We start from the raw sequence: 144,179 nt of genomic DNA, 5'->3' as shown, positions 1-144,179 counted from the left end.
TCAGTTTGTTCTTGGGAATGATTTGGCAGGATCCAAGGTGGGAGTGACACCCTTGTTGTGGAGAAGATCAAGAAACTGAGGAGTTAAAACAGAAATATCCCAGACTGTGTAGTAACCAGATCCCATTATCATAAGTCATGGCACAAAGTGAAAAGAGAAAGATGAAAGAGTTGAGGTTCAGTTAGCAGATACCTTGTTTGTTATAATGGTACAGGAAAAACCTGAACAGGCAGAGGGTCAGACAGACATGTTTAGTCCTGAAAGGCTAAGAGACTTGCAATAGCAAGACAATACGATAAAAGATATATATATGGATGCGTATTCTGGAAAGGAGGCAGAGAATATTCCAGAGGGTTATTATCTGAAAGATGGAATCCTCAGACGGAAGTGGAGACAATGGCAGGTTAGTGCAGAGGAGAACTGCCAAGTCCTAGCATGTAACAGACTGCTTGAAAAACAACTCTCCTAAAAGTACCTTTTCTATCAGTAACCTGTAACGCAGAAATTCCCAACAAGGAGAAAAGAAGACATAGGAAGATCTTAAGACAAGAGCCTACAGCTGTCTGGTTTTGAGATAAGAAATGTTATTTTGTAAATCTTAATTGGGAGTATTGGACTAGTATTATAGAAGGGAAGATAAAAGATAGATTAGAGAAAGATATTGTAAATAGTGGTTAGTTAATTATTCTCTGTTATACTTTAAGAAATACAGTTGTTAATGTTTACTTTAAATAGTTCTTGGCCAATTAAAGTTTCACAGATTACTGCACAGGATCTTTCTGTGTTGCTGGTTTTAAATTAAGCAGGAGGGTTTACCCCGTGTCATAATACTGTCATATTGTTTCTTTCCTTTATTTGTTCATAGGACATGGGCATTGCTTGCTAGGCCAACATTTTTTACCTGTCACTAATTACCCATGAGAAGGTGATGGTGAGTTGTCTTCTTGACCTCCTCCCTGGGGTGACAAGCTTCCCACAGAGGTTGACCTGTTGGGCTCACCAAATGGAGACTGGCCCATATGTAGCTGGATTAATCCCAGCCATAGTGTACAGGCCTTTGTGTGCTCTTAACTCTTTAATTTCAAAGTCTCAGTTGGTGTCTGGGAGAGAAGCTTGACCATGGGCTTTATCAACCATAATTTCATTCCAGAGGAGGTTGAAGGTGGCAGATACATCATTGCCTGGCCTAAAGAAGTATCCTGAGTCAAAAAGGTGAGGCACTTGAAAAGGCACAGCAGGTCCAGGCAGCATCTTATAAGCAAAAGTGTCAACGTTTCAGGCATAATCCTTTATCAGGACTGAGTCTCGATGAAGGGTTATTCCTGAAATGTCGACTCTCTTGCACTTCAGATGTTGCTTTACCTGCTTTGCCACTTTCAGCACCACGGTCTTGGTTCTGACTCTCCGGCATCTCCTAATGAAGTATCCTACCCAACTTCAAGCTCATAATCTCTGGGAGCTGAAGATTCTGCCTTTTGTTTATTTTTGGAGGAACAGTATTCTTAAGTGACAAGTCAATGAGTCCTTGTAGTCATTCAAAATGGCATTAGATACACTTTTGGAAAACTATATGATCAGATTGAAGGAAGGCAAGACTGTGGATAATGTCCAATAAATGAGGTTCCCTGGGGTTAACCAGATGGCCTTTGAGAGGTCAGAGAGGAAAGGTTGACTTGGCTATGAATCTTGCTTTATTTTGTTTCTTCCTGAAAATTTGTGTAAAATAAATGGTCGATTTTTTTTAAAATTTGGTCTGCATATATAACATAGCACAATCAAACATAAATAAAGTTTGACTTTCACTTTTTTAATGTGAAGTGTACATAGATTAAGAAAATTGATATTTTAATTACATCATCAAAACAATGGTATCATTCACATTATGATATCATGAATGATGATCTTTGTCAATAAAAGAGGACATTACCATACAGGAGCAACATCAGTAATGTTAGGTGGTTCGTGCCATTAATAGCTTGTGGCTCTGTAAGGAGTGTACTGACAGTATAGTGAGTATTCCACATGTATGACAGTTCTGAGTAGAAAATTATTCTGTTTTCAAGTGTGGCTCTGCCCAACCCAGGTTAAGACTGTCTGAATCCTGAGCTCAGTCTCTTCTGGAGCTGCATCAAGATACTAAAGACATGCCCAACACATTCACTGCAAAGTTTAAAAAAAAGAACTAGCTCTCCTTCACTTTAATGTGGAGGAGTCGGTGTTGGACTGGGGTGGACAAAGATAAAAATCACACAACACCAGGTTATAGTTCAACAGATTTATTTGGAATCACTAGCTTTTGGAGCACTGCTTCTTCATCAGATAGCTGTGGAACAGGACAATAAGATACAGAATTTATAGCAAAAACTTAGTGTCATGCATCTGAAATGATATATTGAACAAACAGATTTAAAAGCAATCTAGGTTTGTTCAATCTATCATTTTAGTTGCGTGACACAGTAATTTTTTGCAATAAATTCTGTGTCTTATGGTCCTGCTCCACAGCTACCTGATGAAGGAGCAGTGCTCTGAAAGCTCATGCTTCCAAATCAATCTGTTTGACTGTAACCTGGTGTTAAGTGATTTTTAACTTGGTCCTTCACTTTAGAGTGACCTCTGCTGGCCAGTGTATGCCAATGGACACAAAAAGACAGATTTCAGCTGAGTCACTCCAAGTTACCAGTGAAAAGCATAGGCCATTTTACTCAATGCTCCCCTCAACATAATCCTGGCAAAAATGTGGCTGGCTGATGGGAGCAAGGTGAGAAAATGCAGGAGCTTCTCATGCAACTCTGAGAGATGGGCCCTAGTTATATCAGGTTAGGATCAAAAATCAAAAGACACCAGGTTATAATCTAACAGGTTTATTTGAAATTGCAAGTTTTTGGGAGCTCAGCTCCTTCCTCAGGCACGGTATGATGGAGAAGTATAAGACACTATTTATAAGCAAAAAGTTAACAATTTTAAAACATTGAATCCTCTAATCAGTTAGGAAGTAGGCTGCTGATTAAAATACAAAATCCAGATTCCTTTCAAGTCTTTGTCCCTAGATAATTAAAGGTTTTATCAATGTATAAGAGGTGATATCTCAGATTAGACAATGCATTTCTGGTGTGAGGTCCCATTTGAAATCTTCTTTGTTTTAAGATGAGGTCAGATTTTTTTAAATAGAAAAGAATCTTAAGTGAAATTATAACCCCCACCCCCCACAAGTGAGTGTATGTGTGTGTGCATGTGCGAGAGAGAGAGAGAGATAGAGAGTTTGTCTGCAAAAGTGTATGTGCGTGCATATTTGCGACAATGTGTGTGTGCATTTGAGAGTGTGCGCGCATATGTGTGAATATGAGTGTGTGAATGTGGGAGTATATAGTGTGGTGTGGTTACCTGTAGTGTGACATGATCAAGGGTGAGGCTGTCCTCAGGGGTAGAAAACTTAGCTATCAGCCTTATCTATCCAGCAGGGGGGAGAAAGTGAGGACTGCAGATTCTAGAGATTAGAGTCAAAACGTGTGGTGCTGGAAAAGCACAGCCAGTCAGACAGCATCTGAAGAACAGGAGAATTGACATTTCAAGCATAAGCTCTTCATCAGAAATCCTCATTCCTAATGAAGAGTTTATGCTCGAAGCGTCGACTCTCCTGCTCCTCTGGATGTTGCCTGACCAGCTGAGGCTTTCTAGCCCCACACTTTTATCTTTCGAGCACTCTTACTATGCCTTAGCACCTAATGTGTCATGACAAGACGATCTTCTGGTATCAATCATACAATGGGAAGTGAAAAACAGCATTGTGGTCTGAATAAACGCAGCTGCTGAATCTCAGGGAGATTCTTTTCTGTTCAGAACAAGTGCCTTTTATATACCAAAATATAACTCTTAAAATAGTGAATGACGCAGATGTCACAATTTTATATTCATGCCATGGACAGTGTGGGGGTTGTGGGTAAATGACCCAAGTTAGATTACTGTTGGTATGTGAAATAACTCCACCACATCACCAAGTCACCCTTTATTTACACGTGCATAGCGCATCACACTCATATGATCTCACAGAGTAGCAGGACCCCTGACAATCCTGTTTTTTTTGACACTGATCCAACTCCCTCAGAGCCACCTCTCTGAATGAACAGCACCTCTGACACTCCCATTCCATCTTTTCTTCTTAACATAACCTCAGACACTCCTATTTGTTTTTTTAAATTTTTCCCAGCACCCATGCTGTGTGTATGCAGGTGTGGAGACACAATGAAAGACACAAGGTGCATGAATCTTTATTCAGTTTCCACCATCAGGAAGCAAAGAAACACCCGAGTGGCCAGTGACAAGCAGCGCCCTTTACATCAAAGGGCAATCCTGTTTATATCTATCAGCCAGATTAACAGCCCCAATCGGGCAACTTTTATTCCACCTGGCTGACATCAAGCCAAACTCTACATCCCTCCCCCTCTAAATCCTGGGACGTAGCTCCGTTCTCTTTCCTATAGTTTCTCCAGGGAAGTTTTCACACGAGGTCCAGTTCCTCCAACTTCTTCAGGCAAGCGTAATCGTGTTGAGGCTGCAACATCTGCTGTGGCCATTTCATCATCAGAGGTTTATTCGATGCTGTCAGAGGTGAAGGGGGAGAACCCACAGGTTCTAACAGCTATCCCAGATGTTCTGAAGGCCTGGATATTTTTTGCTCCTGACCCGTTTGCGCGGTTGCAGCTCTCATGTAGTCCATGCACTTGTTCAGGACTGCATCATCTACTCGGACGTTGTACATCAGGGGACCTGACCTTGCATCGACTATGCCTTTTAGCTATTGCCAGGCCATTCCTGTGATTTTGACACTAAACTCCACCTCGATCAGAGACATTTTGTGATTGGTATTGGGGGTTCTGCTGGCTTTTCACCCTCCCCCTAAGGTGCAGGAAGATCCGATTTAATCCGGTGAGTCTTCTCCCCATTAGTAACTCTGCAGATGTCCCTATTGTTTTGTCAGAGATTGACCTATAATCAAGTAGGAGCCAGGAGAATTTGGTATCAGGTGAAGCTGTAGGCTGATTCTTTAAGTCTGCATTCGAAGTTTGGACTGCCTTTTCTGCCAGACTATTGGACAATGAATGGTATGGAGCCGTCCTTACATGCTGAATGCTATTCAACTTCACAATATACTTGAATTTCCCATCTGGTAAATGATGGCCCATTGTCTGTGACTAACAACTCCAGGAGTCCGTGCATTGCAAAAAAAAGTGCCTCCAACCTTTCTAATGTCATCATGGTGTCTGATAAATGTCCAAACACTTTGAACGTGTGTTCTCAGTGACTAAAGACATTGAGCCCATGAAGGGATTTGCATAGTGTATGTGTAGCGAAGGGCAGGGTTTACTTGGCCATTCCCACAAATTTGGGGCAACTGCTTGCAGTACGTTTTGTCTTTGTTGGCACTCTGGGCACTGCCCCACCAATGCAGCTATGTCAATATCCAATCCTGGCCGCCAGACATAACTTCTCCCCAACATCTTCATTTTGGAAATTCCTGGATGACCCTGTTGGAGGCCAGCCAGTATCTGGTGGCAACTTTGCTCGAGACAATTACTCTTGCTCCCCATAACAAGCTGCCGTCCTCGATGGTGATCTGGTCTCACCAGATCCAGAAAGCTTTCAATTCTGGTTGATATAGCGCTTTTGTTTACCCCATCACCACGAGCTGTTTTAGTTGTTTCAAGACAGGATTTTTGTGTCCACTGTCTGATATTGTCAGTGGTGACCAGAAGGGAGTTTAGAAAGTTTAAAACCAGAACGGACTCTTCCAGCAGCAGCACTATCGGTGGCTTATCCGACAGTGGGAACCAGCTCAACACATTCACACTTGCCCCTTTGCTTCTGAGTGCATGCAGTTACAAGTTGGAACACCATTTGGTAAGCAAAGCCCACCACTGAATTCAACCTAAAGCTATAGGCAGTATTACCCTATCTATCTCCTTTAAAGAGTTCTGGCAGAGGTTTGTATTATTACAAATTTATGTCTGTAAAGGTGTTGGTAGAACTTTCTCACAACAAAGATGACCGTCAAACATTTCTTCTCTATCTGTGTGCATATTTGGCATCAGCTAAAGTCCTGGAGGCATACACTATCAGGAATTCATTTCAACTGGGTCATAGATGAGCTGACGTTACCCCAATACTGTAATGGGAATCATTGCATGTCAGCCCCACATCTTGCTTGGGACCAAAGTGTGCTAACACCTTAGATGATGATAGCTGCTTCTTCACATCCCTAAAGGCTACATCTTGCCTTCAAAACCATTTCCAAGGCTGACCCTTTTTCAACAGCAACTGTAAGAGAGCCAGGATGGAGGGCAGGTTACATATGAATTTTCCGTATTAATTCACCAACCCAAGACCTAAGCTCTGTTACAGATGTGGGAGGAGGGCACCTTTGATTGCCCTTACATTATCTTCCCAACGGGCGTAATCCTGTAGCCCAAGTAGGTCACTTCGGATGCCTGGAACACACATCTTTCCCTCCTAAAGCACACACCTGCCTTGGAGAAACATTAAGCACAATGTCCAAGTTCTCTAAATGCTCTTTATTGGTCTTCTCAGTTATTAGCATGTCATCCCACACATCATCACTAAAATAATTACATGAAGGTTGGGTATCCTGTCACCAAGTCATCCTTTATTTACATATGCATAGTAAATGATACTGATCCAGCTAGCACAGAGCAGAACCCCTGACACTTTTGTTTGTATCATTCAGCCAGGATTCCCTGATTGAATAGCCCCAATCAAGGAACTCATTCTACGAGATCCACCTGGCTAACATCATTCTAATCATTCAGTAATTGAAGCATACTGCAATGATACAAGCAAGCTAAAGCACAAATCTGGCTCAGTAACAACTCACTGGTCCATTGTATATATCATTCTTGTATGAACAGAATAAAGACACTTCATATAAGAACATGAACTTTGATTCGGAAAATGAAGCTTTTTAATGTATAGCCCAATGGAGTCAGTGGGAGCTAAATGCTGTGGAGAAATTATTTTTGGCATCATTTCCAAAGACAGATTTAAACTAAATGAGTTGATAATCATTGCAGCCATGCATATACTAATCCAATTCTTTTTAGTAAAGCTCAACTCTAACAGCATGTTACTGATTGTATGGTTTCGATGCAGCTGCAAGTTTCTGCAATGAAAGTTAACCAGAAGTTGCCAGCAATTGAAAGTACAACATACAGATCCAACATGATCTGTTGTGACAGCCTTCAATCTTGGTATCCTTCATTCATAGCATTTCTCTTACAGACTGAAAAAAGGTCAATTGTTGATCTTCCAGTTTTGATCCAAACTGGGATTCAGGATAGATGCATTTAGAAATTATCTGTTGTCTGACAAGAGCAATGTGGGTAGATAACTTTCACAGATTATTCTGCAGGCAGATACTGCAATCATAGAATTCCTACAGTGTGGAAACAGGCCCTTCAGCCCAAAAAGTCCACACCGACCCTCCAAAGAGTAATCCACCCAGACTCGTTCCTCAACCCTTTTATTCTACATTTAATCCTGACTAATGCACCTAACCTACACATCCCTGCACACTATGGGCAATTTAGCTTGGCCAATTTATCTGGCCTGCACATTTTTGGACTGTAGGGGGAAACCCTCGCAGACATGGGGAAATATGCAAATTCCAAGCAGACAGTTGCCTGAGGCTGGAATCAACCAGAGTCCCTGTGCTGTGACGCAGCAGTGCTAATCACTGAGCCATAATATTCCTGCAATCACTGCAGTTTCCCTTGTTCTCAAAGAATCACAAACACCATCATTTTCCAGCTATCTATAACTTCTGCATTTAATATAAAGCAGAATACTATGGATGCTGAAGTCCTAAGTAAGGATAGAAATTGTTCAAATGTTCAGATGGACAGCACCAGTGAAGAGAATTGGACAGAGGAGGGGTAGCACAGTGATGAAATGAAGGTGGAAAGGGAACAATCTTCAGGATAGAACAGAGACACGAGGAGAACCAAAGAAACAGTAGGGTAGCAGGAGACAGGGTATGGAGAAAGGCAAATGTGGATGGGAAGTAGCTGTAGGAGAAAAAGAGGGGATCGGTAAAGGGATAAGACAAAAGCAGGGAGTGAAACAGAACAAGAGTCAGGAAAACTGAGAGAAAGGTTGGTAGAGTAGTGGGTTTTAGAGAGTGGAATCGATATTTTAGTGAAATAGATGAGGGAGGAGAAGGGGACAAGATTTTGGGAAGGGAAGGAGAAATGGGGAAAAAGTGATAGGGGAGCGGGTGAAAGGGAAGTCAAGGAAAGGGGAGAAAGAACAAATGGGAGGATCTATGACAGGGTGAAGGGCAGAAGTGATAAAATGACAAAAAGCAATGGATGCGAAAATAAAAAGAATGGCAATGGGACAAGTGAAGAAACAAATATAATTGTGAAGTCAATGGAGTAGTAGATGCATTACCACAGCTACTGTTTGAAATAAAGGGAACCAATAATTATGATATAAACTTTTGACAATTCTGTGGAAAGCTTATTGACTGAAATGCTTCTGCTTCTTCAAATGCTGCCAACATAAGTAATTTCAGCACGTTTTGATTTGATCTCTGCTCACTCTCCATTATGTACAGTTTATGTGATTAAATTTTCTTAAATTTAGTTCTACTGTTTCTTTCATGTACAGTGCAAACTGTAACTTTAACCTTGAGACATTTTAATTATGATGTGCTATTGAGTACACTTCTGATTAATACATTTCCTGGTAAATGTTTTCTTTACTTGTGAACCAATTTAATTTGAAGATACATTTTTGTGTAGGAACTTAAACAGGTGACTGACATGTTAATTCAGTTAGAAGGTTATCACAATCAAACTCAATCTTGATGTCACCCAAGGTCCTGGTTTTACCATTAAATGCACATGTATGACTATGAATACTGATTAGGAATTCTGTCAATGTTAACCTCGCCAGTGTCCAACTGTAACACCCTTAAGTGCTGCTCTGACTGAGAACACATTCACCAGATTGAAAATCTGTATTTATTGTGTGAATATTTGGTTGAGATGCTAATTTTATTGTGCAAAATTAAATAACACACAAAATATTTTGTCTGCACTCATTATGTTTACTGTCTACAAAGCACTCAGTTAAACACCTTGTTCTTAATCACATACTACAATGCCAAGATTATTATTGATACACTGCCTTTTGCTTCACAATTTTATGTCCTCACATATGAAGTCTTAAAGCACTGCTTGACTATGCATTGCTCCTACAGTCTTCTAGGTGTAGTTGTTCCTTATAGATTTCCACTACAGGTTGTAACCAGTATCAGAAAAGCTGCCTTGAATCATTTGGACCAAGACCCTGAAGATATCTGTCAATTTCTCTGTGTTGCATGGGTTTCACAAAAGGACAGATGTTGATGCATAAGTCCTCAATTTTCACTTCACATGACTTTAATGGATTTCTGCAATTCTGGTTTTCCATTTTAAAATGTGTTTGCGTGTGGGGTTTTCCCATTTGAATCCTATTTGGACACATACAGTTTGAAGAGCTGTCCTCAAACCCCTGTTTGTAGTTTTCTTCATATTGATCAAGTCGCACATTAAAATTAGGAAGGATCGTTTTTTTGTTGTAATACTTTGTTCTTTCCGTGGCAAGTTTTTGGACTGTGCCCTTAAACAATGTGTTAATCATTTTCGTTACCAATGCATCACAGTATGGATTTGCCCAGCAGGCCTGTTGGTTGTCAGCAGTCTTTCTGTCCTCTTCATGAATGTTATTATCACAGGCAGAGTTCCAGAATAAACGAAACCTGTTAGTGTTAATCGGTACTGGTGTTGAATATCTCTGCCAACTCATTCTTGTAGGCCTGCAGGGATATGCACACTCATGTCTGAAATGCTGATCATTTGCCTGAATGGACTTGTAGATTGATTCAGCTCTATCCTTTCCTTTGTTGTGGAACATCTCAAAATTCAGTTTATCCATTGTTCTTTTCAGGAAGTGTGCTAGCAAACTGAGGGCTTTCTTTGTCTTAGTCACCCCTTCTTGATGTTATTTGAACGTTCCAATCACTTTGTTGACACATTTAATTTGCAATTCCTCTAGCACTTGCATTCTATAATATTATGAGTAATTAGCATTACCTGCTGTTGGCTTTACCCCACAATTTAAGCCTTATTAATATTTTCCAGGTTCATTTGGTACCTACATTATGTCACCATGCTGAGTATATGGATTATAACACATGACATCACACTGATTTTACACATCACAACACTTTGGTTACTGCCTCATTTATAGCACTTTAGGACTAAAGTTAAATCCTGGTTTTGGTCCTTTAATGCTCTGATCTAGGTTTGAAAATGTCCATGATAGAGAGCACAGGCTGTGTATACCCAGATGTGAGCTACAGATTGCAATCAAATGAAAAATTGAAATGGCTTCTCTGTCCATTTCTATATAGAATAATGGGTATCTGGAAGTAGGTTACAGACTGGAAACTAATTAAGGTCTCTGATGGTTTGAATTTATAACAGATAACTTGGAGTAAGTTGCAGATAAGGAAAGAATCATACGGTTTTGGATGGCTTACACATAAGCCATTGAACCTTGATTACAGCAAATACAAGAGCTTCCATTCCAGGTCATGATGATCAAGCACACAATTTATTTAAACAAAAATTTAGATTAACATTATGGTCAGTGATAGAACTGTAACTAGACTAAATAGTGATACTGTCAAGAGTGTGATGCTGGAAAAGCACAGCAGGTCAGGCAGCATTCGAGGAGCAGGAGAATGAATGTTTCAGGTAAAAGCTCTTCATCAACACACCTCCTCCTACTGGCCCCTCGAGCATGACCTCACCTCCGATCACTAAACCACATCTCCAGACCATATACAACCTCATCACTTCAGGGGATCTCCTACCCAGAGCTTCCAACTTCATAGTTTGGGAAGTCCGCACCACCCAGTTCCACCTCCTACCAAAGATCTAAGCCTGACTACCCAGGCCGACCCATCGTCTCAGCCTACTCCTGTCCCACCAAACTCATCTTTGCGTACTTTGATACTGTCTATTCCTACACCTCGTCCTGGTCCAGGAATTCCTCACATACATTCGGGACACCATCCACGCCCTCCATCTCCTCCAAGACTTTTGTTTCCCTGGCCCCCAATGACTCATCTTCACCATGAACATCCAGTCCCTATACACTTCCATCCGCCATGACGAGAGCCTCTAAGTCCTCACCAGTGCTCTTCCAGTGACACTCATTTGCTTGGCTGACTGGTCCTCAACCTCAATAATTTCTCCTTTGAATCCTTCCACTTCCCCCAGACAAAAGGGGTAGCCACAGGTACCCACATTTGCCCCAGATATGCCTGTCACTTTGTCGGTTATGTGGAACAGTCCATTTTCCACAGTTACACTGGCACCATTCCCCGCCTTCTCCTCTGCTACACTGATGATTGTATTCGGTGCCACCTCATGCTCCCACGAGGAGGTTGAACAGTTCATCAACTTCACTAACATTCCAACCTGACCTTAAGTTCACCTGGACCATCTCAGACACCTCTCTCCCCTTCCTGGACCTTTCCATCTCCATCAACGGCGACCGATTCAACACTGACATTTTCTACAAACCCATCGAATCCCACAGGTACCCGGACTACACCTCCTCCCACCCTGCCTCCTGTAAAAACACTAATCTCTTATTCCCACCCCTCCAACTGCAACATGGACAGAACCCCCCCCCCCCGTCCTCACCTTCCATCCCATCAATCTCTGTGTACATCACATCGTCCGCCATTTCCACCATCTACAAATGGACCACACCACCAGAGATATATTTTCCTCCCCATCCCTATCCACTCCGTGAAGATCATTCCCTCCGCGATTCCATTCCTGATGAAGGGCTTTTGCCTGAAACATCGATTCTCCTGCTCCTCAGTTGCTGCCTGGCCTGCTGTGCTTTTCCAGCACCACGCTCTCGACTCTAATCTCCAGTAACTGCAGCCCTCACTTTCACCTAAGTAGCGATACTGTTTAAAATTGTTGTTATAGTTAGATTTTACAATGTTGTAATATGTAACCCAGATTCAATAGGCAAGCCAAGCTGGACAGTTTTCACCAGCTAGTGATAGTTCTGTAAATGCCATTAGAATGTAGCACATGTGAAGAAGATCAAGTGCTTATAGCTATAAGAGCTACCATAGTTTGAAGAGCACTTCACCTGAAGTATCCCTTTCATCTACAATTCATCATCATTCATCTCAGTTTCAGGACAGTACTGCAGAGCATCACGGGCAGCACGGTGGCACAGTGGTTAGCACTGCTGTCTCACAGTGCCAGAGACCCAGGTTCAATTCCCGCCTCAGGCAACTGTCTGTGTGGAGTTTGCACATTCTCCCCGTGTCTGGGTGCTCTGGTTTCCTCCCACAGTCCAAAAACATGCAGGTTAGGTGAATTGGCCATACTAAATTGCCCGGAGTGTTAGGTGAAGAATGGGTCTGGGTGGGTTGCTCTTCAGAGGGTTGGTGTGGACTTGTTGGGCCAAAGGGCCTGTTTCTACAGTAAGTAATCTAAATCTAATCAGGGTTTATTTTATAATCAACCTGTTCAGAGATGTTACTACACACCTCTGGAGCATGTGGAACTTGAACCCTGGCTTCCTGGCTCAGGGATAAGGACACTATGACTGCACTGTAAGGCCAGTCATCAGGATAGTGACTCAGATCCAACCATCTCAAGATGCTTTTCAATTACTTTCCTGCCAACATAAATTCAGAAGTGGGAATATATGCAAGTGACTGTGCAACACCATTTACAACTCCTCAGATACTGAAGCAGCCTATGCGAATATGTAGCAAGACCTGGGCAAAATTCAGAATTGGGTTGATAAGTGACCAGATCGAATTAGAAGCTGGGAATTCTAAAGCAAGAAAAAATTGTGAATGTGACTGCCTAAAGCCTGACAATAAAAGGCACAACTCAATTATGGTGGAATACATTTAATTTGCTTGGATGAGTTCAAATCCAGTAACACTCAAACAGCTTGATACCATCAAGCAATCTACTTTCTTAAATCCCATTTTAAACATTCACTCCCTCCAGCATTAATACACAATAGTAGTAGGATATGCCAGGTACATGATGCATTGTAGCAACCTACCAAACCTCCTTCAATAATCTCCACCACTTAGAAGACCAAAACATGAGAACACTAGCACATTAGTTTCCCCTCAACATCAGACATCAACTGAACTGGAATTTATTACGATTCTTGCACTCTTTCTGGGTCAAATTCTTGGAACTCCTTCCCTAAACAACACTGTGGATGCACCTACACCAGAGAGTTTGGAGCAATTCAAAATGTCACACTTGGGTAAATGCTGCTTTGATACCGAGGCTAATCCCTCTGACCCCACATTTTAAATTTGTCTTCTGCCCACTTGTGGACTAATGCTGTAATGAAATCAGGAGGCAAGTAGAAATAATAAAATCCAAATTGAGCATCTGTGAGCAGGTTATTGCTGTCAAATACAGTTTGATGATGCAGGCAGTCCGTGGGTTGTAAACCGGTTCCATTCTGGAATCTGTTTGTAAGTCGATTTGCATGCAACTCAGAATACAATGCAGGAGTGGGAAAACAACTGTCAAAAATGCAGAAAATATTTGTTTGGCTGGTCTTTAAAGTTACACCCCTGTACGGGATCGAGTTTGTAATTACAAGCGTTCATAATTGGGGAGCTCCTTTAGTTCAGCAATACCTTCCATCACTTTCCTGATGAATGAAAAGAGATTTATTTGTGACAATAGATTGGATTAAATTTGATCTGCCTTTTGTCAACAGGAGAGAAGCAGGAAAGTTTTCATGTGATAGGGTTCCAACATTGACAATGTGGTCGAACAACTTGGCTAGAGGTGTGGTGAGTCTTGGAACACTCCTCTTCAATACCACTGTCAAGAAGTTGTAAGTGCCGATATACTTTTCTGCATCAAATGCCTTCAGCAATTTCTTGATACCACATGGAAGAAAATGGACCTCGGATTAGCATCCATAAAGTTGGTGGCCTCTAAGTTATCCATTAAGATCTGCACGATGTTCAGCACTATTCGCTACTCCTCAGATACTGAAGCAATTCACATTCAAATATAACAAGATTTGGACAATTTCCAGCCTCGGGCTGACAAATGGCAAGCAACATTCACGCCATGACCATCTCCAATAAGAGATAATTTAATCACCGTCCTTTGACATTCAATCATGTTACCATCACTGGATCTCCCACGGTTAGCATCCTCAGGGTTACCATTCACCAGAAACACAACTGGACTCACCATATAAATACAGTGGCTACAAGGGCAGGTCAGAGGCTAGGAATATAGTGGCAAATAACTCCCCTCCTTGTGATCCTCACTTGCCTGAATGGTGTAGCTTTATCAATACTCAGGAAGTTTGACACCATCCAGGACAAAGCAGCCTGCTTGATTGGTACCACATCTACAAACATTCAGCCCCTCCATCACTGATGGTCAGGAGCAGGAGTATGTACTACCTGCATGATGTACTGCAGGAATTCATCAAAGATCTTTCAAATCCACAAACACTTCAAGTTAGAAGGAAAAGGGCAACAGGTACATGGGAACACCACAACCTGAAGCTCCTCTCCAAGCCATTCACCACCCTGATTAGGAATTATATTGTTGTTCCTTCAGTGGCACTGGATCAAAATCCTAGAATTCCCTCCTTACAGCATTGTGAATCAACCTAGAGCATGTATATTGCAGCGGTTCAAGAGAGCAGCTCACAAACAACCTTCTCAAGGGCAATTAGGGACAGGTAATAAATTCTGGTCCCGAGTGAATAAAAAAGGTCAATACATGAGCTGGTGGGTATGTGTGTGAAAGTGAGTGATGTTTCTCCATCATCTGTGTCCTTCTGCTTTTCCATTTCTTTCTCTTCTTCCACTGCCTGCTCACTTTATAATTTTTTGGTACCTGTATGAAAAAGATACAAGGATGGGTTTGTGGTGCATACAGGAAGAGGTGAAAGCATATAGCAGTTGAATTATGTAAATCAGTAGAAATTGTGGGATTTTGGGCATGGGCCAGGGAAATAGAATAGAAGGATTAGTCATGAGCATGCTATTCACTACTGCAATCATGGCTGCTCTAAGAGTGTGAAGCAGTATGAGGGGTAAGGATAAACAACTATGTCTATTCCCTGTTGTTCAGGTGTTACCTTGGTTATGTGTTATCTTGTCTTACAAGAGAAAGGGAAGTGCACCAGTGAAGTACAATCTGTTTGGGAGGTGCAGTTGTTCTGGTTGAATAGCTGACAGCCAGTGCAAGCAGTGAGATGTGAAATGTGGGTGGGAGACTTGCAGCAGCACTCACCATGCTCTCGCCAAAGGGGGCTTGTACTCTTTAAAGGTACAAGCTAGTTTTAAATAAAGCAGTCAAGCTCTGATGAAAGAGCCACCAGAGCTGAAACATTAACTCTGCTTTCTTCCAACCAATGGTACCAGACCTGATGAGTTTCACCAGCAATTGCTGTTTAAACTTCAACTAATGATCACATATCACAATTTTGAATCTCTGTTCAAGAATGCAGCCATTCACCAGAATGCTTAGCATTAGCTGCATGCTGCAAGCATTTTTATTTGCAGGGAACACAAAATATATACTACGCATCACAATCCTTCTGCCCTGCCCAACCTTAAAGCTAAAATCCCCTTCACTTTATGTGGTAATTCAAATAATTGAATAATATATTTCAAAATCGTACCAGACTCCCAGAGCTTATTTCACCTGATTGTCTGTTTAGCATATAGAAATTATTAAAACTTAATACCAGCATTCCAGGTATCTTTCTGCAAACTAGGTTGAAATTTTTGTTTCACCCTTTTCCTTGCTGCAAAGAATTACTTTGACTAGCTCAAATAATAAATTCTTCAACGGCTGCTTTAAGTTATGGAAATTAGTGAAGCCTCAAGTTTCCAACAGTAGCTGCTTCCATCTTGTGATGTGTTTCACAGCTATTTTCTCTCTTCTGATGTATTTTTATTCTTGCTGTGGTTCATCATTAATTAGTATTTAAACCAACTTTTTTATTAAAATTACTAACTCTGATTTTATTATTACTTTCTTTTCTAATTTCTACTAATTATTGATCTCAAAGTTATATAATCAAGGATCTTATTTATTTTTCAGAATGTAATTATCAAGTTCAAATGGTACGCAGGACAGCTGTTTAACAAACTAAAATAATTTACTATCCAAAATATAAAAATGCAGATCTTGAATATTTGAAATAGTTCAGTACCAGAAATGTGTCAGCACCTGAAAGACAAAGGAAAGGCTGAAGATCCTTGCCAAAGCTTTGATGACTGTATTGGTGTTCTTCCTGCTCTTCTCTGGAACTGAAAAATTCCAAAATTTTGCTTCTGACTTTCATCCTTCTCTTATCTTCACCTGGTCCATCTTTGATTCTTCCCTTACATTCTCTAACTTTGCAGTTTCAATTTCCAGGAATGAACTATGTACTAATATCCATTACAAATCCACCAACTTGCACAGCTATATCGATTATGCTTGCTCATGCCCTGCTTCCTGTAAGGACTTCATTCCATTCTTCCAGTTTCTTTGTCTCCGTCACATCTATTCTGATGATGCTAGCTTCCACAAGTTGTACTTCTGCCATGTCTTCCTTCTTCCTCAATTCAGGATATCCTCACACTGTGGTTGATAGGGCCCTTAACCATGTCCAATCTATATCTCATAGTACTGCTCTCACCCCTACCTCTCCCTCCCAAGACAATGATAAGGTTCCACTTGTCCTCACTTTCTGCTCCCCCCCCACCAATCCCACATTCAAAGGACCATCTTCAACCATTTCTGTCACCTTCAGTCTGATGCCACCATCATACATATCGTCCCTTCCGCATTCAGCAGTCTGAAGGGACCATTTCATACTCTGGTCCACTCCTCCATCACCACCGACTCCTTATTCCACCCCTTCCCCCCAATCCACACAACTTCCCATGAAATCATAAGTGTACCATTTACCCCTTCAACTCCTCCTTCCTCACTATCCAAGGGCCCAAACTCTATTAAGCTATTTAAGTTCATATTTCAATCTAATCTATTGTGACCACTGAAGGAGACCAAATACAGAGGATGACTGCTTTGCAATAACACCTTGGCTTAGTTCACAAGTAAGTTCAATAACTTCAGGCCATGAACTGTGCCGTCCATTTTGATTCCTTCCACCTCAGCCAAGAGATTTATCCTTTTTTTTCACGGTTTTGCTTTCAGTCAGAGCTTGTTTTTATTCGATTATTAGTAACTAATCTGGCCAATGCTTTGTCTTTGCAATCATCATTACCGCTCCCTTTGTCTAATGTTCAATGATATTTTGATGTGGAACATTGGAGTATTGTATTAAAATTCACAACAGAAGTCTTGGAAACTTTTAATAAGAATCAAAGAAACCAACATACTGAGAATTGTTTGACTATTCCAATAACAAAAAGATTTTTTTTTAAATAAGTGAACTGCTTACTGGGGTTTACTGTGACACACTGGACTGACTCAGGTTCCACCCTTCCACCTCTGTGACTGATAAGAGAATTTGCTACTTCCTTTGTCTTACAGCTTTAGAGTTCACTTCCTATTGACTCCCAACACAATCAATCAGTCACCAATTGCCAACATTTTGTTGTCAGAGGGAGTTCAAAGGCCAAGTGGAAGAAAATAATGCGAGACTATGAATTTGAGTGGGGAAATACAATTAAACAAACAGGGCTCCCTTTATGTCACACAGCTTGTTTATGTTTGCTATTGTGTGCGCTCAAATGGTTCAGCCTGCCTTATGAACACAGTCTGAAGAATAAAGTCTAACATTCTTCCGCTCTGAAGTGTCAATGGGCTTGAAACGGTAAATCTGTTTTTCTCTGTATTAATACAGCCTGTTCTTTTTGTTTATTCTGCATTTTTTTTACATTAAACAAATAAACAAACAGTAAGTTTCTATTTAATTACTAATGTCTGCTGGCTGTTACTGATCATTGTATCCATTTTGCACATTCTATTAATTTAGCATTACAAATGTATAGAAGTGGGGAAAGGTACATTTGAGGCAATCATTGAAATTATCGTAGTACCTTTTTAATATTTAAATTAAAATGACATTATTTTGACGTACACATAACTTAACAATGTTTATACATGTATTGTGAAGGATTTATCTGCCATGATGAAATAAGGTGATAGATGAATAGAAATCGTGTGTGCAGGTTAATTTAAAGAGATTGAAAATTGTTTCTATTTATTGTCATTGTCTTTACCGCCTGTAGAGATTAACATTTCTAGGAAGCTTAGAAATGTATCCACTTGGATATGTATGCACCCTTATACATATGTGAATATCTATATTAATAACTTTACTTCTCACAATCTTCAACTCTTTATAACAATCAGTGCAAGTTTGTGAGTAGTCAATAATTGTTTTCCGGGCAGTTTTCAAGAAGCCTTCATTCTAAGGCAGCCTGTGTTACCAGCAGTACCACAAGGACAGATCTTCAAATGCCACACAAGCGAAGAAGAGTACCCTCTGGAACCTGATGTTATACTTGTATGTCAATTATGTACAGGAACAGGTGCTGTCATTCCAGCCAAAGTGCACATTACAAGCATTTTGAAGTAGTGCTTCAAATGTTTCAGAAATGTCTTGCAATTCATCCCAGAGGACGCTGTATGGCTTAAATTTTAAGTACTGCATGTTACATAACTGAAACCAAAGCATGAAAGCTATCTTTTGTCCTTTCAGAAGTAACGCAAGTTCTATACCTAAACTATTTAATTTATTTTGTACCTTTCAAATGCTATTCTCAGCATCATGTTGTTAATTCAGATACACTCAGTATAAAATTAGATGTCAGCTCCAAATCGTTACATTAGGATTCAGCACTTATTGGATTATACATTTTCTTCTTATCCTGTGACATGGCTAATCAGATATATATTGTGAGAGAAATAATAAGAAGCTTTAGATTGCATTATATGGCCAAAATGACTTTTCCTGACACTGTCCGATATGTAAATTAGTTAGAAATTTAAGGTGTTGTGATAATGTCCTCAACATTGAGCTCAAGACAGAAATACAAACTCACTTTATTGCCAACAGCTAAGAGGAATGTCATCAATTAATTTATTACTGCAGCCAACAAAAGATAATTTTAATCAAGGTTATGTGAAGAAGCTCCTAACTGTAATAGATAACAACATTCAAGAACCAGAGAATTTTTGTTTTGAAAATCAATATTCAGGGTTTTCTTGGAACAAACATATGCTTAGAAGTTCTTATTTTCTGGTTTTGAAATTCTGTCATAAATCCACAAAGAGTCAACAAAGCAAATCATAGAACTGCAGGTTCCCAAGAGTACAGACATGTTCTGCAACACACAAAAATCAAGAAAATAGGAACAGATCATTTTTGATTGTAGAGTCTTCCAGAAAGGTGGGGGGGGGAAAGAGGGTGTGGTGTGTGTGTGTGTGTGTGTGTTGCAATCACAACATTGTACAATATTAATATTATGGTGCAATGCATTAATCAGGCAAATATTTATGCATAGCTCAAACAATTTGAAAAATATTAACCAACAATTTTTAACTTTGTCAATCCTAAGGGAGAATAGTAAATAGAGAATAATTTACTAAGAAGATCACTGTTATGATTTCCAGAGAAGTGAGCAATTTGACAGAAAGGACAGAAGATAGAGAAAACAGTGGGAATGGAAATAGTGAGTGAATTATTTCAATGCTATATTACAATTCTTTGATTGTGTCAAGGACAAAATAAGTATATCTGATATCAACAAATTTATATTTAAGATTCAATTTTTTATTACTTCTTCATGAGTGTGCCATATTGAGTGGGACTTGAAAGTGGACTTAAACCTAGTAAAGTTACCTTGGAGCACCTTAAAATATATACAGCACTAAGAGAGGCCATTCAGCAAAATGTGTCTGCACTGGCTCTTCGCAAGAGCAACTTAACAAGCACCACTCTGTTGCCTTTCCCCCAGAGCCCTGCAAATGTTTTTTCTTCAGAAAACCAATTTTATAAAAATTCTTGATATTTAATGTTGCTTGGAGGATTTAAGTTTTGCAGGATGGTGGAAAAAATGGCTGATTTCAAAGTTTATGGAATTACCTACAATCCTTTAAAAGATGAAATTGAAAGGTCACTGTGGACATTATTTCTTATAAAGCTACCTAAAAATCATATGACTGATGATAACTGTTCTGCTGTAGACCCTGGGTGGTACTCTAAACAGTGATTGGTTGGTGACTGCTTTGGTATCTGAAATAAGTTGGGGAACAAGAAACCCATGAGGATGAGCTGCTCAGCTGAACTTTCCCACTTGTGAAAAAAACCCTGTTGTTGAGTTGACGGTGAAACCGATTTATTCTTCTGTAAGAGTGATGAAAGAACTTTTCAATATTCTACTTCTGAGCAAGCTGTATCTGCAGAATCTCCACAGACAACCATACCTGATTAACGACAATCAAATTCGACACATCCAAAATACAGAAGTTGTACAGAAATTCAGAAATTGTAGAGGCACTGGTCATAATCTTTCAAATCTGCTTAGATATAGGAAGTGCTGCCAAAGAACTAGAGAATTCCAAATGATACACCCTATGTCGAATAAAATATGGAAGGATAAGCCCAACAACTACAAACCATTCAGTTTAACTTTAGTGGTGGAAAAACTTTTAGAAACATCAGTCAAAATAAAGTTAACAGTTACTTGGACAAATGTGGATTAATCAAGGAAAACCAGCATGGATTAAATTATGTTTGACTCACTTGAGTAAGTTTTTAGTTGAGACAGCAAGGTGGACTAATGAGGGGATTGTGATCAATGTAATGTACATAGACTTTCAAGAGGCATAAGTTAAAGTGCAACAGAAGGAGCTTGACTTAAATTGCTCACCTTGCAACAAAGGTGAAATAGAAGGGTTGTTTCAATTATCTGAGTTATATATTCACGACGACAGGTACTAGTTTGATTCCAAGCTTATTTAATTAGATTATTTAAATTTTCCCAGCTGTTGTGATGAGATTTAAACCCAAATGGGATTGAGGATTATCAGATAAACTATAATCTCATTGGATAGCAGGGCTGAATGGCCTACTTTTGTTCTCATACTTTGGGTGTCTGGATCATTAGTCCAGACTTTTGAATTACTAGTTCAGTAACACAATCACTATTTCCAGTACACATGGTCAGAAATCCAACCTCCGTCTTTCACAGGTTTCAGAAGAAGCTGGGATATGGTTGAAGAACCTAACAGTCAAACAGACCAATAATGTACAATTAGACTGGGCAGAGGCATACCTCCCATCATGTCTTCATCAGAAAATTAATGAATGTGAGTTGTGCTGGACTTGTCTATTTTTCAGGTCTTGAATTAGAGTAGTTTGTGCATCTTTTGAAACAAATCTATTTCATGGGATGAGAGCAATACTGGCCAACTCAGGTTTAATTGTCTCTTTCTCACTGTCTTCTAGAAAGTGACGCTCAACTGCGTTCAACTGCCACAGTCCTTAAGATGTAGATATACCCACAGTGCTGTAAGGAGATTCAAGAATTTTGGACCATCAGCTTGGAGATGAACATGGAGGCAGTATTCCCGGGCATCTGCTGCCCTTGTCTTTCAGGGGTAGAGGGCACAGCTTTGAAAGGTACTGACAAAGGAACCTGGGCGAGTTGCTGAGCTGTATCTTTAGATAACATATTGCTGTACTATATGTCAGTGGTGTAAGTTCCAATCAAACTTGTTGCATTGTCCTGGACAGTGTCAAACTCTTTGCATTGGTGGAAATTCATCTATCCAGGCAGGTGAAGACTATTGCATTATACTCTTGACTTAAACATTGCAAATGGTAGACAGGATTTCAGAGTTGGGAAACAAATTACTGACCACTGAATACCTAGCCTCTGACCTTCTTTTATAGTAACAGTATTATACAGCTGTTCTATTCAATTTCTAGTCAACAGTAACCACTTAGGGGTTTCAATGATGATATCGCCTTTAGAGTGTAGGTTTGCTTGCTGAGCTGTAGGTTTGATATACAGACGTTTCATTACCTGGCTAGGTAACATCAGTGGCGACCTCCAAGTGAAGCGAAGCTGTTGTCTCCTGCTTTCTATTTATATCTTTCTACTGGATGGGGCTCCTGGGGTTTGTGGTGATGTAATTTCCTGTTTGTTTTCTGAGGGGTTGATAGATGGTATCTAGATCTATGTGCTTGTTTATGGTGTTGTGGTTGGAGTGCCAGGCCTCTGGGAATTCTCTGGCATGTCTTTGCTTAGCCTATCCCAGGATAGATGTGTTGTCCCAGTGAAATGGTGGTTTTTTTCATCCATGTGTAGGGCTGAGGGAGAGGGGATCGTGTCTTTTTGTGGCAAGCTGGTGTTCATGTATCCTGGTGGCTAACTTTCTTCCTGTTTGTCCTACGTAGTGTCCCTCATAGCCCTACACACGGATGAAAAAAAACACCATTTCGACTGGGACAACACATCTATCCTGGGGCAGGCTAAGCAAAGACATGCCAGAGAATTCCTAGAGGCTTGGCACTCCAACCACAACGCCATAAACAAGTACATAGATCGAGATGCCATCTATCAACCCCTCAAAAATCGAACAGGAAATGACATCACCACAAACCCCAGGAACCCCATCCAGGAGAAAAGATATAAATAGAAAGCAGGACACAACAGTTTCGCTTCACTTGGAGGTCGCCACTGATGATGTTACCTAGCCAGGTAGTGAAACGTCTGGATATCAAACGAGCAAACCTACACCCTAAACCTCAACCTGAGCTACAAACCTTGTGATGATATCGCCATTGAATATCAAAGGGAGACAATTAAATTTTTTCTTATTGAAATAGTCATTGTCTGGCATAATGCACAAATATTACTTGACACTTATCAGCCCAAGCCCAGAGACTGGCCAGGCTTTGCTGCATCCGACATTATTGGCAAGTTATGGTATTGAACATAACATGTCAATTGCACAATGTCCCCATTCTGAAATTATAACAGAAGGAACATTGTTGATGAAGTAGATAAAAATGTTTGGCCCTGAGGAACAGAGATGATAGATCTGCAAATACTACAATCACCTTCCTTTGTGCTAAACAGCAGCATGTTTTCTCTAGATTCCCATACATATACATTTTACTGGGACTCTTTAAATCAAATGTGGCATCAATGCTGTTACTTCACCTTATTTTAACCTTAGTGGTGGAAAAATATTTGAATCATGGAATTCAGGGACTGAGTGGCTCTGGTAAAATGCAAACTGAGCATCAGACAGCAAAACTCTTGTCATTTCTCACCATTTAGCATCTTTACATAAATGGTTTGGATGAGAATATAGAAGGCATATTAATAAGTTTGTGGACAACAACAAAATTGGTGGCACAGTAGACAGTGAAGGATGTTTTCTAAGATTACAAAGGGATCTTGATCAAATGCGTCAATGGGTTGAAAAATGACATTTAACTTGGAAAAAATGTAAGATATTACAGTTTAGTACAATAAACAAGGGTAGGGCTTATACAATCAACGGTTGGGCCTTGGGTAGTGTTGTAGAACAGAGGGACTTAAGAGTGCAGGTACGTAATTCTTTGAAGCTTGCATCACAGACTGGGTGGTTAAAAAGGTGTTTGGCATGCTTGCCTTCATTGCTCAGTCCTTTTGTGTAAAGGAGTTGGGAAGTCATGTTGAAGCTGTACAGGACATTGGTGATGCCTCTTCTGGAATACTATGTCCAGTTCTGGTCACCCAGTTACAGAAAATAATCAAGCTGTAAAAGGATTCAGAAGAGATTTACCAGGATGTGGCAAGGCATGGAAGGTTTGAGTTATTAAATAAAGGCCGAATAGACTGGAATGTTTTTCACTGGTGTGTAGAAGGTTGAGAGGCAACTTGATAGAAATTTGTAAAATAATGAGAGGTATGAATAGATTTAATGATTGTTATCTTTTCCCTAGAAACGGAAGATTTAAAGACTAGGGGTTACATTTTTAAGGTGAGAGCAGAGAGAGATTTTAAAATTCATGACAGGTAATTTTTTTTTTAAGCACAGAGGGTGGTTCATGTGTGGAATGAACTTCCTGAGGAAGTGGTGGATGCAGATACAATTCCAATCTTTAAAAGACATTTGGACAGATAGATGAATAGGAAAAGTATGGAGAGATATGGGCCAAGAGTGGGCGAGTGGAACTAATGTAGCTTGGGATTATGTTTGGTGTGGTCTGGTTGGACTGAAGGGTCTATTTCCATGCTGTATGACTGTATAGCTCCTTTAAATATCTAATTGGTCGGAGGTATGTGCTTTGCTTAATTTAGTTCATCTTTTACAGGAGAAAAATTTTCATCGCAACACATTTTTTTGTGATGAAGTAGTTTTCTCAAGATAATTTTGTGAATCTGACCAAAACAACTTCTAACTATCTTAGCAACTTCTCCAGCATTATACTGCAATCCCTATAAATCTTTAAAAACTACATTTAAATTACAAAAATAAATGAATTTGTAAATTGGAAAATAAAAATTATGGCATGCCAGTGACATACACAGGAGTTGTTAGGTTTGCTGTAAAGTGACTGGACATAAAAGATTGTGATAAATTGTCAATGGTCAACTGAAACGGAGAATATTTTATTGGGGATTCTTAATAACAAATGGTGGAAAGAAAGAGGAATGCATGATCTACTTATTGGCAGCACCATAGACAAAAAGAAAAAATGAAAACAAGCAAGTTGCTGACACTCTCCTCCAGAATCTGAAACACCTATGGACATGGTACTCTCAAATTAGCCCGAAGATGAAAACCAACGCCATCCACCAACAATTGTACTTTCTACACAAATCCCTCAGGAAACAGTTATTGCCACGATGTGTCAAATACAACCTCCTCTCCACGCCCCACAAACCAAGAGAACAGAACAATCACAGGATGCTGCGAAAAATGATAAATGATGCCCACAACAGACTCCATATATATGGATGAGAAAGTTCACGCCAGAAATTCTGTATACTAAAGTGACTGACCATTACTGGACATGTATGCTAGAGCAGTCATCAACATTAAAAAAAAAGACCAAGGTGAAGAAAAGACTAGCCCTACAAGAAAAGCTATCCATGCTCTCGCACAGCAATGACACGGACAATTCAGAGATTTGGATAGGAACCTGTCTGACTGACTACTCTCAAACTCTGAAAAAAGCAGTCTTAGTACGAGAGATGAACTTCAATCACAGACACAGATAAAAAAGGACTTCCTAGCAGCACTGGTGTCCACCCTGAAAGACAACAGACTTACAGAAGAAACCTAGCAGGCCATCAGACTGACAGTAGTGCCAACACCAAGCAGGAAGGAAGAAAGGAACACCTTCAATACACTGGAAAGCCCTGGAAGGACTCAGAAAAAGAAAGAACTATTGGAATCCTACGGGCAGAAAAAGGGCACATGACTGTCATCCTGAACAGAATACAATACATTGAAAAAGCAAACACACTACGAACAAATAACACACCTACTGTAGGTGGCGCTTGACTCAACTCCAGAAAACCGCATTGTAGCACCCCCAAGGAAACTACACAAGACAGGTGAAATTAACAAGACACATCTCCAAAGAATAAATCCAGAAGGATCCAATATACTCTGTTTCTATGGTTTACCAAAGGTACAAAACTACTAGAACTCAGCTTCGCAACCCATTTCACCTTCAATGACAAGATCTACAAACAAGTCAATGGCATGCCTATTGGATCACCAATATCAAGACTTATAGCAGAAGCAGTTATGCAGACCTTAGAACGAACATCCCTTCCCATGATCCAGCCCAAGTTTTGGGTCCAGTAAGTGGATGGCACCTTTGTTATCACAAAACGCAAACTAGAACAAACACACAAACACAAATGACATCCTTACCAGTATAAAATTCACCACAGAGGAAAAGAACAAAAACCAACTCCTCTTCCAAGATGTCACAGTAGAACGAAAAGCCAACGGAGTGTTGCAGACCTGCATTTACATGAAAGCCACACACACACATTGCAGCACCCGGGGACTATGAGAAGCCAAGGAAAAACACCTATACAACATATTCAGGGACAACGGTTACCTGATAAGCATAATCTGCCGATTCCTGCACAACAGGCCTAAACAGGAAGATACAACACGCTCAGAAACCCTAGCCACCCTACAATACATCAAAGACATTTCAGAGATGATGACCAGAGTACTCTGGCCCCTAGGCATCATGGTGGCCCATAAACCTGCCATCACACTGAAATAACTCTTGATGAATTTAAAGGACCCCATATCTACAGCTAGCAGAATGAGCGTCATATACAAAATATTCTGCAAGGACAGCAATAAACATTACATTAGACAGACGGGCAGGAAACCAGCCACCAGGATACATGAACATCAACTAGCCACCAAAAGACATGACCAACTATTAAAGGTATCCATTTATACAGACGAAGAGGGACACCAGTTTGACAAAGACAATACATCCATCCTGGGAGAGGTTAAACAAAAAACATGCATGGGAATTCCTAGAGGCCTGGTAGTTGAACCGTTAACAAACATAGATTTGGACTCCATTTACCAGCCTCTCAGAAACAGAACCAGAAAAGATATCACCTACCACAGCAAACCAAGACACAAATAGCAAGCGGAACAGAACACCAATGCTTCACTGAAGGCTCACTGATGATGTAATGTTGAAGAACAAACCCACCAGTTCAGCAAGCAAACTTACAACTTGCTGACACTTGGCCCAAGTTAAAAAACCTATTAATCAATTTGGTCTTTTCCTCAGGAGATCGACAACAATAATTGTTTGAACCATTGGGCAACACAGCACGTGTCCATGTAGTTCAGTGTTCCCAATTTTATTGGTGTTGAATTTATGTAATGGCAAGGAGAGGTGCAGACAAGTAGAATATTTCAAAATAACAAACATTCTTTAAATCACTAGAAATCTTTCCTTATATCAATACTATTGAAATGTGAACTAAGAAACCAAAAATGATGAAAGTATCACCTTATTTGTTGATGAATTATTCCTTGTTCCCCTCATAAGCGGTCTCTAATTTGACTGGAATAAATACAATATAATACTCTGCAATTAAAGCAACTGTGTGTAGCTAAAATTCTATGCCATTTCCAAAGCAATTATAATATCCAAACTTCTAATTTGAGTTACTTCTGTTGTCAAAGTACAAGACATAAAGTTCAAATTAACATAATATACTTTGTTAAACATGATCAAAATTCTTCCTACTTTTGAACTCCTTCACTTTGGATGAAAGAGAACATAAGAACTAGCATCAGCAGACAACAGAGTCCCTCAAACCTGCTCAACCATGTAATACAATCATGGCTAATCACGTCAGACACAGCATCACTTTTGTGCCCAGTCTTCCCAATCCTTTAACACAGTCCTAATTAAAAATCAAATCTCCTCCTTAAATTTACTCAATGTCTCAGCATCCACTCCACTACTGGTTAGTAATTTTTACAAATTCACAACCCTTTGAGAGAAATCATTTCTCATCTATTTTAAATCTGCTTTCCTCACCTTAAAACTGATTTTTCATTCCAGATTACCTCTCTACGCCTACTTTGTCAATTCCCTTCAGTATCTTATGCACCTCAATTATATCTCCTCTCATAGGCTGAAACTATTATATATGGAATCAATGAACCTCCTTTGAACTGCATCCAATGCGACTAAATCCCTCAAGTAACTCCAGGTGTTGTCTCATTAATGCCTTATGCAGTTGCTCTATTCCTTTCACAATATATACCAACATTCCAATTGCCTTCCTGTTTACCCGCTGTACCTGCATTTTAGCTTTCTGCAATTCATGCACGAAGATACCCAGACTCCTTTGCAACAAAACACTCAATTTTTCTCCATTTAGGTAATGTGTTGCCTTTCTATTCTGTTTATCAAAATGGATAACTTCACACTTATCCATGTTGAACTTCTGCCAAATTTTATGCATTCACCTAATTTATCCATATTCATTTGTAAATTTCTTTTTTCTTCACTGCAACTTATTTTCCCCCTTATTTTAGGGTCATTTGCATATTTGGTTATAGTACTTTCTATCCCCGCTGCCAAGTCATTAGCTTGTAAATAGTTGGGGCCTGAGAAATGAGCTGTGTGATTCCCCACTACTTAGATCTTGCCAATGAGAAAAGGACCATTTATCTTGATTCTGTAGGTTAACAAACATTCTATCCAAGATAATAAATTACCACTAATCCCATGTGATCTTACCTTGTGTATTAGCCTGTTGTGCAGCATCTTATCAAATGTCTTCTGGCAGTCCAGATACATAACACCTCCACGATCTCCATTATCCACCTTGACTGTTACATATTCAAAGAACTCTAGCAATCAAACAATTTTCATTTCACAAAATCAAACTCACTCTGAAGTATTGCATTTTGAATTTGCAAATGTCCTATTGTTACTTCCTTATTAATGGATTCTAATTATTTCTTAAATGATACATATTAAACTAGTCTATATAGATTCCTAATCTGCTTCACTCTCTCTTTCAATAAATAGGGCATTACATTAGCATTCATCCAATCCACTGGATCCTATCCCTCATTCAAGAAGCTTTAAAATATTAATGACCAATGGATCCACTCTCGCTGCTGCCACTTCCTTTAAGACCCCAGAATGTTGGCCAACAGGCTTTGGGATCTTGTCTGCCTTCAATCCTAACAGTTTGCTTAGTACTTTTTCCCCTAGCAATGTTGATTGTTCTCCATTCATTCCCTTCGATAATAGGTAATGCAGAGGTTATTACTGGATGGCATTGGTGTCCTCCACCATAAAAGTGGAATTTAAAAAATTGATTTAATGACACTACTATTTTTGTGTTCCCCATTATTAACATCCCAATCTCATCCTACAAGGGACCAACATTCACTTTAGCTACTCCATTCCTTTTTATGTATAGAAGCTTTTGGTATCAATTTTAATATTGTGTACTACTTTTCTTTCATAATTTACCTTTGCATTTTTAAATTACTTTAGCATCTACTACTGCTCAATTGTCCTATCTTTTAGTCATCCTGCCCTGTCAACTCAGGGCAAACCTGTCCTCATAATTATCCTGGTTTGCTAGTGTGGAACGGCAGTTCCTCTTTCTAATTGAATTTGAACTTCGAGCATGCCATGATCACTTTTCCCAAGGAGGATCCTTTGCAATTTCTGTACTTTGTGGAGTTAAATGGAATCGGTTTTAAAAATCAAGGATTGTTGGGAGGATTAATGCACTTTTTACAAGTGCAGTTTACAAAGCAGCTGATTCAAGAAGTAGTGGTAGGGCTTGCAGATGAGCTGGAGCCTAGGACTGTTTACAGATGAAAATTCAGTTGGCAACAAGTTGCTGATTAACTGGTTGAGTCCACAAATCACTGACAAAAAAACACCTTTATCTGTTGACACAAACATGACTGATTCCCAACTTGCTGAACAGCTTGGGCTATGAAGAGTATAGTGAGAAGCCAGAGATCTCTGTAAGCTCAGGGGCTATGCCTGTTTTCAGCAGAAGGAATGGCATTAAGCATGAAAAAAGCCAGTTGTATTTTTCCTTCAGCTGTTGCTATAAACTGTGACTTCTAATAAATAGGGATCTGTGTGTGAACATATTTGGAGAAGTTGGATCACATATCAGCATTAATCAGCAAAAGAATCTTCTCAGAAAACTGTGGGAACAGAGAAGGCATAATTACCTAACCGATCTTTCCCATGTTTTTCTCCCCCATCTGTCTATATGTGTGCATTTATAGAGGGGGGCAGAGTTTTAATTAGTAATTATAGGCAGGCAGCTTATAATTGTTTATCTGTAGCTACAGTCTAATTATTTGTAAAAAATAGTAATTCTTGTTAAGTCCAGAAACTTGGTTCATGCATTGTCAATCTGGTTCTGATAGCTAAATTGGGCACCTCTGCATACTTATAAAACGTTAACTTTTGTGTCAACTCTGTAAATTGAAGAGTCCATTTTCTGGTGTGTTACCCCAGTGAGATGTAACAGTAAGTAATGAGGACAATGGACAAGTTATCCCCTTGGTATAAGCACAAGTTTGGTAACAAACCACACTACACAAATCTAATGTTTGGTTACTGGTCTTTGATTGGCCAACTGCTGTCCACTAGGGACTCGATGCAGCTGGGATGAAACCAACCTTCTAATTTATGATCAATTCTTATTGTCCTGCTGAAGGTTTCAGGTGTTGCCAGGGAGAAAACAAACCAATATGCATCGGTACATGGCATAGAACTAAATACTCTTCGAAGGGTGATTAAAAAAAAATGAGCTGGAACTCTAGGAGGAAAATCTTTTTGTGGAGTGATGCTGCCGTCCCTGCCCCAGCCCCCCTCCTTTCCATACATCTGCACAATTAAGATGTACATGATAGTCAACAAATTAAAATTACTAATTTCCTAAATGTTTTCCTATTGTTCCTCTAGACTATTTTTAGTGTTTTTGTACTCAATTCTGAAAATGTGTAGTTAGAATTGAGGTCAAATTTTGAAGTTACAGAGTGGCAGGGAAACATAACATTCACGAACCCAAACAGAAAATGCTGGAAAATCTCAGCAAGTCTGGCAGCATCTGTGAGGAGAGAAAACAGCTGAAGTTTCGAGTCTAACTGACCCTTTGTCAAAGCTAAAAAAAGGGAGAAATAGTATTTATACTAGGCTGAGAGAAGGTGAGTCCTGGCTCCAGAAGCAAAGGTCGCAAAAAATTCCCAATATCAATTTGCAGTTTAATGCACAGTTTGATGTCAAAGTGAACAGCTTCAGCCAAACCTAACTTGCTCCTTAAGAGCTGTTGGTTCAGCTTGAAGCAAATTCAGCAATCAGATGTAAAAACAATGGAAGATTTCCATTCATTGGCAGGGGAACACTGTTAAATCTTTGTAGAGCACACATCCTCATGTCTTTTCCTAAAGCAGAGTTAACACGGATGGAGAATAGTAGATATGATAACTAATGCAATTATCATCTAATTCTGAAAGATATTCCTATTTACTTCAGCGATGCAGATTAATGCCTGAACTAGAGTTTTTTTCTATCTTTTGGAGTAAATTTTGTGCTAATCCAGAGGAGAAAGATTAACGTTGATAAGCAAAAAAAGGCTTTCTTCGGCATTTAATCAATGGCAATATAAACATTTCTAGACCAAATACAATATGGATTAGATACAACAAATAATTTCTTCCACTCTGCTCAAAAATATGTCCCAGCAGTAACTTTAGAATACTGCTTCCCGTATTAAAGTTTTTCTCAATCCATAATAATGACCTTTATGTCCTCAACAAGAATAGAAATGCAATGACAATTCAGAAATTTTATGCCATGAATTTGTGTCCATTGAGAACTGACTTAACATTGCTGGGATGAACAAACTCTTTTCCTGTAACTAAGAGACAGAGGAGACTTGTGTCAGCAGCCTAGTGAGACTAAAACTCAAATCACAGGTGGAAGACCAGAATCTAATAACTTCACTAGCAACGCAGAACACATCTTCATTTTAAAGAAAAAAAATGAAAGAAACCTAGCAGATGAAGAAAGCAAACACAACCACACCTTTGGTAATTTTGAGAGTTTAGTCACCATCTTAAACGGATTCATCTAATAATTGGCAAATGTTGTGCAATTCAGAAATTGAAGGTAAAGTTTAGTCCTGAAGAGAAAGCTTTTGCTCCTTTTGATTTAAGTGGTGAGCGATATAGTTAAAATGTTTTTATAGATTGTACTTCTACTTATAGATTAAAATTACACATTTAAGGAAGGGCAGAATCTTAAGAAAGCATCCAATTTCAATTATCACCAATGACAGAGTAAATATTTCTAAATGGCAAACTAAGGGAAACTGCCTCAGTCAGGTACTTGACAGGAGGCCCACAACAATGGTTAGGCACATTGAGTCAAGACAAATAGCTGGATGAATAACAAATGATCTTTAAAAATAAGCAAGCAGATAGTAGTGCTCAAGGATAGTTATTCAGATTGAAGGAATATGAAAGCAGTGTTCTGAGAGACCGCTATGAGTCATATCTCAGTGAATGTTTGGACTTAATAGCGAGTAACTCAATAATCAAATATTGGCACTGATATCAAATTGGTGTACAGTTAACATGGAGGAGAATGCAGCACAATGTGTATTGGGCAGGTGGATGACAAATGAACATTAACATAAATGAGGTGATACCCCTTGGTAGGGAGAATACTAACAGGTTCTACACCTTATCAAAAAAACAATGCAATAGAAGAACAATGAGATCCAAGGATGCAGGTGAAATAAATCATTAAAAGCAAAGCATATCAGCAAAGCAATTAAAGCATAGTGGAATATGTCAAACCTACAGTGGATTCTGGTCATGCTGCCATAAATCTCCTTTTTAAATTTCACACTATGAAAGAGACATAAAAGTACAGAACAAAGTACAAAAATGGTTTGAGGATAGGACCAAAATTGATTCTAACTAAAAAGAAAGACTGAATGTTTGGGTCTTTTTCTTCAGAAACAATATAAAGAACTGCCATATTATAGATGTTTAGACTTTTGAACAACGCAAAAATAGAGCAAAAAATTTAAGATAATTAATAAATCCTCTCAGGAAAAATTAATATATTCAAAATGGTTAGAATGTGAAGCATACTACTACATATAGTTTTTTCCAAGGCTTTCAAAACAAACTAGATAAATAGATAGAAGAGAGATGTGAAATGCAGAAAAGAAAATTGACTAGGAGGCGGCTTGTGGAGTATAAATGTCACTATAGACTTTTGGACTGAATGATCTGCTTTTGTATTGTATGTATTTTATGTGAATTAGTCTTTACCTGAAAAATGAAATGTTTTGAGACAAAAACAAATGTTGAACAGTGAACCTTATCTAAATGTTCTTTACATTCCAGGAATTATCAGAATCTGGTCAGAACAGAAAGATTTTATTTTAAAATGTAACACTAAGTTATCATAGCTCCATTTCTGAAAGGTAAGATGGAGCAGAAGTGGCCAGCTAATATTCTGTTTGCGAGTGAAAGTTGGATAAAGAACATTAACAAAGCAATAGAACAACCGGATAAGGAATGATTTCCAAATGGAGAATTATTTTATCCTCAGGTTTTCTTTTGGCAACATAATCAATTAATAATATGCAGATAACTGAAGTTTTGTGCAATTTACAACTGAAGATCTGGAAGTTATACAGAACATATCACAGTATTATGAAGTATCCTACGTCACATGGCATTACTCCAGTGAAGGCATTTATAACATTAAGACCCAGCTTCTTGCAATGCTATTTACTTAAAGTTCAAGGTGAATGCTTTCTATCAGTCCACTACTGGTACCAGACTTTACATGGATGCAGATTTATGTCACCTTCAGCTCAAATTCTCCTGAGCTTTAATACATTCTGGTCAGCCAAAGCAAAACTGTAGTAGACCGCCAGTCATGACAGTCAAAAATCAAAAGACAAAAACTTTGCTTGAAGGTCTTTAAAAACAAAATCACCATTTTTAACATGATAAAACCAAACTGGATTTTCAGAATTTAAGAAATATTATACTCTGTATACAGATGCTACCTACTGAGTATTTCCAGCACCTTCTGCTTTTAGTATGCTCTATTCAGGGTTTAGCTATTAAACATAAACTGTTATTGGAACTCCTTGCTTGAATTTCACTTAGACACTGGTTATCTTCTGGGGAAACTATTAGTTTTAACTTTGAAATTGATTAATATTAATTGATCAAGTATGCTCAATATCCATTATTAAAAAGACTTTGTAAGAGAAAAACCATAAGGATTACACATTCTTGATTGTCATAGTGCTGATAGGAAATAATACCACAGCTTAAAGCACTGCTCATTTCATAATGGTCAATGAAGGAGGGAGCGTGGCGAAATTTAAAAAAAACAGCCATCACAGAAAACTATAGATGTAACATCATTTACAATATGAACACAGATCTTTGCACGAATGACTTCACCTTGGAAACATTTAGCAAACATTAGCTTTGGAGAAGAATCATGAAATTAACTTTCTTCACAAGGAGGTAAAATTCAGTAAGATAGTCACAGATACATTCCTTCCATTAGAACTCCACAATGTGCACAGATAGGTTCTCCCAGCAGGTGTTTATGCTTCCAGTTTAGGTTTCCAGTAACTTCATTTTCTGTTGTCTTCCAGACAATCTGATTCCCTCTAGACCAGAAAGGTTTGCATTAGTTGAACAATCTGCTAAAAACTATTGTAATTCATTTTCCCCCTTTCTTGTTCACTCTGGTTAATATATGCTATTTCATATCATTCTGTTTCAATTACAGGGACTTTTCCATATTATAGGTTCAGAAGTTAAAGGGGGGTAGGTTTAGTCTGAAAGAAACCAAAAGGGCAGCAGACAAAGGCCAGATTACCATAACTTTCACTGCAATCTGCTCAAACCAGCCTGGTGCACTAATTGGCCAGTGTGGATGTGGCAGGTTGCAGCCATGGAACTGAGAAATTAGTTCTTGTTGTCAGTTAAAAAAGTGGGAAATTATCATTTGCGTGGAATAGGGGGGTTGTGAAATTAATAAGGATCAGGATGAGGGAAATACTAAAATAACTAAAACTGATATTTATGAGGCTAGGCCTTGAAGTTAATTGTGAATGAATTAATTTTCAAAGAATGCTCTAGATATTTTGGTTCCAGAGATGCATTACACTCAAAAAGATGGCAGATGTTTTAAAGTTAACAAGGACCTTACAGGGAGGCAGCTAGTTTAACAAAAAAATGAAAGTTTAAACTGGTTTTTGAACTGTGTTCAAGTCAGAAAGATTGTGCCCATGAAAGCTACAGGACAGAGGTTTAATTGCTACCTGGTTGTCCTTCCATTATCAACTTATTCAAAGTTCAGAGCCTGGAATCTCAGTTTTAAGTATAATGAATACTCCTCAGAACCTACTGGAAGCTAATTGCATTGATAGCTGCCTTCAAAAACCAAGCAGGATACAATTCTGTGCCTGTGATGTGACAGATCGTGGAGACTGCGTAAGTGATCTAGCCAGTTATATCTTATTTATTTCTTTTCTTTTGATTTATTCTTGATCTATGTCTGCTTATCTGCTTATTCCCTTTAGTTTTACTGCCTTTTGCTTGGTTTACATCCCAGGCAAATCCAATGTACTCAGCTACAACAACACAATAAAAACTAAAATCTGATTGAAGATTTGTAGCTCGGGTATCCGTTGTTGTGGTTCTGCTCGCCGAGCTGGAAGTTTTTGCTGCAAACGTTTCGTTCCCTGGCTAGGGAACATCATCAGTGCTGTTGGAGCCTCGTGTGAAGCGCTGCTTTGATGTTTCTTCCGGTATTTATATTGGTTTGTTCTTGCCGCTTCCGGGTGTCAGTTTCAGCTGTAGTGGTTTGTATGTGGGGTCCAGGTCGATGTGTCTGTTGATGGAGTTTGGGGATGAATGCCATGCTTCTAGGAATTCTCTGGCTGTTCTCTGTCTGGCTTGTCCTACGATAGTGGTGTTTTCCCAGTCAAATTCGTGTTGCTGGTTGTCTGAGTGTATGGCTACTAGAGATAGCTGGTCGTGTCGTTTTGTGGCTAGCTGATGTTCATGGATGCGGATTGTTAGCTGTCTTCCTGTTTGTCCTATATAGTGTTTTGTGCAGTCCTTGCATGGTATTTTGTAAACTACGTTAGTTTGGCTCATGCTGGGTATTGGGTCCTTTGTTCTAGTGAGTTGTTGTCTGAGCGTGGATGTTGGCTTGTGTGCTGTTATGAGTCCTTAACAGCACACAAGCCAACATCCACGCTCAGACAACAACTCACTAGAACAAAGGACCCAATACCCAGCATGAGCCAAACTAACGTAGTTTACAAAATACCATGCAAGGACTGCACAAAACACTATATAGGACAAACAGGAAGACCGCTAACAATCCGCATCCATGAACATCAGCTAGCCACAAAACGACACGACCAGCTATCTCTAGTAGCCATACACTCAGACAACCAGCAACACGAATTTGACTGGGAAAACACCACTATCGTAGGACAAGCCAGACAGAGAACAGCCAGAGAATTCCTAGAAGCATGGCATTCATCCCCAAATTCCATCAACAGACACATTGACCTGGACACCATATACAAACCACTACAGCTGAAACTGACACCCGGAAGCGGCAAGAACAAACCAATATAAATACCGGAAGAAACATCAAAGCAGCGCTTCACACGAGGCTCCAACAGCACTGATGATGTTCCCTAGCCAGGGAACGAAACGTTTGCAGCAAAAACTTCCAGCTCGGCGAGCAGAACCACAACAACAATAAAAACTAGCACTAAAATAGTATAACAAAACATTTTAAGATGCTTTATGAGATTTTAAAAAAATACTATTCATGGGATACTGGCTATTGCCAAGAGGACAGTCAAGAATCAATGCTATTGGCCTGGAGTCACATGCAGTCCAGAACAGATAAAGATGGCAGATTTCCTTCCCTGAAGGACATTTGTGAACCAGATCAACATGATGCTGGCTACTGGAGGCCAAGGGCTATCAATATATCAGTTGACTCCTATCAGGCACAGATGCAGATTGCTGATCGAATAAGGCAGTACAAAGCTGCACCTTTATGGCGAAATGTTAATTAACCTAGAACTTGAACCGTTTTTACTCCTGAGGTCCAGATGCATGTGGAAATCCAGTCTGTCAGAGTGGGGAGAGAAATATGGTATAAAAAAGTGGTACTGTAGTGGCCTTTAGGTTGAGCTACAGCATAAAATGATTAAGTGCACTTACCTGTCATTATCCACGGTTTTGTTGCTACCGAAATCCAGTTGCTGTAACATTCAGCTTTACCTACAAGAAAGCGAAGTCACAGAATTAAATGCCATGTTGTTTTGGAAGTACTTAGATTTTCAGCTAGAAAATAACTACAAGAACTTTCACACAGTCTTTTCCAACTTGGAACACAGAATGGCAGAAGTAGGCAATTCAGCCTTCAAGTATGCTCTGCCATTTGAGAAGTTTATGGCTGATTTGGTTGTGTCTCAACTCCACTTTCTTATCTACCTCCCATAGTCCTAGACTCTGTTGATTATGAAAAATGTATTTAACTCAACCCTGAGAAAATTTAATGACTAAACCTTGACTGATTTTTGAAGAGAAATCCAAACAGTAACAGGCATTGAGAAAATTCTCATCTCAAATCTTAAATGGAAACCTCTTATGCTTAAACTGTGTCCCTTATGTTTAGTCTCCCCTGAGAGAGAAAATATCTTTCCTGTATCCATACTATCAAGTCCCCTCAGGATCTTTTATGTTTCAATAGGATCACAAATCCAACGTACTCAACTTTTCTTCACAAGGTAAGCCCTTTATCTACATGCTGTACAAGTGTACTTTTGGAACAGTCTTGGCAATTAAAAACATGTCAAATGACTTTTCTAATGATCTACTGACTTGTCAATCAAAAAAAATTCAAACACTGCTCTCTCAAAGTTGTTCCATGAATAAGTGTTGTTCAATTACACAGTGTCTGCAATGTTGTGTTCCCACAAAATGAACTACCTGTCCCTGTTACTTTCAACTCAACCATAGAAATAAACGTTAGAAATACAAGCAGGAGTAGGCCATATGCCCTGCAATATATTCCCACTTTTCAATATGATCACAATTGGTCTTATTTCCATTTTCCTACAAATTCTCTATATCCCTTGATTCCCTGAGGCACCAAACATCTGCCTCTCTGATGCTAGAATTTTTAGAAAATTAGCACCAATGCATTTACTACCTCATTTACCATCTAAGACCCTAGGATGAAGTCCATCCGGGCCTAGAGACCTTAGTGATTGTCACTTTATCAAGTAGCCGTCTCCTTTCCATTCCTGACTTCTAGTTATTACTAAATTTTTCCTGTCAACTGCAGAAACAAAATTATGGAGTAATTTCATGTGCTATTTCCCTTATTATCTATTAATATCCCATTTCACCCTCTAACAGGACTAACACATTTTAGTTACTTTATTTTTAAACACCTGTAGAAATGCTTGCTACAAGTTTTTACACCTGTAACTAGACTCCTTTCGTACACTAATTTCTTACGCCAGATTAAGTTTGTGCTCATTCTTTGCTGTTCCTTAGATGATTGATCAGAATGTCATGCCACTTTATGTAGTTAGATCCCTCTTCCTCAAGTTTGATGCTTTCCCTAATTCCTTCAATTAGTCATGGATGGTGGGGTTTTAGGAATGTGGTTTAGAAAACAGAAGAAATAAATTATCTTGACTATTCATAAATATATCCTTAAATGAATGCCACTGTATGTCCATTAATCTAACCATTAGTCTAGTATCCTAGTCCACTCCAGCCACCTCAGTTTTCATGCTTACAGTTGCCCTTATTTAAAACTCTAGTCTTAGACCCAATCTTCTCCCTTTCAAAGTGGATGCAAAATTCAAACAATATGGTTACTGTAACCCAAGGGTGCCTTTACTCAGATCATTTATCCCATCACATTATATAAAATCAAGCCTAATATAATCTGCTCTCTACTCAGCTCCAGAACATGCTAAGAAATTCTCACAAAACATTATCCAGTTGTATAAACACCCAATATTTCAGTTGTATATTTTGCCCTACATTGTGGTTAGCATTAGGGGTGTAGACCATACCCACTAGTAACTTATTTCCCCAATTATTCCTCCTCCCCACCCAAACCAATTTTAGACCTCAATCTCTGGAACCATAATTATTGTACAAATGTCTTCTTTGAGTAACACTGCTGCATCACCCCAATTTTAATGGAGCTTCTTATTCAGGATTGTTACATTCCCTTCAATATTCAGGACCATTTCATCCTATAGCCACAGCTCTGTAATGGTTATCAAATCATACTAGATTACTTACAGTGTGGAAACAGGCCCTTCAGCCCAACAAGTCTACACCGACCCACCGAAGCGCAACCCACCTATTTCCCTACATTTACCCCTTACCTAACACTACGGGCAATTTAGCATGGCCGATCACCTGACTTGCACATCTTTGGACTGTGGGAGGAAACCGGAGCACCTGGAGGAAACCCACGCAGACATGGGGAGTACTACATGTACCACCAATGTTAACTTTGTTACAAATAATATACACATTCTGATACAGAACTATGTTACATCTTTTTTATCTTTGTACCATCTGGTCTTGACTGTTAGTGTATTGTACTCTTAGGTTTCTTATTTTCTGTCCCTTCCAACTATTTTCTAACCCTGATTTATCTGTAACTCCTGTCCGGTGTTGTCTTAATTCTACTCTTGGACACACCTTATCTTTCCATGTTGAACCCTTGCCTCCACTGTTTAGTTTAAAATCCTTTATTTCCTTAGTTATGTGGTCCACAAGAATACTGATCCCAGCGTGGTTCAGTTATGGACTTTCCCAACTGTACAGCCCCACTTTCTCCAGTACCCATGAACTAGAACCCAATTCTCCAACACTAGTCTTTCAGCCGAGTATTCAACTCTAATTTTAAGAGCCCTATAACAATTTACATTCATTTTAACGAATAATCCTGAGATTATAATCTTTGAGATTCTGCTTTTCAATTTATTGTTAACTCTACATTCTCTGTATACATAGCCTCTCAGTTTTATTTATGTTGTTGGTATCAATTTAAGCCACAACCACCGGATTCCTCTCTCTCCCAGTGCAAGTTCCGCTCTAAACTGGAGCTGATGTTCTGAATTCTGGCACCAAGAAAGGAACATAGCTTTTTTGACTCTTTGTTGTGAAGAATGGTGTCAATTCTCTCCACAATACTACCTTCTATTATTTACTACATTCCTTTCTGCATCCCCTAATGTTCCTGACCATCGTTCAAATCACATTATCCGACCTTAAGTGGCATGATTCCCTCACTGATGAGTTGCAGTATGTAGTTCAGCCTCTAGCACAATCTCTAAGCCAATGTTGCATGCATTTAACACTTGCTGCAGACTTGCAGACTGGTTTACTCTGGATCACTAGAAGGTGCCACACCAGCATTTATTATCCATCCTGAATTATCTGGAGGGCAGTTAAAAGTAAACAACATTGCTGTGGTCACATACCTGTATGGAGTCACATGTAGTCCAGACTAGGTAAAAATTGCATAATTTTCTTCTCCTAAAATGTTATTAGTAAACCAGCTGGTTTTTTATGACAATTGACATTGACGATACCATTAGGCTAGTTAACAATTCCAGATTTTTGCTGATTTCAAATTTCAACATCTGCCATGGTGAAATTTGAACTCATGTTACCACAACATTAACCTGTAGCTCTGGAGTAATGCACAGCGACATTACCACTATCCCATTGCCTCCACCCTGCAGCAACCTCTACCCAGTTGGGGCATCACCTTGTCATGCAAGCTTTGACCAATTTTACTTTAATTATACTATTCCTTTTTATATATTTTATTAATTTGATCATCGATTGCATGCTGGGTCCTCTACTTTTTGTCATTTACATAAATGATTTGGATGCGAGCATAAGAGCTACAGTCAGTAAGTTTGCAGATGACACCAAAATTGGAGGTGTAGTGGACAGCAAAGAGGGTTACCTCAGATTACAACAGGATCTGGACCAGATGGAGTTTAATTCAGATAAATGTGAAGTGCTGCAATTTGGGAAAGCAAATCTGAGCAGGACTTATACAGTTAATGGCAAGGTCCTAGGGAGTGTTGCTGAACAAAGAGACCTTGGAATGCAGGTTCATAGCTCCCTGAAAGTGGAGTTGCAGGTAGATAGGATAGTGAAGGCGGCGTTTGGTATGCTTTCCTTTATTGGTCAGAGTATTGAGCACAGGAGTTGGAACGTCAGGTTGCGGCTGTACAGGACATTGGTTAGGCCACTGTTGGAATATTGTGTGCAATTCTGGTCTCCTTCCTATTGGAAAGATGTTGTGAAACTTGAAAGGGTTCAGAAAAGATTTTCAGGGATGTTGCCAGAGTTGGAGGATTTGAGCTATAGGGAGAACTTTAGGGAGAGCTGAACAGGCTGGGGCTGTTTTCCATGGAGTGTTGGAGGCTGAGGAGTGACCTTATTGAGGTTTACAAAATTATGAGGGGCATGGATAGGATAAATAGGCAAAGTCCTTTCCCTGGGGTTGGGGAGTCCAGAACTAGAGGGTATAGGTTTAGGGTGAGAGGGGGAAAGATATAAAAGAGACCTAAGAGGCAACTTTGTTAGAGGGTAGTACGTGTATGGAATGAGCTGCCAGAGGAAGTGGTGGAGGCTGGTACAATTGCAACATTTAAGAGGCATTTGGATGGGTATATGAATAGGAAGGGTTTGGAGCGATATGGGCCGGGTGTTGGCAGGTGGGACTAGATTGGGTTGGGATATCTGATCGACATGGACGGGTTGGACCAAAGGGTCTGTTTCCATGCTGTACATCTCTATGACTCTAAGATTAGAACAGACTTTTTAAAATTCACTCATGGGACGTGGATGTATCTGGCAGGGCTAGAATTTATTGCCTGTTCTTAACTGCCCTTCTGAAGGTGGTAGTGACCTAATTCTTAAACTGTCATCCACATGCTGTAGGTAGACCCACGATTCTGTAACTGAGGGAATTCTTAACAACTTAAGATAGTCACCAAACAACTAGCTCCAGATAATGGTTAAATACCATTATAGAATTCCCCACCATCAACATTTTGGAGGGGGATGCTCCATTGATCACAAGCTTAACTAGACCCGCAATATAGATATTAGGGGTGATGTGAAGTCAGAGGCTGAGAATTCTACAGCAAGTAACTCAAAGCCTGTAACTTCTACCTAGCATTCAAGTGGGAACAGCAACACCTATCAACAACATCAGTTCCTCCAAGCTACATGACATTGACTTGAAAAAATATCACTATTCCTTCACTACAGCTGGGATAAAAACCTGGAACTTGCTTCTTAAAAACATTGTAGGTACTGACCTTTACATTCAAGATGGTGCCTCATCATCAGTGTTGAATGTCCTTCAATCAAGAATGACATCAATTTAGGGTCACAGGCTTTCCCCAATGGTCTGCATGTGACTGAACAGGCTATCTTGACCTGTAGATCTTTGCAAAAATGGGACAGAAAATCTCAAGCTTTGGGGATCCAAAGTGCAGGATTTTCTCTTTTCTTTCCTTCTCTGCCACTGTTTTGCCTCATTAAGTTGCTTGCATTCAAGCTTGATGCAGTTGAAGGACAAAATGATTGGTAGCAAGTCTTCCCTGTCTTTAATGTCAATTCTGTCATGCTTCAAAGAGACCTTTAGAGCATCTTTGCAGGAGCTTCCTTGTCCTCTCTTCGAATTTTGGCTACTTGAGAGTTTTTTGCAGGGAGAAAAGGAAAAAAGGACATGACTGAGACACATTATTTTCAGATAGTGTCCAGTCCATTCTGGTCAGTTTTGCAAGAGCTTTGCCTACATTCTTGTAAAGCGCACTTCAAAAAGGATAATACACTTGTTCAGTGGTCCTCCCACTGAATCCAGACAATTTGGAAGAAGGATTATTGGTGGAATTTCTCTCGCCACTGATACATGGTCCAAACCACAGTGCAGTACAGACTCACTATCTATAGTTGCTCATGCAGTAATAGAAAACAAGTACCGGTCTTGTCAGTGCCAATCATAACTCATGAAGGAATTGAAAAATAATGCTAACTTGCTGTATTCTTTAAACCAGTAAGCCAAGTTTCTGAGCATAAATTAGAAATTCCATACTTTTCAAAACAAAAAGTTCTGATCATATATTCTTATTTGCAAAAATGTACTTCTCTAGATTATACTTCAGCTACCACTTGTTTGCCCAGTCACATAACGTGTCTCTTTTGCTTTGCAGAATCTATGTTCCTAATAACTTAAATTTCTATTTCACTTTGGATCATTCTACAAGCTTAGACACATTACTCTAGAGTCCCCTTTATCTAACCTACCAGTTACTTTCTTAAAAATATCTTATTGGACTCGTAGCTCTTGGGGTGATCCTCCGTCCTCAGTAGAAAAGCAGATCTAGAGGTAACCACTTAATTGTGTCATTCGAGTGCAGCATACAGATAAAGGAGGAGTAGAGCAAGCAGAGGACAAATTGTTGGGGAATCCTGGAGGTAATACAAAAAGAGAAGACCGTATTGGAGATACTTTGGATTACAATTGAATCTGTAGGATTTGAACTAAGCAAAGGAAAATGCAATGAGTTCAAAATCAGGAGACGCCTGAAAGCAGGGAAGTGCAATCAGACATGTCAAAAGCTGCAATAAGGAAGATCCACCTTTCAGAACTATTTCAAGGATGTTATCTGAGACTTTGATTCAATTTATATTTCAATCCTGAGTCAGCATCAAGCTACCTTGTCTGCCAGTCAGTATCTGAAAAATCTGGGCATGTTGCCCTCAATTTCCTTGTTGTGTACAGTCATGTTGCTATTGTGCTGTATTTGGACACAGGTAAATTTGGTTACTGGATCTTCCTTCAGTTTAAGTATTTTTCTCCCTGCATCTTCAATGCGCACACAGTTTCCATGAAGTAAATGTTTGCAGACTTTATATCATTGAGAAAGTCTAACTAAATTGGGAGTGCAATAATTTAACATGCAAATTCTATATCCAATTCATTGGTATTTAATCTGGAAACGGGTTCTAAAACTCTAGCTCCATATCTTTGTTTAACATTTGTAATTTCTTTTGGATTGTTGAAGCTAGAACTTTTGGGGTTCTCTCACATTTTCCTGGAGCTGTGTTAGCTTTTACTAGCTTTCTGATTTGGTATACATGAGACTATTATTAATTCTGTCTGATGAGCACTAATTTTACCAGTCTCGGGAGATGAGATAAAGCATAAAATGCAAATATAAAGTTGTCTGACTGTATGTCCTACTGACGTCAATGGAGCATAAATTTTCTGAAGAACATTAAATAGGTTTCCAATCCATGTTAAATTACATTCAAGAGATATAGAACTGAACTGGCCAGCAGAGGTACAATTTATATTAACTGTAAAAGTTAACAAAAATATTACATTATATAAAAAAAAAGATAAAATCCAAGTTAGGATGGTAATTATGGAATAAATATAAACTAGCTAATACTTTGAACCAAGAAATGCATTTTAATTGTGACAAATAATGTGATTCAAAAATCAATATTAGAGCAAAATGTTACACAATGCAGAAATTGTAGCCTCAAAAGCAGCAGATATAATGAGAAAATGCTGATCAGTATTGGGAGCTATCCAAAAGAAATAAAGTACTGAAAGTTTCTGTCAAATAATCAGAGAGGTCATGTTAAGAATACTATCTGTTTGTAATTATAATTTAGTGCAGAGAAGGGAATAAACATATTTGTGTTTCTGTAATGTAGTTGATATCACATTTTCTCACACATGAAAGGTCCTCAACTTGAAACCAGCAGAAACATTATTAAAGCTCAGGCTTCAGTGCAGAGGGAATAGATGCATTTCTTTGAAAAGGGACTCTTGTGGCAGTGGTATGTCCCCATCTCTAAGCCAGAAAGCCTAGGTTCAAGTACCAGCTGCATAAGAGATGTGTCAGGAACGTACTAGAAACAGACCCTTCAGTCTAACCTGTTTATGCCGACCAGATAACCTAACCTAATCTAGTCCCAGTTGCCAGCAGGTGGCCCATATCTCTCTCTACCCTTCCTATTCATACACCCATCCAGATAACTTTTAAATATTGCACTTGTATCAGCCTCCAGCACTTCCTCTGGCAGCTCATTGTGTACACTCACCATCCTGTGTGTGAAAATTTTGCCTCTTTAGGTCCCTTTTAAATTTTTCCCCTGTCACCCTAAATCTATGCCCTCTAGTTCTGGACTCCCACACTCCTATCTATTTATCTTATCCGTGCCCCTTATGATTTTATAAAACCTCCATAAGGTCCACCCTTTAGACTCTGTCGCTCCAGAAAAAAAACAGCCCCAGCTTATTTAGCCACTCCCTGTAGCTCAAATCCTCCAACCCTAGCAACATCCTTGTAAATCTTTTCTGAACCTTTTCAAGTTTCACAACATCCTTCCAGTAGGAGGGAGACCACAATTGCACACAATATTCCAAAGGTGGAATTTCAAAGCTAATAACATGACCTCTGTCCAATGAAGGAAAGCATACCAAATGCCTTCTTCACTATCCTAAATAGCTTTGACTCTACTTTCAAGGAACGATGAACTTGCACTCCAAGGTCTCTGTTCAGTAACACTACCCAGAACCTTACCACTAAGAGTGTAAGTCCTGTTCTGATCTGCCTTTCCAAAGTGAGCATCTCGCATTTATCTAAATTAAACTCAATCTGCACTCCTCAGCCCACTGGCCCATCTGATCAAGATCCAGTTGTACTCCGAGGTCATCTTTTCTGCTGTCAATTACACCTCCAATTTTGGTGTCATCTGCAAGCTTACTGACCACACCTCCTTTGTTAACATCCAAATCATTTATATAAATGATGAAAAGCAGTGGACTTAGCACCGATCTTTGTGGCACACCACTGGTCACAAGCCTTCAGTCTGAAAAGCAACCCCACCACCACCCTCTGTCTTCTACCTTCAAACCTGCTCTGTATCCAAATGGCTAGTTCTCCCTGTATTCCGTAAATTCTAACCCTGCTAACCAGTCTACCATGAGGAACCTTGTTTAACATCTTTACTGAAGTCTACACAAATCACGCCCACTGCTCTGCCCTCACAACCTCTTCGTTACTTCCTCAAAAAACTTGATTAAGTTTGTGAGACATGATTTCCCATTCATAAAGCCATGTTGACTATCCTTAATCAGTCCTTTCAAAATGCATGTAAATCCTGTCCCTCAGAATTCCCTCCAACAACCTTACCACCACCTCTGTCTGGCTCACCGGTCTATAATTCCCTAACTTTTCCTTACCACCTTTCTTAAATAAGGGCACCACATTAACTAACATCCAGTCTTCCAGAACCTCACCTTTGACTATTGATGATACTAATATCTCAGCAAGGGGGTGTCATAACACATCTGAACATATTGATTTAAGGTAACCATTACTAAAAATATAATTCTGCTTAATTCCATCATGAGCATTAAAGAATACCTTATTCACAGCCTTAAATAATGAGACACGAGTTGATGAACTTGATAAGTTAATCAGACACCTTCTTATCTGCTCTATTAAACATAATTTAAGTAACAACTTATGATCAAAAATTACAATTTGAAATCTGATAGCCAGCTGAGTAAAGAACTCATTGATATTAAGAAATGCATCAGTTTTACTCGAGATCTATTTTACAAATATTATTTTGCAACAAAATAACAGAAGCACACAGAAAAATTCTTAACCCACGAAGTCTAGTAGTGTCAAATATTTGCCATTTTAGAAATCAGTGACAATAAGTGGCTTCTATAAAGATACTAGTTTAACGCCTGTACAACAATTTGAAGATGGATGTCAACAGTTTGTTGACAATTTCCTGAATAAGGTTATAAATATTGCTTTCCTACCGGAGAAGGTCCTTTTAAGTTGACAGGTGTTTTAAAGTCACCTTGTAAGACCTGTGTAAAATGTGATGAAAAGAAGTTGTTTTAGCATCTGAACAATTCTCAATTTTTAAGGCAGACAGCATTTTCTATTCTTCCACAATTCAGATTGGAAAGAAACATCCAGACTACGACCACAGAACCTTCCATTTAAAATGTCAAAAATCAAAAGTTGAGAATCTAACACCTATTTGATGTAATCAGCATTGAATTTGCTTACTATAATCAGTAGACACTTTGCCATCTTCTCTTTTGTCATGTGTCATCCAAAACTAACAGGAAGCAAAAATAAATCTTCACAGTCTTGAAGTCATTCACCCATTCACTTTGAGCCACCCGTTTACCCAGGTCAGTGGAAAAGATTTACTTGAGATGCCTCAGTTAGTCCAGCATTCTTCTATTCTTGCAGTAACATTGGGAGTGCATGTCAAACTAGTTGAAAATGATAGTTGATTTGGAGGAGGTGGTGGTCTTGAATTCTGCTGATTTACTTTTTTCAGTTGCAGGCAACCTTCAGGGTTGGTTTGCTTTAGTGCAGTCCACAATGGCACCATTGTCTCAGGACAAATCAATCCTGAAGTGAGCAGCCAAAAAGACTTTTTTGCAAATAGGGTCCTACATTGTTTGTATGGGTGCAAGAGCCATTTGTTGGTCCTACTCAATATGGAGCTCAGAACAATACCAGTATAAAAATGTGTCAATGCTTTCTGATCACCCTATTAGTCCTTTAATAGCCCAAGTAGTCCACGTGTAGATCAATATATGAACCTTGATCTTTCCCACAAATACAATTGATCTCCCATTTGTGATCTGTTCCAGAGAGAGGGGGGGAGCTATGTACCTAGTGCATACGTGTTTTCTCTCTAGAAAAGAGAGGAAAAAAAAATTGAACATTCTTAAACTTTATCCAGTGATCCTTGTATGATCAAATGATATGCGAGTACAGAATTAAGCTGAGCTCTCATGTCCTCAGAGTCTGAATCACTCATGTGAAGAGCAACTATTTATACATTGGAACGTTACCCTTTGCAGCACTTATCGACTTCACGACAGAAGTTGTAAAACAGAAGTATCCCTTTAAGAGCTGGATGGAGAAGGGGACGATGAGACATGTGAGGATCAATGGAGGAATAATTCATTATCAGCCAGTCTCATTTGTTTCTTTCGAGTTGACTGAACAGTAGCAATGAGAGACTTACATGCATGTTTTCTGGGGAAAACATTGTTTAAAAAACTACCAATAAATTATCTAGACTAAAATATTTCTCACGTACCCTTTTGGTATTATTTATAACCAGTGCGTCAGGATTCCCATAATTTGGTGGGTTGGCATTGGGATCATATCCCAACTTGGCCAACATAGGTGCTATTCGTGCCATATCTTCAACCACACTATTTGGAATATGTCCCACCCATTTTGTCAAGGCCTCAAGATTTACTGGCTTGATAACCTGGTCAGTGGATCGTTCTATTCTGCAGAAGGAAGAAAATACAGAGAGCTTTTAAAGTATCAAGTTTATGATCATATTACTGTATTATTAACTTCTAGTTAGCAAACTAAATCAGGTAGACCTTGCATAGAGATGGATGTTTCAAAAGAATATGCCAGGCTTTAACTTTAGTTTTCCTACATTGCTTGCAAAGTTCTTGTAACAAAAATTAGATTGCTGATGGCAGCAGTTGTTTTACAAATATCAATATTCCCCTCATTAAGCCTAATTGTTAATTATCAGGGTAATTAGAACCATTTTTTCATACCTTACTGGCCAATACTGTGCTATCCACACATTGCAGGTCATAACTCACAAATCCAATTATATCCACTCTTCATTTTGAAAGCCACAAATGGGAAAAAGTGAGATCACAATTAAATACAACCATTACAGTAGAGATCAGTACTTATCAATACAAAATTTGGGCAATGCCCAATGTCATTACCCTGCAAATGTTGCTGGCTGATGAAAGCCAATTACTTGGTCTGAAAAAGGGGGAAGAAATAAAAAAAAAACTGTTAGGAAACCCACGAAACAAAGCATCTGTTAGAGCAAGACTTTTCTTCCTTTAACAACTCTGGTACAAGTATATCCTGATTTCAAATTTCCATCAGTTTTAAATCAGATGGTTTCTATCCTGAGCAGCTAACCTATAATGCTGGTTTGAAAACTAGGCGGCAAGTTAAACATTAACCCCATAAGGCATGGGATGCATGAACAGGGCTAATGTCATTCTTTAAAGGTGCTTCTTAAAAACCCACCTCTTTGATCAAGCATTTTGTCATCTATCTGAACTTGCGTCAAGTCTTGTTCTTCCATCACATAGGTTGTCTGATTTCCTGGTCGAGTTTCACCTCAACTTTAAATTCATCCTGATTTTAATTGCCTTGACCCTTCATATTTCTAAATTCCTTGAATCCTACAATCTGCAAAATCTCTATGTACCTCTTTTTTTTGTCAGTCAATATTCCCTGCAAGATAGGCAGGTGCAAGGCCACATGGCAATCGAGAACTTCAATCCAGGACAAACAAGCTGCACGCAAGTATTAGTCCCTTCAAGATATGCACATCTGCAGGTGTGTAGCAATCTTAAAAATGGACTATGTGGCATAACAAATAGGCAGTGGATACAAAGGGGAAGTAGAACTAACATTGGCATGCCATCAACTGGCTTGATCTAAAGCAATAGAATATGATCCATAAAACTCTGCTGTCTCTCTCACTTCATTTAGAGGCTTGCTAAAACCAACCTTGTTGACCAAGTTAATAGTCAACCATTTTAATATCTTCTGATATGGTTCAGTGTCAAAAGTTTGTTTGAATTGGTCCTCTGAAACATCTGGGGATGTTATACTACATGATTTCTGAATTTAAGAGGTAGAATTTCTCAGCATTATACTCTTTTACTTTAAGAAAGATGAATCAAAAATAAAACCAAATCAGTCTGAACGGTTAAAGATTCAATTCTGTTCGGAGGTAACATGGAGAATTCTCAGCTGGGGAAAAGTTGACAAGTTGCTGACTAGTTAGTAATAACCTCCTGTTAGCAAGTGCTGTCAGTGAACATTGTGTGAGCACAGCTTCAGTGGGGATGTCAAACCAGCTGTCCATTATTATTACACATGAACTGTCGCAAGCCAAGACCCTTGTAGAACTTATAAAAACAAAATGGTGGAGAAACTTCAGTCTGGTAGAATCAGTATAGAGAAAAAGAAGGATTTAACATTAGGAGGTCCAAAATGGTTTATCTTTGGAACTCCAGAAAGTCTAATTCTGTTTCTCTCTGCCAATGCTGCCAGACCTGCTGACATTCTCCAGTACTTTGCTTTTATTTCAGATTTCCAGCATTTCCAGTATTTTGCTTTTATTTCCTGTAGCGGTTAATCACTTTAAGAAGGAAGAGGAGGGAAAAAGCAACAAAAAAAAAAGCATAAACACACTTTGAAAGCGAGACTCCTCCGGATTTTCCTATTAGTTCTTCATGATGTAAAACAGCATCATTCCATGGAATATCCAGAAATGTCATGATCTTCTCCATAGTTTTTCTGGGATGTAGTACTAGTTGCTCATAATAAACAGAGAGGCATCTGGAGGGTCCCACCTCCATACACTGTCCATACATAATTTCAATAGCCTTATTCCATTTGATTATACAATCCCTGTAGCTGTTAAGATCAAATCCAGCTATTGTCACTTTTCTTGTAATCATGGAATGCACTGATGCCCGGCCATCTCGTATCATCAGAATAAATTTAGATTGTGTAAACAGTTTGGACAGATAAATTAACGATTTTAAGGTGAAAGGGTCCTTATTGCATAAGTATTTTGCTGGTTCACCATGTTTTGCAATTACTTCTAAAATAAATGCTTGTAATGCCGCGTCTAGGACATGGTCCGTCACTCCTGCCTCATTCAAGCGCATCTTTTCACGTTCTGATTTAGACCACACCTGACGCATGGCCAGCACACGTGGAATGATCCGAGTTTCTTCACCACAGCGTATTTCTGGATGTGCATCCATCATGGCTCGCATTAATGTTGTCCCACTTCGGGGAACTCCTCCTATGAAGATTAGAGGCATATTTTTACTGTAGCGAAATTCAATGTTTTTTGAGTTATACATGACCAATTCATCCTTTTCTGGTTTCATCATACTATGTGTTCGTATGCCATTGAACCAGCCCCCATTCTGATTCAATATCTGTTGACATTCCCACATGTGCTGGCCCATGTGGAACACCATCATAGTAGCAACAGCACAGCAAGCAAGCAGAACGATTCTTCTCATGCTGACACGCATATTGGATAGTTTCACTCCTGTATGGGCATATATGGCTTTTCAGCTTCAATGTTCAGGTTTTCTCATTTTAATAAGGTTTCATTGCAGCTCTGTAACAAGAAAGAATATATGAGATACAAACCTCCAAACTTCAAACATTGCCAAAAAGCATTTTTAATATCTCTGACAAGATAGACATGATACCAAAGTTTTTCATCTTGCACTCACTGGAACAAACACAAGAGAGAGTGTCTAATTTTAAATCATAACAATAAAATTATACCTCAGGGCCTTCATAAAAACTAAAAGTGACTTGTATTCATAAGAACATAAGCATTAGGATCAGAAGTACGCTATTCAGTCCCTAAGCCTGCCTCACCATTCGATAAGATCATGACTGTTCTGCCCCAGGCCTCAACTCCTCGATACTTCAAAAATCTATTTACTTCCTCTTTAAATACTTTCAGTGACCTAGCTCCAATAATTCCAGACATTCACTACTTTTCAGAAGAAATTCCTTTGCGCCTTAGCTACAGAATAAGGAGACACTTATTCAAAACTATGTTCATGTTGAGATGTCCCCCACTTGTGGAAATGTCTTCTCCGCACTTACCCTGTCAAGCCTCTTTGTTTCAACAAAATCACTCCACAAGACTTTAAACTTTATTTAATTAGCCATTAGTCAGTTTAGCCATTCTTGATTAGCCAACCCCTTCACACCAAAGGAGGAGCCTAGTTGAATGGTTTTGCTTTTCAACTTGTTGATTGTGTCATTTGCTGGTACTGTTCCTTGTATTAATAGTGAAATTGAGCTGTGAACTACAGCTTTTCACTGTTGCCTTCACTCCAAGAACATCTAAGAAACACAGATCATTGTATCGTAATGTTCAAGGTAATGATGGAGAATGACATTTATCAATCCAGAGTAAGAAAAAAAAATCAATTGGTATAGAGCTGACTTCATTGGACAAGGACAGTTGGGCAGGATAGACTGAACAAGAGATTCTTTGGGAAAAAAAAACTAAATGAACAATGCACTACCTTCAAAAAAGAGATGGCTTGTAGTATATTCCCTGAATGGGAAAGATCGAAAGAACAAATACAGAGCACCCTGAATGTCAAAGGAGACAGAAATTAAGAAGAGAACAAAATTCTTATGACAGGTGTATTCTGGCAGATAATACAATTGACAACCAAGAGGAAGTTCAGAGGCGAAAAAGCAAGAAAGAGAAGTAAATAGAAATTATAAAGAAAAGACTGACAGCCAACATAAATGGGTGTCGCAAAATCTTCTTTAGGCACATAAGAACTAAAGAACAGCAGGAACAAAAGTAGGTCAGTCAGCTCCTCAAGCTTGTTCCACCATTCAATACGATCATGGCCAATCTCATCTTGGCTTCAACTTCAGCTTGCTGCACACTCCCCACAACCTTTTAACCTGCTACTAATTAAAAATTGGTCTATCGTCTCCTTAAGTTGGGCGGCACGTTGGCACAGTGGTTAGCACTGCTGTCTCACAGCGCCTGAGACCCGGGTTCAATTCCCGACTCAGGCGACCGACTGTGGAGTTTGCACGTTCTCCCCGTGTCTGCGTGGGTTTCCTCTGGATGCTCCGGTTTCCTCCCACAGTCCAAAGATGTGCGGGTTAGGTGAATTGGCCATGCTAAATTGCCGGTAGTGTTAGGTAAGGGGTAAACATAGGGGTATGGGTGGGTCGCGCTTTGGCGGGTCGGTGTGGACGAAGGGCCTGTTTCCACACTGTAAGTAACCTAATCTAATCTAAGTGAATTCAGTGTCCTAACATCTATCACACTCTGGGGCAGTGAATTCCACAGATCACAAGCCTTTGAAAGAAGTAATGTTTTATCGATTTCAAATCTGCCACTGCTTAGCTTAAAACAAGCTAGCTCATTCTAGATTGCCCCACAAGAGGAAACATCTGTTCCATGTTGACTTTATCAATTCGCTTTAGAATGTTATATACCTCAATTAGATCTCCGCTCATCCTTCTAAAATCTTGTGTATGTCAACTTAAACTGTTCAACCTCTCAAATACAAATCGTAAAATGATAAAAGGAGGAGTAAGACCATTTGGGCCGAATAAGGGATTTACCCAGAGGAAGGGGACATGGCTAAGGTATTAAATGAACATTTTGCATTTGTCTTTACCAAAGGTGCTATCCAGATCATGGTGACAGAGAAGGAAATCTCAGTTGCTAAAAGGATTCCAAATTGATTAGAAAATACCATTGAATAAGCTGTTGTTAAGCTTGACAAGGCACTAAGCAAAACCTTTCAGTCTTCACTAGACTGAGGGGGGAAAAGTGTCAAAAGACAGAATTGGAAATATTACAGTGTTGTTCAAGAAAGCCTGGTAACTCTGGACCTGTGAGTCTGACTTCAGTGGTGGGTAAGTTGTTGGGGGCTATTCTGAAGATTAGGATTTATATGCGTTTGGAGAGACAAGGAATGATTTGCAACAGTCAGCATGGTTTTGTGTGAGGGAATTCATGTTTTGCAAACTTGATTGAGTTCTTTCAGGAAGTAAACAAGATGACTGGGAAGGAGAGAATAGTTGACCCTTGTTTACATGGACTTTATTAAAGCCTTGGACCAAAGTTCTGTATCACAGATTAATTAGTAAAGTTAGATCACATGGGATTGAGGGTGAACTTGTCAACTGGATTTACGGTAGAAGAAAGAGGGTGGTGGAGGGACTTTTTTCAGATCAGAGGACTTTGACCAGTAGTTTTCTCCACAGGTATCAGTGCTGGGTCCACTTTTGTTTGCCATTTCTATAAATGATTTAAGATAAGAGTGCAAAAAGAATGGTTAGTAGGTTTGTGGATGACACCAAAATTGGTGTATTGTGAACAGTGAAGAAAGTTATCTAAGACTACAAAAAGAGATCTTGATCAACTGGGTCACTGGGTTGAGGAGTGGTTGAAGAAGTTCAATTTGGATAAATGTGGGATATTGCATTTTACTAAAACAAACAAGGGCAGGATTTGTACAATTAAAAGCAGTGCTTTAGGTAGCGTTTTAGAACACAGAGACTTAGGGACATCATTCTTTAAAATTTGTGTCACATGTAGACAAGTGTAGTTAAGAATGTGTTTAGCATACTTGCTTTCATTACTCAAGCTTTTGAGCATATGAATTGGGACATTATGTTGAGGTTGTATAGGACGTTGATGAGGCTTTTCTGGAGTAGTGTACCTCGTTCTAGTTGAAAATGTGTTGCTGGAAAAGCACAGGTCAGGCAGCATCCAAGGAGCAGGAGAATTGATGTTTCGGGCATAAGCCCTTCTTCAGGAATGAGGAAAGTGTGCCCAGTAGACTAAGATAAAAGGTAGGGAGGAGGGACTTGGGGGAGGGACCTGCATGTCCTTGGTGGAGTGGGAGGGGGAGTTGAAGTATTGAGCCATGGGGTGGTGTGGTTGGGTTGGTTGGTCCGGGTGTCCCAGAGGTGTTGTCTGAAATGTTCCGCAAGTAGGCGGCCTGTCTCCCCAATATAGAGGAGGCCATATTCGGCTGCCAGCATGGGCCCCAGCTATGTCTGCCTCTTCATAGGATATGTGGAACAGTCCATCTTCCGCAGCTACACTGGCACCACTCCCCACCTTTTCCTCCTCTACATCGATGACTGTATCGACGCTGCCTTGTGCTCCCACGAGGAGGTTGAACAGTTCATCCACTTTACCAACACCTTTCACCCCGACCTCAAATTTACCTGGACCATCTCAGACTCCTCCCTCCCCTTCCTAAACCTTTCCCTTTCTATCTCGGGCGACCGAATCAACATGGACATTTACTATAAACCGACCGACTCCCACAGCAACCTAATCTACACCTCCTCCCACGCTGCCCCCTGTAAAAACGCCATCCCATACTCCCAATTCCTTCGTCTCCGCCGCATCTGCTCCCAGGAGGACCAGTTCCAATACCGTACAACCCAGACGGTCTCCTTCTTCAAAGACCGCAATTTCCCGCCAGACGTGATCGATATGCCCTCCACTGCATCTCCTCCACTTCCCGCTCCTCCGCCCTTGAGCCCGGCCCCTCCAATAGCCACCAGGACAGAACCCCACTGGTCCTCACCTACCACCCCACTAACCTCCACCGTATCATCCGTCATCATTTCCGCCACCTCCAAACAGACCCCACCACCAGGGATATATTTCCCTCCCCTCCCCTATCAGCGTTCCGAAAAGACCACTCCCTCCGTGACTCCCTCATCAGATCCACATCCCCCACCAACCCAACCTCCACTCCCGGCACCTTCCCCTGCAACTGCAAGAAATGCAAAACTTGCGCCCACACCTTCCCCTTACTTCCCTGTAAGGCCCCAAGGGATCCTTCCATATCCGCCACAAATTCACCTGCACCTCCACACACATCATTTACTGCGTCTGCTGCACCCTTATGTGGCCTCCTCTATATTGGGGAGACAGGACGCCTACTTGCGGAACGTTTCAGAGAATACCTCTGGGACACACGGACCAACCAACCCAACCACCCCGTGGCTCAACACTTCAACTCCCCCTCCCACTCCACCAAGGACATGCAGGTCCTTGGACTCCTCCATCGCCAGACCATAGCAACACGACGGCTAGAAGAAGAGCGCCTCATCTTCCGCCTAGGAACCCTCCAACCACAGGGGATGAACTCAGATTTCTCCAGTTTCCTCATTTCCCCTCCCCCCCCACCTTGTCTCAGTCAAATCCCTCGAACTCAGCACCGTTTTCTTAACCTGCAATCTTCATCCTGACCTCTCCGCCCCCACCCCCACTCCGGCCTATCACCCTCACCTTGACCTCCTTCCACCTATCACATTTCCAACACCCCTCCCCCAAATCCCTCCTCCCTACCTTTTATCTTAGCCTGCTGGGCACACTTTCCTCATTCCTGAAGAAGGGCTCGTGTCCGAAACGTCAATTCTCCTGCTCCTTGGATGCTGCCTGATCTGCTGCGCTTTTCCACCAACACATTTTCAGCTCTGATCTCCAGCATCTGCAGTCCTCACTTTCTCTTCATTCTAGTTGCCTTGTTATACAAAGAGTACTAATAAACTGGAGTGGATTCAGAAAAGATTTACCAGGTGTTGCCAGAAATGGAGGGTTTGGAGTTATGGGGAGAGGCTGGTTAGGCGGGGGCTGTTTTCACTGAAGCGTAGAGTGTTGAGGGGATGACCTTAGAGGTTTCCAGAATCAGGTGGGGTATAGATAAGGAAAAAAGACACCTGCATTCACCTTAAGGTGTGGAGTTTAAAGACTATTTTTAAGGTGAGAGGAGAAAAACTTTTTACAAGAAAAGGCAATAGGGCAATTTTTTTTTTAAGAAAACACAGTGGTTAATGCCAGGATGTGTTTTTATCTGTCAGCCAGGGTTAATGCCTGAACAAAGATTGAAATGAAATGGCACAAAATCTCTCAGACAGGCTTTACATCAACATTTTCTCTCTTGTGTAAAGCTGGGAATCCCCAATCTCCAGGCCACTTAAAAAACTATTGCAAAGTTTCTTACTATTGAAAGTATAGATTTCTAGTCTGCTCTGAAATATTAGAAATTTGCAAAGCAGACCTTTCTGCACGCATTATGAACTAGCATTCTTTAAATGGGCAGGCTGGGAGATGGGCAACCAGAAGCATAGCACATTTTGTATTTTCCCAGTGTCCAGTTCAGAACAGTACTTTTATCCAACAGCATGCAGCATGCTTAAAGCAGTCTAAAAACCAGAGTAAAAACAAAAGGGTATTTGGTATAGAATTTGATAAAATTGATTCGTTTTACCATTTGTTTCAGAGCTAATAGCAGGAAGTGTAAATAACATTTTCATAAACATGCTTACAACAGTCTGCTAGTTAAGGTGGCGCAGACAAAAACAAAGGCCTAAGTTCAAATTCATGTGTGGGAGATAGTGATGTGATATCAGATTATAGGCTGTAGTGAAGCATATACAAATATGGTAATAGCCCTCAGCTATTCTCTATCTTTGGAATCTTCATGAGATCATGACTGACAACTTGAGGGCATTTCAACATTAGCTTCTATGCATGTACACAATGTAAATTTACAAAAAGTCTCTGTTACAGCAGTTAATTGTGAGCAGCGAGTATTCAAAGGGATTCTGTTAAATAAATTGTGTGTACTTTGTATAAAAAGATAGCGCAGGTCTTCACCATAATTCACACAGGTGCCAAGTATATGAGTGATAATGCTACTTGCCAAACCAATGTGTGCTGGTCCACAGACGCCATTCAGGAACGGAACTAAACAATAACGGTTTTACTCATTTTGTTCTCGCTCAACATGCTTCCTGGTAACTGATCGTATACTAGTATTAAATCGAGATCAAGAAAAGTTCAAATTTACACAAACAGAATGCTGTTCTTAAATACTGGATAATGTATTTTATGAAATTAAAACTGAGTGCACGATTGAGTTATTTTCAATAAATAATTTTTACTTGATTAAATAGGTGAAGAGTTAAATTATGTTTAGTTTAGTTTTGGTTGGTTGTAAACCTTTTCTGTACATAACAATGCCATATGACCCAGGTTAAATTGTTACGGTTGCTTTTATGGTTCATACACTTAGGCTAACATGTGAGGATGCATTGAGATAAAAGGCTTTTACTCAACACACAGCTCTCAATCATTCCATTAGTTTAGTTTTGCAATTTAAAGTATATAATAGTTCTATGAATTTGATTTTACAGCCAGTTTAATAATCTTGAATTTATTTTGGTCTTTATTGATATACGTATCAATGAATTTGGATAGTTGGTTTGATAATTAATCACACTACATTTTCTTAGGCAGATAGAAATGGATTCATTAGCACTTGCTATCTTGGTAAAGATCAAGTGGAGATAACCTATGGACAAGCTTTACACAAGCAAAGCACTTTTAGAGTGACTGGCATGTCAAAGAAGACTTGGGAGATACAGAAACTGATTAGCATTGTTAAAAGGAACCAATCAGAAATTAGGCACATCTTGTTTAGTTAATCCAACACCAACCATGAGATATAAGCCAGTTCAAGTTCACAATGGTGGTGGGGAGTGAGGCTTAATAAACATTGGTTCTTAGTGCTTTGATACAGAAGATGACCAAAGACAGAAGGAAAACTTCAGTCAACAGGACAGGAGACCTGTGCCCATTCAACCAGTGTCCTGACCTGGATGGATTACAAAATACTGCTTTTTTTAAAAAATGTATTTATTTACTTTTATACTTATTATGAAGAAGTTAATAACGTTAATTCTGGAAACTTGTGAAAACACTTGGATTGGGTCTTGCAGCTAATTAATTAGATTTGCTCCTTAAACTAAGTCTATAATGGTGATTGGCATAGGTCTTATGCTTAAAGTTGTGGACTCCAAAATCTTGTATGAGGTACTAAAGAAAATATGGTATTAAAACAAAGTTTCTTGGAACTCAGGGAATCTGCCAAAGGGCACCAGAACTTCCGTGGAGCTAAAGAATGTAAACTTGTGATTCCTACAAAATGTGTTTTTCACCTTGATAAAGCAAGCACATTGAATGAGAAAAAAAACAAAGTAAACACTGGCAATGCCCAGTTACACAACATCTAAATCTCTATTATTTCTCCCACTTTTAGGTTGGAAGGTAGCATGGAGGAAAAAGTGAGGTCTGCAGATGCTGGAGATCAGAGCTGAAAATGTGTTGCTGGTTAAAGCGCAGCAGGTCAGGCAGCATCTAAGGAACAGGAAATTCGACGTTTCGGGCATTAGCCCTTCCTGATGAAGGGCTTATGCCCGAAACGTCGAATTTCCTGTTCCTTGGATGCTGCCTGACCTGCTGCGCTTTAACCAGCAACACATTTTCAGTTAGCATGGAGCACAAAAAATAGATGGAGAAAGAAGTTTAACTGTATTTGCTATTAAAGCAAGGAATTCAACAACACCAATAAAAACTACAAAAAACGAACTGCTGGTACACCACATCTCAGGGAATCAGACAAGAATTAGAACAACTCAATGCCATATTGAGGACCATGAGTTTTTTCCAAGTGTGAACCCTTGAATTTATAAATGAAAAATTGTTTTTAAAAAAAAGTTACAAAAAAAAAAGACAACATCAAGTTCCACAGTCATGTAAGCAGATGTAAATTTGTAGATTATAAACCAATGGCTGACATTTATGGTTTACATAGACAGAGCTGTGCAAGTTAATTGCTGAAGCTCCTGTAAAAATCTGAATCCAATAAAAAGACACTTTGGAATTAGAGGAACTGACTCAATGGTATTCAGTACAGGCCTCTTGTTTCTTTATTTCATTTGTGGGATGTGGGTGTTGCTGACTGGCCAGCATTTATTACCTGTCCCTAGCTGCCCTTGTATAAAACAGCAAATAATCAAGGAACCCCTACAGTGTATAGAAAGGTCAATGGCCCTTCGAGTCTGCACCCATCCTGCAAAGAACATCCTATCCCTGCACTATCCCAGTAACCTGTAGCATTTACCATGGCTAATCCAAGTAGCATACACATCCCTGAACACTATGGGATAATTCAGCATGGACAAATCACCTGATGTGAACATCTTTTGTCCTGTTGGAAGAAAACCATCGCACCCAGTGGAAACATATGCAGACACAGGAGAATGTGCAAACTCGTATAGGAATCACCCAAGGCTGGCATCGAACCAGGGTCCCTGGCACTGAGAGAGAGCATTATCAACCATTGTGCCACCCAAAGGCTCGAAATCATCACACAAAATGAAACAGGACATTGAGTCAATGAAGATTAAAATAGCAGCTAGAAACTGGAATTACAAGTGTAATATACAGTGAATGAATCCAAAACCTCATCTCCAAACCTTTTCACCAACTCTAAATTTATAGCGTGATTTCAAGGCCAGAATTTTGCAACAAAATATTAGAGTGTTTCATGTATGCATAGTTAGTAGATAAATAATCCAGTAATTTGATAGACAATTTGTGCCGCTCTGCTATTAGCATCATGAAAATATTGCAGGGAGTTGCAATATTAAGTTAAATCACTGAAAATAGTTGGTGATATTCAGTGCAAAGACCTTTCAAATGATGAAGTGTTACAGGCTACTTTTCTTCTGCTCAGAAAGGAAACATTTAAAACTGCAATGTCTCACTGATGAACAATAAAAATACATAAGATTTTTAACATGGTTAAATGCTATTTTTTCCTCATTTCTTTTTTGACCCAATATTTCTTTCTCTCCATATTTCCAGACCTGATTTGACTACAATTCACACTTATCTTTTTCAATCATCCTTATTTTGTTTTCATTATATATCAAGGTGCCTGATGCCTCTTTTTGTTTACATGTGCCAGTATGTTTTCGTTGCAGAATACAACTAGCATTAGAAATTCTAGAATAAGAATTCGAAAGCAAATAATTAAATATTCTATCTTAAACAATGCAATAACAGTTTCTTCAAATCAAAATGATATCCCTTTTCTAAAAGTTTGCAAATCATTTGGGAATACTTGAAACTATGATCCAAAACCTTAACATTTTCAAGTGGGTACGGTTGTAAAAGGAGAGAATTAGTGAAAGAGGGAAAAATAATTCTGAAAAGAATTATTTCAGATTTTAAAAAAGGGTTTTGGAAAGAGAGGCTCAGACTAACTCTACACTTAATTCTTTGTGATACCTTCAGACTGTGTAGTGCAGAAAAAGAGAAGGGCAGGAAACACATACCCAAAGTAATGTTCCACCTCAGGATATTTGGTGTGCAAATTTCTCTTCCGCTTAGTTTACATACAAAGCTCCATTTTAATTAACAATTTTCTAAAGTTTGCTCATTAATTTTTTAATTCTATGTTGAGCAAGATTTTTAGAGAAAATCACAAACTAATTTCATGCATTGCACTTATCGTTTTTTGTACAGCCGGACGTTTATGTAAATACTTAAACTAAACTGAACACATTTCTTATCTTTCTTCCTGTAGAGGTAAGTAATGTCTATTTGCTCATACTACCAGTTAACCACAGTCAGCCAACTCAGCAATCATGAAACATTTATAGTTGCATTAGACAGACTAAAACTAGGTCATTGATTATAGTTTATTAAACATCAATGGTTGTGGTGATATTTACTGTTAAACTGTTAGAGAAATTACTTACTGAGTAATAATTGGCATGTGTGTGGGGAGGGGAGCGGTGGTGCAGAGAAGAGGGCTTTGAAGTTGAAAATGCTGTTTTCACCAGTTTAATAAGCAGCAGCATGATGGGTTTTGAACTGTTTTTGTAGAGGAGAACTTGGACTACAATTTGCAGATACATTTCAAATTGTGTAGACTATTGAGGAACAGAATGAATAAGTGCAAAATACTTATTTTGATAGCAGTGGAAGAGAGATAGGATAGTGGACAAATAAGACACATATCAAACAACACTCAAGTATTCACCCTTTCAGATTATGGCTGGTGTGACAAACTGGCAAATTAAGGAAACTGTCCAAAGGTGAAGTCTAGCTGGCAGAAGAAGCTAGAATTCAGTTTTACAGAATGAAATTTTATGTCAGCCAAAGTATAGGGGTATAGAAAAAGACCTCTGTAGTTGACAGTGCAGGTAGGAAACTATAATCGAGTTCACTGGCATTGACTTTGGTTTATTGGTGGTACTGATGAGATGTAGTATGCAAATAAGAGATAAGTAAGGAAGGATTAATAGATCTCAGCAACCCAGGACTAGGAAAAGATATCTGCAACAGGTTAGTTATATTATTCCAAGTTGCTGCCTTCTCACTATACAAATACATTAATGCAATGCTGAAATCACAGTGTACTATAATTAAAACTCATTTGCTAATTACTAGCAAAACTAGCATGGTTCTCAAATATTAATAAATAATCTTATAGGAATAGTGTATGCACTTAATATCTCAATTTAGGATTAAGCAGAGTCTGGTTGAGGTATCTCCTTGGATAAAATGTCTTTTAATGTATTGGCAGATGTAGAGTGATTTAATTTACTCCCAGTATTCCCACCCTCTTTGTAGGTGAGCTGCTCTGGATATGTTAGAAATGTACTCCAAATTGATAATTGTGCCTTATTAGTATTTCATGACCAAAATGGTTCAAATTTTAATGCCTTCAATGGAGAATGCCAGCATTACTCTACTAATTTCCATTTAAAGACTAACACTAGCACAATTGCAATTGGGGGAATAACCTTATGTAATTTCTACAATTATGTGAAAAAGACAGTAAAATTTCCAGTTATTTCCTGTTCAGTGTTAACATCCAAGCTGAACTAGCAATTGAATGCTATTTTCAAACAAGATGTGGAGGTGTTGATATCAAACAGGGGTGGACAAAGTTAAAAAAAACACATCAACACCAAGTTATAGTCAAACAGGTTTACTTGGAAGTACTAGCTTTCAGAGCAATTGCTCCTTCATCGGAAGGAGCAGCGGCCTGAAAGCTAGTACTTCCAAATAAATCTGTTGGACTACAACTTGGTGGTGTGTGGTTTTTAACAACTTGCATTCCTGTAGATGCCCAAACTACAGTCGATATTTTTGATTCAGTGTTGCTTGAGACAAATTAGTTATTGCTTTAAAAACACTAGACTCAAATATAATTCCTACATTTATTTTTCCAAATTCACTACCAAGTTGTTATGTGCACAAAGTGATAAGACATTCATACTTACCACATTTTTAAAATATATATTTCTATTCTAACAGGACAATGGTTTAAACATTGTATCCTTAACATCAGTTCCTGCCCAAAGGCAGGTCTGTCTCCCCTCAAAGCTCAACCCAACACATTAACCCAAATCACTGTGCTCATATCATTAGCTTCTGAGAAAATATCAGCCTTCTTTTAAACTCTTCACCTGTAACTTGCATAGAAACAGAACTCAAATGTTAACAGAGTGATGAGCAGTTGTTGACCAAAATTAGAACTTAATTGGTTGTATTTCTGAAGTGCTTTGTCACATGCTTGTCTCAAAATTATAAGACAATTGCAGATTTCTAAGATTAGTATCTAATCACAAGATACATTGTATTTGAAATTTGCAAATGTTATTTTTCTTTTGCAAGTAATAAACAACCACTAAAAATTCAAATAACGTTCAATATTCAAGAATTTGAGCAAAAGATATGCAGGATGCAGTGGTGCAGCTTTGCGCATCTGTTCGCTTTTTAGTTCTTTAATGTTGAAAGAAAGTCCGACACTAAATTCACTCTCAAAATGACCAGCTCAACTTAGTCATTCTAGGTGGCTGGAGCCTTGAATGAGTAAACACATGGCGAATGGCCTTTGGATTTTCTATTCCCAACTGGTGTCACACTTAGAGGACGAGAACCTGTGTAACATTGAGAGAACAAGCTTTCACACCCAGTATAAGCAATTTTACAAATCTACAAAGCAAATTAAACAAACTGCTTTTCCAAAAATGGTAAGTTGTTATTAAATCAAATCCCATTTCCTCATCCAGTTTATTTTATGCAGGTGACAATTTTTTATTGAATTAAATTTTTTAAAAGTGCATTTCAATATCAGTGGCACAGCAAGAATAAATATACATATCTTGCTATAATGCACACATGCTATGTCACATTTGCCAGCACCCACTGTAGAAGACTTGAGTAACAATGAATTGGCATGGTCTCAGAACTGTTGTTATTACATTATAAGCTTAAATGTACAATGTTTAATTTGATCTCAATGAACTTTACTGAGAATAAAAAACAGTATAGGTGTTCTCATGACAACAATGCTTCAATTGTACTACACAAAGCACTCAGAAGAGCTGGCCTCAATCTGACTGCGTTTCTCCTTTTTTTGGAGGAACACCTCAACAAGATTTCTGTTTGTCTGCCCGGATTTCCTTGATATTAGAATTAAAGTGCAATTAATAAGTGCATAATTACATGAACCAATTCTGGTTTTCCCAATCTTTTTGATAAGTGATGGCAAATAATTGTAATATTTGGCATATGATTCCAACTTTTGACCTGGCAGTACAGCAAGGAAAAACGTAATTTCTGTCAACGTGTCTCTGAAATTGACAGTAGCTTTTAACAACATTCAATAAAAGGAATTTTAAGACTTTGCATCGATTATAAAGGGATCAAGGGACCCTACCCCTGGCACAGGAGGCCTGGGGTCAAGTTCCACCTGCTCCAGAGATTATAGTGTCATGGAATCCTATAGCACAGAGACCGGCTCTTTGACCCAAACTGGTCCATGCTGACCAAAACTGTCCATCCACGCTAACCTCATTTCCCTGCGCTTAGCCCATATCCTTCTAATCCTTTCCTATAAAAGGCATTTGTCCAAATGCCTTTTAAGTGTTATTAAAGTACCTGCCTCAACCACTTTTGCTGGCAGCTCATTCCACACGCGTACCACCCTCGGTGTAAAAAAGTTGCCCCTCAGGTTCCCTTTTATTTTTTCTGCTCTAACCTTAAACAGATGCCCTCTAGTCCTCAAATTGTCAACTTTGGGGAAAAAACTGAGTGCATTCACCCTATCCATGCCTCTTATGATGATATACACATATGTAAGGTACGCTGAGTCTCCTATGCTCGAAAGAAAAAAGTCCTAGCTTGTCCAACCTCTCCCTATAACCCAGACCATTGAGATCAGGCAACATTCTAGTAAATTTATTGTGCACTCCTTCCAGTTTAATAACATCCTTCCTGTAACAAGGTGACCAAAACTGAACACAATACTCCAGGTGTGGCCTTACCAACATCCTGTAAAACTGCAACATAACTTCCCAACTTCTGTACTCAATGCCCTGACTGATGAAGATGTGTAATAACATCTCTGAACAATTGGTTTGAAATAAAAAATGTTAAATAAAGGAATCAATTATAATGTTCTTCAAAAAAAAACGATTGGTCCATGTGATTTGATGATCCTTCACCTTTTCAGTACCAGTGAGAAGGAAGTTAAATTTGAAGCTGTGTGGCGAGACTTAAACAAGACCTGCAGATAATGGCGAAGTGCAGCATAGGGAAGCACAGGGAATGGGCATCCACAAAAATGTGTGTCTATGAAACACAATTAACCAATTAGCCTTTGATAAGGTGCCTCACAGGAGGCTCCTGAGTAAGGTGAGGGCCCATGATGTTCAAGGTGAGTTACTGGCATGGATTGAGGATTGGCTGTCTGACAGAGGGCAGAGAGTTGGAATAAAAGGTGCTTTTTCAGAATGGTAGCTAGTGACAAGTGGTGTCCTGCAGGGTTCAGGGTTGGGGCCGCAGCTGTTCACTTTATATATTAATAATCTGGATGAAGGGACTGGGGACATTCTGGTGAAGTTTGCAGATTATACGAAGTTAGGCGGACACGCAGATAGTTCTGAGGTGGTGGGGAGGCTGCAGAAAGATTTAGACAGTTTAGAAGAGTGGTCTGGAAAGTTGTGGTGAAATTCAACACAAGCAAATGTGAGATTTTGCACTTTGGAAAAAAAAGAATTCAGGCATGGACTATTTTCTAAACAGTGAGAAAGTTCATAAAGCCAAAGTACAAAGAGATCTGGCAGTGCTAGTCCAGGATTCTCAAAGTTGACTTACAGGTTGAGTCCGTGGTTAAGAAAGCAAATGTAATGTTGTCATTTATCTCAAGAGGGTTGGAATATAAAAGCAGCGATGTTCTACTGAGACTTTATAAAGCTCTAGTTAGGCCCCATTTAGAATACTGTGTCCAGCTTTGGGCCCCACACCTCAGGAATAACATACTGGCACTGGAGCGTGTCCAGCGAAGATTCACACGGATGATCTCTGGAATGGTAGGCCTAACATACGATGAATGGCGGAGGATCCTGAGATTGTATTCATTAGAGTTTAGAAGGTTGGGGGGAGATCTAATAAAAAAAATGCATGTTTTGGAAAAGGTGGAGGCTGGGAATTTGTTTTCATTAAACAGGGAGACTAGGACCCATGGGCACAGCCTCAGAATTAGAGGGGGTCAATTCAGAACGAAAATGAGGAGACATTTCTTCAGCAGAGTGTGGTGGGCCTGTGGAATTAATTGCGATGGAGCACATTGGAGGCCGTGATGTTAAATGTCTTCAAGGCAGAAATTGATAAATTCTTGATCTTGCTATGGGGAGTGCGGGTAAGTAGAGTTGAAATGCCCATCAGCCATGATTGAATGAAAGAGTGGACTCAATAGGCCGAATGGCCTTACTTCCAGTCCTATGTCTTATGGTTTAACCAGGACAAAGGTAAAGCAGATTGTCAAGTGGATAATTTTACTCCTGCTGTTTTAAGTTTGCCAGAGCTGAACAAACCATTTAATGACATTTATTCATAAAGGACTTTCTGACAAATAAATAATTTAAATTGCTGCAGAGTTGAGAATGTTGGAAATGTATGTAGAATTAAAATTCTCTACGATCCTGTGCATGTCAATCAGCATGATGATGCAGATTCCCAATTTAAGAAGTCAATGGTAAGCATGGACCTTGGAGGTAAGCACATTGAAAAAAAAAATGAAGGGTGTATTTAGTGGTACCACATCAGCAAGGATCGATGCAAACAAACAGAAATTAGGAGACTTGGACCATTTGGCCCTCTGAGCCTGTTTAGCCATTCAGTAAGATCATATTTGATCTCTGTTTTGAACTGCACATTTCCACTTACAGTCATTAATCATTGATTCCTTCGCCAACAAGAATCCACTTCTCTGCCTCAGAAAGCCTTGGATGTGGGATCATTGAACAATTTTAAACAGAATATTCCAAAGTTGTACAACTCTCAGAAAATATTTCCCTTCATTTAGTAAAAAAAGGGCGAAAAACAGTGCCTCCTATTTCTGGACTCATCCACATAAAGTATCCTTTCTATATCCACCTTATCAAGCCCGGTCATGATCTTATACTTTAATGAAGTCACCCTTGAATCTTTTAAATTCCAGTGGAAACAAGCCCAGCTTGTCCAAGGTTTGCTTGTAAGACAACCCATTCTTTCCAGGTATCAATTAGCAAGGCTCCTCCATAAATAAGGAGACAAAAACTGAACAGATTATTCTAGATGCCGTCTCAAACATGCCCTGTATAACTGAAGATAATATTCTTACTTTCATGTTCAATTGATCTTGTAATGAAAGGCAGCACTCCATTAACACTTTTAATTACTTGGTGCACCTGAATTTTTTGGTGACTCATGAACACGGACTCAGAATTCTGAGTTGATCTTTGTTGAAGTAATACTCTGCTTTCTCACTTTTCTTGCCAAACTGAACACCACATTTCCCATATCTACCCGATTATTGCCCATCACTCAACCTATCTATATCCACTTGCAACTCTATGTCCTCTTCACAATATACATTCTTATTTGAATGTCAGCTATAAATTTAGCTACCATGCCTTTACTTCCCTCAAAGACACTGATGTAAATTTGTGAAAAGCTGAGGCCCCATCATCGACCTCTGTGGGAATCCATTTGTTACATTCTGCCAGAAAAAGCCCTATTTATTCATACAGTATTGTTTTTGGCAACCAATCTTTTGTTCACACTAATACGCAACTTCATGCATCACAAGTTCCTACAGGTCATTCTGCTATAGTGCATATTGTTCATGCGAATATGTGATAACGTGGTTGCCTAATCGGGGACACTTAAAAGCAGGAATTTTTAAAGTGTGTTTTGGCGCTAATGCGATTACATCACCAACACTTTAAGCACGGTTTCTAAAGTGTGATTTTTCTATAATGCAGGGTTGCACAAGAACACAACCATCGCGTTATAAAAGAACTAAGTGTACTTTGTACAATAACCTTTTAATGTGGCAACTTTGTCAAATGCCTTCAGGAAATCCAAGTATCGTACAGGCTTCCCTTTATTCATTGTCAATGTTATTCCTTCAAAAAACTCTTATAAATTGGTTAAACATGACTTCCTGTTTACTTTGATTTTTTTTAAATGCACAGTTACAGTCACCTTAAATGGTAGATCCTAACATGTTTCCTACAACAGACATCAAGCTAACTGGCCTACAACTTATTGTTCTTGTCCTCTTTCCCTTCTGAATTAGAGTTATACTTACTGATTTCTAGTCTCAGAACCTTTACAGAATCTACTTTTGTTGTTTCTTCTTTTAAAAGTAAATCTGCCTCCTTAATATGAAGAATGATTTGCCCAGTACTTCAGGTTTCATTTCATTAGGATCTGTTTCATGTTGCAAGACAAGATGCAAACAAGACTTTACATAGTTAGGTAAATTTGATTATTTTGGTTTATAGTTTCTCCACAGGGTTTGCAATAAGTGAGAATCACTGTGAAATATATTCAATCCCTTCATTCTAATTAATTTAAACTTGGCATTGGGTTGCCAAAACTCTTGAGGGAGTTTTTGAGCCCAATTGTCTTCTCCTGTTGATAACTATAAATAAAGCAACTGGCTACAATGACAGTTTATAGAAACATTATAGAAGAGTTTTAATAACAACTTATTTCTGATTTGTTAAACTGTACTGATATCACTTTAAACAAAGTATCACTAAATCAGCTCAATGCAGTTTAAGGGGGTGGGTCTACTCACAAACATGCAATTCAATCATTTGACAGTACAAAACTTTGTGTTTTGCATTCATCAGGACAAATTGTGAAACGTCCAGCTTGGATAATCACAACAAATTATACTCTCGGAAAAGAGGGCCTGTTTAGCTGAGGCAATGCCAAAGAACTACCAGATCCCCAGCTCCAAAGTAATTCAACATCGAAGTGTCTGTTGTTAGATATGCTATGATTGAGATGCACTTGCTAAATGATCCTGAGTACACCAATAATTGCACTAAAAAACTAATATAAGACAATCAACCTTATACTGTGGCTCATGTACGCTTGCTAGAAATAACAAACACTGCTCATCATTATATTATCATTTCAAGGCCTGTACAGAGACCAGGGACCCATACATGAGACATATTCTCCATAAACAAAATAAATGTGTTCAAAGCTTCTGCCTTTTTAAACTTACTGAATCAGTATCAACTTGATATTAAATTTATATTGTGGTTATTTTTCAATCAAAAATCTTAACACTTAAGAATAATCGTAGACTCGGCCATTATCTCAGCACTGACCTCATGTGTTTTCACATACTGGCATACCTTTCAGTATTAAATGTAAAGTCAGTATATGATTAAAACATCAAGAATTATAAATGTTTTAGTCTTAAACAGTTTCGACAGTACTTACACCAAGAAAACTAGGTAGGTTCAAAAATGGCATGCAATAACCTGGAGGTCAAGATCTTCTAGTCGAAGGTGAGGGTTCTAAAGCCTGTTCCCAATGGAAGCAAGCCAATGCACTAACAAAACTCCATCCACAATAACTTAAACTGGGAGAATGCATGCATGCAAAAAAAAAATCAGCTTTGATCAGGATTATCATGCATTTGGAAAGGCAAAGACTGATTAGGGAAACATAGCTTTGTGAGTGGGAAATCATCAATCACTAATTTGACTCAGTTTTTCTGAAGAAGTGACAAAGAAGATTGATGAAGGCAGAGTGGCAGATGTTGTCTAAATGGACTTCAGCAAGGCATTTTACATGGTAGACTAGTTAGTGAGGTTAGATCACATGGAATCTAGGAAGAATTAGCCAACAAAATTGGCTTGAAGGTAAGCGACAGAGCGTGGTAGTGGAGAGTTATTTTCTGGACCGGAGGCCTGTGACCAGTGGTATGTCACAAGTATCGATGCTGGGTCCACTGCTTTTCATCAAAAGTTTAAATGATTTGGATAGGAATTAAGGAGGCTTGGTTAGTAAGTTTGCAGATGACACTAAAATTGGTATGGGGTGGACAGCGAAGATTATATGAGTACAACAGGATCTTGATCAGATGGACTGAGGAGTGGCAGATGGAGTTTAATTTAGATAAATGTGAGGTGTTTCATTTTGGCAAATCAGGACAGGACTTATACACTTAATAGTAAGGACCTGAGAAGTTTTGCTGAACTAACAGACCTAGGGGCGCAGGTGCATAGTTCCTTGAAAATAGAGTGTCATGTAGACAGCGTTTGACACATTTGCTTTTATTGGTCAGTGCATTGAGTATAGGAGTTGTGATGTCATGTTGCAACTGTTTAAGACATTGACGAGGCCATGTTTAGAATACTGTGTCCAATTCTGGTCTACCTGCTATAGAAAAGATGTTGTTAAACTTGAAAAGGTGCAGAAAAGATTTACAACGATAGTGCCACGTTGGAGGGTTTGGGCAGTAGGGAATGGCTGAAAAGGCTGGGGCTTCACTTGCCTGGAGTGTCAGAGACTGAGGGGTGATCCTATAAAATCATGAAGGGCAAAGGCTGGGTGAATAGCCAAGGGTCTTTTTCCCAGGATAGGGGGCCCAAATCTAAGCAGCATAGTTTAAGGTGAGAGGAGAAAGATGTGAAAAGGACCCAAGGTGCAACTTTTTCATGCAGAGGATGGTGCATGTATGGAATGAGCTGCCAGAGGAAGTGGTGGAAGTGGGTATAATTACAACATTTAAAAGGCATCTGCATGGGTACATGAATAGAAAGGGCTTTTAGGGATATGGGCCAAAGGGGGACAAGATTAGTTTAGGATGGATAAGTCAGCATGAACAAGTTGGACCTATGGGTCTGTTTCTGTGCACATAACTATAACTATACAATCAATTGTTCAAAGATATCACTATTTAAAATCATCAGAACCCCATGTACTAAATTGTATTTTAGAAATGAATCAAAGATAATATACTGTCATTCTGGTGCACTGTAACTGAACTCAAATACATTCCTGGAACTCGCATTTCATACCAAATTCAAGCACAATCATCAACTATTAGTTTCCAGTTATATTCAGAAGCAAAACTATTTTACCAATAACTTTTCAATTTCAGTTAGAAAATGTGACATGTACATATGCACACATTAAAAACACTAAATATTACAATATTTTTACATCAGAAAAGGGTTTACATTTGAATTTTCACTTGCGCAGTTTCTAGAAATATACTGTATTTAACATCAGGCATACCTCAGAGGCAGAATTAACAATCTTGTGTTGAGAAATCATCATTTTGACATCTACTGCTGTCTTTTCCACGTAAATGAATAAATTACAAAAACCTGGGGGAAGAGAAACAAAATTGAAAACTGCTGCAGTTTAGAACTACTTGTTAATGAAAGTTATTGAATAAAATGATGTATTTTAACATTTCAAAATTTGTGACAATAGCAAAAAGTTGATTAAGTGTTTTTTTTTCCAGAATTGGACAGAAATAGTGAAAGATCATGAATCTGAAATGTTAACTGTTTCTCACTTCACAGATATTGTGCAATCTGCTGAATATTCCCAACAGGTATGTTTTTATTCCAGATTTCCATTATCTGTTGTATTTTATTTTTGGCATTGAAAATATCTAGTGTGAGAGAGTTACAAGACAATTCAGCATAAGGTACAATTTTACACCTTAGCAAGGATAATTTTGGACTACGCATGCAGCTTCAATTTACAAAAGTCTTCAGAGAAGATTAACTATGATGATTGCTGATCCAAAGGTGCTAAGTTAGCCAGCAATTCACATTGTTTTCTTTAATCGTGTGCCTGGTGTTCAAAGTGCAATAGTTCAAAGTAAAAACTCATCCACAGCTACGTCCCATTTCCCCCACACAATACTAATATTAATTGACAAAATATAGAGAGAACAGGAAATGTGAAAGAAAAGATCATTCGGTCAATTACATTAGCTCTGCACAGCATTTGTTTCAGATGGTCTTTTTTGCCTCCTCCCAATAACCACTAACTTCATTTTTATCCTAACAAAAATAATTCTGCCCCTCAGTTTCTCTACAGATTCCAGTTTTCCTTAAATTAGTCAAAAAAATGTGGTGCAGGTAATTACCACTACCCCTCCCACTCCACCAAGGACATGCAGGTCCTTGGACTCCTCCATCGCCAGACCATAGCAACACGACGGCTGGAGGAAGAGCACCTCATCTTCCGCCTAGGAACCCCCCACCACAAGGGATGAACTCTGATTTCTCCAGTTTCCTCATTTCCCCTTCCCCCACCTCGTCTTAGTCCCAACCCTCAAACTCAGCACCACCTTCCTAACCTGCAATCTTATCTCAATTTCTCCCATGTGTACTTGTCTAACCTCCCCTTAAATAAAAGATATGCAATATTTTCCTCAATTATTTCCTGTGGTAAAAATACTCAGATTGGTATGTGGAAGAGAGTTACAATGAGCTACACAAAATACAGAAAGTCATCTTTTTTGCCTCTCTTTTGTTTGGAAATATTGTTGATGGTTAAAAAGTTGATTTAAAGAAAAAGGGACTTTGTGCTAATGGTACAAGATTAAGGATGCAAAAGGTGAAGTGTATCTCAGTCTTGTGGCACAGTAGTAGTGTCCCTACTTCTGAATCAGGAGGCCGAGTTTGAAGTCCAAAATGCTCTTGAGGTATGTAATTACACCTCTGAATAGGTTGATTAGAAACTGTCTACAAAGGCACATGTTATGTGCTTGTGGCACAGTGCTTTTGACAGGATCCTGGCTCAATTCCCACCAGTTCCAAAAAGAAAAGGTTTATTGAAATATATACAAAGTTCATTTAAGAGAGTAAGAACTCCATGTTACCCTAAAGTTTGTTAGGGAGGAGACAGACATAATGCACTTTGTAAATTAATTTTTTTACCCTTGATTTATGTCTTGATTCTTGCTTCACCTTGTGGCCGCAGCAGAAATAACAAAAGACCTCTATTATCTTTGTCATTATCCACACAGATTGTGTCTTATTGATTGACAACAACATTCATCACCCCAATACACACTGCTATTACTAATGTGTAATTCCTCCATTTCCCACCTATCATATCTAAATGTTCTTCTGATTCAGAGTTCTGATGTTTCTGGCCATAACTCAGCCAGAGAGTAGATGTGATTCCTCATAATAAATTAAGGGAGCTGACAGCAATAATTATTAACACCATGTGCACTGTTGCACAGACAGTTACATCATTGTTAATAACAATTCCTTGTGTTTTTAAAATGTAAATCATCTTTTATAACCCTGCTGTATTCATTCCCTCACTATTTATGGTCTTCCTTAACTCGGAGAAAGTGAGGACTGCAGATGCTGGAGATCAGAGTCAAAGAGTGTGGGACTAAATAAGCACAGCCGGTCAGGCAGCATCCGAGGAGCAGGAGAATGGACATTTCGGGCATAAATAAATGGGAGGGGACTGGGGCGGGTAGGGGGAAGCAGGATAGCTGGGAAAGTGATAGGTAGATTAAGTTGGGGCTGAAAGTGATAGGTCGGTTGGGACTGGGATAAGGTTGTGGGGGGGGGGGGGTAGAAAGGGCAGGGGAAATGTGGAAATGGGTGAAATCCACATTGATCCCAGTTAGAGGAGGCATTCTTCCCCTAGGCGTTGGGTGGTTAGGGTTTGATGATGGAGGCAACCCAGGATCTGTATGTCCTTGGTAGAGTGGGAGGGGGAGTTAAAGTGGTCAGCCACAGGATGGTGGGGTTCGTTAGTGCGGGTGTCCCAGAGATGTTCTCTGAAATGATCCGCAAGTTGGGTGTCCTGTCTCCCCAATAGGAGACCATAGTTGAGGAGACCACATTGGGTGCAATGGATGCAAGAGATGACGTATGTGGAAGTACAAGTAAATTTCTGTCAGATGTGGAAAGATCCTTTGTGGCCTTCGATTGAGGCGAGACGGGAGGTGTGGATGCAGGTTTTGCACTTCTTGCAATGCCGGGGAAGGTGCTGGGAGGGGAGGATGGGTTGGTGGGCGGGGGGGTTGTGACAAGGGAGTCGTGGAGGAAATGGTCTCTTCAAAACGCAGATGGGGTGGGGAGGGAAATATCTCTCGTGGTGGGGTCTGTTTGTAGGTGGCAAAAATGGTGGAGGATGATTGGTGTATCCGAATTTTGGTTGGGTGGAAGGTGAGGACTACAGGGGTTCTGTCATTGTTGCGATTGGAGGGGTAGGATTCAAGTGCAGAGATGCACTAGAGAGCATCGTCGACCACATGGAAAGGGTAATTGTGGTATTTGAAGGAGGAGGCCATCTGGGATGTTCTATAGTGGAATTATTCCTTCTGAGAGCAGATGTAGCAGAGACAGAGGAATTGGGAATAAGGGAGACCATCATGGGGTGTCCCATGGATGGGGTGCGTTGGAGTTGGGAGAAGAGGTCCTTGGAGGGTGGCCGGGAGTCTTGATGGAAAGCATAAGCCCAGAGGCAGAGGAAGAAATGTTCAACATTGTAACGTGTGTCAAACCCATTGATCTGGGAGCATAGTGGAATGAAGGTGAGGCCTTTACTGAGCACTAAAAACTCATTCTCAAATGAGAGGGAGGTATGGGGGTATGGTGAGAACCTCTTGCTGGGAGCTAGGACCTGGTGTGGGATGGAGACTATCACAGGAGTGCGTGTGGTTGTGTGATTGAGGGTGACGTCACAAATGGAAGCGACATTGGCGGTGTTCAGGCAGGTGATGTCAGTGGGAGGGCTGGAAGTGGTTGCAGCAGTGATGAAACAGATAATGTGCATTAAACTACACAATCCTTTCCCACTTAATTTACTCCTTCTACCCAAACTTCCTCAGTTTAAAGACTTTGACAATTCTATTTACACTAATACGTTACTGGTTCCATTTTGAAAAACACTCAATGATTAGAGTTCATCCTTCTATTAGGCAACATAACTGCTTCCAGTATCCACCTGACTGGATTCAGTTGCACTTTGTTTTGCAGAACGAGATCAAGGATATTTTGAGAGGATATTGTCCAATTCTCTTGCTAACCGTTAATACCATCACATCAATCTACTGCCGCCACCGGGGTTAAACAAACTTCACTGTATGGCACGGAGAACAGTTACGGCAGAACAAGGCCATTAATTCTGTCTGGAGGGCCTCAACTATTCCAAAGTTGCCAAGTCACAGGCACTTATTCTGCTGCAAGCAGCGGAGATGGCAGAGCAATCATGTCAACAAATTCTCTGTCACCCTAGCCAGTCTGCCCCACAGAAAGGAGATGGGAATAACTGTGAAGGAAGCATAAAATTACAGCCTTGAGCATGTCCACTGCAACCGGAAAAGATGCAAAACCTGTCGGCACACCACCCCCCTCACCATCCTGGGCCCCAAAAAGTCCTTCCAGGTGAGACAGAGATTCACCTGCCTCTCCTCCAACTTAGTTGACTGTATCCGGAGCTCCCAACGTGGTCTTCTCCATATCAGGGAGACCAAACTAAGGGAATGTTTCACCAAGCACCTCAGCCAGGCCCGCAGGGGCTGACCAAACCTCCCAGTCACTGCCCACTGCCCTTCCTTCCCACTCCATTTCCAACATGACCATCCTTGGCCCCCTCCACTGCAAACTGGAGGAACAACCTTCTGCTTGGGCAGCCTACAACCTGGAGGATTCAACATTGAGATCACCAATTTCAAATAACCTCCCTTTCCAGCCTCTCCCCCTCCCTTCCACTCCTCTCACTGACCTTCCCTTCCAGCCAGCCATCAACCCGATTCAGTCATCCTATTGACGAACCAGATCATACACTCTACCTGTGTTCACCTACCCCACCTCACCACCCTGCTCTGCCCTGCCCTGCCTTCCACCTCCACCCACACTTTATCTGCAGCTCACCTTACACCCACCCCTTAGTCATGAAGGAGGTTTACATCTGAAACACTGACTTTTCCACGTCCCGTTGCTGCCTGGTTTGTCGTGTTCTTACATCCTCCTGCGAGTCTACGTTGAGCATATCCAAGTCTAGATATCTGCCTTAATTGTGTCAAAATTGTCAATCAAGAGAAGTGGTTGCAATTTACAGTTGGATGGCATCAGATCACATGTAGAATCCCATATTTCTTCGAACATTGTCAAGGAACAGTAGATTAAATCAGATGGTATTAGAGGCTAGTACACAATAAAGTTAAATATCACAGCACCAGGTTTGCACCCCAACTAGTACCCTTCCACTGACACCCTCCTTCGACTGACTGAACTGCCCTCACTCTGAACAACTTCTCTTTCCAATCCTTCCACTTCCTCCAAACCAAAGGAGTAACCATGGGCACCCGCATGGGCCCCAGCTATGCCTGCCTCTTCGCAGGATATGTGGAACAGTCCATCTTCCACAGCCACACTGGCACCACTCCCCACCTTTTCCTCCGCTATATCGATGACTGATCGGCGCTGCCTCGTGCTCCCACGAGGAGGTTGAACAGTTCACCCACTTTACCAACACCTTCCACCTCGACCTCAAATTTACTTGGACCGTCTCAGACTCCTCCCTCCCCTTCCTACCTCGGATGACTGAATCAACACGGACATTTACTATAAACTGACCGACTCCCACAGCTACCTAGACTACATCTCCTCCCACCCTGCCCCCTGTAAAAACGCCATTCCATATTCCCAATTCCTTCGTCTCCGCCGCATCTGCTCCCCAGGAGGACCAGTTCTAATACCGAACAATCCAGATGGCCTCCTTCTTCAAAGACTGCAGTTTCCCCCCAGACGTGATCGACAATGCTCTCCACCGCATCTCATCTACTTCCCGCTCCTCCGCCCTAGAGCCCCGCCCCTCCAATTGCCACCAGGACAGAACCCCACTAGTCCTCACCTACCACCCCACCAACCTCCAGATACCCCGCCACCTCCAAACGGACCCCACCACTAGAGATATATTTCCCTCCCCTCCCCTATCACCGTTCCAAAAAGACCACTCTCTCCGTGACTCCCGCGTCAGGTCCACCAACCCAACCTCCACTCCCGGCACCTTCCCCTGCAAACGCAAGAAATACAAACCTTGCGCCTACACCTCCCCCCTTACTTCCCTCCAAGACCCCAAGGGATCCTTCCATATCCGCCACAAATTCACCTCCACCTCCACACACATCATTTACTGCATCCGCTGCGCCCGATGTGGCCTCCTCTATATTGGGAAGACAGGACGCCTACTTGCGGAACATTTTTCAGAGAACACCTCTGGGACACCAGGACCAACCAACCCAACCACCCCGTGGCTCAACACTTTAAATCCCCCTCCCACTCCACCAAAAGGACATTCAGGTCCTTGGACTCCTCCATCGACAGACCATAGCAACACGACGGCTAGAGGAAGAGCACCTCATCTTCCACCTAGGAACCCTCCAACCACAAGGGATGAATTCAGATTTCTCCAGTTTCCTCATTTCCCATCCCCCCACCTTGTCTCAGTGCCAACCCTCAAACTCAGCACCACCTTCCAAACCTGCAATCTTCTTCCTGACCTCCACCCCCACCCCCACCCCCACTCCGGCCTATCACTCCTTCCACCCATCTCATTTCCAACACCCATCCCCCAAGTCCCTCCTCCCTACCTTTTATCTTCACCTGCTTGGCACTCTCCTCATTCCTGAAGAAGGGCTCATGCCTGAAACATCAATTGGATGCTGCCTGACCTGCTGCGCTTTTCTAGCAACACATTTTCAGCTTGCACCCCAATGTGCCAACATTTTCATGCACAGGTTCGAACAAGACTTCTTTCCTGCACATGGCCTCCAACCAACACTATACATCAGATATATCGATGATACTTTCTTCCTCTGGACCCATGGTAAGGAGTCATAAAGATGTACAGCATGCAAACAGACCCTTTTAGTCCACACCGACCAAATATCCCAACCCAATTTAGTCCCACCTGCCAGCACCCGGCCCATATCACTCCAAACCTTTCCTAATCATATACCCATATTCAGGTGCCTTTTAAAATGTTGAAATTGTACCAGCCTCCACCTCCTCTGGCAGCTCATTTCATACACGCACCACCCTGTGTGAAAAGGTTGCCCCTTAGGTGTCTTTTATATCTTTCCCCTCTCACTCTAAACCTATGCTCTCTAGTTCTGGACTCCCGCACCCCAGGGAAAAGACCTTGTCTATGTATCCTATCCATGCCCTTCATGATTTTATAAATCTCTACAGGGTCACCCCTCAGCCTCCAATGCTTCAGCGAAAACAGTCCCAGCCTCTTCAACCTCTCCCTATAGCTCACATCTTCCAACACTGGCAACATCCTTGTGTTGGAGGCGATTTCCTCGAATGCCCGCAGCAGCAATTACTGTTTTATATGCTGTTGCATAGTTTTGGAACTTGAGAAAAAAAAATCAAACTAACAGTACTTTTAAGAGGGAGAAGGACAGACAAAGGCAGCACATAGTCAGCGCAGGAGAGAGAGTCACTGAAACAAGTACACAGTGATATCAACAAGTTTCATCCCACCCGACTTACTGAACTACTCTTTAGTATCCGTCTCATTCTTGGGACACATGCAACTCCATCAAGGATGGGATCTTCACTCTACCACAAACCCACGGATAACCTCATGATGCTACACGCGTCTCGCTTCCACACTGAACATATTAAACAACCATCCCTATGTACAAGCCCTGCACATACAAGCCCTGTTCACATAAGAAGGAATGTGACAGACACCTGAAGGTGCTCAAGGATGCCCTCCTAAGAACAGGGTATGATGCTCAACTCATTGATGGCCAGTTCTGACGTGCCACAGCGAGAAACTGTAAGACCTCCTCAGGAGACACAGTCACAGGTTGCAACCAATAAAGTACCCTTTTTGTTGACCAGTACTTCCTGGAAGCCGAGAAACTACGGTACATTCTTCACAGCCTGCAACACATTTTCGATGAGGACGAGCACCTCGCCAAGACCTTCCCTATGCCTCCACTTCTCACCTTTAAAACAACCACCAATCCTTAAACAGATCAAGTTATCTTGAGAACGTGACTTAAAAGAAGTTCTGAGATTTATATATTAAAGAAATGAAACCAACAAATCCGTTCTAAAAGATGAAAGACTTAGCAATGTAAGTTTGTTCAATGAAATCACTAATCTTTTGCAATAAATTCTGTGCGTTATAGTTCTGTTTCATAACCACCTGATGAAGAAGCTATACTTCGAAAGCTACTGTTTCCAAATAAACATGTTGGATTATAACCTGGTATTGTGTGACTTTTAACTTTGCCCACTCCAGTCCAACACCAGCTCTTCTAAATCAGTATAAAATAGATTGTATTCTTTTATGATTGCATAATTTAATGATTGTATACAGCAAATAGGTACAGCAATTATGTTTTTGCCCAATTTCCAGCTTGACATCTTATTTTTCAAGGTATATTGAACCTCTGAAATTTAATTCAATAAAGCACTTTAAAACGATCATGCACCAGAACTCGGATAAGAAATAATTGCTTATAAAAGCAATTGCACTTTTTTTTCAATATCTTAGTGAGTTTAGTGGATTTAATATGTAAATTTAGATTCTCCCTTTACAGTTATTACTGTATTCATTTTAACCCTCCGACCTCCATTTTTTATTTGGAGGCTTGCAATTGTATTACACAGTACTAGATGAAGAAAATCCTCAGTGCTGAACTATTTTGCACATAACTATCATTCTGGCATTTTTAAAACATTGTGTATCTGGTGCTCCAAGAGTAAAAGCTTAGACACTTTATTTTGCCTGATGTGAAATTAAGACTGCCTCAACAAATCTGCACATGCCAGAGTAAATGGTGTTCCAATATCAGCTCCACTGTCCTTGACATTCCAAATTTTCTCAGACCAACAAATATTTTAAATCAAATTGAACAGATCCTATTTTGTCAATAAGAATTCCATAAGCATCACAATTCACCATTCCCATTAAAAGGTAGATGACCATAAAAAAAAACCCAACTGTATTAATCATCATGTTGGACCTGTTCGGGTTAATGTACCCAATATGAAGTCCCTTCCAAATATCCCTGCTGAGTCAGTAGTCTCATAACATGGACTATTTGGAGGGGGTATGTGCTTATCAAAGTTATACTCTCATTTAAGCATTACTTTCAATTAGCTAAAACCACAAATATACATCCTTCTCCAAAGAATAAATCTTTACATATATTTTTTAAAAATTGAGGAAACAAACAAGTATAGCTCCTTCCGGAATCTACAGGACTGCATTTCATGGGATCACAATTGTGGACTTGTAAGATTTTTTAAAAACGGAAATGAATATGTTGCTAATAGCAAAAGCATTATGGAGTGCATCAAGTAATGTTCAGAGAAAGAACAATTAGAAAATTACCTTAATCCTTTCACACTTTCAGAGCATCTTTTTAAATATTAGCACTAACATGCACAGCTTATTAGTTACACATTAAATTTTGTAAAAACTAAGTCACAATTTATCCCTAAGTGACTAGTCTAATAACTAGAAACCTGCTGTATTTAAAAGCTAACCTAACTTGAATAGACTACTTACAAAACACTGTCTTGCTGTTTATTATACAATACACCAATTGTTCTTTTAAAACAGGGAAGATAACATTTCTTCCTGCAGCTTTTGCAATTCCAACAGCAGGCAGCATTCCCAGATTTAAAAAAATTCTACGTGATTCTCATACATATGGCTGCCTTGCACAAACACAATTATGTACATCGCAAAGGCAAAGGAGTACCCAGTAAGTATTCTGAAGGTGACCATCTAAATGTTCCTGTCCACTCACAAAATTTCAATCTAACAGCAAGTCAGATAAAAACCAAAGGAAATTAACTCTATTAAAAGTTGAAAAATTGCAATGTTAGAAGTTGACATGCATCAGCAGAATGCAGGATCATGTTGAACAGCAATTTACAGGTATGTATTACTTTGTTTTTAAAAGTAAAATTTGAGATAAATGAACAATAAGCTGCATTACTGTATTTGCAGAACACAAAACCAATCTTCCCTGGGCCAAGCTGCAAAACTTTTATTGAACGAAGAACAGACATCTCTCAGAGATATTTGGCAAGTAAGTAAACATTGCTCTAGTTTCCTACCTCTCCGAGAGGCATGGATTACAGTCTAGAAATAGGTTATTTTAGTTGCCAGTGTTGTATAATCCAGAATAATCAAGCACTAGAGAAGAAATGGGGTGACAAAAGATTACCAGAACAAACATGTATCCCATGTAAAGTGTGAAACTACTCCTCTCCCTGTTACAATGTTAATTTAGACACAAGTATCAATTTAATGCCTCAGTTCACAAACATCATTGTCTGATCTGTGTTGGTCACACCTAAACTATTTGCATAATAAAGCTGTTGGGTTACACTGAACAAAGGACCACCAACCTGTTAAAGTAAATTGGCTACACAAAAAATTTCAAATTTTCAATATTTCCCATACAGCCAAAATATTGGAAACATTCAAAAGGTCTAGCAGCTGAAGCGAAGGACAAAAGTCATAGATGTTGGTGAGCACAGGGGTGATAAAGTAGTTTTTTTTAAAAAACTCTTGGAATTCATGCATTACTGCTAAGGCCAGAATGTACTGTCTATTCCAAATAATCAGAGTAGGTGGCGATAAGTCACCAGCTTCAAGCACTGCAGTCTCTCATGTATGTGCATTCAAAGTACTGTTATGGAAGGAATTCTGGAATATTTATCAGACAACTATGAAGGAACGGTTTCAAGTTGATACAGTGCATGACCTGCGGGCAGTGGTGTTGGCATATGTCAAATGTCCCAGTTCTTTGAGCTTGTACAGGCTTAGAAGACACTGCTGAAAGAGTCTTGACAAATTTCTACAACATAGTTGTAGATTATACATGCTGATGCCACTGTCAGCTGGTGGTGGAGGGAATGAGATATTTAAGCTATTTGATGGAGGTACCACTCAAGTGGGCTTGTCTTGGAATGTGTCAAGCTCTTTCTTGTCGGAACTGCACTTATCCTAGCAAATAGGATATCCTAGCATTCCATCACACTCACGACCTGTGAATGTTGATCAGTGGATAGATTTGGGACTCAAGAGATCAGCCCTTGATATCAGATCAAGTGTAGCATCAAAAGACGTGAGAAATGAAGTTGATGTTAGAAATGGGGAAGTATCCCATTGATTAGAGTTGTCACTCGTTCATTGTCCAAATGTAATGAACCTAGAGTCCAAGATTTGCCATGACATCAGTCTCATGCAAAGATCAACTTCAGTGATCAGGATTTAAACCCATAACAAGGTTATTGTACATCATGCTCTAGTCACAGGAAATATAACATCTCAGCACTAGCTCGATAATTCCAGCCCAGAAATTGTTAGAATCCTGAAGGGATTAGTTGAAGATAAAAATGTTTAAAAGGTTCAGTTGTGTGAATAATCAAGGAAAAGACCATCAAGTATCCAAGACCACAAATTGGAACAGGTCAAACCTATTAGATGTGAAAAGGGAAATAAAAAAGTGTAGGGAATAGATGAGATTGTATTTTGCCATGTTTGAAATCTTTTAGTGTTGTGTGTAGAAAGCTTGGATGATTCCATTTTATCTTCATTTCCTCTATGTAATAAACATTTCATTTTCAAAACAGAATTGCACAACATCTGGCTTGTCCAGTAGTATCAGAGATCATATCACAAGATAGTGGGTCATTTGACTGTAACCTCAAATCCACATTTGCATTTTTCTCTGGCAACCTTTTAACTTGTTACTTATGAAAGATTTATTTACCTCTGCCTTAAACATTTTAGACTTGAGCTTACTTCTTCAAGAGGCAATTGAAACAGATGACCCATAGACATTTTTTAATTACTGTATTTAAATAGGTGACTCTTTATTTTTAAACAATGATCCCTAGTTTCTCCCATACAAAAAGTGAACATCCTCTCCACATCCACCCTCACAAGACCCTTCTAGATCTCATGCTTTAAACAGTTTGCCTCTTATCTAAATTCCAGCAGATAGAAGCCTCTGCTGTCCAACCTTTCCTCCATCCTTGGACTTCTCCATCGCCAGACCATGGCAACATGACGGCTGGAGGAAAAGCGCCTCATCTTCTGCCTAGGAACCCTCCAATCACAAGGGATGAACTCAGGATTTCTCCAGTTTCCTCATTTCCCCTCCCCCCACCTTGTCTCAGTCCCAACCCTCAAACTCGGTACCACCTTCCTAACCTGCAATCTTCTGCCTGACCTCTCCGCCTCCACTCCAGCCTATCACCCTCACCTTAACGTCCTTCCACCTACCACATTTCCAACGTCCCTCCCCTAAGTCCCTCCTCCCTACCTTTTATCTTAGCCTGCTGGGCACACTCTCCTCATTCCTGAAGGGCTCATGCCTGAAACGTCGATTCTCCTGCTCCTTGGATGCTGCCTGACCTGCTGCGCTTTTCCAACAACACATTTTCAATTATAGAATTTTTCATCTTGTTCAGAAATTGCAAATTATTTACAGTAGAAGGATTACACTTTTAGAACAGTGTAAGCAAGCAAAGAATTTTGAAAGGATTGTGTTATTTTTGTCTCTTTTCAAAAGGCAGATCAAGTGGTCGTAAGCAGAAACCATTTCTGACTCAAGTAATAAAGAGTGTATGTTCAGCTTTCCCTACTTCAGCAACCTTGGCACAAAATGGGCTAAATTTAATACTTTGCTTCACATTTAACAGCAAGATGGCAGCACAAACAATTGGATCAATTTAACAGAAAAGGTATTAACACAGTCATAATGAGATATCACAAAACTGCAGTACAAAGCTGAAGCTGCTTTATCAGCATGTTCACAAAATTAGATTTACTGTATTAAACCTGACCTACATATACCTGATCAATAAACAGAGACTCAATAAGACCATGAGGATTAAAAACAAAGCATTCCAAAACACAAATAAAGATCTACCAACAACTGAAACAGAAGACAAGTTACCATTTTGATAAGTTTCCAACTGACGCATACACAGGTCTTTTGAGATTACTAATGTGCACTTCCAGAATAGGTTTTCTGGAAACTTGAAACTCAAAAGGCTTACTGAAGTGAGACATATTACAGCTTTGTGAGCAACAAAGTTAAAGCCCATCAATTTGCTTTCATATTTATATTTCTAATGCATAAAATGTCCAACACAGTTTTTTCAAAAGTGCTAGTAAGGACTCTGAGATTGTAAGGCAGGAAATGTGGATTGGGAGAGGTGCTTCAAAAGTTGAGAGAAAAAAAATATTTAAAATGGAGGAAAAATAAATGAAAAGTCAAAGCTCAAGTCTCTGACAGCAAGCAGTGAAGCACTTACATGTGCTGTTATCAATGACAGAACTGAGGAAAATAGGACGCCATGTCAGTCCAATAACTGAAGGCTGTGGAAGCAATATTATCAAGTTTAATGGCACAGATTGAGGTTGTCACTTTTTGACAAAGTAAGAAGTCACACAATATCAGATTATAGTTTTAACAGATTTACATGAAATCACAAGCTGTCAGGGTACTACTCCTTCGTTAGCTGAAGGTTCCATTTTCTCTTAACATTTGATCTTCCAAAGCACAACACCTCACACTTGAATATGGGATGATGGGCAAAAAAGGAGAATTACTGCAAATTGAAGGGATTGCAAAGGAATCAATGGATAGTTCAGCAGGTACCAGCTGTTGTAAAAAAGCTCTTTAGGAAAGTATGCAGAGATACTGATAGTGTGAAACAAGAGGAGAAATTGTTCCGATATGGCTAGGAAGAACGGTTTGTTTAGTGTATGGATTCTTCTGTGGATGAAGAAGAGTAGAGGTTTATTGCAAGTCTGAGAGAGTGTTGTCCTGAGCTGGGATAGGGCTAATTGCAGGTAACGACGCATGACTGCAAGCGTGGAGCAGAGGATCCAGAGGGAGGTCTGTTGCTGGAGACTTCGGATTTGTTGTAGGTACTGGTTGTCCTGGTTGGGTCCAAATTTTGTTGGTCTGAACGTAGTCCGGAGTCCGTGCAGGGTCAGTTGGTTCCGTAGGCAGGTGCTGAGGAAGAAGTTGTGGCTGTGGTAGCAAGCCTGTTTCCGATATGACTAGGAAGAACGGTTTGTTTAGTGTATGGATTCTCCTGTGGATGAAGAACAGTAGAGGTCCTTTGCAAGTCTGTGAGAGTGTTTCATTCCTGAAGAAGGGCTCATGCCTGAAACGTCGATTCTCCTGCTCCTTAGATGCTGCCTGACCTGCTGCGCTTTTCCAGCAACACATTTTCTGCTCAGTATGAAACAAGATGCAGTAACACAGGGTGGCAGGTGATACTGAATCATAGCATGGTATTTTTGAGAGAGGATTGTTAGGAAGGTGTTAAAATGCTCTCCACTCTGTTTACACCCCTCAGTCATCAGTAAATTAGATCTACCTGCATTCCTACACTAAAAAGAGTTATCTCCAGTCCAGGCAGCATCCTGGTAAGTCTCCTTTGCGCTCTCTCTAAAGTTTCCACATCCTTCCTGTAATGAGGTGACCACATTTGTACACAATATTCCAAGTGTGGTCTAACCAGCGCTGTATAGAGCTGCAGCATAACCTTGTGGCTCTTAAACTCAATCCCCCCGCTAATGAAAACCAACACACCACATGCCTCCTTAACAATCCTATCAACTTGGGTGGCAACTTTGAGGGATCATTCAATTTAGCATGTATTTGTAACTGCAATTCATTCAATTGTTCTATGTAGAAAAAGGCACAAAGGTTGCAACCACCTGATGGAACAATGATGACAGTTTCTATACCTAATCGCCCTCTTCACTTCCTATTTTCCCTTATCCTGCAATCACTTCTAATTTTAGAGATGCACATTATGCAAGTATGCACATTTCACTTGGTTTTCTTTCAACTCTAACCTAGTTCCTTTTTTTTTCAGATATTCAAAATGGAATCTAAGTCAGCAGAGAATGAGGCAAAACAAAGAAGAAGAGACACTCTCACTCAATCCTACTTGAAGTCAGTTCAGAAACAGTCAGTGTGCATTTCAGGAGCTAAGATAGAGAAGGGGCCCACACATTAATGATTTGGAGATGCCGGTGTTGGACTTTCCACACATTAAGACACTGATCCTGTACACTTGCGCAAAAAAAGGGAGAGGGAAAAGGTAACGCAAGGGCTAGGTGCTAGAGACTGAGGTCAAAGGCTGGTCCTGTTGCAGAAGGTCAGATGAGGTATTTAATAAGCCAAGCTAGGAAAGTAATGTTGACCTTGTTGGTTATTTATTATAGACCTCCAAAGAGTGGGAAGTAGAATAGGGTATTTGTTGGCAGATTATGGAAATCTGCAAGTATAATAGCTGGCAATTTCAATGAGCCATTGGTATATTGGAAACAAAAGGTAGGGTGTGGGGCACAGAAGGGGTGAAACTGCTGCCATATGTGAAGGAACAACTTTCTGGAGCAGTACATTTTCAGTTCTATCAGGGAGGACGTTGGATCTGGTCTGAGGAAATCAGGGAGGCCAAATGGAAAACACCAGAGTGGTGGAGCACTTGCGAAAGTGATCATAATCTAATAAAGGTTCAGTAAGAAGCTTGAAAAGATCACAGACTGGAAAAAGGCAGATTTTACGAGTCTAAAAGGTGAACTGAAGAACATTGATTAGATAATGCTTGTTAGATAAAATGGTAGATTAAAAAATAACTTTCAAATGAGAGATGAACAGTGTGCAAACTAGGTACATACCCATGAGAAATAAGTACAAAGAATCCAAAAGGTAGCATACTGGATGACTAAGGAGATTGATGAGAAAATAAGCATACAACGCATACCTGAATAATAGTGGCAAAAAAGGAGGAGGACGATTCTCTCATATACAGAAGAAAGGCCAAGGCTGAAATAAAGGTTGTTAAGAGAAAACATTGGGAAAGGATGGCAGGCTGTACTAAAACAAACGGTAATAATGTTCTACAAACGTATAAACAACAAAAGATCAGTGAAGTATAGAGCAGAGCCCATAAGATCAAGCAGGGTAAGCTGCTCATTGAAAAAAGTACAGAGATAATAAATGAGAACTTTGTTTCAGTCTTTACCAAATTAGAAAATGGTGACAATGGCGCAGTTGAAAAAGTGCTTACAGTAATTGACCAGCATTAGATAGTGAACTCTTATCTAAGCAATTTTTCTTTATTCTTTTTGTAACTCACCTGATTACAATGACAAAACACCTTTCACTGTATCTTCAAGATATATGTGCCAATACATCATTCATTCCACAATAGTTAAAGAAGAGGTGCTAAAAAGGCCCAGATGGGATCCATCCTAAATTATTGAGGGGGGGGGGTGGAGTAAGGGAGCAAATGGAGAAGCTGTTGAAAGAAATTTTCAATGTCTCTTTGAACATGGATTGTGTTCAGGGCAAAGGAGGATTGAAATGTAACACCATTATTTAAGAAAGGAGCAAAGGATAACCCAGTAAACCATAGACTTGTCAGCTTGACATCAATAGGGAAAAAAATCTGATGGAGGCCATAATATAAGACAAGACAAATATACAGAGAAAGATAAATTAGACAGTCAACATGGCTTTGAAAAGAATAGGTCATGACTGATAAATTTAATTAAGTTCTTTGGCGAAGTGACAGACAGCAGCTAAGGTAGAGCTACGGATGTTGCATATTAGACTTTCAGAAAGCATTTCATATGGTGCCACATGACAGGTTGATTAGCAAATTAGAAATGTTTAGGATTAATGGGTCCTTGGTAGCATGGATTAGAAGTTGGCTAAAAGATAGGAATCAGAGGGTAGCAATGGATGGGCACTTACTGGACTGGAGAAGAGTTGAAAGTGATGTTGCCTAAGGATCAATGTTTTCGGAGCCACACCATCCTGAGTTAGAACTATTTTGTCGTTCATCCATGTCACTGGGTGAAAATCCTTTTTAAAATCCCTTCCAAACAGCACTGTAGCCATCCTTATACCCGAAGGACTAGAGTTATTCAAAGTGGTAGCTGACAACCACGTTTTCCAGGACAATGATGATGGGCAGTAAATACTGGCCTTAGCAGTGATGTTTTCATTCTATAAAACAAACTTCAAAAATTGTACAAGATATTATAACCCTTCTATAACTATTTTCTCAAACTGGTTCTTGTATCGACACCAAATGTAAATTGTGCCTTTATTCAATCAAATTAAAACATGTTTATACTTTCCAACATATCAATTTTAAAATGTAAAAAACAAAATTCTCCCCATGTTGTTCTTCCAGAACTATTTCAGTGAAGACTCTTCAGCCAAGCACATACAGAGGTACCTCAATTATCCGAATACCAATTATCCGAAAATGGGATTATCCGAAGGAGATTGTGAGGTCCCAGCAGAAAAATTACATCAAAGATGTGTGTCCAAAGCTGATAGTGTCTTTTGTTTACTGATTAAAAGTGCTGCTGAAAACAGGCCTAGACTGATGGGAGCGCAGGCACCATCTCTAAATGACTGATCCCCCATCCTCGCTCTCTCTCTTTCCACATTTTCCCTGGAGTTCTACACAGGCGTATACCCTAAACCTCCCCTTCACCAAAATAATCTCTCTAACATTGTCCTGTACAGGACAAAGGTGGAACCTGTCAAAAAGTTGCAGTAGAAAGTTTGTGTATGTGCATGCGCTATTTGGAGACTCACCCCCCCAACCCCCCCTCACCCCCAAATGGCAGTAGCAGCAACAGTCTTGTTGTTGGTGTCTAGTCCGGCTGCCCTGGAAAGGGGGAGGTGGCCAACAGGGTGGCGGTGGTGTTGGTGGGGCAGGGGGACAGTATTGGGGGATGTGCATTGGGGGCAGACAGGGGGCAGTGTTGGACAGGGTTTGGAGGGCTGGAGTGGGGACAGTGTTGGATGCGTTGGGATGGGGGGGGCAGGATTGGGGGGGTGGTGTTAACAGGATTAGGGGGCTGGATTGGGGGGGGGGAGGGAAGGGCTCGCACGTGCTATGCTGCTGCTAGTCTCCTGAACGGGGAACAGACTTATTACAAAACTTCGAGCCCCAGAGGAAAGGCATTGAATTGATTAACCAATTAATCAATTATCCAAACAAAATAGTGTCAGCCCATCTTGTTCAGATAATCGAGGTTCCCCTGTAATTCAAAATAAAATCAGTTCTTTCACTTCACCAACTTGCATTCAAGCTTCCCATTTTTTACTGTCAAGTTAGGTTTTCTATGGTACTAGAAGTGTTAACTACATTTTCGTGAAGTGCAATGCATAGAAACTACATTGCATGCTTCCTTCCTACTGCATTTCAGATGCTTTGCTAATGTGACGTAGTTTTAGTACATTTCCTGTCCTATAGAGGGGTTTAATTGTTCCTGGTGAGAGCTAGAAAACAAATGCAGTATATCAAAGATTAACAGCAAGCAAGCAGCAACATTATAGATTCTATTGCAACAAAAATGACCAGTACACTGCATAACCATTCAACGTTATACTTCCAAAATTAAACAAAACCTACCACTTACATATAATATGAGATTAGATTTGATTACTTAGTGTGGAAACAGGCCCTTCGGCCCAACAAGTCCACACCGACCCGTCGAAGCGCAACCCACCCAAACCCATTTCTCTACATTTACCCCATCACCTAACAATATGGGCAATTTAGCATGGCCAATTCACCTAATCTGCATATTTTTGGACTGTGGGAGGAAACTGGCGCATCCGGAGGAAGCCCACGCAGACACGGGGAGAATGTCTGTGTGGAGTTTGCACAGTCGCCTGAGGCGGGAATTGAACGCAGGTCTCTGACGCTGTGAGGCAGCAGTGCTAACCACTGTGCCCGTCATCCAAGAGTTAGAATCAATTTTCTCTCTCACGGGCATTAAGGTAACACTCAGGTTTAGACTTGGCAGTTACAGAAAATGGAGCTACTACATTAGATTCCCAGCCCTTCCACAATGCTCCAGGGTGTCCTAAGGATTTTCTAAATGGATTGATCCAGTTCTGCATCTACAACAGTCATTGCTGTGTAATTTGGCAGGAGAGTGCTTTCGTCCAGTTGCCTCTTTCTGTACAATACAATTTATATCATTGGATTGTCAAATTTAGGTTTGAATAAGCACAAGACCCGTATCAGACTAGAGCATCTCAAGTCAATTAACAAATTTAAAACAAGATTTACATCAAGTATCCTTCTTATTTCCTTCCCAAATAGGGTTACTTGAGCCTTCTAGTTAGCAGCAACATGCCTTGGAGAAATATTTTATGGCTAGACCAGAAGCATAAACGACTGCTCTCAAATTCTGTACTTGGAGCAATTTGATTATAACATTGTGGAAATAAATGAAAGTGAAATGTGGACAACTCAAATATTTACTGCATGGTGACCATGAGGGTGTCACAAACTTTTAAAAATCTGTGTACACATTTTTTCAAAATTTTCAGCAGTTCAATTGAAGTCAAATCAACACACATACACACTCTTTAAATTCAAGTCCTGAAGCTTCAAGATGTCAACTCAGCTTAGTATCCCTATGACAGGATGGGGATGACGATTAAAAAAAATACATTTGCACACGCACACACATACACCTTGTGAGAATCCCAACATAAACTGCGGTAAACAGGAAACTAGTCCTTCCTAACAGCTGCATCTACAGACTATGTAGTAGCTGCACAAACATGGTTACATTTTTTCCAAGTTTGGTTGTTCTAGTAATGATTTCCACATACTACGCCACAACAGGATGCCTACTAATGCAATCTCCCACCATGCTACCAAATTAAAATTTTGACTAATCATCAAAATGAAAAGGATCCTTTTCTTTATGCCATTCACCATCACATAATCTGCAAATATCTTTTCAACCTTACAGTTGAATTTTCTTGAATGGAAAAGTATTTTACAAATGAATGATGGTAGAGATGATTGATTGAGCCCCTGGGACCACAAAGGCAAACAGGATATCCTTCACTTTCAGTAAATCATCAATGACATTAATACAAAGTATTTTAGACACCAATAAGTTGAATGAAGAAACCACAAAAAAAGAAAACCTTCCTGACGCATTCAAGCTTGCAGTGAATACAAAGTTACTCTCAAGAGAATTAGAAAGTTCTAACCAAATCATGACAAAAAAAACTTGATAAAATGATAAATTAAGATTGAAAGTGCTGGTTATTTTTGCAATTGATTAAAACACAATATCTAGCAAATATCAACATTTGTAGCATGAATGGATTTTATAACCAACAGTCAACTTCAGCTATAAAGAAAAAATTTTGTTACAGCCTCTCAGCATTTTTACTACTACCCAATTTGCACTCTACCAGTAAATGACAACTTTGTAATTTCTCAGTAGTAACTGAGAGAACACTAACAAAAACAGAATGCTATGGGGGTTGAACATGTAATAACCTATGCAGTATCCAGATTGGTGGCGATTAGTCAAGCAAGAGCTGGTGACCAAAATACTCGATCATATTTACAAGCTAATGTTTTAGATTCGTGCAGCATCATTCCTGCATCCTGTCCAGTTTATGCAGGATTATCTCACCAGAGCTGACAGCAGCGGCATACAATTGTAGTGAGGAGGAAAGGACTGTCGTAAGAGTCCTCAGCATTGACTTGAAACCGGAGATTTCGAGCCAAACACAGGCAAAGAAGAAGCCTCAAGAGGATTAATACCACATATTGTCCCTTGGCCGATGAATCAATACTCCATGTTGAATGCCACTTGGAAGCAGTACTAAATGCACAGAACATGTTCTATATAGGGCAATGTCAACCCAAAAGGGGGTTGGTAGTACTAGCTATGCCTCAATTTTCTCTATCTATTTTGAAATGCAGTATGTGATTTGCTGTTTTTTTGCCTCTGTCCTTGATGTTAATTGATTAAGGAGGTAAAGTTTAGCATCCAATATTCACAAGATCCAGGTGCATTGACATCACCATTCCTTTATTCGTTCATATTTCCAACAATCTCTACCACATAAATAATAGGATCTGAAGAGGACTGTTGGAAGAGAATCTAATTCTTGCCACTTGCTCAGAGATACACCACCTTCAGTGATTTCTGGATGTTCTTGTCAAAAAATCAAAAGCCACCACAAAATGCCCCTCCATTAACACATCTGCAAAATTATCATCTACGACTACATTAGAGTTAAAATGAACTGTGAATCAGCTTTAATTAAAAGGTTCAATTAGAAAAGAAGTCATAGCATGTGAAATTGTGAAAATTCTTAATCATTCAAGGTTGATTAAAATGTCAAGATAAAATTAGATTTGTTTTCTGTTTTTATTTAGCTTGGCTTTCATCAAATAAGAATCTGTTGTTAAATTTAGTGTGATGGCTCTTTGGGAAAACACCTTGAGTTGCTGTAACAAGTAGTTTTTCTTCAGTCTCTTAATGTTACCTGTGACATTACCACTCCCAAACATGAACTTTAACTTGCAGTCATGGTGAATTAGTGGTGTTGCTTTAATGGCATCATTCTGCTGAGCAACTAATCATCAGCTTCTCCTTTTGCTCAGCAGGTAGAAAATTCCCAAACTAAACTGGTAAATGATCCATTTAAAAACAAAATCTCCTCCTGACTGGTCTAAGCATATCCAACAATTATATATTGGGATGACTGAAATGGACCCAAGTTTTGGAAGCAAGCAGGATTAATAAAGATGATAAGGATGCCATAGTTTTAGTGGACTGCAGGGCTGCTCTCTCAGCGAGATGACTGATGGTGGTTTACCTTGCCTCAGAGGTGAGGGAAGAGATTGGAAGGAGAATTCTTCATGGTAGCCTCAGTGTGGGAATTGAACCCATGCTGTTAGAGTCATCCTGCATTGCAAACCATCCATCAGTTAACTGAACTGAACCGACTCAATCAAGGTTAATACAAGAGAAGTTAAAAATCACACAACACCAGGTTATAGTCCAATAGGTTTAATTGGAAGTACTAGCTTTCGGAGTGCTGCTCTTTCATCAGCAGTGCTCCCAATTAAACCTGTTGGACTATAACCTGGTGTTGTGTGATTTTTAACTTTGTACACCCCAGTCCAACACCAGCATCTCCAAATCATATACAAGGAAAACAATATAAGCCGGCCCGTCCTTGGTTCAAAACACAAGTTAAATCTTGAATCTCAAGATTCTGGATGCGTGAAGTAAAAACAAAATGCTAGAAATACTCAGCATATCAAATAGCATCTGGAAGGTGGTACAGAGTTAACAATGTGTGTCAATAATGACCCTTTTTTTGTTTACCAAATCATCTACTGGCATGAAGTGACTATCATAAAACGATTGTTCCATGTGGAACACTTCCTGCTCTTTGTTCTACATCCCAGATTTATCTATGATCTTTCAACCAACACCCATGTGCATAAAATTACAGATTACTTTGTATGGCTAGAAGATCTCATTATCCTTAGGAAACTCAAGCTATTGTCTCCACATTCCAAAGCTTAAAACTACAACGTAGAAAATGGTATATCAAAATTCAGTAATAACTAAGCAATCCCATAATACTTTAAATTGTTTCAAATTTACTGATGAGTCCTCATCTTAAAACACTGTTAGTAATACAGTCATAAAAAGTTCATTAAAACTTGAATTAGTTATTTAAAAAAGAGGATCTTCCATATCCACTCTGCAAAACAATGGAGAAACCAATTTGAAACACTGATTTGCTTTTTACATTGTTTGTACAGACACACTCACGTATTTCAGTACTTAAGTAACTCTTATCATTACTAGAGCATAAAAAGTAAGAACCAAAGTGATTTCAAAAGCAGTCTTGTTTTCAGTCACAACAGTTTCTTAGTTGTTTCACCACAGTAGGTTAAAAAGTGCCAAATAAAATCACAAATCCAATTTCTCCCTCCTTTTCTTTTTGCCAATTTTCACCAGCTTTTCTCCTCTCCTACAAATATTAATTTTATCCTAGATGTCTGCAAAATGTAGTTCTGACATGTAAGCCTAAATGAAATAAAAAGGGATATTCACACTGGAGGCTCATCCTGCCATCATCCAACTGCTAAAAATGAATTTTGATAAGGGTCATTGAATACCATTCAAGAGCAAAACCAAAGATAATATTTCCTTTTTGTATCTAGGGGGTGCTGAGGCCAACAGCATGCCTCAGTGTTGCCCAGTCTAACAGTAACGAAATCAACTTTGAGCAGGGATAACCAGAGAAGGATAGTCTGGATAAAAGCAGCTTATTGATTGCTTCAACCAGTAATAGAGTGACCAGAATTCAACTTTTGTACTGGACAGTCTGGATTTTATCAAATATGGCCTGTCGTTGTATCAGATAGCCTTTGATTCCAGTATATATATTATGCCACTCAGGTCATAATGCCTAGCAGCCAGCGTAGGATAGGGCTGAAACAAGAACAGATATTGCTAGAGAAACTCAGAAGGTCTGACAGTATCTGTGGAGAGAGAGAAAAAAAGAGTTTTTTTAAATAGATCAAATCCAGCAACCCTTCTTCAGGGAAGGGCCATTTACTTCATAGGTGTCTGCTGACCAACATAACAAGGAATCAGAATATAACTAATTAGAAGCTGTACAGCACCAAAAATGTCATCTTACTGGTGAATGTCAGCTTAATGGTCTTAAATCCCTCACAATCATTTCCCAGTTGCAAATGTGCATGGAGGAAAAGATATTTGGAACTGTCCTACATTCTATGTTCACAACCTCCATATGTTTTTCCAAGCCTCAACAGTCAACACCAATCAATCAATCAAGCTCCAGGCCAGCAAGTGCCCGGGGGAAAAATATCCTCATGTTATCTACTTCGATCACATGATTCACCAACACAAAATGTCAAGGGAAAGTCACTAATCAAATCCAAACAGTCGAAGGAGTGCAATTTCATAGCAAAAAGTGAGAGTATTATGCAATCTGCACTTTATGCTGATATGCCATCAAATGTTAGCCACTCAAGAATGGGAGGTGAATTTGCACATTGTGCAATTATTTCACTTTGCTTTTGTGACAGAGGCCAGCAACCCATCACCAAGTCACCTCACATGGAATTTGATCAGCCAGCTCAAAACCAGTGCCTAAAAGGAGGAAACTTTCTGAATCTCCTGTTTAGATCTGTCAGCCAGTCTCCAAGTCAAGGATCTCACAGTCAAGGAGGTCGACCTGGTGCACGTTCCAATCATTATAGAAAGTCAGCAAGCACCTCATCATTTAGCTATGTTTTTATAATTGCCTGTGCTGTCTCAAAATAATAGTGACAGCTGATCTGCACAAATCTATCATACCATGAAGCATCAAAAGGTTTACAGGTATATCAAGTTAAAAATCACAACACAAGGTTAATTTGTAAGTACAAGCTTTTGAGGTGCTGCTCCTTCATCAGGTAGCTAGTGGAGGAGGATCATAAGACACAGAATCTATAGTAAAATATCAAAGTGTCATACAACTGATTCGATGTATTGAACAAACCTAGATTGCTGTTAAGCCTTTCATCGTTTAAACTGGGTTGCAGGTTTTGCTTAATTAATATGTAAATCCTAGAAATTCTTTCAAGTCACATTCCTGAAATAACTTAAAGGTTTTATTAAAAAATGTGACATCTCAGCTCAGACAATGCATTAAAAGATGTGTGGTTAGAGTTTGTCTGTGTCCCACTATCTACCTGATGAAGGAACAGTGCTCCGAAAGCTTGTACTTCTGAACAAACCTGCTGGACTATAACCTAGCATTGTGTGATGTTTAACTTTGTCCACCCAAGTCCAACACTGGCATCTCCACATCAGGTGCACCAAGAGCAGCATAAAAGTTAATAAATCTATAGCAACTCCATCTGAGTGAAAGACTTGATGCATAGGAAATCACAGGTCAAACGAGTGAGCGAAATTGTTCTAGTGTCATATTCCGCACAGAAGCACTTAGAATCAAACTGATATTTTTTATCTCCCTATTTGACAACTAATGCCATGAAAAAGGTTGCGACAAAGTGTTTCTCCTCAGTTATGAGGGGTTCACATTTTGAGAAGGGACCAACCACTTCAGCAGAAATTTCTTGACCCAGAATGGTGAACCTATACAATTCATAGAAAGCAGTCAAATCAAAATATTGTAAGATTTTAAGATATATATATATGGACTAAAGGGATCAAAGGACAGGGAAGAAATATGGGAACCGGCTATTGAAGTGGATGATGAGCAATGTTCATAATAAATGGCAGACCAGGCATAAAGGGCCAAATGGTCTAGGTCTGCTCCCATTTTCTATGTTGCGATCTAACCAATGGATTTCTATCATGATAGCTGGGAACACTGGAAGTAATCAGAGTAGAAATATTATTCAACCTCAGTACCTTTGACCTCAGCCTATCAAAGACTTTCACATATTTAGCTGTAATACAAGTGTCAATTCCAGAAAGCACACCATATTTATCAAAAGCTGAAAGGTGTTCCAAAGAACAGTGTTGATGCCAATGTTTTGGTTTCTATTTGCAAATAATCAACCATCAGAAAGCTTGAATTTGATGCTGAAAGCGAAATTGTTAAGTATGATCATTCCAGTATTTTGATTTACAGAACAGCAGCAATTGAGGATGTTATGTGACATCATTAATGTCACGATGGGTAATCTATTCAGGCACATAGGTAACCAGTGATTTTTTTCTGCAGCTATCTACTGACATTCTGCTGAAACCCTGGAAAACTGGGACAAGGTATTTTGAGTGCAGATGAAGAATGAGTGCCCAAAATAGTAAGACATTGCTTTGTTGACATGGGTTTTACCAATTAAGTGGTTGAGCTTTACTTTATCAGTGATGCTTCAAACCTATCAATTTTAGAGCCCCAGTTGTTCACTGACACTTTGAAAATAAATGATACGAATATAGACAGAGAAGGAAATCAGAAAAAGGTTTTTCGTGCTCATAGCATTTCGCACCAAGAAAACTCGAGACAGACCTTTTAAAATTTCAGCAGAAGTACTTGAGTAACAAGTATGACCTGTTCAAAAACAGCTTTTCAAATTTCCTATTTAATCAAATATAATGGCAGTTCAACAGTGATGATGCAACAGGTTTGTGCTTGAAAACTTTGGGCAAACTATGGTCCAGTAAGTTTGTTTAATGTGTTCTTTTCCAAATTAGGTAACTGTAAACAGATTTCAGCTGAGAAAGTGTGCATTTAGAGCAAAATATGCAAATTGTTTGATCCCATTTAAAAGAATCAATTATTTACAGAATTGAAGGAAGATTTTGGTCTGCCGTTCCTTTTGAAAACATAGTTGATTTTGCCTCGACTGTATACTCAGCCAGGCACTTGATTTTAGACTACATTAGATTCCCTACAGTACAGAAACAGGTCCTTCAGTCCAACAAATCCACACCAACTCTCTGAAGAGAACCCACCCAGATCCATTCTCCTACCCTATATTTGCCCCTGACTAATGCACCTAACTCTATGGGCAATTTAACATGGCCAATTCACCTGACCTGCACATCTTTGGAACGTGGGAGGAAACCAGAGCACCCAGAGAAAACCCACATAGACATGGGGAGAATGCACAAACTCCACACAGACAGTTGCCTCACGCAGGAGTCAAATCCAGATCCTGAGCACTGTGAGGCAGCAGGGTTAACACTGAGTGGGAAGAGTATCAATTTCAGATGACTGATTAAAAAAGCTCTTAACTCTGCCACCAATTTCTTGTTATCTGCTCTACTTAAACAGATAGAAGTGTTCCCTCCCAGTTGGAGAACACTTCAGTGGTCCAGGACATTCAACCTCGGACCTTCGGGTGACCATCCTCCAAGGCAGATTAGAGACAGGCAGCAGTGAAAATTGGTCTAACAAACGCTGATAGCTAAGTTTGGTACCCATAGGGAGGGCCTCAACCGGGACCTTGGGTTCATGTTACACTACAGGTGACCACCATTGCACTATACACAGACACTCCTACAGACACACCCTCTCACAGACTTAGACACTTTACACTCACACACAAATATACAGTCTCTCTCTCTCAGACACTCACAACCCTCCACCCCAGACACACATCCACACACTCCCACACTCACCCTCTTACAGACTTAGACCACTTTACACTCACATATACACACTCTCTCACAGACACTCACAAACCCCCACCACACACACACATACATACATTTGTGGCGTGAATTTGTACTTGCAGAGTTACATTGTACTTCGTTCAAACACTGCATGAATCCATGTAAGACTCTGTTAACTCACTTTTTAATTAGAATCAGTCTAAACATTATGACACAGACAGGGAACACAGGGGGTTAACACCTTCAACATCTCAACATCTTATGTGCACTGACACCAACTGTTCCAGTTAACCTGAGAATAACTTTTAAAAGAAGTTTTGTGATTTACATATGAGAGAAGTGAAACTATCATGGTCATTCTAACAGATGAGAGATTTAACAAACAATCAAGGTATTTTTCAATGTTTAGTTTCAGTTACATCACATTGTAAACTTTTGCTATAAATTCTGTGTCTTACAATTGTGCACTCCACAACCACCTGATGAAGGAGGCACTCCGAAGGTTAGTGCTTCCAATTAAACCTGTTGGACTATAACCTGGTGTTGTGTGATTTGTAACTTGGTACACATCAGTCCAACACTGACATCTCCAAATCATACATCCCTCATGGTTTTGAGGAGCTCCGTCAAGTATACATTTCCCAAAGAGTACAGCCCTAGTTTTTACATTCTGCACACAAATTAAACACTTATTCCTGGAACTAATATCTCTAAAACCCTCAAAAGTACACAGTAACCAAAATTGCCTCTATTCATAAAAACATAGGACCCCAGATGCCCTTGAACCATTCTCAACTTGGCTGCCAACATCAAATATTTGCACACATATGCCAGAGAGATTGCTGTTGTCCCTTTGCAATCCTATGTCTTGGTTTTGTATAACCTCGCCTCATTATTTCTAATAAAAATGTACCATTTCACGCTTTTCAGTATTAAGTTCAATCTGTCATCTGTCCGCTCCATCAAACTTTGAATGTCTTCTTTTTACCTATCACTATCAGACCATGTGATAGCTGCTTATTTTGAAATTGAGCTCTGTACATCCAATTGATGTCATTAAATTATATCAAAGAAATTAGGGGGCCTAGTACTAATTCACGCACGAAATCACAGTGTGTCATCCTACAGTCCAAACAATTAGCATTATTTTTTCAGTCACTCAGTCAAACTCGGATTCATGCTACCCTTGTCACTTCAATTTAGTTGGCAAAACTTATGGAGCATTTTGTCAAAAAGTTTTTGAATATAATCATCACATTACCCTCATCAATAACATCAAGTTAATTAAACATGATTTCCCTTTAATCAATTCCATGCTGTGTTTCTCTAATCTGCATTTGTCCCAAGCGAATTCAGTTTTATACCAGATTATTGCTTCTGAAAGTTGACCCATGACGAAGATTAAACTGACTGCCAGTAATTGATGCAGCTATACATACTTTTTTTGAAATATCCAATATTTGCAATTCCTTAGTCTTCTAATCCCTGTACCCAGTGAGGATTCACACCTCTGCAATTTCCTCTCCAACTTACTTCAGTATTCTTACATGCATATTTCAGTATCCTAGCACCTTTAAGCACACCAAGTCTTTCTAATATCTCCTCTCTTTCAATTTTAATCCATCTGGTGTCTGAACTACAGGGGCATCAAGCTCTTTCTTGGTGAAGATAGATGCAAAATACTCATTTAATACCTTAGCTACGCTCACTGCCTCATGAAGAGAACCTCTGTGCATCCCTATTAGAGTCACAGAGATATAGAGCACAGAAACAGACCCTTCAGTCCAACTCGTCTATGCTGACCAGATATCCTAAATTAATCTTGTTCTATTTGCCAGCAGTTGGTCCATGTCCCTCTAAGCCCTTCCTATTTTTATACCCATCCAGATGTCTTTTAACTGTTGTGATTGTACCAACCTCCACCACTTCTTCTGGCAGCTCATTCCACACAATTCTTTGTAGTGCCTTTTTCTTTATATAGCTTCGTAACTAAGAATTGTTTATTCTGGACTTCTATCTGGCCAGGTAACTTTAAAAATTGGCTAGTTATTTTCCTATTAGTGACTGATTTCTCAAATACATTTCCTTATTTTTGTTTACATGCAATCATTTGGATTATTAGCTTAAATCAGCAAGTGGAATTTCAAACAATCACAACATTTTACATGTTACACAAATGATACTTCAAGAAGAACTAATGGTAATGATACATACTATGTCTTTTAATTACATATACAGGAGGTTTCCAGTTTACAAACATTGCTCCACGTGTATGCAATCCTAAGCAGGGGTGTAACTTTAAAGGTCTGAGATATGAACATTTCCTCGTACTAATGAACAGCTATTTTACTTTGACCGTGTTGTATTCTGACTAGCATACAAAATCGACTTGCAAACGGAAACGGGAACAAAATCCATTCATAAGTTGGGAATTGCCTGTACTGTCAGAACTTTTATATAAGACATGGAATTTGGGTGCGCAAACACTAAAGCTTGTTATCATGGTTCAGGTCAGTTTTGAATCAACATTCACCATTGTAAATTGCAACAGGACTATTTAATTTTTAGACATATGAAAAGGATATCATTCAGCCCTTCATGTCTGTATTAGTTCTGTGAAAGGAGCGGTGAACTGTCACTGTTTGAAGTTTTGGTGAACACTGTAGAATACATTTTAATTTCTATTCTCACTCCATTCAGTCATCACCTTGTACAGAAGATATTTCTCAATTTACTAAAAGGTTTCCAAAACTGCATACACTGCCATAATTTAAGAATCCCAGAAGGTTAAGCAAGTTTTGAAAAGGTAAAGCTACACCCCAAGCTATCCACATGAATATGTACATTAATTTTCTGCTTTAGAGGCAGTGAATTAATTTATAATTAATTACTTGAACAATCTTTAAAAGATCTTGAAAGGGGTTTCAATAATTCCAGAAAACTGCTGAAAGGACCACACGTTGTTAGACAGACTGCGGGAATTAGCAATCATTTGAAACAGGTGTCATCACTACTTTGCATAATCACAATGACTGTGTGCCTTTTTGCTGGGGAGCCATGGAACCAGTTTGCTGGTTGCCTTTTTTTGGTTGGTAGACAATGTATAACATACACAATACTACAGATCATTCCTGCAAAATACAGATATATACATTTTAATGAAATATCACCTTAGGTGGCATTCTCCCAAGAGAACAGCACAGAGGCAATGTATGGGGCGCTTAATCTAGTGTTCAAGCCTTCCCCTCCCTTAAGCTCGAGATCTTCATTCAAAGAATTAATTACCTCCGATTTCAGGTTTTGCTACCTCCCAGTTTGATGAATAATCCTTTGTCAACTGATTTAAAACTCTTCCTCCTTCCAACAGCAATCCCATCCAATCACCACCACTGCTTGCCCTTAGAACTCATTTCTTCCCCTATCCATCTCCTTTGCAGCCTCCTGCTTCCAACTGATCCCCTTCAGAAATCCCACAGCATGAACAGTTAAATTCATGATGTACACAAAGCAGTTAATCTAAAGTTCAAAGCAACTAAACAGATTTGTACAAGTGTGTTTTATGGTCTCCTCCTGCCACACCACTACCTGTACCAACCCACTGCAACCCAACCTATCCTGCGCAGGTGCACTTGACAGAATTGGCTCTAGGTTTGCTCTAGAAGAGGTTAAAGAACCAGAGTCTGAAATTATGAAGAATTAATACAAAGAATGAAACCTTCAGTACATGCACACCTCAAAAGTTCTTATAAAATACAACAGGTAAACACTGGAATTCCCCGTGCTTTTCAGTCAAGAACTAGGAGGCAATAAATAGATCAGAATAAATGGATCACTTAAGACTGGGGTAAGGAAGAATTTCTTCATAAAGGATGGCAAATCTTTGGAATCCTGTACCTCAGAAGCTGTGGAAGTTCAATCTTTGAGTATGCTCAATACAATAGTCAATAAAGCTTTGGTTCCTAATAACATCAAGATATGAGAGTAGTAAGAAAAAATGTGACTTCACCACAGAGGTCTAGAGAGACTGGAATAATAACACAAATTGTTGTCAAAACTCTGGGTTTGGCAGCATCTTTGGGAGGAAAGCAGTGTTTACATTTTGAGTGCAGTGATTCTTCATCTGGAGTAATGAGATGTGGATGTGAAAGTGGTTTTTAGCAGAGACAATGTCAAATTTCAGGCAAGAAAACAAAAGTAATGATGGAGAGCAAGAAGAAAGTGTAGAACAGAAATCCTGTTGGATTTCTTCAAAGTGGGCATAGCTGGAAGAGATGTGGCGGTGAGCTAAACCTAAAAAAACTGCAAATGCTGGAGATTTGAAACAGAAATTGCTGGTGGAACTCAGCAGATCTGGCAGCACCTGTGGGAAGAAAACAAAGTTAACATTTCAAGACACAGAGGGCAAAAGTGGGCACTGCAGATTAGAGTGGTGCTGAAAAAGCACAGAACGTCAGGCAGCATCAAGTGAAGGAAAAGCTTTTACCCAAAACGTCGATTTTCCTGCTCCTCGGATGCTGCCTGACCTTCTGTGCTTTTTCAGCACCACTCTGATCCTGGCTTTCTTCCCACAGATGCTGCCAAACTTGTTGAGTCTTCCCAGCAATTTCTTTATTTTGTTTTAAAAGAGAGAGGCAGGGTTAAGAATATTCAAGGCTGAGATAGGCTTTTAATCAATGCGGGAGTTAAACGTTATGGGGGAAAACGACAGAAAAATGAAGCGGGGGAGTATCAGTTCAGCAATGATCTCATTCGTGGTACACACTTGATGGTCCAAATGACTTACTTCTGCTTCTACGTCTTACAGTTGAATTACCAGCCCACGAGGTACTCGAGAAGCGCAGTCATAGTAGTGATATGATGGTACTGAGCGAGGGTAAAGGTCAACCTGGATAGCTACCAACAGCGTTTAACAACGGCGCTGGTGCAGCCACACGATTCCCTCACTCAATCACTCTAACTGCGTGCACAATCATGTTTGCACCAATTGTCTTTCTCACACAAAAAAAATCTTGCAAGCTTGACCCATCGGGGAGGCTTTTTGCACAGCGATTCTGTTACACGAGTGTGATCCCTGCCTCCAGATGCTCGCTGCCGCAACTCGCTTTGCTGCGCACCCATCACAAAGCAGCGATCAATTTACTCCCTTATCTCTTAAGCAGCCACAGCAGTGAAAGGCAATGACCAAATTAGCGTTACCTTTTCGCTCAAAAATCAGGAACGGACTCTGTGACCTGCGATAGTTGGAGCGGACTAGGTTCGGCAGAGGGGAGTCACTATCATTTACCCCACCCGAGAATAGATTTGTCAGTGTGAAATTATGGAACGGAAATGAACAACGCTCGCTCACTAAATCTCCATTTCCCATTAGGGTCCGTGAACTTCTCCATCACAATCAGCCCGAGTTTACCTCATGAATTGATGGGAGGCGGTCCGATCGCCTTCTGGCTGCCGTTATTTTTCAGTGGCGGCAGCACCGCGTCTCGAGCCGCTGTCCGACCATCGCGCCCGTACCGGTCCCCAGCTCGAGCCGGTCGCTACTTTAAAAAGCTCCTTTCAATCTTCATTTGAATACGCGATTGCGTCACGGGACAGCTCTTCACCTCGACGCTGCGGGTGGCCGTCCTAGGGCGCATGCGCGGGTCACGGCCTCTGAGGGCGGGTGCGAGATGGTGTTGGAGTATCTTCGCCGTTTTAAACGGCCAACTGCAGTAAACAATAAGGCCGACATGACCTGTCCTCTCGGCGATAAGTTAGTGTTTAGTACCTTTTAAACGTGCAATGAAATCGTTATCGGTCGCCTGATATACGAAAAATAACCGAGGGTTTGGTCGTTGCAACGGTTTTTTTTCCCGAGGTAAAGGCGGTTTCTGGAAGTATTTCCAGAGCTCATAGGTTGTATTACCTGAAGGCAGTAGAATCAGTGCTTGAATGACTTGAATTTGGAGATGCTAAGGAGGAAAAATTAGAATACAGATGTCCTAATGACGTGAGTGTTATGAGAGAGATAATAGGTTATCTAGGAACACGCAGTTGAGTTTTAAAGATGGGGGTATTGTGATTTTTAAGTTCATTGAGGAAATGCCATCAATCGTAAAATTGACCTTTGAAAAATCCTAACAAGAATCAAATATATATGCCCAATATGAAACGTGGCACAACAAGTAGCAATAAGTACTGTAAGTCAAATATAATTTGAAAGATTTCAAAGGAATTGAAATGTCAGTTGTTTCTCCCAGCTTTCTTAATTTTAAATCCCTGGTATCTACACATTTTTGTAGATGGTTTTGTCACCTTTGGAAAGTATATGGGAACATAAAAAGTATGTAGAGTAGCAGGAGGAATATTTTCAATGTAGTTTGAAATAGACATTTGTGCCCAAAAAACTTTCAATCACTAGAGCAGTATTTTCTATCCACAGTTGTTTTCCAAACACTTTATCCCCAGCTTGACTTGTAATACCGTAAAATCAATGTGAGCCCAATTGTTGAACAGACTAAGTAGTACACTAGCTGTGATAGAGGGATTGGAGCACAGAAGTTGTTGAAAGGTGGGGATCTCAAAAAAAACCTAACCTATCTATTTGCACCAGCAATCAAGCCTCAAAGCTGCTTAGGCTACACCCACCTCTAAAATGCATAATCATTTAAAAGACACTCCCAGCTGTCTGAAATCAAGCAAAACTTCTTCACTGTTGCTGCCTCAGAACCTTTTTTCTTTATTCACTCATGGATGAGGACAGGCAGCATTTATTGTCCAACCCTAATTGTGCAGAGGGCAGTTAAGAGTCAACCACAGTACTGTGGGTCTGGAAGCACATAGGCCAGAGCACGTAAGGATGGCAGTTTCATTCTCTAAAGGACATTAGTGAACCAGATGATTCTGACAATTGACAATGGATCCATGATCACAAATTCTTAATTTCAATAAAGTGTCTGAATCCAAATTCCATCTGCCAGAGTGGAATTTGAACCTAGGTCCCCAGAACTCTTTCTGGATCTCTGGATTAACAGTCTAGTAATAATACTACAAGGCCATCGACTTGCGAATTCAAAACCTCATCTAACTACCCCAACCAACAGTTTGGGAAGCCTTGCAGTAAAGATAACAAATGGTATCCTGAACAAGTTTTACTACAAAAATCAAGCTTTTTTTTCTATTATAACTACCAATTGGGGGGAAAACAATTACTCATCTCTATCTGACCAATGGGTGCATGTGATTCCATGAAGCTCATCTCTGCTTTCAAATCAAAATGGTGTGCTCCATTAACAAGCTATTATTTCATAAATATCAATTTGAATTTTTTAAATATACACCAACTCCAATCATATTTAACTTGTTACACTTTCCCAATGACCCACAGTTTCAGCAAATCACAAGAATGCTGCAACATAACTGCAGATTATATCAATTCCTGGAGCTGATATGATAATCTGGACATTGAGCATACAACATAGGAACAGGAGTAGGTCATTCATCCCCTTGAGCCTGTTGCACCTTTCAATGAGATCATGGTTGATCTGTGGCATAACTTCATATACCTGTTTTGGCCCAGATTCCTGAATATTTCTTTGCTGAATAAACATTCTCAGATTCAAAATTAACAACTGGTCCATTTGTGGAAGAGCGTTCTAAACATCTACCACCTTTTGTCATTTTTCAGACTCCTTTGGTCCTTGTCATGGTGTGCTATTATTTCCTGTTTTAGGTTGCCTGTCTATTTTGACTGGGACAGATGGTTTTTAAAATCATTTTGGATGAGAGTTTTGTCGACAAGTTATTCATAATTACCTTCGAAGCTAGCAGTGGGCCTGAATCAAGAGATTAAGGGTTTTTTTCCAAATTTATTAGGAAGTTCCAGGACTTTGAAGCAATGATATAAACTACTTTGGAAACATGCTGATACTCGAACCCTGGGATTAAAGATTTAATCAAATTACTTTAAATTTCCAGTTTCTGTCTGACAAACTTAAGTTGATAGAAAATGCTGACCAGGTTTCTGTACTTAATAAGGAGCTACTCTTTTTTTATTTTAAATAAATCAGTTCCAACCACAAAATATGAATAGCTCTTACACTTAACCCTTTGTTAAACCCAGACACATGTAGCCAGGAGATCGACAAATAAGAAAAATGTTAAGGGTGAAGGAAAAAACCAGGGAACGCAATTTGATGGAACCAGTCTACAGTACTCAATGAAGTGTCCTTTCGGTTCTTTACTGCAGGCATGGCAGTTGCACACTAACAGTTCATTCTGGTTGGAGACAGCAGCTTATGTTACTACTTTGTCTCTCTCCTTTTAAAGTCTGTAGGCTTTCTGCTGCTGTATTATTCACAGTCTGTCCACCTGCCCAGGAGCCAGAGAATTGTCATCCTATGCACTTATAACTGACATAATTAGTCCTGATTGTTGGACTGGTTTTACAAATTGTCTGTAGGAAAAGATGTCCTAAAGACAGTTCCATAATGCCAATATGTTCAACAATCAATCCCCACTGAAAACAAAAACTGCTGGGAAATCAGTGGGTCAGGCAACATCTGTGGAGAGAGCAAGCTAACATTTTGAGTCTCGATGACTCAATTCTATAATCAAAACTATCTAATTTCACTGATCTATCATTCATCTCTATTCCTCCCTCAACTCCAATGTTTCCCATTTATATTTCAGTCAGATCGATTCTTCGTTTCATCAGTACCCTGTACCTGAGATCTACCAACATAAACATCAACTCTTCTAGAATTCTGAATGTTCTCCTGGTTCTCATACCAAATCACCTCAGTTTTGAATAAATAGCACTCTATTTTCATAATGCACTCTATTATCATAACCCTTCGCAGTCTGATGCATGTTTGAGTGTATTTTCTACCCTTCCTCCATCATACTATTTGTGGCACAAATTTTAGCTCTTTACTTTTCTAATTCTAACCTTCCCTTGCTTAATCACTCTTTCTCTTTGCTGAAGGCTCTTGAAAAGGCTTGCCATGGGCCATCATTCTACCCTACAGTCTTGTTCTAATCTTGTACAGCTTTTGCTGTACTGTCTGTAATCAAGTTCATTACCATATAATGACTGTCTTTGGAGATGCAGTTGGAGTTTCTTCTCAAATTGGATTTAAACCAAATAGCATGGAAACCACTTCACAAACCTCTGAAGGAAAACTAATTCCAGACATACTAAAATTACTGATTCAAAACTATTTTAATTGATTTTCATTTATAAACTGACAAATGCTGTCATCTTCTGCAAAAATAACATTGCCATTGGAGAGCTGATATACAATAGCCTATTAATTTGAGCTCATTTTGGGGTGTCAGCAGGAATAATAGCCTCCACTATGACGGACAAAAAGTGAAATACACAACTTTCCTAAGGTGTGTTGCTCATCACACTTTGAAAGGAACAAAGCTGATGTTTTACACTTACGAAAAAGGCATAGACACTCTGCATATGCAAACAAGGGGTCTAACACCTTCATAAAGTTACAGATGTACAGCACGAAATAGACCATTCAGTACAATTTGTCCATGCTGACCAGATATCCTAAATTAATCTAGTTCCATTTCCCAGCACTTGGCCCATATCCTTCTAAACCCTTCCTATTCATATACCCATCCAGATGTCTTTTAAATGTTGTAATTGTACCAGCCTGCAACACTTCTTCTGGCAGCTCATTCCGTACGCGCACCATGCTCTGTGTGAAAAAGTTGCCCTTTTTGTCCCTTTTATACCTTCCCCTCTCATCCTAAACCTATGCTGTCTACTTCTGGACTCGCCCATCCCAGGGAAAAGACCTTGTCTATTTATCCCTCTGACTCTCTTAGGAAAACAGCTCCAGCCTTTTCAGCCTCTACCTGAAGCTCAAACCCTCCAACCCCAGCAACCTTCTTGTAAATCTTTTCTGAACCCTTTCAAGTTTCACAATGTCCTCCTGATAGGAGGAAGATGACAGTAGGGTGGCACTGTGGCTCAGTGGTTAGCACTGCTGCCTCACAGCGCCAGAGACCCGGGTTCAATTCCTGCCTTGGGTAACTGTCTGTGTGGTGTTTGCACATTTTCCCTGTGTCTGCGTGGGTTTCCTCCAGGTGCTCCGGTTTCCTCCCACAATCCAAAGATGTGCAGGTCAGGTGAATTGGCCATGCTAAATTGCTCATAGTCGGGGGCAAATATAGGGTAGGAGATTAGATGGATTACTCTTCGGAGGGTCGGTGTGGACTTGGTGGGCCGAAGGGCCTGTTTCCATACTGTAGTGAATCTAATCTAATTGCACACAATATTTCAAAAGTGCCATAACCAACGTCTTGTACAGCCACAACATGACCTCCCAACTCCTATACCAAATGCTCTGACCAATAAAGGAAAGCATACCAACACTCCATTCATTATCCTATCTACCTGTGACTCTACTTCAAGAATTATTTGTCATGAGGACTTTAATGTTGGCAAGGATCCACTTGGGGAAACCAAATATGGTGTTATGTGCAACCTATAACTTATGTTTTTGACACTTACTTATCTAAATATGCAGTCAAGAGGAAGAAATCAGCCCTGACTTAATTTTCTCCCCCTCCCCCAAAATCCTCCTCACTAAGCAGCCTCTTTCCCTGATCGATTTACCTCCTCTTAGAAATTTAATTGTCACCGAATCGAATCGCCAGATCAATTTATCTGAGGGACATTTTACAGTTGGTAGCTGCTAGATGTTACACAGTTCTTTACTGCAGGCTCTACTATGACACTGGCTCGATTATAATGCTCAGCTACAGGGAATATATCCTGGCCACATCCATATTTCTATTACTTTGTATGTTGAACTTAAGTACAGTAAGGAGTTCTGTCAAAGTATTTCTGGTGGTTTTCCTTTAGTTCCAATGTGGCCACATCTGTCATTGAAGTGACGTACAAGTGATCGAAGTGGAAAAATGACTAGAGAGGCTGGCTTGGGAATCAATTTAATAAATACACCAAGCCACATTAGTCTCCTACATCTTTCTCATTCTAACAATCTTAAAAAATAAAAAAGATTTACAGGGTTGTTGCTAGGGTTGGAGGGTTTGACATAGTGAGGGGCTGAATAGAGTGGCTACGGCTATTTTCCTTGCAGCATTGGAGGCTAAGGGGTGACCTAATAGAGGTTTATAAAATGAAAAGGATGAATAGCCATGGCCTTTCCCCTGGGGTGGGAGAGTAAAGAACTAGAGGGCATAGTTTGTGAGAAGATTTGTAGTTCGGGTGCTCGTTGTTGTGGTTCTGTTCGCTGAGCTGGAAGTTTTTCTTGCAAATGTTTTGTCCCCTTTCTAGGTGACATCTTCGGTGCTTGGGAGCCTCCTGCGAAGCACTTCTGTGCTGATTCCTCCGGCATTTATACTGGTTTGAATCTGCCGCTTCCGGTTGTCAGTAGCTGTCCGCTGCAGTGGCCGGTATATAAGGTCTAGGTCGATGTGCCTGTTGATCGAATTCGTGGATGAGTGCATTGGTTTACAATGTAGTTTACAAAATCCCATGCAAGGACTGCACAAAACATTACATAGGACAAACAGGAAGACAGCTAACAACCCACATCCATGAACACCAACTGGCCACGAAACGACACGACCAGCTATCCCGAGTAGCCACACACTCAGATGACAAACAACATGAATTCAGTTGGGACAACACCACTATTATAGGACAGGCCAAACAGAGAACAGCCAGGGAATTCCTAGAAGCATGGCACTCATCCACGAATTCGATCAACAGACACAACGATCTAGACCCTATATACCGGCCACTGCAGCGGACAGCTACTGACAACCGGAAGCAGCAGATTCAAACCAGTATAAATGCCGGAGGAATCAGCACAGAAGCTCTTCACAGGAGGCTCCCAAGCACTGAAGATGTCATCTAGAAAGGGGACGAATCGTTTGCAAGAAAAACTCCCAGCTCGGCGAACAGAACCACAACAACAGAGGGCATAGGTTTAGGATGATCAGGGAAAAATTTAAAAGGGACCTAAAGGGCAACTTTTTCATGCAGAGGGTGGTGTATGTCTGGAATGAGCTGTCAGACGAAGTGGAAGCTGGTACAATTCCAACATTTAAAGAGTTTCTGGATGGGTACATGATGAGGAACAGTTTAGAGGGTTATTGGCCAAATGCTGGAAAATGGGACAAGATTAATTTAGGATACCTGCTCCCTGAGGATGCGTTGGATTGAAGCGTCTGATTCCATGCTTAACATCTCTATGACTCTTAAAATATTTCATTATGCTGATGCATCTAGTTATGCAACACATTGAGCAATATTCTACCACAATTTTGTTTCAAGATATTGAATGCATAAAGTCCTATAGATTAAGACAGTTTTATTGAAACATTGATGTCTTTCGGACTAGAAGCCTGTAACCAGTTATGTGCCACGAGGATCAGTGTTGTACAGATTGACTACAAAATACCTACAATTGGCCACATCATGAACATGGTTAAATTTAAAATTTATTGTAAGCAGTGGAGTACAGGCACGAGAAACCAAAACAGTGCATCCCTCTTACCTCAGTCATAACACATGGTTTTTAAAGATAATTCTTACTTCAAGCATAAAGTGAACACTTTCATAACCTTAGGACATATCAAAGGATTTTACAGTCAACTTTTTTTCTGGCAAGTGATGTCACTTTTCTGTGATGGAGAATGTTTATTTTTCTTATTCATCCATTGCTCGTGGGACTCATGCCAGCCCAGCAATTAAGTGCTCATCGCTAACTGCCCTTAAAGTGGTGGTGGTGGTGAGCTACCTTCTTAACTTGCTGCAAGCTTTGTTGGGGAAGGAGCTCAAAGATTTATCTTCTGTGACAGTGAAGAAATAGTAATATAAGTTTGTGACTTGGAGGGAACTTTCAGGTGGTGACATTTCCATATGTTTGCTGTCCTTGCTGTTCTAGGTAGTAGAGGTTTCAAGTTTGGAAAGTGCTCTCAAAGTCTTAAACTTTGACAAGTTTGCTGCAATGCAGGTTTACATGTGGTATATACTGTTGCACTGTGTTGGTGTGGAGGGAGTGAATATTTAAAGCGATGGATAGGATGCTGATCTCATAATCTACTTTCTAGTAGTTAAGTGTTGTTGGAGCTGCACATCCTGGCATGTAGAGAGTATTTCATCACAAATCTGACATGACAAGTATTTTGCATCAGTGTTTATTGTTGAGAAGGACATGGAAGATATAGAATGTGTGGAAATAGAAAATGTCCATATTACAGTTGGATAAATTGGATAGTTTCATAATTAATCACAGCATTTACAATTATGAAACATGTTTACTTCCAGTCAAATCATTAATCTGCATGAAAATTTTCCCCTTTATAGTGACTGTCTAGTGTAACATTTGCAAAATTGTATAAGTATTAATTGACAGATCCATTGCTGCAGTATGTAGAGTGATGCTGATCACACCAGGCTAAGTCTGCTTTCAAAAATGATTAGGTTATGCAATGTTGAGTGAGAAATTATAGTTTAAATCAGTAGATTTAGCTCATGAGATATTGTCAATTCCAAATAACAAATTTTGCACTTCAAGGAGGCTTAATGCGTAACAAACAATACACAGTTTAATATTAATTTTTAAATAACTTTATCTTTCCAAAACAGCAATGTAATATTCATCTTTTTTTATAGATTTTTTATTAGAAATTTAACATCTTAACAAATTTACAAAAATAAACAGAACTTTCAAGTACAAACATTAATATAAAATTAGATCTTAAATATATAATCATCAAAATTCGACAAAGGAATGATACTGAAGAAGAAAAGAAAAATGAAACTCAATTAACTACTAATCTAATCTACAATTATCTAGAGTGTACAATTGAGTTGCTTACATCTTTCAAATAAGAGACAGTGTTCTTTAATACACTCTTAACAGTATGATAAAAAGGAAACTATTAAATGGAGATCCTCCCCCTTGTTCTCAGGGGGCCTTACTTCCTTTCCAAAGGTCCACCATATCCTCTCCCAAACAGTGTCCCACCTTGACCCGGGCGCTCCTTAATAGGATTTAGATATAATACAGAGCTAGAGTTAACAGTGAGCGCCCCACCCGCCCCACCCCCACCCACACCCCTCCCCACCCACACCTGAGCATATCTGACAGCATCAATACCACATACAAATACACATAACTATAAAATTACAACTCCAACAGATTACAGTTAAGTATAATAACATAAAATAGCAAGGGAAAACAACCCCGCTCCCAGAAACAAAAGTAAAATATAATAAAATATCCATTTCTCCCCACGGAGTGTGGAAAAGGCAAGCCAACATAAATTGTCTCTTACGATTTATTTAAACGAGTCTAAAAGTTCCTTAGCCTCTTCTGGTGATCTAAAATTATACTCGGATCCTTCGTGGTTAAAGCATAACGTCGCTGGGTAGCGTAAGGTGTATTGAATATTTAAGTCCCTTAGACATTTCTTCACCTCATCAAATGCCTTCCTCCTTCGGGCCAAAGCCGGGGAGAAGTCCTGAAATAACATAATCTTGGATCCTTCATGGATCATGGCTTTAGGATCCTTTCCAAGATTTCTAGAGGCATCCAGGAGTATCTGCCTCTCCCTATAACTCTGCAGCCGGAACCGGACCGGGCGTGGGCGCTGGTTTGAGCCAGGCCCGCGTGCTGCGACCCGGTAGGCCCACTCCACCCTTACCTGGTCCGTTTCAGCCCGCAGGTTTAAAAGCTGCGGCAACCATCGCTCCAGAAATGCTACTAGCTGTCCCTTCCCTTCTTGCTTGGGGAGGCCCAGCAACCGAATATTTTTTCTCCGATTTCTATTATCGAGGTCATCCATGTAAATTTCAAAGGTCCGGATTCTCTGCTCGAGCGTTCGCACCTGTTCTGCAGCTGTTTGAGCTGCAGCCTTGGAGGTCGTGGCCTTTAGTTCCGCCCCCTCCACTCAGCCCTGGAGTTCCCCTATGGCCTGGCTGTGTTTTTGCAGCTTTTCTTCGAATGCATTCCAGCGCTGTCGGGACTCTACGATGAAATCGCCGAGCGTCGCCTCCAGCCTGGCAATCATCTCTTCAAGGCCCGTTTTTACCGGTAGGACCCTTGGGATGGCTGCCGACGTTGCAGCTGCAGCCAAAGGAGGAGAGGGTGGGGGAGGGGTCTTTGTTTTCTGAGAGCTGCGGGATCCCTTTAGTTTACTCATTATCCACTTAATATTAAACTGCTTAAATATAATAGTAAGCAGCTAATTAAAGGTTAAAAAATTTTTTTTGGGTGGTTTGGTAAATGTGGCAGGGGCAGATAACCCACTTTGCCCAGGTTTTGGGAAGAGCACTGTAAACTCAGACTTGCTGAGTCGCCGCCATCTTGGATCTCTCTAATATTCATCTTGTGACCACCTGAGAATGTGATGGATAAAATAGCTTTATCAAAATCACAAGATGATCCACAGCAAAGTGCTGTTTGACTTCATTGTTCTGTGGTTTAATCGGAGTTCCTGATATCTAACATAAACTTTGATTAGATTATTTGCACAGGATGAGATCTATGCTACTGTAACAAAAGGGTTCAATAGTGCGAAATAAGCTTTACATCATGTTCAAACAAAATGATTAACATTCTCAGTTAGAGGTGTTTAATATAGCTGGATATCATGATAATAAAATACAGGTTTTATCTCCCTAAAATTTTAATCAGTTAACCTTGGACTACAGAGTGAGAGAAAAACATTTAGAATTTGAGTTGAGACAAGGGCTGCCAGAGTCTACCTGACCTGAAATCAGTTAAGATCAATGGAAAATACAAAGGAACGTCTAATAACTGGGACTAATTACCACACCTAGAAAAAGCTACACAAGAGGTAATTATCTGCACATGAAAATCAAGTATTTAGAATGTATAACTCATAAAAAGACCTTTAACTGTCTCTGCATAGGGGTGAGACTTCTTTATTTCAGGTGTTGCTGGAATAAAGATTTCAATCAAAAGTTCATTATGCAAAGAGGAAAACTGAACCCTTGTATCTATATTAAGGGAAAGTCTGAGAATGGATTATCAAACCACTTTGTAGTAATGGATTAATTAGATGATAGCCAGGTTTTCATCCTTTGAAACTTATCACTATCTCAGGAAGACATTGACACTGGTTGCCACAGAGAGGCTATCTGAAAGAACCTCTTAGAGATAAACACTAGAATTGGTATTTCAGCAAAAAGGCTTTCAGAGCAGTATGGTTGATAATTGAAGAGAAGCTGTTCTCTCTATTTTCTTTCTGAGGTTTATATTAGTTACAAAATGTGACCGTTTCAGTGACTGTTATAATCGAGAAACCAAGAATTTCATCAAGTGGAACAATTGCTATGACTTACTGCATCCAGAAAATCACCTTCTTAACAACCAACCTCAGGTTAAAACCTTATGTTATCATTATGGAATCCCTACAGTGTGGGAACAGGCCATTCAGCCCATCAAAGTGATGAAAGCAATGACTGCAGATGCTGGAAACCAGATTCTGGATTAGTGGTGCTGGAAGGGCACAGCAGTTCAGGCATCATCCAAGGTGCAGCGAACCTGACCCTCTGAAGAGCATCCCACCCAGACCCACACTTCTACCCTATCCCTGTAACTGTGCATTTACCATGGCTAATCCACCCAGCTTGCACATCTTTGGACACTATGGGCTATTTAGCATGGCCAAACCACCTAGTTTGTATATCTTTGGACTGAGAGAGGAAACTAGAGCAACTGGAGGGAACCCATGCATCTATGGGAAGAACAGGCAAACTCTACACAGATAGCCACCTGAGAATGGAATCGAACCCAGGTGCAGTGAAGCAGCAGTGCTAACTGCTGAGCCACCAGCGCTAACCACCTCGCCACCATGTTGTCCTGCTATCTCAAGGACACACAAAGACTTCTAAACTGTATAATCTTTCATCTTCCTTACTATTACCCTTAAAACACAGAGAGAGAGAGGAAAAAAGGGAACCCAAGTGCTTTTATTTTCCTCTGCTTTAACAGTCAGTTAATAAATCTGCTCTTTCCGTGACTCAAGGAAGCTTTGCTGATTGGCTCCTTGTTGCTCACAGCAAAAAAAATTCTCTAGTTTTAATTAGAGAGCAGTATGGCTTTATGTAAAAGTATTCTGGATTAGTGGTGCTGGAAGAGCACAGCAGTTCAGGCAGCATCCAAGGAGCAGCGAAATCGATATATTGGGCAAAAGCCCTTCATCAGGAATAAAGGCAGAGAGCCTGAAGCGTGAAGAGATAAGCTAGAGGAGGGTGGGGATGGGGAGAAAGTAGCATAGAGTACAATAGGTGAGTGGGGGAGCAGATGAAGATGATAGGTCAGAGAGGAGAGGGTGGAGTGGGTAGGTGGAAAAGGAGATAGGCAGGTAGGACAAGTCTGGACAAGTCATGGGGACAGTGCTGAGCTGGAAGTTTGGAACTAAGGTGAGGTGGAGGAAGGGGAAATGAGGAAACTGTTGAAGTCCACATTGATGCCCTGGGGTTGAAGTGTTCCAAGGCGGAAGATGAGGCGTTCTTCCTCCAGGCGTCTGGTGATGAGGGAGTCGCGGTGAAGGAGGCCCAGAACCTCCATATCCTCGGCAGAGTGGGAGGGGGAGTTGGAAATGTTGGGCTACGGGGCGGTGTGGTTGATTGGTGCGGGTATCCCAGAGATGTTCCCTAAAGTGCTCTGCTAGGAGGCGCCCAGTCTCCCTAATGTAGAGGAGACCGCATCGGGAGCAATGGATACAATAAATGATATTAGTGGATGTGCAGGTAAAACTTTGATGGATGTGGAAGGCTCCTTTAGGGCTTTGGATAGGGTGAGGGAGGAGGTGTGAGCACAGGTTTTACAGTTCCTGCGGTGGCAGGGGAAGGTGCCAGGATGGGAGGGTGGGTTGTAGGGGGGAGCATGGACCACCTTTATGTAAAAGTATACAAACTTTTGTTGTGATCATTAGGGGAGGATGAAAAGATGGGAGCCCTTCTCACCTGGTTGTAACAAGGATACTCAGTGCATGTTTCAGCTGTATTTACTGATCCCTTTTCCTTGAATCTCTCACCTTGCAATTGACCATTCCACAGTTGCACTCTATTTCTGATTTACCATTCCTCATAATACTCTGAGCTATGAACAAAACTGTATCCCTTGGATTAACCTCAGTTTATATATATGTCAACGTAACCAAACAATAAGAGGCAAGTGATGGAACGTGAGTTAACTAAGTAGAAAGTAAACTAGATAAATTACTTTAATTCAAGAACAGTACAGTATCCCTCAATCCAAAAAAACTTTCAATAAACTCATTTCTCATTTGATGAATCTCAACACTTATAATTTTGCAGAAATCAACAGTCTCTGCCTCCAAGAGATCTGCAGCCATATTTCTGGGTTTCTCTAAGATTCACAGATCTCTTCCTCCAACTGTTTTCTAAAGTCCCTTCTCCTTTTATATTTGAAATGCTTTTCCAATCATGACATGGAGATTTTCCTATAAAGAACTGCCATTGTCTGTTCACAGTCACAATCCCCTGTACAGCTCTGTACCCATTCTCCACTGCTGAAGAAAAATGTTCAGATCTTTTTCTCCTTCAAACTGTAGCTCCTTCAAATACATGTCTCCCACAGGAGATTAGTACCCCTCCTCCTTAGATTGGCAGTCCTCTGTCTCCATTTAAAAATAAATCAATTCCTGCCATGCTGCTATCCTGTAGTTTATCTCTAAAAGCAGAAAGAGTTATTACATTTTGATGTTTACCAAGACGAAACAATTTATTTTAAACATTTTGAAAGGAGAATTACGGACAGCTGAAGGGAAGTATACCAACAAAAATTTAATCAAAGGAACAGGATCAGCCCATTCAACTCTTTTTGGTTTTCCACAACTTTATTAGATCATGCTTGATCTGTACCTTACTTCCATTTTTACTCAATCCTTTGATATACTGACATAACAAACATATATTGAACTCAGTTTTGAAAACGTCAATAATCCCACTATCCACAGCCTTTAAGTAGTTCCAGATTTCACTGGAAAAAATGTCCTTTCTGATGTTACTCTTAAGTGGGGTAGTTCCAATTTTAAGATTCCTATTCTCGATTCCTCGATCAAAGATAGGCGTAGCTATGAAGAAACTATCTTTGTCAGATTATCACTTAACCTTCTAAAGTTGAGGCACTTGTCCTCAAATTTAACCCTCTAAACCCCAGCATTATTCTGATGAACATATAACAAATTCCCTCCTAAACCAAAGTATCATTTCTGAGGTACGATGATTAAAACTCTTTGCAATGCTCTTGAGGACCATTGTCAATGTTGTGCACAACTGAAGGAGCATCACTTTCCCATTTCTGTACTGTAGATCCTTTGAATATGATGTTCAGTATTTCATTGTCAATTATGATTTGTATCAGTGGACCAGCTTTTTAATGCATAAGTAAAATATCCAACTCACTGTAGCATTTCTTTTATAATTCTGAATTAATTTGGGCCTCGACCATGATGGTTGCTTGAAATCTACATGTCCCTTTTCATTCAATGGGCCAACTTGAACTTGCAGAAACCCCACAAAAATGAGGATTTAAACTTCACAGCTATATCAAGGCAAATAAAAATAGATGGTCTCCAAGGATATTCAAGGTCAGAGATGCTGGCACCAACTTGGCCAGTCCAAATCAGATATTTCTTGAAGCAAGATACACGGCCTTGTGGAATCACTTCTTGCATCATTACCTGGGATCTTGAAGCCAGTTACCTGTTGCAGCAAGTCCTATGGCAATGGAACTAAATGGACGATACTGAACTTCCCACATCTGAAGTGGTATAGCAACTAGGTGAGAAAAAATGAATACAAACTTTTAACCAAAAGTTTCAATAATAACTTCATTCTTTACTTTTCAATTCTTTGAAGGAATTGATCTTTGTTAGCTTATTATTTAAATGGTCTCCAGCGAAATGACCTAATTAAATAACGATCAGGTTCAAGTGACAGCAAATGTCATTTATTGCATCCGTTGTTCCTGATGCGGTCTCCTTTACATTGGGGAGACTGGATGCCTTCTCGCAAAGCGCTTTAGGGAACATCTCCGGGGCACCCGCACCACTCAATCCCACCGCCCCATGGACGAACATTTCAACTCCTCCTACCACTCTGCCAAGGACATGCAGGTCCTGGCCTCCTCCAGCCCAACCCTCTGCCATTTATCTCTCCACCCCAAAGGCTTCCAGCCTCATTCCTGATGAAGGGCTCCTGCCCAAAACATCGATTTTCCTCCTCCTCCTCGGATGCTGCCTGACCTGCTGTGCTTTTCTAGCACCACGCTAATCTTTAATCTCCAGCATCTGCAGTCTTCACTTTTGCCTCAAGTGACAGCAGTTTAACACTATTTGTATGTAGCTCATTCAAATGATAATTCTTCAAGTCTAAATAGAAAATGTTATCAAGCCACATAACTATAAGAAACATCAAGTTTGCACTCCATCATGTTCTCATCCTAACAACTCAAATACATTAAAGTAGCAAAGCAAAGCTGATGTTTTCTTTCACAATTCAGTAGCACAATCTCACTGATTCACATCAAGTACTACCCTAGCTAACATCAGTAAACACAGATCAAAGATCAGACCTAAGACGTTCTTGACTCGCTAAGTCCAATAGGGTGTCATGCCATGGAACTGATTACAATATTTATTAGTTAAGATTGGCAGGTTAGATCTCATGGAATATAGGGAGAACTAGCCATTTGGATTCAGAACTGGCTCAAAGGTAGAAGACAGAGGGTGCTGTTGGAGGGTTGTTTTTCAGACTGGAGGCGTGTGACCAGTGATGTGCCAGAAGGATCAGTACTGGGCCCTCTAATTTTTGTCATTTACATAAATGATTTGGATGCGAGCATAAGAGGTACAGTTAGTAAGTTTGCAGATGACACCAAAATTGGAGGTGTAGTGGACAACGAAGAGGGTTACCTCAGCTTACAACAGGATCTGGACCAGATGGGTCAATGGGCTGAGAAGTGGCAGACTGAGTTTAATTCAGATAAATTCAAGGTGCTGCAATTTGGGAAAGCAAATCTTAGCAGGAGTTATAGACTTAATGGTAAGGTCCTAGGGAGTGTTGCTGAACAAAGAGACGTTGGAGTGCAGGTTCATAGCTCCTAGAAAGCGGAGTCGCAGGGAGACGTTCGTTATGCTTTCCTTTATTGGTCAGAGTATTGATATTGAGTACAGGAGTTGGGAGGTCATGTTGCGGCTGTACAGGACATTGTTTAGGCCACTGTTGGAATATTGTGTGCAGTTCTGGTCTCCTTGCTATCGAAAAGATGTTGTGAAACTTGAAAGGGTTCAAAAAAGATTTTCAAGGATGTTGCCAGGGTTGGAGCATTTGAGCTATAGGGAGAGGCTGAACAGGCTGGGGCTGTTTTCCCTGGAGCGTCAGAGGCAGAGGGGTGACCTTTATAGAGGTTTACAAAATTATGAGGGGCATGGACAGGATAAATAGGCAAAGTCTTTTCCCTGGGGTCAGGGAGTCCAGAACGAGAGGGCATAGGTTTAGGGTGAGAGGGGAAAGATATAAAAGAGACCTAAGGGGCAACTTTTTCACACAGAGGGTGGTACGTGTATGGAATGAGCTGCCAGAGGATGTGGTGGAGGCTGGTACAATTGCAACTTTTAAGAGGCATTTGGACGGGTATATGAATAGGAAGGGTTTGGAGGGATATTGTTCGGGTGCTGGCAGGTGGGACTAGATTGGGTTGGGATATCTGGTCGGCATGGACAGGTTGGACCGAAGGATCTGTTTAAATGCTGTACATTTCTATGACGCTATGACTCTATTTACAAGTCCAATAAATTCTAAAATTTCAATGTTCTCTGCAAACCATACCTATCTATAGAACAAAGTAATTACCAGTGATGAATTGGCAATAAAGAGCAACATTCATTTTCAAACTGCAATATTGAAAACAAATAGAAAATTCTTGAATGTAAAAAGTGGTATAAAAGACAAAACTGTAAAAGATAGTTCTTATTTGGGTCTTTTGATATTATACCATCTTCAGGTCATGGGAAAGAAATATTGGACAGGAGTAAGCCATTCAACCCATTGAGCCTGCCCTGTCATTCAATATGATCATGGTACATTGAATGCTTCAGTGCCTTTTACTGACCTCATCCTCATAACCTTGTAATCTGAAATCTATCAATCTCTACATGTACTTAGTCATCTGCAGCAGAAAATTCTAATGGTTCACAGTAAAATAATTAAAGAAGTTTGAGGAAGTAAAGCTGAATTGAACGATAATGGTGAGGACTGACTGCCTATTAATATTATCGTCATTAAAATGTTGTGCCATTGGCCTAAAGCTGCAGGTAGTGAATGGTTCACACTGTCACCTGTAGCTTTAGGTCAGATATAGCTAGTGTTACCAAATGTTCCACAGTAGTTTGTTAGTAGAATCTACAATCAGTAACATAGTACATTTCACTAATGGTAAAACACCAATACAACTCTTAGAGTAGGAATCGAAACTATACATGTAATAACACAAAGATTTGTCCAGGAGAACTATTCTGCATACCTATCTCTCCAGGAGAGAGCTTCAAGGTAAAATGAGTACATTTGCTTGCACATATGTCCTTGGGTAAGAGTTGAACTTCAAAGATCCCCTGTAGCTGAGCGATCCACATCAACAAGTCCCCATCATGATCTTTCACCTGTACAAAAATAACAATCTCTGTCTCTCTTCATTCACAGTTAATCCACATGGCTCCTCTAATTGCCAGAACTATCAATATCGAATAAATAATCCAGTATATAATTATATAACAAAAAAAAAGTTGTAGGATGGATTGTGCAAATGAAATTCAGACATAAAGCATGCAAAAATGGAAGTTCCTGGTCCTTCAATACTCACAACAATGCTAAAACATTGGACTAATTGTTCATATTCCTATCCAACTAAAGCATATGTTATTTCACCTTTACAAATGTGTCCTCTACAGCGCTGTTCTCTTCTTGTGATGCCATCAGCAACCAGTTGGACTCTGCCAGTTCCACTACCGGAGGGAGGAAGTAGGGTCGTTGATAAAATGCACGGATTACCTTCGCAGCTGCTTTGTTACAATTCTTCCTGTGCAGAAATAATTCTTATCTACAGTCAGCATTCAAAGATTAAACATCATAGCTGAAACTCACTCCAAACAGCTTCTTAGCCAACACAAACTAGAATGCTCTAAAATCAACTGGTGTGATATTCATTCCCTGAGTCAGTTCACCCAACCTATTTAAGTCCAGTTGATGTGCCAGTTTTAAAAAAAATCCAGTCAGTGTTTAAATCAAGTATGATGCACAATGCGTTGCAATGGACGGCCTCCACATGAAACACTATTGTGAAAAGCAAATAAAAAGTTTTGAGTGATAGTGGTAGCCTTTAAAATTAATGATTCAGAAAAATATTGCCATTTGATGGATGAAGATTGAAATCTCTCAAACAACCAGTGAGATACAGATGGAAATAACTACATATAGACAGACATTATTGTACAGATTAATAGATGAGAGAGTTGCATGTGTAGTGTCATGATGTCAGGTTAGTCAGACCTTAATAAGCTGCCAGTTGGCTGTTGTAATTCATCAAGGACCTTGATGTGTAAGAAATGTTATGACTGAATCAAATAATCAAATGGGGGTGGGGGTGGTTTAGATTCAATTTCATTTATTGTTTGGTCATTCTTTAAAATACTTAAAAATGACAGTACTTCTGACTTTAGAGTTAAGATTGTTCCTATGTAAATAAGACAAACCTTGCAGCATAAAAACTGGCATCTTTGTTTTTATGCTTTTTAAATATTGTGGGGTGAAATAATAAAGAATTGTTTTAAAACCAATGGTTTAAAAGATTGCTGCATGTTTTGAAAAGCAAGTAAGCTGATAATTATGGCAAGCATTGCATAAAAAGTTGAACATGCAGTAATTTATGTGGTTGCAGATGAATCAAAGTTGAGGGGTTCTGTGTAATGTTACAGTTGAGTGGCAAGAAATTTGTTGGTCTATGGACTAGTGACCAGTTATTAATGGCAAAAGCCTTGTGCTTACCAACAACTTATAATTTGTTCTCAGGTAACTGAACAGCTTCAGCCTGTGAATAGGACAGGAAGAGGCATTTTGATTTTCACTAGCACAGACGTAGTCTCTGTTGTCTAAATCAATTTTAAATCTGAGAGGAAAAAAAATCAGCTTTCCTTCAACAATTGTTCTAAACTTTGACTTCTAACTGACCATTCAAATCTTTTAAGTGAACTCTTGAGTGTTTCACATATCGGAAAAATCATCGAGAGAATCAACTGAGAAATAATATTCAAATACTCTGCTTCCACCATTGTTTCCATGGACAGGTCTAAAGACTCAGCTGTCTTAAGAAAAAAACACACTTAAATGGGTGACTCAAGGAAAGTGACGGGCCTGGACTGGCTCGCTAGCCATGCGCATACATCCTGTGCACCAGCTGGTGGAGGTATTCATATAACTTAAACCTCTCCCTTCTACAAGCCGAAGTCCCCACCAGCTTTAAGAAGACCACCATCATCCCATTACCAAAGAAAGCACATGAAACATACTTCAATGAGTGCTGCCCTGTGATTCTGACTTCCGTAATCATGGAGTACTTTGAGAGTGGGTCATGGCTCACATCAACTTGAGCCTCTCAGCCTGCCTCAATTCCCTGCAATTTACCTACCAATGTAACAGCAATCCCTGGAGCATCTGGAAACAAAGGACACCTATGTTGGAATCCTACTCATCAACTATAGCTCTGCCTTTAATACCGTAATCCTTTCCAGACTGATCTCAAAACTTTGAGACCTAGATCTTGGCTCTGCCATCTGCAACTGGATCCTCAGGTTCCTGACCCATAGACCCCAATCACTGAAGACAGACATGATAACCCTCAACTCTGGAACCCCTGCAAGGTTTCATTTTCAGCCGCCTACTGTATTCCATATCTTATGTAGCCAAATTCCAACCGAATACCATCTACAAGTTTGCTGAGGACACCATCCTACCACAATGGATATCAAACAAGTAGGAGACAGTGAGGTCTGCAGATGCTGGAGATCAGAGTTGAGTGTGTGTTGCTAGAAAAGCACAGCATGTCAGGCAGCATTTGAGGAGGAGGAAAATCAACGTTTCGGGCCGGAGCATTCCTGATGAAGGGCTCTAGCCCGAAATGTCAATTTTCCTCCTTAGATGCTACCTGACATGCTGTGCTTTTCCAGCAACACACTCTCAATTCTGAATATCAAACAATGATGAGTCAGAATACAGAAAGGAGATTGAGGGATTGGTATTGTGGTGAAATGATAACATGCTCTCACTAACAGCAAAACAAAAGAACAGATCATTGACTTCAGAAAGAAAGGAGGAGAACATGCTTCTATATACACATAAATAAAATGAACTTTGAGGGTTGACAGTATCAAGTTCCTAGAAGTGACAATAATGGGCAACCTGTCTCAGACTTACCATGTTGATGCAAAGGTCAAGAAGTCAGAACAATGCCTTTTCTTCCTATGGTGATGGAGGAAATCCAGCATATCCATAAGGACCTTCACCAACATTTACAGATGCATCACTGAATGCATACTGTCCGGGTGCATAATTGCCTGGGTATGGCAACTGCTCTGTCCAGGATTATAAGAAATTACAGAACATTGAATGCACAGCCCAGACCAACACAACCTTCCATTTCCATTCCATTGGACTCCAATTATATTAATCAGTACTGTAGAAAGGCTGCCTACATCAAAAACCCATCCCACCCTGGTAATCCTCTTCAACAACCTTTTCCATCGGGCAGAACATACAGAAACTTGAATATGCACCAACAGGTTTAAGAACAGCATCTTCCCTGCCATTTTTAGACTGATGAATGGACACTCAAGCTTCAAATAACGTTGATCTTGTTAATGTTAATCTTGCTTTATGCACTTCCTGTGCTCTGTAACTTCTGTGTTCTGTATGTCCTTGCTTACTGTGATCTGTCTGTACTGCTCTCAAACAAAGCTTTCCACAGTACTTAAGTACATGTGACTACAATAAATCAACTCCAACCTGTAGCTGATATCAAAAGCATGTTAGTTGGCCGTACTACAGAGATTGCATCAGTGGATCTATCAAGATTTCCCCATCCTTGACCAATCATGAAACATTTAGCCTATCTGTTTAGGCTGGAATTATCTTTAGTTTAGGGTGTAGGTTTGCTCGCTGAGCTGTAGGTTTGATATCCAGACGTTTCATTACCTGGCTAGGTAACATCATCAGTGGTGACTTCCAAGTGAAGCGAAGCTGTTGTCTCCTGCTTTCTATTTATATCTTTCTACTGGATGGGGTTCCTGGGGTTTGTGGTGATGTCATTTCCTGTTCGTTTTCTGAGGGGTTGATAGATGGCATCTAGATCTGTGTGTTTGTTTAAGGCATTGTGGTTGGAGTGCCAGGCCTCTAGGAATTCTCTGGCATGTCTTTGCTTAGACAGTCCCAGGATAGATGTGTTGTTCCAGTCAAAATGGTGGGTTTTTTTTCATCCGTGTGTAGGGCTACGAGGGAGAGAGGGTCGTGTCTTTTTGTGGCTAGCTGGTGTTCGTGTATCCTGGTGGCTAACTTCCTTCCTGATGGTCCAACGTAGTGTTTGTGGTAGTCCTTGCATGGAATTTTGTAGATGACGTTGGTTTTGTCCATGGGTTGTACTGGGTCTTTTAAGTTTGTTAGTTTTTGTTTGAGAGTGTTGGTGGGTTTGTGGGCTACTAGGATTCCGAGGGGTCTTAGTAGTCTGGCTGTCATTTCTGAAACTTCTTTGATATATGGTGTTAAAAATCACAAAACCAGGTTATAGTCCAACAGGTTAAATTGGAAGCACACTAGCTTTCGGAACGATGCTCCTTCATCAGGTGATTGTGGAGGGCTCGATCGTAACACAGAATTTATAGCAAAAATTTGCAGTGTGATGTAACTGAAATTATACATTGAAAAATTGATTGTCTGTTAAGCCTTTCATCTGTTAGAATACAGTGATAGTTTCACTTCTTTCATGTGTAAATCACAAAACCCTTTTTAAAGTTGCATTCTCGGGTTAGCTGCTAACAATGGTGATAGCTAGACAATATGTTGAAGGTGTTAGCCCTCTGTTCTCTGTCTATGACCTGATGTTTAGATTGATTCTAATCTAATAAGTGAGGTAACAGTGTTTTACATAAATTCCTGCTGTTTTAGAGCTCAGAGTTCTACATGAATGTATGCAGTTTTTGAGCAAAGTGCAATGTAACTCTGCAATACAAATCTACCCCACAAAATATATGTGTGCATGTGGGTCTTTGTCTGTCTGTGTGTGTCTGTCTGTCTGGGGTGGGGGTTGAGAGTGTGAGAAAGTGTGTGTGTGTGTGTAGTGGGTGCAGAGTGTCTCAAGTCTGCGAGGGGGTGCATGTGTGAGCGTGGGAGTCTACAAGGGTGTGTGTGGGTGTCTGTGTGCACGTCTGTGTGTACCTGTGTCCGTGTGTATGTGAGAGTGTGTGCGCATTAGAATATCTGTGTGTGTGTAATGCAATGGTGATCACCTATAATGTGATGTCAGTTGCAGCACGTATCTGTCTCCTGAGGAGGTCATTATGGTTCCTTGCTGTGGCATGTTGGAACTGGCGGTCGATGAGTTGAACATTGTAACCCGTTCTTGTGAGGGCATCCTTGAGTACTTCCAGGTGCTGCAACTGACAGGGTACCCTTCGTTGTTCAGTACTTCCCAGGGGCTGAAAAATTACGCCATGTTCTTCATGATCTGCAACATTTTATCAATGAGGATGAGCACCTCACCTAGACCTTCCCCACACCTCCACTACTTGCCTTTAAACAACCGCCAAACCTCAAACAGATCATTGTTCATAGCAAACTGCCCGGCTCTCAGGACAACTCCATACAACCCTGTCACGGTGGACGCTGCAAGACCTGTCAGATTGTGGACATAGATACCACTGTTACATGTGGGAACACCTCCCACCTTGTACATGGCAGGTACTCATGTGACTCAGCCAACGTTGTCTATCTTATACCTTGCAGCCGAGGATGCCCGGAGGCATGGTACATTGGGGAAACCGAGCAACGGCTACGATAACGGATGAATGGGCATTGCACAACAATCAACAGACAGGAGGGTTCCCTCACACTTGGGGAACAGTTCAGTGGTCCAGGACATTCAGCCTCGAACCTTCGGGTGACCATCCTCCAAGGTGGACTTTGGGACAGACAGAAGAGGAATGTGGCCGAGCAGTGGCTGATAGCTAAGTTCGGTATCCATAGGGAGGGCCTCAACTGGGACCTTGGGTTCATGTCACATTACAGGTGATCGCCATTGCACTACACACACACAGATATTCTTATACACACACACACACACACAAACACAGATACACACAGACCCACACGCACCCTTATAGACACACACACTCCCACGCTCACACATGCACCCACTCACAGACTTAAGACACTCTGCACCCACTACACAAACGTGCGCGCGCACGCACACACACACACACACACACACCACTTTCTCACAGTCTCAACCCCCACCTGAGACAGACAAAGACCCACATGCACACATATATTTTGAGTAGTGAATTTGTATTGCAGAGTTGCATTGCACTTTGCTCAAAAACTGCATCCATTCATGTATAACTCTGATCTCAAAAACAGCAGGAATTTATGTAAAACACAGTTACCTCACTTATTAGATTAGAATCAATCTAAACATCAGGTCATAGACAGAGAACACAGAGGGCTAACACCTTCAACATATTGTCTAGCTATCACCATTGTTAGCAGCTAACCCGAGAATGCAACTTTAAAAAGGGTTTTGTGATTTACACATGAAAGAAGTGAAATTATCACTGTATTCTAACAGATGAAAGGCTTAACAGACAATCAATTTTTCAAGGTATAATTTCAATTACATCACACTGCAAATTTTTGCTATAAATTCTGTGTTACGATCAAGCCCTCCACAATCACCTGATGGAGTGTCGTTCCAAAAGCTTCCAATTAAACCTGTTGGACTATAACCTGGTGTTGTGTGATTTTTAACACCATATATCAAAGAAGTTTCAGAAATGACAGCCAGACTACTAAGACCCCTCAGAATCCTAGTAGCACACAAACCCACCAACACTCTCAAACAAAAACTAACAAACTTAAAAGACCCAGTACAACCCATGGACAAAACCAACGTCATCTACAAAATTCCATGCAAGGACTACCACAAACACTACGTTGGACCATCAGGAAGGAAGTTAGCCACCAGGATACACGAACACCAGCTAGCCACAAAAAGACACGACCCTCTCTCCCTCGTAGCCCTACACATGGATGAAAAAAAACCACCATTTCGACTGGGACAACACATCTTTCCTGGGACAGGCTAAGCAAAGACATACCAGAGAATTCCTAGAGGCCTGGCACTCCAACCACAACGCCATAAACAAACACACAGATCTAGACGCCATCTATCAACCCCTCAGAAAACGAATAGGAAAATACATCACCACAAACCCCATCCAGGAGAAAAATTTAAATGGAAAGCAGGAGACAACAGCTTCGTTTCCCTTGAAGGTCGCCACTGATGTTACCTAGCCAGGTAATGAAATGTCTGGATATCAAACCTACAGCTCAGCGAGCAAACCTACACCCTAAACCTCAACCTGAGCTACAAACCTTCACAAACCTTGCATTATCTTTAGTCTTGGACAGAATGCACCAATTCACCTAATCCCTCATGTGAGATGTTCATTTTTTAAAAATTTATTATCTCGAAATACATTAAATACTGGGTGAATAACAGAATATTTTCATCCAATCTTCATAGTAAAAATATTGTTCACTTCTGTAAACATCTCATTTCATAACTGATACATTTTATAAAATGTTTAGCTTAGGTACTGAATCTACATTTAGATGCAAGGAACTGTGAGACTGGTAATCTGGAGTTAACAATATTTCAAGGGTAAATTGTGTTTATTTAAGAAGGACTAGAGTTAGAAGTGGAAATAAAACTTAAAACAGATGACACATACCTCTTACGGAGTTTTCGCTAAGGACAGAAGAACTACAATGACTTCAATAAAAGAATTAAGTTATTTGTGTAGTTCCCAGATCAAAGCAGCTAAAAGTATCTTTGTAAATATGGAGGTTTCTTGGTAGAGCCATCAGTTCTGGAAAGTTGCTTATTAAATCGACTAAAGATATGAATTTTCATGTGGTCCCAAGAGGAAAGGATTTTATTGCAGGCAAAAGATGACTAATTGGGAGTATCCAGATTATGCCATGGGGATGGACTGAGGCGGATAGGATGGCTCTTTTTTTAAAAAAAATTATCCATGTGTTTTTTTGAACAGAAAACAAGCAGTTCAAAAAGATAAGAATTGGCTAAGGGGTGTAAAGTGACTATTTGTGGGAACTATTGTACTTTAATGAAATTGCATTAGAATGTTAAAAGAATCTCACATAACATTCATCACACAAGTCTTGAGTCTTACCACTGAATTGCCCATTGGTCAAGCCTCTGTTGACGGACTTTTTCAAAGAAGGTTATAGGAGTATTCTCCACCGAGTGAAGGGAGTCCCAATAACTGCATACTTCTGTGCTCTGCAGAACTGGGTGGCCACTGTATAACTAAGAGATGCCAATTCAGGATCAGCCAAGCACTCAAATCTCAATGTTATCTTGCTGTTCTCTACTTCCCCACTTAAATATTATCATTTCACCAGCTCCCTCCTTATTCCATAAACTTATGATCCATCTTTTATCATCATATGCCCGTAATCTCCTCCCACTTCAGGAGGTCTCCCAACCAATGCAAACTCTTTCCAAGTGAAGTAAATGCAGTATCAAATTCCCAACTGTAATAAAGCACTGCAGAAGTTATTGCCATTGCAAGGTAAGATTTGGATTTGCAGCTCTTTCATCTTATACCATCAACCAAGGTAGAAAGGAAGCAAGCAATTAAATCAGAATTTCAAATATGAAATAGATTGCAAAATTCCATACGAGTGCGTTCATAAAGGAGAGTTTTAATCTGTAAATCTGCCAAGAGAAATAAGTAAAACATCAAACACACCCCACAACCCCCCCACCCACAAGGTGCATCAGATTATACATTTACTGGTTCTCATCCCCCTTAAGAAGGGCGCTGTAATTCTGAAGCTAAGCACTGAGAAAGTTTTAATAAATTGCTGCTGGCACAGCCAGGGCACAACCATATATAATGAGGAAGCAGGGCATGACATTGTACAGGTTTACTTTTCTCAGGATCGTGACTGAACTATGGTTCAGGATTTCAGAAAAACTGAAGACTTGTGCTTTTTCAGAGTTTGTAAGGAATTGAACCCGGGTCTCAGGCGCTGTGAGACAGCAGTGCTAACCATTGTGCCACCGTGCCGCCCACGATTGTGTCTGATTAAAATTCATGCTCTAGTTTCTATGTGTGGAAACTGCCATCTCCAAAGTATATCATTGGTATTGGTGCTTTGTAGTGAGGTCTTGTGTTCTGTCCCAACCTGTACTGCTTTACTGCCAGAGCCCCACATGGCTACTTTGGGTGTTGACCACCACAATCACAGCTTCTGATCAAAGACATCAAGGATGAGTGAATGAATTAATCTGCACTTTTGTAAATTTAGATAATAGTAGATGTGAGGGTTTATTTCCCTACCCCTGCACTAGGATGCCTATATTCAAGTCGTACCTGCCCAAGAGGTGTGTCATAAAATTAAAAATAAAACTTTAGAGAGGGTTAAGAAAATACTGCCAGAATTTGTTTATGTAGGTATTTATCACATGGGCATGAAATCACTTGAAGGATGGGACAAGTAGCAACCCCATTTAAACAAATTCTGGCAGTATTTTCTTAACCCTCTCTAAAGTTTTATTTTTAATTTTATGACACACCTCTTGGGCAGGTACGACTTGAATATAGGCATCCTAGTGCAGGGGTAGGGAAATAAACCCTCACATCTACTATTATCTAAATTTACAAAAGTGCAGATTAATTCATTCACTCATCCTTGATCAGAAGCTGTGATTGTGGTGGTCAACACCCAAAGTAGCCATGTGGGGCTCTGGCAGTAAAGCAGTACAGGTTTCTGGGACAGAACACAAGACCTCACTACAAAGCACCAATACCAATGATATACTTTGGAGATGGCAGTTTCCACACATAGAAACTAGAGCATGAATTTTAATCAGACACAATCGTGGGCGGCACGGTGGCACAATGGTTAGCATTGCTGTCTCACAGCGCCTGAGACCCGGGTTCAATTCCCGACTCAGGCGACTGACTGTGTGGAGTTTGCACATTCTCCCCGTGTCTGCATGGGTTTCCTCTGGGTGCTCCGGTTTCCTCCCACAATCCAAACATGTGTGGGTCAGGTGAATTGGCCATGCTAAATTGCCCATAGTGTTAGGTAAGGGGTAAATGTAGGGGTATGGGTGGGTTGCGCTTCGGTGGGTCGGTGTGGACTTGTTGAGCCGAAGGGCCTGTTTCCACACTAAGTAATCTAATCTAAAGCTCTATAGTCAACACTTAGCTGATTCTGATGAAGCATCAGTAGCAACTGTGGGGCACTACCTATGCCCACAACAACGTGTAATTGGATACTTTAATCACTCATGAAGTAGAACAGGGATATTAAAAAAAATCTGTATTGACTGACCCGAGTTATGAATGGCACAGTAAACTCTCTCTGTGCAACCCATTCTTCTGCCCCATCTGTTATGATGACAGGTAGATTCTGACGTAGATAATTCTGGAGAACAACTTTTGGGTCTACTTTGTGCAGAAATTCCACTTTTGGATATTGTTGACATACCTAAACAATTAGATGCATAAACATAAGGCTTAAAAACTGAACTGTAACAACAAAACAGAAGGAGCAAATAATTCCTCACATTAGATTGTGGCTGATCATCTACCTCAATACCTTTCTCCATAAACCTTAAAGCCAGTATAGTGTATTCTGCAGAAAACTTTTGATTTTTGACTTGAACATGCACAACAATTCAGCTTCCACTGCTGTCTGGAATTGAGAATTCCAAAGATTCACCACTCTCTTAAACTCAAATTCTTCTTTCGCTCAGTCTTATCTAGAGTTTCTCATCCTTGCTTTTAGATTCACTACCCAGTGGAAAATATTTACATCCAGCCTGTCACACTCTTAAGAATTTTGTAAGTTTCAATGTGATCACCTTTTTTCATTCAAAACTTCAGAGAATACAGTGTCCTCAATCTTGCCTCAAAACAATGCAACCATACCAGAGGTTAATATAGTGACTATCTGCTGCCCTGCCTCAACAGCAAGGATACTTCCTCCCTCCTTCCTTGTCAGCTTCTTTATATAGGAGGAGAAAGTGAGGACTGCAGATGCTGGAGATCAGAGCTGAAAATGTGTTGCTGGAAAAGCGCAGTAGTTCAGGCAGCATCCAAGGAACAGGAGATTCGATGTTTCGGGCATAAGCCCAAAACGTTTCCTGAAGAAGGGCATTATGCCCAAAACGTCGAATCTCCTGTTCCTTGGATGCTGCCTGACCTGCTGCGCTTTTCCAGCAACACATTTTCTGCTCTTTTATATAACAAATCTACCGGACTTCCCCTTCTTTGCTCTCCCCTCCTGTACAACCGAATCACTTGGCTCTCATTGCATCCTTCTGAGAAACCAGTGCTGTCACCTGTATCCAAAGCAGCAAATGAATTAGACAATGGGACTGCAGGGGATTCCTACACTAGGCAAAAGTGAGGATTGCAGATGCTGGAAACCAGAGTTTAAATTAGAGTGATGTTGGAAAAGCGCAGCAGGTCAAGCAGCATCCGAGGAGCAGGAAAATCAATGTTTCAGGCAAAAGCCCTTCATCAGAAATAGAGGCAGGGAGCCTCTCCATTCCTACACTGTCTGCCAGCCACCCATTCTCTCTCTGCCTCAAATGTTCCTAGCCCGTGGTATGGCCACATCTCTGAACATGCTGTTTGCCTTGCAGATTATCTACCATGTCTCCATGTTCCTTGGATGCTGCCTGACCTGCTGTGCTTTTCTAACAACAAATTTTCAGCGATGTCTAACTTGCACAAGTTCCTGACTATGCACTCCTTAAAAACAAACTAATGCTCATACCAGATCTTTGTGACCTCATTTGTACAGCAAATAGGAACAGTAGTCCATTGGACCATCAGGTAAATCTCTGTTCTTAAAATATTAATAATAGTTTATTTAATTCATGGTAAACTTTCATTTAAATTTTGCTTCACTGGTAAATTAATTTTGAATTTAAAAATAAGCGTCAAAGAAGCCTTGTTTCTTCTTTCTACTTGCATCAATGTAGTTTGCGAGTTTTGAGAAGATTTGTAGCTTAGGGTGAGTTTCTGGATGTAGGTTTGCTCACTGAGCTGGAAGGTTCGTTTTCAGACATTTCGTCACTATACTAGGTAGCATCTTCAGTAAGCCTCCAGGTGAAGGCTTTGTCTGGAGGCTCACTGAAGATATTACCTAGTATGGTTACAAAACGTTTGAAACTGAACCTTCCAGCTCAATGTAGTTCACCTGCATTTTTGGTATGAGGCAGTGTATTGGCAGAAATGTATATGAGCAAAGACTCGAAACATTATTCAATCCTGTCCCTTGATTGTGTTTAAACACACTGGTGCAACTTGGCCTCAAAGGATGGGCCTGCTTGTAAATGATATTTGTGATAAATAGAAGTTGCTAGCCCAATTCAGCATATAAAGGTCCTTGAGGAATAATTTTAGAAAACAGTGCTTGTTAACTCACAGTGATGCAGTCTGTGAGCTGCAAAGCCTCAAGGCCTCTCTCAAAGTAATAAGGGTTCCTGATCAGGCAGTCAGAATTAGAGTACAATGTCCAGTCCCAGTAAGGCAGCAGCTGAAAATAAGAACAAATATGTTTCATTAAAAAATCTCTATGATTCAGGAACATGGGATGCAAAAACTCGAGAGTTATACTCAACCTCACTGGTTAGGACTAAACTGGAGCAATCTTCCCAAATTCTGGGCATCACAGTTTGGCAAGGATATTAAAGCCTCGGAGAGAGGAAGAAGAATTTTCTTCGAATGGCATCTGTGATAAGAGATTTCAGTTTGTTAGATGCTGGATATTTTGTGTTGCTCTCCTTAAGGCAGATAAAGTTAAGAGGGAGATTTAAGGGAGCCATCATGACCAATTTTAATAGAGTAAAAAAGGATAATTTCGTTCTCATGGCAGAAGGGTCACTAACCAGAGGACACAGATTTATGGTAAAGAATCAGAAATGATGTGAGTACTCGGTGTGAAAGGGTGGATGAAACAGAAGAATTTGTGAAAGGAAATTGGATAAATGGCTGATGGGGAAAGACTGGAATAGGTAAGGGAGAAAGAAAAGAAGACATGTCAAACTAGTTCATAGAATCAGAATTCCTAGACTGTGGAAGCAGGTCATTTGCCTCACTGAGGCCACACGGACCCTCCAAAGAGCATTCCACCAAACCACCTACCACAATATTCCCCATAGCTAAACCTGGACATTCCTGGACACCATGGGCATATTTAGCATGGCGAATCTTGACCTGCACATTCTTGCATTGTGGGAGGAAACTGGAGCACCCAGAGGAAACCTAACTAGAGAGTTGCCTGAGGCTGGAATTGAACTAGAGTCCCTGGCACTGAGGTGGCAGTGCTAACCACTGTGCCATCTTTTCTAATAAAGCGCCAACACAACAAGTGCTGTACCATTCCAGAAATCTAAAAAAACAGAAAATGTGGGACTGAAAGTAACATTTTAATTCCAGACAAGAACTGTATGTTCTATCTTGGAAGACTAAATTTACAAACTCCCTTTCACTTTAACTCTCTTTAACTGAATCCCAAAATAAATGGGAAGTTTTACACAAAGGCCACGTGGATCCCAAGTCCAAATTAATTCAAAGATCCATGTAAACAATCCATTCCTCAAGCTCATTCCACACAAGGGGAGGAACAACACATACTTTCCTCTAGAAGCACATCAACAATACCCCCAAAAATTGTATTTTAATCTGTCTGTTTGAGAGGGAGCGACAGAATGGATCATTTTGTGTAACGCTGGAAGAGGCTGTTGTTTATACCTGGGCTATTAGATTCCCATCAGTTACTGCGAGGATTTACGGTGTTTCTCTGAATCTCAACGAAACGCATATATTAAAGTGTTCTCAGTGCCAATCTGTAAAGGGGTGGAGGCAGGCACACTGACCTGAATCAGCAAAGCCCGACCGCAGTAACTGATAAATCTGGAGCCGGGGCGGCTGTGGAGCAGGAGGCAGCCGAGCAGGAAGAGGACGCCAGCTACGAGAGCGATCCTGCCCTGGGCCCGGCTAATGCTGCGGCGGCTTGGGGGTGAGCAGCACCGAAGCAGAGGTTCCATGAGCCGGCAGTATTCGGAGGCGGAGGCGGGGAGAAGCCGGCGCTGGTACAACCTCTCAAACTCGCCGTCGAAGTAGGAGAGCTTCCTTGAGAAAGACAGGGAGCGCAGCCCTGAGCTGCTCCGTCCCCTCCGAATCACCATCTCTGCTTCTCAACCTCCTGCCAAGATCCGGAACATTGCCTTAAAGCGGAAATGACAACCCCATCTATTATTTTGTAAATATATTTATTAGCAAAAAAACCTTTTGACTTTACAAAAAGATAAAGTTATTAAAAATATAACAAATATCAGTATAATAAGAAAAACATAAATTGCAATACAGCTACTGTATATTAACTACTAACCTACTCTATAATACAAAACAAAACCAAACTCTGCAAAACAACAGCAATAATAAAACAATAATAAAACAAAACCCAAAAGAACACAAAGCATAAAATAACGATGCTCAACTCAAAGCTCCCAAACAAAAAAACCTATTAACTCAGGGGACCAGCTTTGGCCGAATTGGGCGGCTGGTGCTGCGGGCGTGCCTGGACACCGTGGTAAAGCTGTTGATCTTCCAGCTGAAGGAGTTGACCCCAACTGAGTGTTGCAGACTGGCACATTCCAAGGTCCAGGACTACGTGTTGAGGGACGCGCTGAAGCTTGGGGCAGCTGCCGCCAAGGCGTGGTGGGGAAAGACCACCGTTTAACATCTGCCTGCCTGAAGAAGAACAGCGGGCCCATGCAGTCTTTTGGGCTCTGCTGACGCCTCAGCTAAATATATGGACATATGAGTGAGAAATGCACAGACCTGTATATAACAATGATAATTTCTGATCTGAGTATGTAAATGTTGACATATGTATGGCATGACCAAATGTACAGACCATCAAATTATTTTATGATTATTTTACGAATAAAGTATATTTTTGAAATAAAAAAAATTAACTCAGGAGACCCCCCCCCCCCCACCCAGGACCCAGGGCTCAGTAAATCTAACCATCTTGGTTAAACAAACGCCCTAATTAAGATAGCAGACAAATGTTTGTCCAAGTAACTCAAAAAGGGCTGCCATGTCTGAGAAAAAAGGTCTGTTGTGTGGTGCACCATATTTGTGAAAACATCCAAGGGACTGTGCTCCATCCGAATTTCTGCCATCCAAGCCAGGCAAGTTCTCAGAAACCCAATTCATCAGAATTTTCTTCCATGCATAGAAAATAAGAATACTAAATAGTTTCTTCCCTTGCCATCTAAAGATGGCAGTTAAATAAAGGTAATTATGAGGGCATGAGAGAGGAACTGACAAAAATAGACTGGAAGCAGAGCCTAGCAGGGAAGACAGTAGAGCAAAAATGGCAAGAGTTTGTGGGTATAATTGAGGACACTGTACAGAGGTTCATCCCCAAGAAAAGAAAGATTATCCGGGAGGGATTAGACAGCCATGGCTGACAAAGGAAGTCAGGAAATGTATTAAAGAAAAAGATAGATCCTATAAAGTGGCCAAGAGCAGTGGGAAATCAGAAGATTGGGAAGGCTACAAAAACAAACAGAGGATAACAAAGAGAGTAATAAGAAAGGAGAGGATCAAATATGAAGGAAGGCTAGCCAGTAATATTAGAAATGATAGTAAAAGTTTCTTTCAATACATAAGAAACAAACAACAGGCAAAAGTAGACATTGGGCCACTTCAAACCGATGCTGGAAGCCTAGTGATGGGAGATAAGGAAATAGCAGGAGAACTTAACAAGTACTTTACGTCAGTTTTCACAGTGGAAGACATGAGTAATATCCCAACAATTAAAGGGAATCAGGGGGCTGAGTTGAGTATGGTTGCCGTTACAAAAGAGAAAGTACTAGAAAAGCTAAAAGGTCTTAAAATTGATAAATCTCCTGGCCCCAATGGGATACATCCTAGAGTTCTGAGAGAGGTGGCTGAGGAAATAGCGGAGGCATTGGTTGAGATCTTTCAATAGTCACTGGAGTCAGGGAAATTCCCGGATGATTGGAAGATTGTAACCCCCTTGTTCAAGAAAGGATCAAGACAAAAGATGGAAAATTATAGGCCAATTAGCCTAACCTTAGTTGTTGGTAAAATTCTAGAATTCATCATTAAGGATGAGGTTTCTATTTTCTTGGAAGAGCAGAGTCTGATTAGAACAAGTCAACATGGATTTAGTAAGGTGAGGTTGTGTCTGACAAACCTGTTGAAATTCTTTGAAGAGGTGACAAGTAAGTTAAACCAGGGAAACCCAGTGCATGTGGTCTATCTAGACTTCCAAAAGGCCTTTGATAAGGTGCCACACGGGAGGCTGCTGAGTAAGGTGAGGGCCCATGGTGTTCGACCTGAACTACTGGGATGGATTGAGGATTGGCTGTCTGACAGAAGGCAGAGAGTTGGGATAAAAGGTTCTTTTTCAAAATGGCAGCCAGTGACAAGCGGTGTCCCACAGGGTTCAGTGTTGGGGCCACAGCTGTTCGCATTATATATTAATGATCTGGATGAAGGGACTGAGGGCATTCTAGCGAAGTTTGCCAATGATACGAAGTTAGGTGGACAGGCAGGTAGTACTGAGGAAGTGGGAAGGCTGCAGAAGGATCTAGACAGTTTGGGAGAGTGGAGCAGCAAATAGTTGATGGAATTCAACATGAGCAAATGTGAGGTCTTGCATTTTGGCAAAAAGAATAAAAGCATAGACTACTTTCTAAACAGTGAGAAAATTCGTAAAGCCAAAGTACAAAGGGATCTGGGAGTGCTAGTTGAGGATTTTCTAAAGGTAAACATGCAGTCAGTGATTAAGAAAGCGAATGCAATGTTGTCACTTATCTCAAGAGGGTTGGAATATAAAAGCACCGTTGTGCTACTGAGACTTTATAAAGCTCTGATTAGGCCCCATTTGGAGTACTGTGTCCAGTTTTGGTGCACACACCTCAGGAAGGACATACTGGCACTGGAACGTGTCCAGCGGAGATTCACACGGATGATCCCTGGAATGGTTGATCTATCATACGAGGAACGGCTGAGGATCCTGGGATTGTATTCATTGGAGTTTAGAAGATTAAGGGGAGACTTAATAGAAACTTACAAGAAAATACATGGCTCGGAATGGTTGGACTCTAGGAAATTTTTTCCGTTATGCGAGGAGACTAGGACCCGTGGACACAGCCTTAAAATTAGAGGGGGTCAATTCAGAACAGAAATGCGGAGACATTTCTTCAGCCAGTGAGTGGTGGGCCTGTGGAATTCATTGCCGCAGAGTGCAGTGGAGGCCGGGATGCTAAATGAGTTCAAGGCAGAGATTGATAGATTCTTGATGTCGTGAGGAATTAAGGGCTACGGGGAGAATGAGGATAAGTGGAGTTGAAATGCCCATCAGCCATGATTGAATGGCGGAGTGGACTCGATGGGCCGAATGGCCTTACTTCCAATCCTATGTCTTATGGTCTAAAGATGATAAATTCAGTAAACCTAGAAGGAGAGATATTGGTCTACTTTAACTACAGTCTTCAGTCCTTTAACCCTCCTTTCTCCCCTGCAACAGCACTCCAAAATACACGGAGACCGTGGCATATCCAGAAGCAACAGATAAGAGCACTTCAGTTATTTTATATTTGGGCACATTGGAGCCATCCCCTTTTTAAACTTCACCAGACAAATCGGTGTCAAATGAACCCCGTGCTGAACTTTTAACTGCATAGCACATGTCCTATTACAAACTGAGATCTTTTGCATGTTCTCCCATAGGTCTTCCCACATTTCAGAAGAGATCTCCACTCCTAGCTCTTGCTCCCAAGTCTCACATAATCAGCTTATATCATGCCAGGCCCTAACACCCAGCAGATGCTTGTGGAATATAGCAACAACCTCTCTGTCTCGGGCTTATAGGGCTCAGTGAGAAGCATAGACTTCTTTTGAATAAAATCTCTAAACTTAAAAGAAATGGAAAAGATCTCTGCTGGGCAGCCCATATTTGCAGCTCTGTTGATTGAAAGACATCATAACCTCCCCCTCAAACAAGTCTCCCAAACTGGAAACTCCTCTCACTGTCCAAAGTTTGAACCCTGCGTCCATCATCCCTCGGAACCCCGGCATACAAACTATGGGAGTAAGTGGTGAAGTCTTGGATAAACAACCCTTACTCTGACCATTGCCCTCCATGCCTTGACCGTACTATTAACAATGAGGTTCCAGCAGTGGTCCATAACTGTCCTCATCTTATCCATGAACAACAGGTTAGTAAGAGGGCACTTTACCATATTATATGTCCAGCCATATTGAGTTGGATCGTTACCTACCCAATCACAGACAAAGGACAGCATAGAACTCAATTGATACCTCCTGATGTCTGGGAAATCAACTGCTCTCCATCGTTGAGGCAACTACAATTTAGTAAATTTGTTGAGGGGCCACATACGATGCCAAATGAAGGAACTAAACCAACCCATGAGTTTCTGCAACGTTGATCTGAGAAACATGTTAGGGAACATACCAAGGAATAAAGCAAATGAGGGCGGACATTCATCTTAATAAGGGCTATTCGGCCCAACCACAAGCCTCCCATCCCTGACGATCCTGATAATGGATGTAGGTTTGCTCGCTGAGCTGGAAGGTTCATTTCCAAATGTTTCATCACCCTATTAGGTAATATCTTCAGTGGGCATCCAGGCGAAGCACTGCTGCTGATTCCTGCTTTCTGTTTATATGTTTGGGTTGGTGATGTCATTTCCTATTCTTTTTCTCAGGGCGTGGTAGATGGGGTCTAACTTGACTGAGTAGTCTGGCAGTCATTTCTGAGACATCTTTGACGTAGGGGGGAGTGGCTAGGGTTTCAGGACATGTTTTATCTGCTTGTTTGGGTTTGTTGCTGAGAAATCGTGGACTGTGTTCATTGAGTACCCATTCTTTTTGAATACACGATATAAGTGATTTTCCTCTGCTCTGCATTGTTCCTCTGTGCTGTGTGTCGGCTTATTGAAATAATGTTCTGATGCAGCTTCTTTTGTGGATGTTGGGATGATTGCTTCTGTAGTTCAATGTTTTGTCTGTATGTGTAGTTTTCCTGTAGACTCTGGTTTGAAGTTCTCCAAGGGCTGTTTGCTCTACTATGACATCTAGGAATGGCAGTTTGTTGTTGTTTTCCTCCTCTTTAGTGAATTTTATGCCAGTAAGCGTATTATTGATGGTCTTGAAGGTTTCCTCTAATTTGTTTCATTTATTGATGACACTTAGTGGACCCAAAGTTTGGGTTGGATGGTTGGCATGAGTCTCCATCCACTCCACCTGAAGACCATCAAAAACACAAAGATAGAAGAGGATGAAATAATGGTCTCCTTTGATACAATGGCCCAGTTTACATCAATCAACATTAACCTGGCCAAGGAAACACTGACTACACTATTAAAAGACCCAAAGACACATACAGCAAACACCACCAACTTCATCAGCAAGGATAGTATTGTCAAGTTAGTGGACCTATGCCTTACCATACACTTCACCTTCAACAACAAAACGTACAGACAATTCAACGGAACACCTATGGGATCTCTGATGTCAGGGTTCTTAGCAGAGGTAGTAATGCAGAGACTTGAACAAACAGCTCTGCCAACCATCCAACCCAAACTTTGGGTCCGCATTGTGGATGACACCTTTGTCATCACTAAATGAAACAAATTAAAGGAAATCTTCAAGACCATCAAATAATACCCTTACTGGCATAAAATTCACTAAAGAGGAAGAAAACAACAGCAAACTGCCATTCTTAGATGTCACAGCAGAGTGAACAGCCAATGGATATAGGAGTGATTATATATTTCCAGTATCAGCCCTGACAGAATCCATATAAACTCCTTATAAAACTCATCAGGGCCAGGCGCTTTCCCTTTCTGAAGTTGCCTAGCTGCCTCCTGTATTTCCTGAACTGTCAAGTGGGCATCAAGGAGAGAGGGCTGTTCCAAGGTTACCCCCAGGCAGTCCAGGCTCTTAAAAAAGGCTTCCATCTTGCCCTCCTATCTTCGCAACCTTCAGACTGATAAAATTCAGAGTAAAAACTCCAAAAAGCCTCATTAATCCTTTTGGCATCGTATGTAAGGATCCCGGCACTGTCTCTAACTGCAGCAATAGATTGGGGAGCATGCTTTTTTCCTAGTCAGATACGCTAAATACTTCCCTGGCCTATCCTCGTACTTGAACAGCCTTTGTCGAGCAAAAGCAAGTTCTTTCTTTGTGTTTTGTGTCGGTATTGGATTCAAGGCAGCCCAAAGGCTTCGCAACATGTGCCACCGCAGCAGCTTTCAGCCGTGTTTCAAGTAGATGCTACTGTTCCTCCTTCTGTCGTTTCTGGCTAGCCAAATAAGAAATAGCTAATCTCTTAGCAAAGGCCTTAGTGGCCTCCCATAGCATAGACGGACTACTAGCCGTGCCTGAGATGATAGTCAAAAATTTCTGAAATTCCCTCAAAAAGTATTCCACAAATTTGGAATCCTTAAGGAGTAAAGGATCCAGACGCCAGTGCCACAAACCTACCCCCTCACTCTTGGCCTTAACTTCCAAATATATCACCGCGTGATCAGAGATAGCTATATTCTCAATTTTACAACCCACAATCAAATCCAGAAGGGTCGAGGGAGCCAAAAAAGATCAATCCTTGTGTGACATCTGTGTGTGTTTGAAAAAAAGGTGAAGTCCCTGTCAGTAGAGTGAAGACGTCTCCAAATATCCACCGCCCCCAACTCCTCGTATAATTCAGCCACATGCAAAGAGATACTTGGGGGCCCACTAGGCACACTGTCCACGATCGAATCCAAAAGGCAATTGAAATCCACCCCCCCGCCCCAAAACCACCATAATAATGTGTTGAGTTCCAAAGGCGCTCAGCTTAGAAAAGGCACAAATCAAAAATTTGAGGGGATGCGCCAGAAGACATTTAAAATGCCATATTCCTCCCCATGTATCAGGGCCTTAAGTATCATAAACCGCCCTTGCTCATCTTTCCCCTGCTCTAATAATGTGAATGGAAGATTTTTCTGAAAAAGCATAGCCACTCCCCTACTTTTAGTAGTAAAGGATGAAAAGAATACCTGGTTATAAACCCGCTGTTGTAACTTCAGGTGTTCCCCATCGTCAAGGTGGGTTTCCTGCAACAGGGCGATATCCTTTTAAGGCTAGAAAGCACTTTTTTCCTTTTAACAGGTAAATTACTTCCCTTGATGTTCCAGGTGCATAATTTAACAAGACTTGCCATATCCCCTTTCAGAGACCCTTGAACCCCCAGGAGGGAGAACCCTGCTTGCAATATGCCAAGCACAAGTAACTGAAGACTCAGAGTTACAGAATTATGGATACAAAAACTACTCTATCATAATTACAAACAATTATTGTTACCAAAAAACTACAAAGCAAACTAACTATAAAACCTTGAACGGGACACTCTCCCCGTTGCCTATAAGAGGCACTCACCCTACCCATTCCCTCCTGCACAACTCCTTCAGGCCTGGACTGTGCCCCAGCCATAGGCAAAAAATATAAATAAACAAGGAGGTGATCCTTAAGTCAACAAAAGATGACAAAGTCAGGATAAGCACTCCGCCTATTCCTGGCTCCATGTCACCCCTCCTTGTGACTAAAAAGAGAAAACGAAGAAAAGAAAGGAAAACAAAGGGCACCCACAAAGTTTCCCGATAAAATCTACTTATAAAAATATAATAGGAACAACATATTCCAAGATTTTTTTTTAAATGATTAGGGAAAGGGAGAACACAGGGAAAGAGGGAAAGAAGGAAGAGAGGATGAACATTAACAATATTCTTGAGACCAATCGGTCTATTTCACAGTGTCTACAAAGTTCTTGGCTTTATCTGCTGAGTCAAACATATAAACTGAGTCAAGTGGCTGAAATGGAGCACCATGGGATACCTCAGAGCGTACTGGATGCCCAGGTTCCTCTTTTTAACTTCATCGAAAGACTTCTTCTTTCGAATTACAGCAGCCGAGAAATCCTGGAAAAACATGATTTTTGACCCCTTGTGCAGCAGTGCCTGTGGATCTTTCCTCAGTTATCTGGAGGCTTCTATCACTCTTTGCTTGTCCCTGTATGTGAGGAAGTGCATTAGGACTGGGTAGGGGCGCTGTACCAGCCCGGATCTACATACCACCACTCACTCGGCCCTTTCAATCTGCAGCCAACCAGATTCAATTTGAAGGCCCAGGAACTGCGGCAGCCAGTTTTCAAAGAAGCTGACTGCTGTCCATCTTCTTCAACCTCTGGAAGTCCGACGATCCAAAGATTCATCCTCCGACCTCAACTTTCAAGGTAGTCAACCTGATCTTGAAAGGCTTAGCACCTGGATCCGTAGGGATGAGGAGTCCATCGCTGCTGATAGCCAGTCAGGCAGGCAGCATCCAAGGAACAGGAGAGTCGACATTTTGAACATTAGCTCCTCATTAGGAATATAGAGGGGTGGAGTCACAAGGGCTGAGATAAATGTAAGGGGGTGGGGCTGGAGAGAAGTGGAGCCACAAGGGCTGAGATAAATGTAAGGGGGTGGGGCTGGAGAGAAGTGGAGCCACAAGGGCTGAGATAAATGTAAGGGGGTGGGGCTGGGGAGAAGTTACGCGATAGGTAAATGAAGGTGGGTGCTGACAGTGATAGGTGGAGTGGGAGGTGAAGCAAATAGATGGGAAGGAAGATGAACATGTTGGACAGTTCAAGAGGGTGGTGCCGAGTTGGGGGGGGGGAGGGGTTTGGATCTGGGACAAGGTGGGGGGTAGGGAAGATGAGGAAGCTAGTGAAATGGACATTGATCCAGTGTGGTTGGAGGGTCCCAAGATGGAACATAAAGCATTCTTCCTCCAAGTGTCGGGTGGTGAGAATCTGGCAATGGAACAGACCCAGGACTTGCATGTCCTTGACAGAGTGGAAGGGGAAGTTGAAGTGTTTGGCAACATAGCGTTGGGGTTGTTTAGTGTGTGTGTCCCAGAGATATCCTCTGAAATGATCTGCAAGTTGGCGCGCTGTCTCCCCAATGTAAAGGAGACCATATCGAGAACACGGACACAGTAGATGATGGGCGCAGAGGTGCAGGAAATCTCAGAGATGTCGAAGGATCCTTTGGGGCCTTGAATGGAGGTTTGGACACAGGTTTTACACCTCTTGCGGTGGCAAGACAAGGTGGCGGGAGTGGAGGGTGGGTTGGTGGGTGCATCAATGTGCAAGTGATCTATGACTTCTTAGAAGTTTGTTATGCTACCCAAGGATCTGCCATGAAATCTATATCCTTGAGAACGCTCACCTTCATGTTGTGTTTAAGGAACCAAGGTGTCGTTCACCGATGGTTACGAGTGATAAGGGCTACCCTCTCGGGCATGGCTGATGATTTCAGTATACAAACCCTGACTGAGGCCAAGCATAGATATGATGCAGCCCATTCTTCAACCAGGGTCATGGTGAAATAGATGATAGCCCTCCTGAATGTGTGGATCTGCTGCATGGAATGTTCTGTGGGACATTGAAATTGACTCCAGATAGAAGGGGCTATATCACCTGGGCATGTGGTGCTGTGCCAAGGAGAGAATATGATGGACGTTGAGAGAGAGCAGGAACAGCCTTCCAAGGAGGAAGATGAGGACATTGAGCAGAAGGAACATCAGCTTCAGCAAGACAGAGCTTAACAGTGTCAGGAGAAACAAGCCAGACAGGACTTCATTGACATCTAGTTCCAGTAGATGAGAGCTGCGTGTAGTGATCACTCATTGCCTGTAAAATTATTGCTGCTTAACATGCAAGGCATTCACTTCTGCACAGAGAAATAAATGCAGTTTTTGTTTGTTTGATTTCTGTTTGCTTTTGGTGCTGGTGAAAATTTTGAACTATTTTAAGTCTACCCTGTTTGTGATGAACACATTGAACAATGATAAGATGCTGGGCTATGGTGGGCATTGGAGCAAGAGTAGCAATGACACAGTGTTGTAAGAGGGAACGTGGCTAAGGACAGGGAATTCTGTGGCCTGGTAGTTAAATAATGATTAAGG

The 144,179-nt window shown here is 40.3% G+C and overlaps 2 protein-coding genes across 5 annotated transcripts; both read right to left on the bottom strand.

The window, feature by feature from the left end:
- Positions 1–33,279: 33,279 nt before the first annotated feature.
- On the bottom strand, positions 33,280–103,260 carry LOC132827309 (protein-tyrosine sulfotransferase 2-like). 3 transcript variants are annotated; one of them, XM_060843950.1, is made up of 7 exons: positions 103,123–103,260; positions 70,953–71,044; positions 50,126–51,074; positions 47,967–48,165; positions 46,657–46,707; positions 36,951–37,010; positions 33,280–34,360 (listed from the first exon to the last, which is right to left on the bottom strand). In XM_060843950.1, the coding sequence occupies exons 3-6, from the start codon at positions 50,983–50,985 to the stop codon at positions 36,975–36,977; spliced, it is 1,146 nt and encodes a 381-aa protein (XP_060699933.1). In that variant the 5' UTR covers positions 50,986–51,074; positions 70,953–71,044; positions 103,123–103,260; the 3' UTR covers positions 33,280–34,360; positions 36,951–36,974. The 3 variants fall into 3 exon arrangements, with proteins under 3 accessions (XP_060699933.1, XP_060699931.1, XP_060699932.1); XM_060843948.1 differs by lacking the exons at positions 33,280–34,360; positions 36,951–37,010 and adding an exon at positions 43,192–43,271; XM_060843949.1 differs by lacking the exons at positions 33,280–34,360; positions 36,951–37,010; positions 70,953–71,044; positions 103,123–103,260 and adding exons at positions 43,192–43,271; positions 59,521–59,581.
- A 9,676-nt stretch (positions 103,261–112,936) lies between these two features.
- Positions 112,937–134,347, bottom strand: LOC132827090 (uncharacterized). Of its 2 annotated transcripts, none has more exons than XM_060843556.1 (7): positions 134,000–134,347; positions 132,547–132,657; positions 130,441–130,596; positions 128,265–128,401; positions 120,676–120,826; positions 120,275–120,410; positions 112,937–113,091 (listed from the first exon to the last, which is right to left on the bottom strand). In XM_060843556.1, the coding sequence occupies exons 1-7, from the start codon at positions 134,309–134,311 to the stop codon at positions 112,949–112,951; spliced, it is 1,146 nt and encodes a 381-aa protein (XP_060699539.1). In that variant the 5' UTR covers positions 134,312–134,347; the 3' UTR covers positions 112,937–112,948. The 2 variants fall into 2 exon arrangements, with proteins under 2 accessions (XP_060699539.1, XP_060699540.1); XM_060843557.1 differs by lacking the exon at positions 112,937–113,091 and adding an exon at positions 113,099–117,528.
- Between the last annotated feature and the right edge of the window lie 9,832 nt (positions 134,348–144,179).

Source organism: Hemiscyllium ocellatum, chromosome 24 (genome assembly GCF_020745735.1).
Source record: "Hemiscyllium ocellatum isolate sHemOce1 chromosome 24, sHemOce1.pat.X.cur, whole genome shotgun sequence".
Classification (NCBI taxonomy): domain Eukaryota; kingdom Metazoa; phylum Chordata; class Chondrichthyes; order Orectolobiformes; family Hemiscylliidae; genus Hemiscyllium; species Hemiscyllium ocellatum.
Note: the sequence above shows the minus strand (reverse complement) of the source record. Positions and strands in the feature narration are given on the sequence as shown.

Coding starts and splice junctions, on each gene's coding strand:
- LOC132827090 (XM_060843556.1), bottom strand. CDS start 134,311: ATGGTGATTCGGAGGGGACGGAGCAGCTCAGGGCTGCGCTCCCTGTCT. Junction 130,597..132,546: donor AGCTCACAGACTGCATCACT/GTGAGTTAACAA, acceptor CTAATTGTTTAG/GTATGTCAACAATATCCAAA. Junction 113,092..120,274: donor GCTCTCTCCTGGAGAGATAG/GTATGCAGAATA, acceptor TCACATTCTCAG/GTGGTCACAAGATGAATATT.
- LOC132827309 (XM_060843948.1), bottom strand. CDS start 50,985: ATGCGTGTCAGCATGAGAAGAATCGTTCTGCTTGCTTGCTGTGCTGTT. Junction 48,166..50,125: donor GGAGGAGTCTCGCTTTCAAA/GTGTGTTTATGC, acceptor TTCCTTCTGCAG/AATAGAACGATCCACTGACC. Junction 43,272..46,656: donor ACTTAAAAGGACCTTCTCCG/GTAGGAAAGCAA, acceptor TATTACCTCCAG/GATTCCCCAACAATTTGTCC.